At 40.9% G+C, this 144179-nt stretch overlaps 1 long non-coding RNA gene across 1 annotated transcript; it reads right to left on the reverse strand.

The window, feature by feature from the left end:
• Nucleotides 1–15601: 15601 nt before the first annotated feature.
• Nucleotides 15602–72389, reverse strand: LOC135974243 (uncharacterized). The gene is made up of 2 exons (XR_010591467.1): nt 71852–72389; nt 15602–16181 (listed from the first exon to the last, which is right to left on the reverse strand). It is a non-coding gene; the product is annotated as an uncharacterized LOC135974243 (long non-coding RNA).
• Between the last annotated feature and the right edge of the window lie 71790 nt (nt 72390–144179).

A 144179-nucleotide genomic window follows, 5' to 3' on the forward strand; every position in this document is an offset into this window, starting at 1 on the left:
AAAATGGGAGATTCCAAAAAACATATCCCTCATACAGTTAAAGATGTAAATAACACAGTGTACAAGTTAAGGTTATTATTGGAATGTGTAAGGAGTTTTCAGATGTCATACCCCCTAATTGTCCAAATAGAAGAAATATAAGAGTAATGGAATATTAATTTAAAAATAGCTGCTTAGCCCATTTTTAAAAATTGTAATATTCTTGCTATAAGTTTTGTAAAAGGGTTATATTTTACTGTAGCAATATTCACTAAGATATACAATTTTGTATGTGATTATTTTAGATTATTCTTGGGTATTCACTCTCATTTAGGGCCCAATCCTGCAGAGATTTCAGTGTGTGCTTATTTTTAGGCACTGCTAACAATGTGTGCACTGTGTGATGTTAAAAAGCATATGTGTAAAGCTTTGCAGGATCAGGGACTTAGTCTTTTAAGCCCCACGAACAATTTAGCAAATGAAATAGTGAATCCTTTTAGATATATACAGATATTACAGATCATTCTAAGAGTCCACCCCAACCCCTTCCTTCTTGGTGTGGCACTCGGTCCTCATCTAGTGGTGGCTATGCCCGCTAGAGATTGATGAGCCTGCTACAGCCTTGGCTAAGAGACAGGTGTCTTCTAGCTCAGGCAGTAGCGGCTCATTCATTAAGCTCCAGACATCCCAGATTTGATCCCCACTGCTGACGCCCCCCTGTGGGTTGGTGTTACACCTGAAATGAGGAATGTTGTAAAAGTTATTATATATCTCCTGGATTGAAAAGTTCAAGACTAGAAGCCTAATTCTACTTTTTATATTCAGATCAGTCAGTACCAGTTCTATTATTGCTCTGATTTTCCTAATTAGTTCATTAAGTTGCATAATAATTGGTTTACTGCCACCCAGTTTTTATGATGCTAAAATTGTGAAAATAAAATTGATTTAGGGCCTTATTCTGATCTATTATGCTTACTCACTCATATCCTGGTGTTTGCTGCAGTGTTTTTTTTCTTCATTGCTCAAGATCTGCTTACTATATGAAGTATTTTGCCCTGTTTTCACTTAAAATGCAGCCCACATTCTGGTTTATATAGGTGGTTTTAAGATGTGCATCAAAGGCTCTTAAGCAAAGTAAGCAGTCATGAGATAAGAGGGAAGATCTGTTCATAGATCAGTAACGGGTTAAAAGATAGGAAATGAAGGGCAGGAATAAATGGTCAGTTTTCACAATGGAGAGAAGTCTATAGAGGAGTTCATGAAGGATAAGTACTGGGCAAGTGCTGCTCAGCATATTCATATGTGATCTGGAAAGGGGAGTAAACAGCAAAGTGGCAAAGTTTACAGATAATAGTAAATTATTCAAGATAGTTACATCCAAAACTGACGGTGAAGAGTTACAAAGGGATCTCACAGAACTGGATGACTGGTCAACAAAATGGCAGATGAAATTCAATGTTGAGAAATGCACATTGGAAAACATAATCCCAACTATACATACAAAATGATGGGTCTAAATTAACCATTACCACTTAAGAAAGATCTTTGAGTCATTGTGGTTAGTTCTCTGAAAATATCTGCACAATGTATAGTGGCAGTCAAAAAAGGAAACAGAATATTAGGAAAGAGATAGATAGCAAGACAGAATATATCATATATAAATCCATTTTATGACCACATCTCAAATACTACATTTAGTTCTCGACACCCCACCTCAAAAAAGCTATGTTTGAATTGGAAAAGGTACAGAGGGCAACAAAAATTATCAGGGGTATGGAACAGCTTCCATATGATGAGAGATTTAAAAGATTGGGGCTCTTCAGCTTATAAACAAGACAACTAAGCGGGGATATGATAGAGATCTGTAAAATCACAAATGTTGTAGGGATAAAGTGTTCTTTACCCCTTCACATAACACAAGAACCAGCGGTCACCCAATGAACTTAATAGGCAGCAGGTTTAAAACAAACAAGGAAATACTTCACACAATGTGCAGTCAATCTGTGGAGCTCATTGCCAGAGGATGGTTCTGAAGGCCAAAAGTATAGCTGGGTTCAAAAAAAAGAATTATGTCAGTTCATAGAGGATTGGTTCATCAATGGCTATTAGCCAAGATGCTCCTGGTATTCATAAAGCCCTCACTGCCAAAAGCTGCAACTGGATGGCAGGGAATGGATCACTTGATAAATGCTCTGTTCTATTCATTCTCTCTGATGCATCTGGCACTGGCCACTTTCAGAAGACAGATACTGGTCTGGATGGACCATTGGTCTGACCCAGTATGTTCATTCTTATGTTCGTATGTTAACACAATAACAATCCTGCAATACAAGTCTAAGAGAAGTAGAAACTGTATAAGATGCCTCACCTAAGTGCTAATATATCACAGATCAAGTATGGAAGTTTTCCTTTATTTCCATGTGCCATTGTATATCCAAGCCATTCTATTATATCAAAGTCACTTTTGAAGCATATTGCTAGAAAGGGACGCTCCCTACAAAGAGGTGGCCATCTACCAACCACATAACCTTTCACGTGCAGTACATCACTGTCCTCTATTATATCTGAATCTGGCCTCATTAGATGTACATTTGTTTCTTGCTGATGTAAATATTTTCAAACACTAATAAAAATTTCATTAGAAATATGATTGAGATCTTTCTGGTAGTTTTACTAAAAGAGATGATCTGTACATTTTTTCAGATATACACTCTAAGGGAGCTGATGTGAAGTGAGTGCTATAATAAAAATGTAAATAAAATTCATTATACTATATATATTCCCCCATACCACCTTTATTGACACAGTATTACTAAAACACATAAAAATAAATATAAAAATAGTTTGAAAATATATCAGTACACCTTATTTATCATCATAAATTAAGAATGAAAAATTCCTTGGGGAAAGATCTGACATTATCAATACATATATTTATCCTATGTTTTCCACAACTATAATGTTACATAAAGTTAAAAGTATATAATAAATGTTCTGCTGTTTATGAATCTATATGAGCAGTATTGAATTATTCTTACTGCATACAATGTCTCAATGCCAATATATAATAAAAACCCACTGGAACCAATTTCCCTGCAGTCTAGAAATTTTGTTTTTATGGCTTCTTGTAACCATCTAACCCTGTTATTTGAATGATGTTTGTCAATGTATCTTTAAGCTTAATTACAGGATGTTGCACATGCCTCATGAGCAGTTTTCAGGGTCAAGTAACATTTATATTTCACTGAAGCAGATATAAGTGTTAGCCTGATACTACAGTATACAGTGAGATGTATGTTCTAGTTAACAGATTCTGGGACTGAAAGATGATTTTTAGTTCCTATTATGTATTGTGATTTTGGATCATGCTATGATCATTGAGCCTACTCTTAATTTAAATTTACAGAATTGAAGTTTTAATCATTTTCTCAGGTTTGAGAGGGAAGAGTATAAAGCTCACCCTGATTTTCAGAGATATTGAGATCCCACAGCTCACATTGACTTGAAAGGGAGTTGGGGGACTCATCTTTAAAAAATTAGGCCAGAATTAATTTAATCACTTGCGCAAATTAAACTCATTTATTCTCTCTTCTGCCTCACAAAATGAACATGGCCCAAAGTGCAGAGTTCTTTGAGGACGGGAAAATATCAGTTTTAGGGAATTTCAAAGGGGGAGCCAAGTGGATGATTAGATGTCTCTGAAGAATTAGCACTAGAATATAAAGCCTTTACTCTCTGGGTCACACATTTAGAAGTGGACAAAGACTGAAAGTCTTGATCATCTGATAATCAGTCGGTGGTTTATGACATCTAAGAGAACCATAGTCTAGTGCAGAGGTCAGCAACCTTTCAGAAGTGGTGTGCCAAGTCTTCATTTATTCACTCTAATTTAAGGTTTCACGTGCCAGTAATACATTTTAACATTTTTAGAAAGTCTCTTTCTATAAGTCTATAATATATAACTAAACTATTGTTGTATGTAAAGTAAATAAGGTTTTTAAAATGTTTAAGAAACTTCATTTAAAATTAAATTAAAATGCAGAGCCCCTGGACCGGTGGTCAGGACCCGGGCATGTGAGTGCCACTGAAAATCAGCTCGCTGCGCACCTTTGGCATGCGTGCCATAGGTTGCCTACCCCTGGTCTAGTGAACTAAGCATTGGCCCAGGGACCTTGTTGTCCAATTCCAGCTCTAACACTGATTTCCCATGTGTGTCCTTGGGAGGGAAGCTTAACCTCTCTTACTCAGTTTCCCCATCCATAAAGGAACTGTTTCCCTACATCTTAGTGTTTTGTGAGGTTTTGTGATTGAGAGTTAAGTAGTATTATTCCTCTCTGGCCTTTTATTTTTAAATGATCCAAATATATAAAGTGGGCACCTTTACTTAGCTAAGAACTCCTGATGTGCCTATAGTATAATATTTAGCACAGCCCTGTATTCCATAGCAGAATTGAAGAAATGTGACAGGCAGTCCAGGGGAAAATGTTCAGCTTTGCACAATGGATAAACAGGTAAATTTTAATTGGCATTCCATACTGGGCTTTAAAATCTTTGCCAGTTTGGTTACACAATTCTTAACTAAATATTTGCCAGCAGCATCTGTAATACTAAGCGGTGTTATTTGAAAACTGAAAGGAATTTAGCAAAAGAAAAAAAAACATTATAGCACTTTTATTTTTAGCATCTTTCTTTTTATTAAAAAACTGTCTTAAAAGCATTAGATGACATGCTGGAATTAAGAACTTAAAAATAAATATATACCTAACTGTAATGTTATATTTATTGCACTTAATTTAACAAATTATTATAGGAACTACATAGGCAGCATTTTCCCTGTAAAATTATTATACTTAAATGAACTTTTGACAATGTATTAATTACAAGGACATGACCACATTTATGCTGCTGATCCAGTAATTACATGCATTAAAGAAATATTTATCCACAAACCATGCAGTGTACTTCATAACCGGCTTTCATTGCCAAGTCCCATTTCCTGTATACAAGTGCCTTTTTGCCAGTTATGAGCCCTTTTTGAACTTTTCACAGAGGGAGGGAGAAGGGAAAAGAGAAACTTAGAAAATTTCAAGCTGACAACTTGATCTCTAAATTAAACAGAAATGAAAGTCCCTGGGTCAGATCTTTAGCTAATGAAGAGCAGTGTATGTCCACTGATGTTGATGGAGCTATACTCTTTATGCCAACTGAGGATTGGGCCTGTAGCGGGGCAGTTACCCTGCTCCTGTGAAAGGCCAGGCTGATTGGGGAAGCAGCCACAGCTGGGGCTACGCCCCAATCAGGCCACAGCTGGCCCTGTAAAAGGGTTGTGAAGGGGCTCAGTGAGTCACTCTCTAGCTGTAGAGAGAGTATGACCTGGCTGCCTGGGAGAGAAGGGGCCCAGTGGAAAGGCAAGAGGAGCTGGGGAGCTCTAGCCTGGTAATTCCCCAGGCTGCGGGCCCTGTGCAAGGCTTACAGAGGTACTGGGGCTGCAGAGGTGTAGCCTGGGGTTAGGCAAAGGCAGCAGGCCCAAACCCCCCTTGCCAGTGATGAGTGGTTTAGACTGTAATCTGCCCCAGTGAGTGGGAGCTAGAGGATGACTGGCAGTAGCCACTGAGGCAAGGTGGGGATAGAGGGTTGGGGGTTCCCTGGGGAGGGGAGACCCAGAGTGTGGGGTCCTGTTGGGACAGAGCCCCAAGGTAAGGGGCACTGAGATTCCAGGAGGGGGCCCTAAGGCAGGTGAGACACTGGCCTGCAGAGAGTGCTCTGGGCTGGACAAGAGCTAATTCCCAGGATGACCAGCAGGAGTCACTGCACCAGTGAGTCTCACCTCGCTACAGGGCCCAATGTATTTTTTAAATTGCTAGTTCATAAAGCTTTTAATTTAAAAGATCCCTGAGGACTCCATCTTAAAAGAGATTCAACAGCTTACATTCTGACCTATGCTAGTTTCCTATCTTCTTCCATAGGCATGAAACCTAAATTATATTCAGTATAATGATTTTTTTTTAATATTAAAAAGTTGTGTCTTAAGTGCTCATTTAAATGACTGATGGTCCAGTAGACTAGAATCCTCTATTTCTTTACAGTACAGGTTCAATCACAAAGCGACAACGCAAGATTTCCTATGCTACCCTGCCAATAGCCTCTACAGTGATTTTGAGGGCCTACCTGTATGGGTGAGAGGTTGAAGAGTTTCCATGCTCATTCAATCCTTGGTCTTTCTACATACAGACAACTACTGGCAATTGTGGTAGCAGGCCTACTAGGAATTGGATTAAGACTACCAAATTTATTTCACTTAATCTAGCAAGCAGTCCTTTGATGGTAACAACTTTTGGTCAGTACTAAAGTGAGCTGGATCTGAGCCAGTGAGTTAGATATGAAAGCCAGAAGACTATTACAAATCATAAAAAGTTGTTACAAGCAGAAGTAGTAGTTATAGCCTCAAAGGCTAAAACCTGATTTTTGTGTTTAATAAATGTGCACAAACATTTTTACCTAGATGCTAATTGCCCTATAAATGAACTATCCAAGCTCTTTCATTTTCAGTGGCCTTAAATTTGAAAATTCTGACAAATTCAGTCACATTATAATCACTACATTAGACATTTTACTACAGGAGGAAAGCATTCTACTAAACACTTCACCAATGCCAAAGTACACATATTTGATGTTTCCCCTAAAGAAAGACTGAGATGTGTTCTGATGCCAGAGTGAGATCAGAGAGTATACTTATAGGACCTTCAATTGGCGGGCTGTTCTTGACTGATAGAAATGACTGGTAGCTGAAGTCAGCTGGGAGACCTTGTGCAGTGAGTAGTGTTTTGGATTTTGCTGTTTTGTCACTATTAATGTATAGCAATTTTATTGCTTTCCTGGTGTTGCTACTGCCTTTTTTCTTTAAAAAAAAAATCCTTTAAATTATAAACATGATCCAAGTGAGGAAGGAGTGAAATCTGGATCAAATTTGGGATTCTTGGTCAGCTGCCATTTTTGTCAGAACTACTACAGCCAAAAGAAGATGCAGGGCTTATGTTCTTCTAATGAAAGAAGGAATGTCACCTAGTATTTAATGTCTACTACTGAGTAACTCCATTGAGGGGCCACCCAAAAGAAAGACTCAAAGGTCCAAGTAGATTTATGCTCATTAATTTTTTATCTTTATAAATTAACACACAGGAAGAGAACAGCCCTTTCTGTAATAATCTGCACTCTGACATCATAATATGCTTCTAGGGTAATTAGAAATGCTCCATTGCATTAACTATGTCAATTTATAACTGTTTCTTTGACTGATTGATTGAGAAATCCTTTAAATTAAAGTATAATGGATCAAACATATAGATGAAGTTACTATAGTAAAGACAAATGAACTAGACATAAATAATCTCATCTCTTTTGACATCCTACATTTTGATAAACTGTCTATCACCAAAGAATGGCTACTTCAGAACTGCAATAAACTAGCTTAGAGGTGAAAAACAACTGCTTACATTTTAAAATGTGGGATTCATGTAATAATTTACTCTCCTGATACGTAAACATTTGAGTATATTGCCCCCCCCACCCCCTCAACAAAATCTCTGAAACATTTGGCTTATTTATTAGGGCTGAGGTCCAATGAACTCTCAAATACATCTAACTGACTTTAAACACTATGAGCTCTTGTTCACACCAAAACATAATTTTTGTGGTTTTGATGATTATGGCAACTGGACTTCCACAGCTAGCTAAGCTCCACGGGAGCTGAATTCTTGCTGTTGTTTTAATTATTAATTTCTGTAGTTTTGCTGGAGAAATATTTAAGACAGTTGAATGGTTTAAAATATCTACTCACACTTCTCTCTCCCCCACACCAAATCAAACCAGCTTCTGCAACATATACAGCCAAGGAAGTTCTAAGCATTGCTAGTACAGAAACTGTATATATTTCCCTCCTTTCATTTCTTATTCTAATCATTTAGGTCAAAATCCTGGCCTGACTGAATCAAAGGAAGCGTTGCCATTGATTACAACCCCTTAGGGAAACAACCCGGAAATGTGAGAGAAACATTTCTCAAAGCACTTCTTCACAAATTTAATCCTTTGGTGTGACTTCTCAGTGTAGACTTCCTAGTGAATTCTATTAAGAGATTTCAAACAAGTGGGTATTGCCAATTTAAACTTCTTGTTTTTTAAAATACATTTAACCTCTGATGTGCATGCTGCAGTTATGTTATCCATACAGACCTTTCTCATGGCTGTTTATATTAGATCTCTACATTTGTCTTCTGAGGAAGAATAATAATGATGCTTCCCCTGCACCCACACACACTTTTTCCATTTTGAAGATTCCTGGTCCACGTTACCATAAACCACCTGAGTCATCCAGTAATCTCTGACTACCTGTGACACCCTGGCTAGCACTTGATATAATAAGCATTTTTCAGGCTACAGTACTTACTGTGAGATCATTCCTGTGTGTCCAATGCTATCACAGATAGGCATATGCGCCTTGTATATATAGGAGATATCCGAAGAAAAAACTCAGGATACTGCAGGAAATGGCAATCATTCCTATTTTTAAAAAAATCACATATATATGGTCACAAATATACACAGGGCTTTACAAAACAGGGTTAGACACACTTCATGCCTCTGAGAGCTCACAATCCAAGACAGAGAAGACAGAGAGAAGAGTACAAGTGAGAAAAAATGGTAATTATAACAATACTATCTTTTATATGTCCTTTTCATCAGTAGAACAACTCTCAGGAAAAAACAGGGTTTAAGGAGGAATTTGGAGGAAGAAAGACAGGCAGGGTGGTTGGTGGACAAGAAATGAATGTACAAAATTGAGAATTGAAGGGACCAGAAAATCAAGTGGATTGAGAAAAAAATAGGGATAGAAAGAGGAAGCAGAAGGATATGAGAGCAGAGATATAATTGGAATCAAGGTTATGGAGGTAAGTCCTTGAAGATTAGGAGTTTGAATCTAAATGCGAAAATGGGAATCCACTGAAGGAATTCAAGGGAGGAGAGGGGTGACAGTTGAAGAGACAGGAGAGGAAAATGATTTTATGAGCTGCAGTTTGGAAAGACTGAAGCAGAGTGGATGAAAAGCTGGAGAGGAAAAGATTACAGTAATCAAGGCAACAGATGACCGAGATCTGGGCAATGAGGAAAAGGGAGATACTGGTGACATTAAGGAGATGACAGGACTTAGCTAGAGAATGGACATGTGGAAAAGAAAGAAAGAAAGAAAGAAAGAAAGAAAGAAAGAAAAGGATTAAAAAAGGATATGGAGATTATGAGCCTAGTAGCTGGGAACAGTAGTGGAGCTGTCTGTGGTGAGAGATGGAGTATGGGCCGGAGGAGAGGGGGGCCTTCAGAGAAAAGTTCTGAATTATGCATATTTGAGCTTAACCCTAATGAAACTGTAAAATTTCTTCTTATACTTGAAATTTACTACTTTCTTCACATGTAGGAAAACACATCCCCCTTAGGAATTCAGATCTTTCTATTTACGCTCTAACAAAGGAATTAGTAATCAATGTCTGCTTCTAAAGAGGAAATGCTGCTCATTTGCCTGAATGGTGAATGTTAGGGTCCCATTGCTCTATCTGAAGGATAGGTTCATTTCAGCTTTCCTGTAGAATTTTATATCTTGGTGAGTACTGAGCTGATTTAAGTCCCTTTAGACCAGGGGTAGGCAACCTATGGCATGCGAGCTGATTTTCAGTGGCACTCACACTGCCTGGGTCCTGACCACCAGTCCGGGGGGCTCTGCATTTTAATTTAATTTTAAATTAAACTTCTTAAACATTTAAAAAACCTTATTTACTTTACATACAACAATAGTTTAGTTAAATATTATAGACTTGTAGAAAGAGACCTTCTAAAAACGTTAAAATGTATTACTGGCACGTGAAACCTTAAATTAGAGTGAATAAATTAAGACTCGGCACACCACTTCTGAAAGGTTGCTGACCCCTGCTTTAGACATATATATACATACACACACCCCTCTTATTATTTTCCATGCTACTCATGTCCAACCATTTTGGTTTTCTACTCTTTTCTGAATGTGGTATAAACTATACAACCTTTAAAAAGAGATTATTGTAGGTTTTCTTTCTTATTTTTTTGGCCAGTTATTGTGCTGTATCTAAAATAGAGTTGTGAAAAAAATAGGACCATTAAAGTAACAACAGTATAAAAATACTTTTCACGAACAGGGCCGGCTCCAGGGTTTTGGCCGCCCCAAGCAGCCAAAACCAAAAAAAAAGCCGCGGCCGCGATCGCAATCTGCGGCGGCAATTCGGCGGACGGTCCCTCACTGCCGCCGAATACCTGGACCTGCCGCCCCTCTCCCAAGCGGCCGCCCCAAGCACCTGCTTGAGAAGCTGGTGCCTGGAGCCAGCCCTGTTCACGAACATAGGTTCTTTACAAACATCCAAGGTTCTTTACAAACATTAAGTCAGACTGAGAGAGAGTAGATTTTATTAATTAAGCCTATTATTCAAGTAGAGAAAGTAACAAAGGGGCCTATTTCTGATCTCATGCTAGTTTTGTACCAATGTTTCTCCATTTAACATTTATGTAAATTAAATTAGAAACTGACCCAGAGAGGTTAAGGTTAAGACCTCTGCTCTTATTGAAATGAAGGAGAGTCTGAAATTGACTTCAACGGAGCCAGGATTTGGTCCTAAGTGACTTGGCTAAAGTCACACTGTGAGAGGCACAAAAATGTAACCAAGGTGTTTTGACTCTCAATTGTCCGATCAAACAATTAGAGAATACTGTGTCCATAAATAAAATTGGACTGACCTTTTCCCTACAGATTGTCCCTTCACTTCAGTGCTGATCAATGGTGTTAATGATGTCACCAGCTCAGGGCATGCAGGCATATATCAGGAGAGCTGGAAATCAACGCTCTGGAGAAGCAGCAATTTTTTGCACCTGTTAGAGTAAAAGCAGAAAACGTAAGTACAATTTATAACTTCGGTGAAATCTCTGTTGATTATATTTATTTGGCAATTCTGTTTCATTTCCTGTAGGGCCTTTCCAGTGTGACTTTAATAATGCATTTACTGAATATTTAGGCTCAAAAATCCCACTCTGGTGGGTTCAAAAATCTCAGTTGAATATTTTATCCCTGTTCTACCATTTACTTGCTGTGTGACCCTGGGAAAGTCATTTCTTTTCTAAAATATATGCTTTCTTGTTCAACCACAAGTTATTAGACTTGATGGAGGAATTACTGGATGAAATTCTATGGTCTGTGTTATGCAGGTGGCCAGATTATAGGATCACAATTGTCCCTTCTGGACTAAGTATAATTTTTTTTTTAAATATTAATGGCAGACTGTCAGAAAAGCAGGTACAGTATCCAGGGCTGGAGCTAATTCTTGCTTGTAATCATTGTGCATGAACACTGAGCATGTTTGTTGGGGTGAATGGACTTTTACTTACCTCTACAATGAGCCATCTACATCAGAGACTTGTGTCTTACATTCAGAAAAACAGGCCCGTTGATGGGGAAACAATATCGCGCTGTGCAACTGGACCTTTATTTTTTAATTATTACAACAAATGTCGAGTTTGAAAATAAAATAACCAACGCAAGGTGGATCTAAAGTGAATGTTGTTGAAGGTTATGCAAATGTGGGAAATTATAATTCTATCTGGATGTCATTACGTGTGTCTACTTAGATGCACATTTTCTGCTATGTTTAAGTTAAACAAAACACTAAATGACTGTGTGGTATGACATCTCATTAATATGTTTCCATTCACATCTGTGCCTTTAGTATCAAAAAGATTGGCTGCTCCAGTGATAAGAGATTAGGTCCTTTAATTAGAAACAAATGACAAATCACTGTTAACCCCATGTGATGCTTTCTAAAACTTCCATCAAATATTCCTCTTAAAACATTATTAAACACAAGTTCACCAGATCTACTTCCTAGAAAGTGCCATTTAACAAAACCCAGGCAGGATGTTAATACTGGGGCCGAATTACAGGTTGCCAATGCATTTCCTGCAAGGGGATTGACAGGGGATCATTTTGTTATGGGGCCACCTCCAGCGTGTTGTGACAACCAGTCATTACACCTCTGAGAGCAGCACTCAGCTGTAGGTTTCTACAGGATGCAAATAGCTGCAAATGGGTTCAATTTAGAGAAAGCAGATAATGTATCATACACTTCTTTAAGGTAGAAGCTTTTAATTTTCAAGAAAAAAGGGAAAGGAGTACATTTCAGTTTCTGGAAATAAAGATCTACTAAAAACACACTAGAAATATCTATTAGTGAAACAAAAAGCTTAACTTGTCTTTTCTCCCTTAGCTCATGGAGACACACTGAATGGGCTAGTAAGCATCTCCACTCATTTAGAATGCAATACAATTATCCATTTAAAATCTAAGCATTATAAATCAGTAACAAACCAAGAGGTGGTAATAGTATTTTATATTCACATAGCCACCTTTCATCTTGCATGATCACACCTTTGCAAAACTATATACATAGGCACAGCTGCTATGGAGAACAGTAATCAAGTGGACAACGCGAACATACCACACCGTACAACAACTGGTGCAGGAGACATTTTATCCAAGAACACAAAGGCAAACTTCTACTTGCACAAATATTTGCCATAGGATCTTAATGTTCGTGAACAGCAGAAAGGACCTTAATGTGGCAAAAAATAATTTTCTCTCTCTCTCGTGTTCTCCCACCCGCTAGTACAGTGGTTCACAACCAGGGGTCTGGGGCTCCCTGGGGGGCCGTGAGCAGTTTTTCAGAGCGGCCACCAAGCAGGGCCAGCATTAGACTCACTGGGGCCCAGGGTAGAAAGCTGAAGCCCCACTGCATGAGGCTAAAGCCCAGGGCCCCAAGCCCTGCTACCCAGAGCTGAAGCCAAAGCCTGAGCAATGTAGCTTCATGGGGGCCCCTGTGGCATGGGGCCCCAAGCAATTGCCCGGCTTGCTACCCCCTAATGTCAGCCCTGTCTTTTATGCGCAGAAAACCAGTCATTGTGGCACAGGTGGGTTGTGGAGTTTTTACAGCATGTTGGGGGGGGACCTCAAAAAGAGAGGTTGAGAACCCCTTCTCTAGTATATGTAAGAAGGAATTATGTGTTTGAATTATTAACAAAAATGGTATTTGAAAATAAAAAGATAGCTGACAAACATTCAGTGAACAAGCACAAAGATATATACATTCCAAGATCCCCGGCAACTGGGCTGTAACTTTTATACCCTTCTATGGTTTTACTCCTACCAATATACTCTCCATATACATATTTTTAACTACTGAACATAGTAATTCCTTAATGTTAGCTGCTTCAGGAAGAAGTACTTGCTGTCAAAAAGAATAATCAAGTCTAAACAGGACCACTGTGAAGGACAGAGACGGAGGAAATTATACAAGAGAAGTGCATGCTTATCACATGATATGATTTTAAGCTATAGCACAGTGCTCTTGGCTATAAATCTTTATATAACTTACAGTCAACTGTTTCAAAATTCTTATGGGTATGAAAAATGGAGTCTATCTGTGTAGAGCACTTTATTAGTAATTAATTGTGCCCTGGAATCCATTATGAGTACTTGCCAATATACCTGTAGTGACCATGAAATTTGCAAGCTTTCTTTCTACAGCAACATGAGAGTGTTACATGTACCACTCCTGTAATTCTGCGAGGCACCAAGGATTCCTATGGTCACTGAGGGTATGTCTACACTACAAAATTAGGTCAGTTTTATTTAAGTCCACATTGAGCCTCTGATTTAAGCAAGTCTATTTTGCATGTCCCCACTATTCTCATTGTGTCGGTAGAGTGCATCCTCACTAACAGGGCTTGTATCAACTCACGGAGCGCTGCACTGTGGGTAATTATCCCACAGTGCATGGAGCCAAGTAGAATGTTGGGTCAGGCTCGCAGTGCATCATGGAACCAAAACATTTGTGCACGTGGTTATGGGAACATGGCATTAGCCTCCCATGATGCACCTCCCTTCCTCCCTGAAATCAACAGCAAACAAACCAAGCCTTTTTCGCGCCTTTTTCCCTAAGCCTGGGTTACTAATACAAACACCATAGCACGGCAAGCATGGACCACGCTCAGCTGTATACTGTTGTTGTGAGCATTGGGGGAGGGATAGCTCAGTGATTTGAGCATTAGCCTGCTAAACCCAGGGTTGTGAGTTCAATCCTTGAGGGGGCCACTTAGGGATCTGGGGCAAAATCAGTACTTGGTCCTGCTAGTGAAGGCAGGGGGCTGGACTCAATGACCTTTCAAGGTCCCTTCCAGTTCTAGGAGATAGGATATCTCCATTAATTTATTATTATTTTTTTACAAACACCTCACGCCTTATCCTGCAGTATTTGCTTAGCCGCCACAGAGAACAATGTGATGCCACCCAAGCAGCCCTGCTGGAAGCCATGGAGCGGAGCAATTTTCAGATTTCGTGCATCACCTTGACACAGTGGAGCGCCAGTTTGGGGTCTGTGAAACAAGCACTGACTGGTGGGACCGCATAGTTATGCAGCTATGGGATGACGAGCAGTGGCTGCAGAATTTTCAAATGCACAAGGCCACTTCCATGGAAGTATGTGAAGAGCTTTCCCCAGCCCTGAAGTGCAGCAATACTAAAATGAGAGCTGCTGTGACAGTTGAGATGCAAGTGGCAATAGCTCTGTGGAATCTTGCAATGCCAGACTGTTACCAGTCATAGGGGAATCAATTCGGAGTGGATAAATCTACCATGGGATCTGCTGTGAGCCAATTTTCCAGGGCAAGCAATAGACTTCTGCTAAGAAGGGTAGTGACTCTGAGCAACGTGCAGGACATGGATGGTTTTGCCATGATGGGGTTCCCTAATTACGGTGGGGCAACAGACAGAACGCATATCCCTATCTTGGCACCAGACTACCTTTCCAAAGAGTACATAAACCAAAAGGGGTACTTCTCAATGGTGTTGCAAGCACTGGTGGATCACAGGGGCCACTTCACCAACATCAACGTGGGATGGTCAGGAAATGTTTGATGTGCATCTTTAGGAACTGTTCAGAAAGCTGAAATCTGGAACTTTCTTTTCAAACTGCAAGATAACTGTTCCTAATGTTGAAATGCCATTCATAATTCTGGGAGACTCAGCCTACCCCTTGCTCCCATGGCTCATGAATCTGTACACAGGCAGCCTGGACAGCAGTAAGGAGCGGTTCAACCATAGGCTAAGCAAGCACAGAATGGTGGTGGAATGTGCCCTTGGACTTTTAAAAGCCTGCTGGCGTAGTTTGCTTAGTAGGTTAGATCTCAGTGAAAGCAATATTCCCATTGTTGTTGCTGCGTGCTCCATAATATCTGTGAAACAAAGGAGAAAAGTTTCTGGCAGGGTCGGGGGTTGAGGCAGATCACCTGGCAACCAATTTTGAACAGCCAGACACCTGGGCAATAAGAAGAGCACATTGAGGCACACTGTGTCTCCGTGAGGCTTCGAAAACTAGTTTAATCAATGACTCACAGTAATGGGACACTTGTGTGGTGTTCCTTACCCAGCTGTCCCCTTCATTGCAGGTACTCCCCTGTCAACTACACCCTCACTAACAACAGTGTGTTGAATGAATAAAGAGCCTTTTCTCCTCAATCCATTTATTTTTATTATGCTCACAGAGTGACAGCAAAGAAAAGTAAGGTAACCTGGGGCTAAGGGGCTAATAACACTGGGGGCAGGGGAGAGAAACCAGGACAGCTTGCTTACAACTGCACTGCAATAAAAATCAAAGGTGTGGGAATGGGCACCTTCTGGTCCTTGTACCCTCCCCTGGAGTTGAGTGCAAGGGATACTGGACTTCCTCCTCACCCCATCCTACAATGCCTGGGAGATGAGGAGGTGGAACTTGGTGACAATGGCAGCAGTGGGACTCTAGCATCCAGCTGCCTTTCTTGAACCTCAACGAGATGCCTCAACATGTCTGCTCCCTCATGAGCCACAACATCATGTCATGCTCGTGTTCCCTGCATGCTCTCTTGTCCTTGCGGTCATTGTGCAGGCTGTCGGACAGTGCAATCCTCCATGTGCTGAGCTCCGTCTTGTCACTCTTCGAGGCATGCATTAGCTCATTGAACATGTCCTCCCGAGTCTTCTTTTTCTGCCTTCTAATCTGGGAAAGTCTGTGCCAGTGTGGAGGATGCGACGATGGACAAGGTTTCAGCTGCAAAGAATACAAAGCACAAGGATAGCATTGACAGTGCATACATTGTTTCTGGTGCAAAGTTAATTCTTTTTATAAAAGAAACACCCCTCAATGCACTTCCCTGCAAGCCCCAATGTAATCAGAACTGCAGACTACTGCAAGAGTTGGTTTGCTTCTCCAGCCATGGTAAGACCACAAGGCAGGGGCAAGAGGTCTTATGCTACAGCTTTTGTTAAGACATCCTTGGGATCAAAGGTTCCAACCTCAGCATAGTCCCCTTTCCCATAACCACCTGGATGGTGCTTGAGGAAAGGCACCAGCGTAAAGGCCTGCAACTACTGCGATTGTTACAAAAGCGGCACTGGGTTGGGGTGGAAGGGAGACAAACAGGAAGAGTCTCCCCCCCCCCTTCTTTAAATGCTGGCTGAAATCCCTTCCAACCACAACCAGGGCACGCTCGGGCAAGTGTGAGTGTGAGACCCAGAATTCACCAAACAGGTGCGGATTACTTATCGAATTGCTTGCAGTTTAAGGGCCAGCATTTAAAACTTCTCCCGTTTCCCCTAGGTGACCATATGCGATATCACTCTCCTGAGGGTAACAGAGGCAGGAAGGGAGCACATGCTGCAAGCATCTGGGTACAGACCTTGTCTTTATGCTGCAATGCTGTGTGCCACAATGATGCCAGAAGAGTTAATATTGGAGTTGTGCAGGAAAGTGTCCTACCATGGTGGACGAAATAAGGCAACTCTTCCCAGAAACCTTCCACAAAGGATTGCAGAGTACCTCCATTAAAGCTTCCTAGAGATCTCTGTGGAGGATTCCCGGACACGTAAACAGTCTCTTTTGGAGTGCACCCTCTGCATAGCTGGAGTGGCTACCGATAACCACTATCCCAATTTTTTAAATTCAGATTCAACATTAAAAATAATAGTATGTAACCTCTACAGTTTGATTGAAAAATGTTTACACACCAGAGATGTTTTCCCTGGCATCATGGTCGCTGCCAACTGGTCCTATGAGGGGATGGACTCTAGAGTTAAAAAAAGGACTTGGCTATCGGGGAGAATGGATCCTCTGCTTGCCTGCCACACATTCTCCTCCTCCTTTTTCCTCATCAACAATGTCCTCCTCATTGTTGCCCAAGGTTGCCTGGGGCTCCTGGGAGGTATCCACAGAGCATTTTGGGGTAGTGGTGGGGTCGCCGCCTAGAATCGCATGCAGTTCCTTATAGAAGCAGCATGTCTGGGGCTCAGAACCAGAGCAACTGTTCGCCTCCCTTGTCTTCTAGTACGTTTGCTGAAGCTCCTTTATTTTCATGTGGCACAGCTGTCTCTCCCAGGCATAGCCCTTCTCCCGTATGCCCTGCGTGATTTGGCATAGATGTTAGCATTTCTTCTTCTGGTTCAGAGCTCTGCCTGCATATACTCTTCTCCCTACACAATAAGAACCACCACTTCCTGTGTTCTCCATGCTGGAGTGCATTTGCGGCCTTGAGCATTCACAGTCAGCTGTGCTGACGAGCTCTCCACGCTGATCAAACAGGAAATTAACTTTCAAAAGTTCCCGGGACTTTAACAGGTGGGCGGTTATTTCTTGTGTATCTGGCTAAAGCGCAGTGGAGTTGAAAGTGCTCTCCAAAACTGTCACAGCAGAGCACTGTGGGACACCTCCTGGAAGCCAATTCATTCAAATTACACAGCACAGTATCTACACTATCCCCATGTCGACGTATGGACGTCAACAGAAGCGCTATGCCTGTCGCAGAGAGAGCCTACGGAAGTCGACTCTACAAACCCCTTAGGTCAGCAGAAGGGACTCAGTAGTGTAGACACATACATTATTAACTCGACCTAACGCGGCATATGTCAACCTAACTTTGTAGCATAGACTAGGCCTGACATCTAACTGCACACTTACCCATAGACGTTCTTCATGGGGCAGCATAAGGAGTTTGGTTTCCACAACTAACAATTCATCATACTTTTCAATGAGCATTAAATTCACTGTGGAGGATATTTTTCAAATTATTTTCTCACTACGCACTATGATGTGATTTTTAACATACATTTATTCCTGTATCAGCTGTCCATTATTGGGTGGCATCGGATAAAATCAGAAAAATAACATTGTCTTTCAAGTAATCAGTTTGTGTGCTGAAAAAATTTGGTTGCATACGCGAATGTGGATATGCTTGTGCAATTTTTGAAATATTTCTATAAATACAACCCTAAAGGAGGTACTTAGCTTTTACAGGGATATAATGAGGAAACTGTACTACAGCACTTGGTACAAGTATATCCCCTTTCTCTTTAAAGTAAAAGAACAAATATGCAAATTAAATGCCAAAGCAAATTAAAGGTACTTTGTAACTGACATTTTAATTATCTTGTTTGGATATTATTCATTTTATTTATCCTTCTGAATGCAAACAATTCTGGATCTCTGTATAAATATTATCTTCATTGGAAGTCTACAATACCTCTAATAAAAACGTACAATTCCTTGGCTACTAATTCCAGTGAAACTTATTCTAAACATACTGTATTCATTATAACAACATATTTCTGCATAACACACAAAAGACTTTGGAAAGAGGGGACAGTTTAAAACAGGCCAGTGGAAAGATGTAATTAGAGCTGTGTGGGCTTGGCAAAACCCTCCTGACAAACAAGCTTGAGATTATTTTTGCCAAAGCTCTCCAGGCTTACTGAGGTTTCATTACAATGAGGAGAGCTTAATTCTGGTAAGTATCAGATACAACAGGATGTAATCAAATGAATAAAATAGCCAAATGGGAAAGAAGAAACTGAACCCTACTCACTGTGAGAGTTAGAATATGACAGAAGTGTTTGGCAGTATTAGAACCAATTACAGTTTGTAGAGATTTGTTTGGAAATAGTAAAAACCTAGAGATTAGCTGGTTGAATAATTAATTACGAACAATTTATGTACCACATAAATTGGCAGAGCCCTTTTCTCTTTGCATGTTGCCTATGAATAGATCAGGATTTTCACAACTTTTGCTCATTGTTTGGAATTGTTTGACAACCACTCTGCGCACACAATGGAAACCTATAGATTGTTCTACACGCATCATTTCTTCACATGTTGAAGTTACAATTTGCCGTTTAGGCAGTGTGATAGCTCATCTAAGTCACAAGATGTTTCTGTTCTCTGATTGGATGATCTAACCTTTATAAACAAAAGAAATCCATAAATAACTCATTCAGGCTTTGATTATCTCAGGAGAGGGAGGTAGTAGAAGATAAGCAAAATTAGGGATCCCTAATACATTTTTAGCCACTGACACTTTCATAGAAAAAAAACATATATTTTGCTATGTATATGGGCCCTGAAAAGGACAAGCAGATAGATGTAGCAGTACCCAACCCTCCAGAGTATGAGCAGCTTCTACAGGAATAGACCCTGTCTCCAAAGTATCTGACAAAGACCAGAAATGAGCAGGACACTGAAGAATGACGACAGGTTTCAGAGTGGTAGCAGTGTTAGTCTGTATCAGCAAAACAACGAGGAGTACTTATGGCACCTTATAGACTATACTCGTTTTTTTGAAGAATGATGGTTGAGATGTAATGCTTACTGTGGGGTTTACTGACTTACTGCTGTATCAATAGCAATTGTCTGCCACTGATCCTCCTCTAGAAGCACCTGGTCCCTTTCAATTTGCTGCTGTTGTGCCTGTTCTGAGAGTCCTGCTCCCTCAGCAGGAGTCACTCACCTCCTCCAATGACTAACCATTTGTTTCGACATTCTCCTCCGCCGCCACCAAAAAAATCTTTTTCCATTTTGACTGACACAATCTGCTGAAATCAACATGAATTTGAAAAATATTTCAGCTGACTTGATTCTGTATTTTTCAGAGAAATGAAGTTTCATTTGAAACCGTTCACCCAGCTCTACTCCTAAATCCACATTCAGGCACTAAAGTAAAAGTTGCCTGTTTTTCAAAGGTGGTAAGCAACTGCACTCCTATGGATTCCAATGGGACTGTGAGTGCATAGCACTTCTGAAAAGTTCTCATCTCATTTCCATTTAGGTGCCTAAACATAACTTTAAAAGCCTAAATTTTGCTTCAAAGGCTTGAAAATGTTGGCTGGGTTTCTTTTTCTGAGAATTTTGCTAAAATGGTTAGTATACACCCCTCCCCCAATTCAGATGAGCATTTAAAAGAGACTAGTATGATGCTTCAAAACCATGTGCTCTTTTTCACCATTATTGTTCAATCCCTAACTGCAGGAAACAATGAAGTGAATAGATTTCCTTGACTCACTCCACATTTCCTCATTATGGGAGCAGGACAACATTTAAACAGCCTGCATATGACAATGTGAATGTATAGATTCCTGTAGAGCAGTGGTACCGTACTCAACAGCCTAAGAGCCATTTTGTCATTAAAGGAATGGCAGAAAGGTACTGAATAGCCTAAATAATCATTGCAGAAAGCCACAATAATAGTATAATAATACTTAGCATTTTCTATTTTGAAAGCACTGCACAAACATCTCCAAACAAATCCCCACAACACCCATCTAACAGAGGCAGTAATAACTTCTCCCTGACATCCTTGGATGTCAGAGTACTTTCTAGGCATTAATCATTTCAGCCTCACTCCACTGCTGTGTGGCAGGGAAATATTATCCCCATTTTACAGATAAGGAAACTGAAATACAGATGGAGGGGTTGTTCTCCCTATCCCAGGATCCATGAGCAGAAATATGAGGAAGGGGGTCACCAATCTCTTTGATGCCAGCTTTCCTCCCATTCCTCAGAACTGCAGCACTCAGTCTACCAGTCCAGGATCCACAGGTGTGGAAGAAGCAGAGCAGAGGAGGCCTGAGGGCAGAAGACACATATAAGTCCCTTTCTATAAGACCAGCTGGGACTAGAACAGCATTTCCAGGGAGAGCTGGTCAAAAAATTTCCAACTGAACAATTTTCAGTCAGAAAATGCTAATCCAATAGAATCTAAACGTTATGCAGGAACATGTAGATTTCATCTAAAAAAAACCCTTTCAATGGAAACCAGGCAAGCAGGCTGTGACAGTGTGCACTCACCTCTCGTGAACGCCTCCTGTTGGCTGGATGCGAACCTGTATTCTCTCTCTCTGCTCAGTGTGCTCTCGGCTGTCACCCTCCAGCTAAGTCAGAGTCCAACACATGAAGGTACCCTTTCCGGGGTAAGAAGTCCAACAGGGCCTGTCCCTGTGCCCTTGTTAATGTCTTTAGCCCCATCTCTGGGCTCAGTCCTCAGTGACTTCTGTGCTAGGTTTAAGTCTGTGCCTGCTCTGGTATAAAATAGCGCCCCCAGGGCTTTCTCCCTGGAGACTCTCTGTCCTCAGCGGTTCTCTAATGTCCTGTTTAAATTCTAGCCCCCTTTTAGGGCCTTTAATACTGAGTCTTATCCCCTTCTTGGGGCTTCAGCCACTTCCCCGGCAGCCAACAGTGGGACCAGGCCGACCCACTACTCTCAGCCCAAGGACCCTACAAATAGCAGCCAAGTGCTGCTTTCTTTAATAGTTGCTGCTGCTGCATTTCCTGGGCTGTTTTTCATGTAGCCCCTTCCTCTTCACCCTTACCTGAGGGCTGAAGTTCTCAACTTCTGTTCTCCCTCACCGAATACTAGTGTCACCAGAATCCATCTTCTGGCTCTCCCTTGAGCTCCAGCAAAGGAGCACCCTTCCCTATTCCTCTGATCACAGCCAGGAACTGACTAGCTCAGCCCTACAACTCCTTTTAACTGAGCATGATGTGCTCGGATTGGCTGCTTCTCTGCAGCCTTTCTAGGCAGGCCTGGAGGACCCACCTTCACTGTTCCTTTCCTGGGGAGGAGTGGGGAAAGACTGCAAGGCCTTCAGCAGGGGGCCTCAAAGGGCCTGGAAAACCCCATCACACAGGCCCTCCAGGCTACCAACTTGGTGGGTTGCCATTTGTCCAGGCTTCCAGTTTCCAAGTGTCCCAGGCTGGTTCAGCTTTGCTGCGGAGCTGGCAAGCCCAGGTAGTAGGAACATCTTTGTGTTTCTGAATTAAAATATTTTGGGATTTCAGACCCATGAAAAATGTTGATATTTTTAACTCCTTATCATGATTTGGGAAGAAAACTAATCTTCAAAAACTCAAAATTCTTTGCAGGATGGAAATTCCACTACCAGGGAGCTAGAGAAGAGAGCAACAGATTCAGGACCTGGTGATGATGCACATGACTTTGGTGCCTCTGATCCTGTCTGTCTGGAGGTTAGCAGGATTTAAGGGTATAATCCCTTTCTTTCATGATGGAAGTGGGAGTAAACCCTGTGCTTCAGTGAAGGGATACAGAGCAAGCTGCCCAAGTGACTTTACAGACTTTTCCTCTCCATGGGGTCCCTCCAATGGGAGGTTTTCAGTTTGGCTCAGGGAGATGAAGTGATTCAACCCACAGTTATTAAGGAAGTCTGTGGCACTACTGGGAATAGATACTCTGGGATTTCAGGTTTCAGTGCAAGTGTTTTGCACGGCTCTAATTTTCACTTAACTTATTTATAAATTGGTTTTTATGGCCTAGTTTTTATTGCCTGCCTGTAAGAGCCTATCCATCTGCCTGTGAGGTTTTAGGCTGAGATTTTGTTTCAGGGGGAACTCACTTCAGCTTCAGGATGTTTTGGAATGCTCCCCTTACACACTATTCAAGCCTGCAAATAAAACTGCAAAGATGACTCTGAAGCACTGTGTGCTACGAGATGACTATTGTGGAGTGTGCTCCACTGTATGGCACAGTCCAAGTTGCATCCTAGAAATAGATTGTTTCATTCTGATATGTTAATGTGATGGGTTTCAATTTCAAACCACCTGAACCAGCCTCATTCATGTCAATTGAACCAAATCTAGTCTTGGGGAGTTTGTGCTCAGTGATACAAGTCCGCACCTCAGCAGCTGGCCTAGAAGACGTGAGCATTTCAGGACTCCAGTCATGGCTAGTCATGGGGAGTTGTCTGGAGAAGGCTCGATTGATCTGGCAACCTGACCATGATGAACAGAAAGCCATCCCAAAGGAACGTTGAGTGGAGAAAAGGAGTGACAGTAGGAATCAGTCAGATGCCTTCTGCCACCTTGCTGGTTCAGCTGTCAATCTTCAGTTCCTCTTTGCCAGCATAAGTGCCATGACCATTATCCCCAGTCCAGTGACAGGTGATTTAATTCTCTTCTAGAGTTCTTTGCTCCCCCACTAATAAACGCTAATCTTGACCTTCCCTTTCCCCCCCTATCAAACCCTCCAATTTCCCATAAAGAGCAAGTGTCCAGACTGAATTTCTTCCTAGCAGCCAAATCTTACCACCCAAATGCAATCTCCTTCTCTACTGCCACATGCAAAACCCTCAAGTTGACTCCTTCACCACCACCCAGCAACTCATGCTCCCCCACTGACAGCTAAAATGAGAGAAGCCAATCACCCAAATATCTTCTCCAAGTACCTCTCAGCACTCAGGTAGCTGCCCACTCCTTCTGTTCCCCCATCACAAGAGAAGTACTTCCCACCTAAACTTTCAAACCCTCTCAAACTCCCCCAATCACTTGACTCAGGTCTGTCAAGTTTCATGCATTCAAAGATATTCACATTCATAAGAGATAAGTGGGACCCCATCAGGAACAGAGGACCGGATACATCAAAGCAGATGGCAAAAAGCCAAGATGCTCTGAGAAGGCATTTATCGGGAATGGGCACAAAAGCGTTTCAGGCAGAGGGGAAACAGTTGGCAAAGAGCCTCTTATGTCCCAGATTACTGGAATGCTCCTTAAATCAAGACACTGAGATACAGCTGTGAAATATATAAACAGTGAGTTTTATTGACCACATCTATATTACATGGATATCCACAAAGCACTAACTAAACTCCTGAAGTTCTGTCCCAATATGCACTGGACTCAGTGGAAAGCCTGAGAAGAATTGTTTGGGGATAATCTCTTCCTTGGTTATTGCAAAAGCTGTGCAGGAATCTGGACGGGACATCCTAAGGCTATTACAGCCATCCTGTGAAAGAACATTCCAAAATGCAGGCAGGAGCAAAAGGATACAGCTGACCCCAACAGACCTTGCAATTCAGGACCCCAGTTCTGGGGTCCAGACAAGGAGAAGGTAGTAGGAAAGCAGCCAACTTCATAATATTGAAAGAGTGAACTGGACAGCACACTAACTGTGCTAAAGCTCCAATACCTGTTGTATAGAGAGACTGCCAGGGGGCAAAGGGGGAACGTGGATATCAGGGGAGTGTGCATTATTAGCTGCAAGGACAGGGAATAGAAGCATCATAGAATAGAATGAAAAATGGTGTGGAGCTGTAAATGCTGTGCGCAGTGACAAATACTGGAAGGGCAACCGTTTGGGGGGGGGGTTGCTTCACATTTCCCATTGTCTTTAACGAGCCGTATCTATCATTTTTCAATCAGCCTGGATTCTGCAGGTACCTTTCTTTTGTGGACCAGAAGCTGGTTCCCAGTCAGCGTTTCACCCCCAATTCAAATTTTAATGAAAAGAAACATACAAATGCCTCTAAAATTCAAGATATTCTAAGGAAGTCTGTAGAAGGTTTATATATATAAATTACAAGAGATTATTGATTTTTAAAAAGCTTACTTCAACAACCAGCTTTCTATCTCATTCTCTCTCTCTCTCATTCATTCATTTCCTTATGTAAAAGAATTTAACCAAAGGAAGCCAGCATTTTAATTCAATTTCTTTTATAAAATATATAATTTTATTTTGTCATAATGGCTGCTTTTATTTCCAGGGTCAGATTTTATTTAAATTTCAGTCCATTAGGAACAAAAACTTGCCATTTTCTGATCAACAAAATCAGCAGGGAAGCATCTTCAAACTGGGAACATATTTTCCATAGACCTTTGTTCTAGTTGATCTAAATGACAGGTATATTCCACTTTTCCTGCATTTAGTTTTAAAGATGCTGGGTGACATTTTTAACAACAAAACTAGCAATCACACAAGCAACCCCATGACAGGAATATGGAAGAAATAAAATAAAATAAATGTAATCCATTGCTTTGGATCATCAAAGACTGCTAATATGACTCATTAACAGAAAACCACTAATTTTCCTCCCCGTGACTATTGTTTGGAGAAATGCTCAACCCCTTGTGATTCAGTCATTTAACTGTTTCTTGGTGCACTGGAAAATAAACCACAAAAAACTAATTTACAAAAAATTGAATGAAAGTCAATGCAGAGTTTGTTAAAAATATTATATCTGAGTGGGTAAAGCTTCACTAAATCACCTTTTAAGCTAAAATCTGATGGTGAGATGACAGCCCCATATAAGGACAATAACTTCTTCAGGTATCAAGGTGCCATATTCTGTTCTTAATTGCACCAGGGTAGCCAAAATCAGAATTTGACCCAATGTGATTTAATTTTAGATTCAATGGTCCAATTCTGTAGTTGTTTCAGAACTACCACTTAAGTCTGTAGGTGTTTTGCCTGAAGAAAAGCTGCAAATTCAGGCCCCTTGGAAATGTACATATTTCCAAAGCAGTTTGAGGGCACATAGAGCCAGCCTCCCAGGTGATGTAAATTGATGTAACTCCATTGACTTCAATGGAGCTACATTGATTTACACCAACTGAGGAGCTGGTCCATAGAAGTCACACAGCAATATAAATCATGGATTTCTACTGAGCAGGATTTTCTGCACTAGCAATGATAACGGTAAATTTATACATAATTTACATTATCAAGTTAATTAAAATATTACATTGTTTATTGGGCTGACCATGCTGTCATTTAACTAATGGGGGGAGGAGTTGGAGAAGGCAGATTGCCCCTGATTTAAATGAGACTAGGATGCAGCCCATTAGATATACTGGTTTAAAACTTTGGACTGTGATCCTGCAATTAGATCTGCACAGGCAGACCTCCATGTAGTTCCATGTGCACTTCCATGTAGTTCCAGTGGCTTCATACTGCATTGAAATCACAGGGGTGTAGGTCCTCTCCATTTTTGCAACTATTCCTGAATTACAGTGAAGAAATGAGGCCTGGGTGGCAATGGGTAACCTTGTAAATCCATAATTAACTGCCCTAATCTGTTTTCTCTTTTTCATATCAAAGGTGTAAGATGTTCTTGAAACAGACATCAGTGAATATGGCACTGTCCCCATGCTTCCACCCCAACTGTGGAAGAAAGTATTGTCCTTACTTCTGGCTGTTTTCTCCACATACCCAGCATCACCTCACTTCTATCTGGATTGAAACTCAGCTAACTCTCTCTCATTCGTGGCCTAGTGTCTCCATCACTGGGCTAGGTATCAAACAGCATTCTTTACCTATTTGATAACAGAGGCGAAGCTGAAAATGACTAGACTCAATCAATTTCAGCAGCACTAATGCAAGACCACTTCCCCAATACAACTATAGTGGTTGCAACACCAAAATTCTTGACTGGTAATAAGGCTGAAGAGGAGAATGCTCATTATCATGCACTGAAACAGCTCAAGATGTTCACTTTCACTATAGCTAAATTCACTGTGAACCAGTTCCACTCTTATATGACTAATTTAAGGTAAGTGCATATTGAAATTTAAAGAAATTATTACGGAGTCATTATTTCTTCATTCAACTATAATTAGAGAGTAAATAAAATGTTTTATAATGTCTGACAAATTATTTTGAGGAATTACCAAGGCAGAGGCCCAATGATATATGAATAGATCCTCAGACAAATTCAAAGTGAACCCACCTTAGAAGCCCCTTCCCTGTTCTCTTCAAAGGCCATCCTCATCCCTCCTATCCTGGTGGCTCCTATCCTCTATGGCCACTCTGGCTTCCTCTCCCTAGTGGTTGCCTTCTTAATGCTGATGGCCGGACTTTCTTCTTCACGTTTTTCCATTACCTTATACCCTTCTTTCCCAAGGCTGCTCACTCCACCAAGTCAGAATAGGTTCTCACAGGATTTTGGAATTTCCTCTTAAAATCCCAACTAAAAATCATGAAGTGCAACCAAGGGAGATTGAGATGGATACTGTCTGGTTGTGGTGTGGGGCTGGGGAGAGCAGCCCATTTGGGTTTGAGGAAAGGGAAGAGGAGATCCATCAAACTGGCTCAGAAGATAGGCATCAGGATAAATTGGACAAAGGGGAAGGGTTAAGAGGTGAGTCTGCACAGCAAGTGGGGTTGAGAGGACTAGGTTTGACCCAGGATTAGCTTCCAAGGAATGGTGTGAGGAAGGCAGAGTGGTGAGCTCTCAGTCCAAGGCAGTTGAAGAATTTAATGGGGAGCTGAGAAGAAGATAGAGCTACTCTCAAACTGAGATGTCATTGGCGAGCTGGTCTGATTTAAATTTAAATTGTGAGCTCCTTTGGACAAGGAGATTGCTCTTCTACTACCATTTTACAACCGTGAGCACATTGATATGATGTCCTGAAAATAAGAGACCACAGTTAATTGAAAAAAATATTTGTTAAGTATATACAATTATTAGTTGTTACTAAAATGAATTCCCGTTGCACATTATTAATATTGTCATGAAACATAATCCAGATCTGTGCATGATTTGGCAAACAACAGTTTGTTAATGCATTATGTCTTTGGACTTGATCTTGTTTCTACTTCAGTTCAGCCATTGGTTTCAATAGGAGCAGAAATGGGCCCTTTTTAAAGTACGTTCAGGACAAACAACCTAATTAGTTTCCACATACAGCTTGATAAATTTGCGTGTGGGATTTTAAGACAGAATTATCTGTGGTAGTGCAGGGCTGCACTCTACAACCGTAGGGTTCCCTTCTGGTTCATGTCTTATGTTCCTAAAATTTCATGCTTCAAGGATTCAGATGGTCATCCATAGAGGGTCAGGAAGAGAATTATCCCCCCCAATATATTCCTTGGGTGCATGGTATGTTTGATTGTTTGTTTCTTCCCCTAATGAGTTAGAGATGGGCATGGTTGAATATGGGACATGAGACAGACCAGGCTGGTGCTCTGAGATGCTACCGAGAATTCTCTTAGGTTCTTGGCTGGCTGGTTCTTGGTCACATGCTCAGGGTCTCACTAATCACCATATTTGGTGTTGGGAAAGAAACTTCATCTAGGTCAGATTGGTAGGGACCTGCGGGTTTTTCACTTTCCTCTGCAACAATTAATTCCCTGAAATTGCAGGGACCTTGGGTATTGGTGCACCTCAGTCCCGTCTGTTCTCTACATATGGCATACAGTAGTTTAATCTCCAGGGGGTTATAATACTTTGGTCTAATTCTGGTTGTTGGCTTCAGTGTTGAGGTAGCCAGGTGATATTTAGCGGCCTGTGATATACAGAAGATTGGACTGATCTGGTGGTCCCTTCTGGCCTTAAATGCTCTATGACTGAGAATCAGGTTCATTTTCTCAGTAGAGGCAATGGATAATGTTTGTCTGTTTTATTTTTCTCTACATTAGGTCTGATTTTTGTTTCATATGTGAAGCATGATACTAAAGCATCGTTCTTTTCCAAGTGGAGAATGTATAACATTATTTATAATTATATTTTTTCATTATGGTTTTAACATTTTTAGTTTTGAGAGAGAGACAACATTGTTGGTCTGATTTCTGATGGATTTTGTTCAACGTTATGTAGCCACACTTTTCTGGAAGAAATTGAATCCATTACTTTTAAGTTAACTACATACAAGAGAATACTAAATAAATTCATTTTGAGCTTCCCTAATTGGTTTTGTGTCATAAAATTCTCTTCAATATAGAATTGAGAAATCCCCATGTTTACCTTGATGATGTTAGTGTCACATACACCGATCACGTGATTTTAATTTACAACTGATATTTAAATATGAAAGCTGACTTGAACCATATTTTCCCCACAGATATAGATGTCACTGCTTTCTATGATGAGTAAAAATTGTTGAATACTTAAGCCAAGAAAAACCAAGTTACATGAACAGGATATTCATCTTGGGGTGGAGGTGGAGCGGGGGAAGAACTACTGTTGAATTCCCTGCCTTTGGATAGTACAGTGTTCTAGCTTTATAGCTTACACTTTAATTACCCATGACAAGTATTTTGCAAAGCCTATAACTTGAATCTTTTGATGTAAAGATTAAGTATGAGCACATATGACACCAGTGCTTTCCTCAATAACTGGATGACTGGTTTTTATGCGCAAATAACTTGTTGCCCTTTCCACAAAAGCTAGATGACTTGTTGTCTGTAGTTCTTCACTGTTGAATGCAATAAGTGTAATGGTTTCTATAATATCTTTGTGAGTTTCTTATTAGTATTGTTATAGCCTTGGCTGAGTTCTGCTTCTGCTCAGACACCAGGCTGCTATATTGGACCCACCTCTGGATTCCACATATTCCAAGCCTACAGATTCTTAGCAGCACCCAGCCAATGTCCCAAAGTCTGGCCTCTCTGTGCATACTACTGGGGTACAGACCCCCTGCCAGTCCTCCTGGGATATGGGATGCCCCATTCCAGTTGCCCTAAGCCCCAAGATAAGTGCAGACCTCCAGGTCTCCCAAAGCTCTGCCTACATGGCTACTCCAGTTTAGTTATTTCTTCAATGTTTCTGTTAAAACAATATATTGTTAATGCACGTCGGAAGATTCCACACAGACCCAGTTAGTCCATGGCAGCCTAGTGTGGAGTAGATTCACACCCAGCTTGCCACAAACTAATTGTTTGTGTAGACAAGTCCTAAGAGCCTTTTGGGTTTTCTGAGCTTAGGATCTTGTTGCACTCTACTCCTGCTGCTCAGTCTTCCTGCTGTCAGCCAGTGGATGACCAGTGAGAGAGATCAGACTCAAGATCCAAATCTTAAATAGAGTTCTGTTCTCCTTTCTCAGATGATCCCACCACAGCAGCTTCAACCCCTATATCAGATGATCAGTTGCTTAGCTACTCAACCCTCTCCCTCCCATCCTGCAGGCTCCAAACTTGGAAAACTCGTTCTTCTGGAATGTCATCAGCCTACTTTTCTAGGTGGGACCCTTTGAATGGAGGACCATCAAGGTTGAGGACTCACATTTTCTCTTCAAATATATCTGTGTGCATGTGAGAGAGGGAGTATCAAGAGAGGAGAGAGATGTAAACTTCAAAAATATTATTTACTTTAATAACTAGGAGTCCAGTGGCACCAGACTCCTCGTTGTTTTTGTGGATACAGACTAACAGGGCTACCCCTCCGATAGTATTATTTACTTTGTGTCTCTCTACAAGACCAGTTGGAATCTGAGGCAGGACATGGGTCCTCTCCATCTGGTCTTATTCCCAAATGCAAATGCATGCTTTCTCTAGCTTTTTAAATGGGGTGGGGGGCGGGTGGCTGGGAGGAACATGCTGTACTGTTTTGGAAGCTCCTCTTCTCTTTTCTATTTCATTCTAAATTAGACAGTATGTAGGAAGAAAGGTGAAAATCCTCAAACACAACTTCTTACTATACTGCATGGGCCTGGATCTGCAGAATTTCCAGTGTGTAACTGCTACAGAGGTCAGGAGGAATTGTGCGTGGGGAAGGGACTGCAGGTGGAGGTCTAGAGTAAACACAGATTTCTTCAACATTTTAAGCACAACTCTCAGACTTGTATTCAGGTGTCTTCCAACTCATTCTGTTTGGGTACATATTATAGACACAAATGTACTGTGCCTATGTTTGATACGCAGAGACAAAGCCAATAAGCAGTTAGAGGTCAGTAAATGGTTTTAAGTAGCACACCATCTAGGACTAGTGATGGTAACGGTAGCACCAGTAACAGTAAATGGGCCAAATTTTGATCTTGTACACTGGACATACAACTAGTGTAACTCCATTGTATATTTTGGCCATGTGTCTCTGGAATCTGAACACTGAGAATCCAAGACTGAGGTAACTGAAAGAGAAGCTGGACACTATAAAACCTAAATATGGTAAATACCTATTAGGTCACATTAGTCTATGCCCCAATGTAGCAGAAAGGTCTGGTGACCAGCTGGTTTATTGGTCAGCTCATGGCCTTATGGTTTCTGCCAGTCTAGTTGTCCTGTAGCCTCTATCACCTCCTAGTTCTCCAGTTGCTGCCCCCCGAGCTCAGTCACTACAACAGAGCTGGGGGGAGGCAAACTGGCAACCATTGCACCTGGTCCTGGCCCTAAGGGGTCCCTCTAACTGAGCTACCCCAAATTATGTTACTCACTGGGTCACTTCCTACTAGTCTAGAGCTCCTCAGTTTGGGGCATGGTCAATGGCTTAGCAGACTCTCAGGGTGTCTACACTGCAATTAAAAACCCACGGCTGGCCTGTGCCAGCTGATTTGGGCTTGTGGGATTCAGGTTAAGAGGCTGCAGCCTGAGCTCTGGGACCCTCCAATCACACATGGTCCTAGAGCCTGGGCTCCATCTGAGGCCGGAAGCCTACATTGCAGTTAAACAGCCCAACAGCTCAAGCCCTGCAAGCATGAGTCAGGTGGCATGGGCCAGCCGTGGGTTTTTAATATCATTAGTGTCCAATTTAGTCACTCTCTCTCTCTCTCTCTCTCTCTCAGGGCATACAACTCCCAAAGTCCGTGCTGCTAGAACGGACTTCCCAAAGTTGTTGCCACTTCCTGCACTGTGCTTAGCATCAGTCTTGCTTCCTGATGCTACATGCAGCTCATTTCCCCCCTTTTGGGCTGCCAGTGTCCTTTTTAAACTGTTCCTCCACTGGGAACATGCCTTGCATCTGTTGAGGGGTGGGGCCTCTCTAGCTCAGTATTGCTCTATTCCCTAACCTTGTTCGGCATATGGCCTGTAGACCCCATCACATCCAGTCACTGTTGGAGAGGTTCCTACAGTATGCTTTCTAGTAATTCATGTAGTAGAGTTATTTTTAAAAATGCTGGAATAAGAATTCCCCAGGCATTCCAACAGGGAAAAGAAAGAAAACTAAGGAGTTCTTTCAGTCTTAAAAGGATTAATTCCTTGTAAAATACAAATGACAGTTTTCCTGTAATGTTTCTCCTACATAATGCACATGTTAATCCTTAATTTCCTTCACCAGATGCAGTATAATCCTCCTCCTGCAGACACAGAAGCACAATTGCTGTTGAGAAAACAAGGGCAAAAGATGTTCAGACCATTCAAACACTACAAAAAGGAACTTCACATTTTTAACTTCAAGAGTTATCCTTGGAATGGAATAATGCAGCCCAAAGGAGGAAGGTTATAATTCTCTGGCTTCAGGTTCCCATTCTCTTTGTAAAATATATGTGCTCTGCTTTTCTTAGTCATGGATTTAGCCAACCCCCTTATTTTAAATATATACTTGTGCTCAGTCTGAGACCTGGTATTATTTTAATCCTTGTAACAAATTGCAACAAAACATACATTCATTAACAGAGTGGGGATTCCATACATATATCACAATTCACTTGTTTTTCAGTTGCTTGGTTTTATCACTTATTAATGAATTTTCCCCTGCCCTAAAAGATCATGCAATGAATCTTATGTGGGTCAGTAAATTAGCCTGTAAAAAACTAACAAATCATTAAATAGAAAAAATATATAAATGAAATAAATCTATCCTAATGCATTTAAAAATTTGAATGTGAGTGGCAGTAAAACAATGAACTGTAGCAAACATGAGTTGACTTAATTCAGATATTCAGACTGGAAGGTTATCCTTGTTACAAATGGGTGGCCACAAGCAATATCCTAGGGATGAATCCAGGAACTTCATCTCCAAAAACACAGGCAACTATCTATTAGACAAAGGAGATTGTAAAATTATCAGCAGTAGTGTTAAGCCTTATATGCTCTTTGTAAGCCATATTGAAGAAAGTGACATAGTTTGGCATTTCATCCAGTAAAGGTCAATAGAGTGCATACATGCTTAGGGGCAAATTCTTTCTTGGGATAATCAGGCAAATTTATTTGAAAACCATATCTGGGCCACTAAAGTATTTCTCTGGTTCTCCTTTTGCGTAATGTCATACCTAGATGTCCTTTATGAATATACCAGGGTTACTTTCCTAATTCTGCTTGAAATCAAAGTTTTCTCTTAACTGATGGTGGTGAAGTAATTTTTAACGCTCACAGCTACCAGCAATGATCTAAAATGAGATTTCTCCTTGTCTCTGGTCATCACTAAAATATCTTTCGTATGAGGAACCACCTGCTTTTCTTTTTTTGCGATCTCCTATATTTTATCAACAAAGAACCCCACGGTGGCATTGTACAATCACATTACAAAAAAGCATTAATAGATTTCAGTAATCATGAACACTTGTTCTTCTATATTATTCCATCTATCATCTTGTAAACTGTGCCTTCGATAGTGTACATGCCCCAGCTATGGTCTTCTCCAGCACATTGCTGAAGTTAAAATGATACTTTTTCCTTTTCAGGAGAGGTCTTTGTATTCTGGGATGTGCTCTATTAGGGCTGTAATGTTCAATATGCACTCAGGATATATAGTGATTGGAAAGAAAGCACAGCATATTAATTACATAGATGCCCCATTCGAACTGAAACTGCTCAGTCTTCTGCAGAAATCTTGTTCGCAGTGGGCATGTTTGGAAATATTAGTATGGTTACTCCCATCTTAATAACCTATGCCTATCCTTACAAAAGCATTGGGAAACACTGGCTTCTAAGGTTTATGGATGGATACTGTCAAATCCAGGTGGAGTTAACTGCCTTGGGAAAGAAGGGTATAAGGTAATGGAAAAGCGTGAAGAAGGGATTTTTTTTGTTTTTCAAAATCAATATGGAGTTTAAAGAAAAAGTTGAGCCTGTTCTAATGTTCTCTGAACCAATTTTCCATCTTAATTTATCAGCCTATGAATCTGAAAGTTTCTGCTAAAAATAAAGAAAGATTAAAAATTCACCGAACAAGTTTCATAATCCAGGACCAAGTGCAGCATATCAGGGTTTCTTAGGAAAATTATGTGAATGTAATAGGCCTTCTTCAGAATCTTTGTACAGAACAGTGAGCTTTTGGCTACAAGTGTTGAAGGCACCCTCCAGTAAGGCAAGTTCACTTGTAGATCCTTAGAATACCAAAGCTGGAACTAGAACAATCTTCCTGTTTCAATGTCAAAACTTTTATGAAGGTGGTCTGATCTTGTATTCTTTCTGGAATCATTTTTTAGATTTCCAAAATAAGATAAAAAGGAAATCAATCTTGAACTCACAGACACCTAACGGGACTGAGCCTGTTGTCCTTACCCAGCCAAATCACATACCAAACTCAGTGAAGTCTTCCCTAAAGTCAAGCCCTTTGGGTGATGCCACAATTGCTTCCTGTGCAAGTAACTCATAATGTCACAAACAGAAGAATTATTACATCAAATGGGATAAAAATAAGGGTAAAAAAGTACATGTAAAAATGTATATGGAATGTTTATCGATGTGTCAGTGACTTTTTAACATTTGAAAAAAGATATCATAAATGGTTTGTAAATATACATTATTTCCAGCATTTATACTTAGTCATTTTTAATACTTTCTTCAAAGCTGTAACATAACCATAATAGAATATAAATACTTTATAAGAAATCTATTGTCACCTATTTATCATTTATAACATGTAGCAAAAGCATTATGAAACTTTTATTAACCATTTGTAGGTAATGTTTTGTTACTACTACTGTGCATGCTAAATATATTGTTAATCTTCTGTAAATCATTGACAGGTAACCTGATTGTTTCAGAGAGTTTCAGGGGGAACAGCCCCCCAAAAAAGAAAGCCTGAATTGTAACAATAAAACATGGGGACAGAGGAGGAGATGGGGAGGAAAGGGAGGGGTTAGTTTGTTTTAAATGAAGTGCCTTGGGATTCAGAGAATAAGAAAAGGGAACATTTATGGATTTAACAAATGAAAACCCTGGCAAATGCTATTTTATCAAGAACTCCCAAAGACAGGAATAGACCAGAAACAAACTCTGACAAGTCAAGAGTAAAAGTATAATGAGGAAGGCCAAAAAAGAATTTGAAGAGCAGCTACCAAGAGAGACAACAACTAACAGCAAAAAAATGTAAGTACATCAGAAGCAGGAAGCTTGCAAAACAAACAGTGGAGCCACTGGACAATTGAGATGCCAAAGGAGCACTCAAGGAAGACCAGGCTGTTGTAGAGAAGCTAAATGAATTCTTTGCATCAGTCTTCACTGCAGAGCATGTGAGGGAGATTCCCACATCTGAGCAATTCTTTTCCGGTGACAAATCTGTGGAACTGTCCCAGATTGAGCTGTCAGTAGAGGTGGGTTTGGAACAAATTGATCATTTAAACAGTAATAAGTCACCAGGCCCAGATGGTATTCACCCAAGAGTTCTGAAGGAACTCAAATATGAAATTGCAGAACTACTAACTATGGTATATAACCTGTTGCTTAAATCAGCTTGTACTAAGGTGCAGCTGGGCCCCTCTTGCTTCTGCCCCTGCTACCCTCACAAACCAGCCAAGGATGCCTCAGGTTGATGCAATCACCAGTGCACTTCATTTGTAGCTATTTCCCACCACCCCTTTACTATCTATGTACAGGTTTGTTTCACAGCCAGGCTTTATAAGCAGTAAACCACACCAGCCAGCTAGCTAGCCACCCCTCTCTGCCTTGGGCCACTCCCTCCAGGGCTTCCTTCCTCCCTCCCACCCCTTTTATAACCTCTGGCTAATTAGGCTGGCAGCTGTTGCTAGTTGCCAGGCAGGCACAGGCCTATTCAGCCAGCTCCAATCTACTCCCTTTAATTGGGGCTGGCGTGGCAGGGGGCTGGTTAAGCACTCCTTACCCAGCACCTTGTCATAGAGCTTCTGACCCAGATGACTGGTGGATAGCTAATATGATGCTGATTTTTTTAAAAGGCTCCAGAGGAGATCCTGGCAATTACAGGGCAGTAAGCCTAACTTCAGTACCAGGCAAACTGCCTGAAATTATAATAAAGAACAGAATCATCAGACACGTAGATTAACACAATTTGTTGGTGAAAACTCAACCCAGATTTTGTAAATGGAAATCATGCCACACCAATCTATTAGAATTCTTTGAGGAGGTCAAAACATACGTGGACATAGTGGTCCAGTCGATATAGTACAGTTAGATTTTCAGAAAACCTTTGACAAGATCCCTCAGCAAGCACTTAAGCAAAGTAGGCAGTGATAGGTTAAAAGGTAAGGTCCTCTCATGGATCAGTAACTAGTTAAAAGATAGGAAATAAATGGCAGGAAAAAAATGATTGGTTTTCACAACGGAGAGAAGTAAATAGTATGGTCCTACAAGGATCTGTACAAGGGCTTGTGCTGTTCAACATATTCATAAATGATCTGATAAAAGGGGTAAACACTGTGGTGGCAAAGTTTGCAGATCATGCAAAATTAATCATGATAGTTACATCCAAAAGCAGAGTGCAAAAGGATTACAAAGGGGTAGCACAAAACTGGATGACTGGGCAACAAAATGGCAGATGCAATTCAATGTTGATAAATGCAAAGTACTGCACATTGGAAAACATAATCCCAACTTCACATACTAAATGATAGGGTCTAAATTAGCTGTTTCCACTCAAGAAAGAGATCTTGGCGTCATCGTGGACAGTTATCTGAAAACATCCATTCAATGCGCCATGGCAGCCAATAAAAGCTAACAGAAGGTTAGAAACTATTAGAAAAGGGATAGATAAAACAGAAAATATCATAATGCCACTATATTAATCGATGGTATGTCCACATCTTGAATATTGCTTACAGTTCTGGTTATCCAACACAAAATAAATACATTTAAATTGGAAAAGGCAAAGAGAAGGGCAGCAAAAGTGTTTAGGGGTATGGAACAGCTTCCATTTGATGGGAGATTAAAAAGACTAGGACAACTAAGGGGGGATATGATAGAGGTCTATAAGATCATGAATGGTGTGGAGAAAGTGAATAAGGAAGTCTTATTTACCCCTTCACATAATACAAGAACCAGAGTTTACCCAACAAAATTAATGGGCAGCAGATTTAAAACAAAGATAATGAAGTACTTCTTCATATAATGCACAGTCAACCTGTGAAACTCATTGTCAGGGAATGCTGTAAAGGCCAAAACTATAGCTGAGTTCAACTCCGACAAAGTGGGTATTCACCCACGAAAGCTTATGCTCCAATACATCTGTTAGTCTTAAAAGTGCCACAGGACTCTCTGTTGCTTTTCATAAAAAATGAGAAGTTCATGGAGGATAAGTTCATCAATTGCTATTAGCCAAGATGGCCAGGGACACAACCCAGTGCTCTCTGTCCCTAAACCTCTGACTACTGAAAGCTGGGACTGGATGACAAGCGATGATAACGGGATAAATTACCCTATCCTGTTGATTCTCTCTGAAGCATCTGGCACTGGCTACTCTTGAAAGACAGGATACTGAGCTAGATGAACCATTAGTGTGACCCAGTATTGCCATTCTTATGTTCTTCTTTTCTTTTCATTCTTTTACAAAAATAGAATTTTTAAATCAAAATACAAAAGTTAGAAAATTAACTGGATAAAAGTTTGACTGGGATAAATTAACAATTGATTCAGAATGAGTGAACACTTGAAAAAAAGAAAAGTTCAAGCACCATAAGCTATTAGTGGCTGAGGAATAGACTTTTCCCCTTCCCCTCACGCCATCAACTTCAGATGATATGGAAGGATTTTGATTTCCAAATGAATGGTTCTCCCCAGTTCTAATTTACATGTTATCAAAGGTTTATGATGCAGATGCAGTGGTTTTGCTCAAAGGCTAAATTACAAGTTTTCCATAAAGCTTATATGGGGTTTTATCCACAAGGACTGTCCAAACACTTATTAAGGGTGAATGAACCAGTTCAGGTGAAGTAACAGCCAATTCAAATGGTCACTCCAAACTGAAACAAAACCAGAAGCTTTTGAGGTTTGAAATAGATTTGTTGACCCTTCTGGTTGACCTCTCTTTATTTATTTTGTTTCTTGGCTCTTCTTGGTCATAACCAGGACTGAAAATGCCAGTACTGAACATTATTTCTTTTCTAGACACAACAAAAAATAGTACTGGAGCTTCCATGACTTCCCGCCTTCACTTCTTCAACCTCCATCTGTTTGGCCTTATTAACCCTCAGCTTATGCTTCTCCAAGTTTATCCAATCCTGGTGTCAAGCAAATATTAATGTTGCTCTAACCATGTTTTCCTAGCCAGATTCTCTTCAACTGGGATCACATCAAATCAAACTACTTCCATGCTTGCAAGGCCTTTTAAAAAGTCTGCCCCACCTTCATGTTATTTCTCATTACCCATCACTCCTTAAGTTGGGCCCTGTGCTCTACAAATACTGTTTTCTTCACATACCTTTACTGTCCTCCTTCCTCCACAAACTTGGGATTTCTCCCACATTGATCATTATGCCTGGATATCATCTGTTGTTCTAATATGCCATATAACCTCTTTATTCTCCTTCACATACCTCCTCAAAAACCATTCATCCCACAAACTCTCCAGCAATGACCCAACCTATTAAATTGCAACCTATATTAATTATACTAGTTGTATCGTTGCCTACAATAGAAGTTCCATGTGTGGAGTTGCTCTAGAAATGGGTAAAGATAAGATTACGTTATGGAGGTCACAGAAGTCATGGATTCCATGACTTTCAGAGACCTCTGTGACATTTTCCACTTCAGCCCTGGGGGAGCAGGCTGGAGCTCTCAGCCAGCGGGGGCCCTGGAGCTCCCAGCCACCACGGGCGGTCCCTGAAACTCCAAGCCACCACAGTGGCACATGCTGGACCCCTCCCCTTTTCCCCATAGGGGCTCAGGCTCTCTTCCCCTCCCCCCCTCCACTCAGGATTCAGCTCCATTTTGTCACACAGTTATTTTCAGTGAAAGCTTCCGTGAATTTTTGTTTATAGCCCGTGACCTATCCCTGGCTTTTACTAAAAATAACAGTGACAAAATCTTAACCTTAGTAATAGGTAAATTAGAAAATGGAGATAGTGGTGTTAATGCCCTCTAGCAGTAGTTCCAGTTATAACACTTATTTCAGGAATGCCTGTTGGATTACACTACCCATAATCTTTAGAAGGATGTTGGTTGTAGAAGAATCAAGCAGCAAATTCTTAGCAGCAAGTTTTGGTCTCCCTCCTTACAATAAAATAAATCCCATGATTGTATAATGCCTCACAATATGTCACAGCAAAACAAAGTGAAACACGATATTGCCATTTTGAACCATTTTTGTTTGCCTTATTAGTCAGGGCATATGTTGTTATTACTAATCATTTCTATATTAACATATATTTCAGAAAGTTATTTCTACGTCTCACTGCTTACAAGAACTGGGTGAATTATTCATATTGAATAAATTATTAAACAAATATCGCCCCTTTTTCTGTTCACAAATTATCTGTGAACAGACAGGCTTTTACCATTCTATCAGTTCATCGATATATACTTAATTCAAACATATTTCAGTCTGTAGTTATCTTTCACTATTCAGAATACACTATTTGTGATTGGTCACCTAAGTCATACAGCATTGCTTCTGTTCCATGATTGGACGAATTCCAAACCCACAAAGAGCTTTTATTATGGCTGTAACAACACTTCCAGCACAAATACTCATGCAAATACATATTCTGCAATACTCCTTTCTTTTCTCAAACATTCTAAGGATCAAAATTTTGCTCTCAATATTTGCAAAGAGTTATGAACTTCAGGCCCCCACCATTTTTTGCTCTACTTTTGTCTCTCAACTGCCCGCTGGAGAATTGACCAATTTCAGCCTCTGCAACTCACCCATCACTGCTGTGGGTCCCACAATCCTCACTATTCTAGACTGAAACAAGGGTGAATGCCCTTAGTCTCCAGACTCCTTTACCTGACAGGTCCCTGAGGCTGATACTATCTGGGTCTTTATCTTTCCTGGGAAATAGAAGACCTGGGCTAATCTTTCCAAACAGACAGCAGACTTCTTAGTAAACCACATTAAAAGCAGGTAAAATTGATTAAAAAATTTAACATATTTTAGATTTATTTTTCCCAAATATTAGCTATGTAGGTTGTTAGATTTGGTTACAGAAAGAGAAGAATAAGCTTACTTTCCTTTAGAAGCAAACATCGCTTCGTGGCCCTTCTGGCCCTAGGTGACAACCTGTCATGCTGTTCTCTTAGCCTCTTTGTCTCCCCTTCTCCATTTAAAAGGCCTCCTCCTTCCTGCTTTCCAGAGAAGACTAAGCCAGAAGTAATTAACACACTCACAATGGCCTTTGTGTGTTGAAGAGGCTTTCCCCTGGAGAGATATTGTTGTCCTATATCCCACCCTCTCCTGACTGTCAACTCTTTTGAGATATAATCTCTACGCATATTCTTTGTCTCATACATATTTCTGGGGCATCAAGTACCCTCAGTTTCAGCCCAGTCTACCTCTTAGAAGCTCTGACATAAGCCATCCAGGCTCTAGTATCATTTTTTAATAGCCTTAGTCAAAGCCTGATTGCTCCAAACCAGAGGTGGTCTCCCCTATGGGGCTGGGTTGTCTGCAACAGATTCACACACACCCCCACGCTCCCCTTACCCCCCCTCCCCGAACTGTAAAATAGTCTTGAAAAATGAAATTTATAATTTACAATTGTGTTACAAATCTCAACAATAATCAACAAACGGTCCCTTATTAAATCACAAATACCTTTCCACCCCCATGCCGAACAAATATATGAAAATACTTCTTTCATAAGCACTTTGGGGGAGGAACTGAGTCTGCCTCTATGTTTGAAAATTACCTAGCACACTGTGGCACTACCGAAATACAAAATAATATGCAGACTTTTGAATGCACTTCTCCTTCATAAAGCATCTGGTTTCACAGTTCATTAGTAGTTTCTTTTTCTGTTATAGGTTTCTGGATAACTTTATATGTGCTATCTACAGCCAGTGGTAAATTGTTATCTCCAAATTTACAATGTGAACAGTTTTCAAAAACAAAGGCTGACAATCTTGACACTGCATGCCTCATATAATACAGCCCTCTCTCGTTCTCTCAATTCTTTTAAGTGGTTTCCTATGTGCAAGAAACTGGTGCTTTCATTACTCTTCTACCACAGTTGCTTTGCATCCTACCTTTCTAACCATTTCCTTGATATTTCTGGTACAGTCTTGCCATCTTCCTTTCAAATCTTTCATTATGGATTGCTCATTGCTACTTACTGCATTAGACACTGGTTTTATGGAGATGATGCTAAACTACATTTTTCTGTTGGCGCATTCTCTCTAATCTGTCTGTCCATCCTGACTGTTAGTATCTAGTTATACCATAGAATTTTGCTACTGAAAGCCGGAAGTTCTCCCTCACTGTCAGGCAAGTTTTCCAGACCTTATATAAATTCTTGTAGCTCTTTTCTGAACCTTTTTCGATTTCTAAAACTGTGGACACAAAAAAAATGAATGCACTATTCTAGTAATGGTCACACTAATGACAAATACAGTGGTAATAACACCTCCTTATTTCTACTGGATTTTTCTCTACTCATACATCCAAGGACTGCATTTGCTTTACTGCACGGAAGTAGGAGTTCATGTTCAGTTGATTATCCACCATAATCCTTAATTTCCATTCACAGTTATTGCTTTCCAGGACACAGTTCACCATCCATTAAGTCTGACCTATGCTCATGGTTCATAGTCGCATTAACTTACATTTGACTATATTAAAATTGGATCTGGTTGGAAACCTGTTCGAAAATTTTTCCATTGGAAAATGCCAATTCATTGAAACTGAAATATTCTATGGACACCTGCCTAGTTTCCTGCCAACTTGTCCATCCATCTCCTCAGTGGCCTGCCCGGTGAGCTGCAGAGGATCCCAGGTTTCCCAGCAGCCCAGGCTCTTAGGGCTTCCTTACTCCTGGGTCCTTCACAGCTCTGGCTCAGCTGCTCAGCAGCCCAAATTACCTGGGCTCCCAGGCTCCAGCTCTCATCAGTGACATCTTGGAATTCGTGTTGGCCAAGAACAGATCCCAGCGAGACTCCATTTGCGTGATGATTCCCAATTTACAATTACTTTGTACAATCAGCTAACCAGTTTTTAATCTATTTAATATGGTCTAAATTGATTTTGTATGTCTTATTTTTCCTGTTAGAATGTTGTGAGGTATAAAGTCAAACACCTTACAGAAGTCTAAATATATTATGCCAACACAGTTATCTTTATCAGTCTCTAACTCAGACCTTTGCTCCCTTAGGAACAAATCTGAGTTAGCAGACTGTCAAACTTTTCCTCAGACACCTTCCTTTTCTGTAATTCTTGTTACCGCCTTCAGAAATGGCTAAGATTCATCCTTTATTGACCTGTAAAATTACCAACAATATAAGGATTCTATAAAAATAGTGTTAGGATATATTAAAATACAAAGTTTTGCTGTATGCTGTTTCGAAACAAAAAATCCCTTCCTTCAAGACAAAGACAATTTTCACCTTGATTCAGTTGGGAAAGTGGGGAGTGTAGAGGATAGAACAGGTGACCAAAACAGGACTCATGGATTCATTAACTATTACTGACTTCAGGTGTGATCTTGGAAAAATCATTTAAGGCCAGATTTTTAAAGGTATTTACATGTCTAGATATACAGAAAGATGCCTAGTGGAATTTTCAAAAGCACCTAGTGTACCTAACTCCCATTGATTTCAGTACGAGTTAGACACGTAGACACTTGATGACATTTTCAAAAGTGCCTATCTGCATTTTTAAGTGCCTAATAACCTTGGTCCTTAGTCACTATCGCCACTTACCCATCTATACAATGGGTCAGATATCTGCTACAGTAACACTCAAGAAAACTGTTTTGCTGCTTGTGCTGATACAGTCACTAGCAGTGAACTTTCAACTTCAATATGAGAAGATATGGAGATGAGAGAGTTGCACTAGAAGCATACTAGGCTTCACTGTCACAGTTCACAATACAAGCAATGCAGGGCATAAACACTGCTAAAACTCAGAGAGCACAAATGTATATGAAACATGCCAGAGCTGTACCAAATTCATGTGGAGAGCTAAGGGAGCGTGGAAGAACAACTGCACAGAGCAAGCAGCTATCTCAGTCCTCTCTCAACCTGCACATGCTCAGATGGCAGATTTAAAGAATATTTTTTCTTTAGGAGGAGACTACAAAAGCTGAACACCCAGGTTCATAACTTATGTTTATATATGTATCAAGCTCCAGTACTGATTGGCACCCAACTATTGGACTGACTTTCTATGAAGGCCAGATGCTCAAAATTGATGTCCGACTTAATTGAGAAAAGTAAATAATTTGGGGAAGAACTTGCTGGATATATATGATGTGTATGCTTTGTATTAGATGGATCAGACCTCCTTAAGGGCCTCACTCTCTAGAGGCTACATACTCTAATAGTATTAACAGCTAATAAATATCTTTCATTCACATAAGGGGTAGGAAGTCTGTGTTTCTGAAGTGAATTCTTTTCCCACATAATACGTTCCTGGTTTGTGGTTTAGAGGCCATTGTGGTGTCTATGTATTCAGTCATGGATTTTTTTTTATTATGCTTGTAGCAATTTGTTTTCACTTTTAAGAGGATTTCCCCCAAGCCTCATACAGACTGATCTAGTATTCTTACAGAAAGTATGTGCTTCTTCCACTTTAGACCTCAGTAAAATTCCTTTGCTTTAATAGTCACACATAGAATGTGTACTCCATCTAATGCATTCAATGTCTAGAAAATTATGGTGGTTTGGCTGAATACCTTTTTTTCCTTTAATAACTATAGGGAAGATTTTAATTTAATTGAATAATTTAGTTAATTTAACTTTAGGGTTAATTTTGCCTTAAGAACACTTTTCTCTGCAGTGCAACACTGCATATGGTTGATGCATTTTTCTCTTTCCAGACCTGAATGTAACCTTTTCTTTTTTAAACAAAAGTTTCTAGTATGTCATGTGATCAATAGATACAAGTACCTTCATTTTTTAAATTAGTCTAAGACCATTTTCCTTTTACTGTTGTATAAACAGGGAATTGAAGGGTAAAATAGTTAAAACTTAATGCTATAGTGCTAATGTAGCTTTTAAATCACGTCAGCAGCAATCACTGCATTATAATTAACAATTTATTGAACCAGCAATAAAATGAACATCACATTACTTCTTAAAGCAGCAGAATAAAATGGCTAATAAATAGCATAAGCCAGACAAATTGCAGAGTAATAGAAATTTTCTTAAGATTTATGGTGTGCAGAAAGATGGATGTGCTATTAGTAGGAGCTCCAATACTTTACAAAATTCTTTTGCAAAGACATAGTTACCATGCATGTCAGAGTTCACAAGTCTAAGTGGTTTATCCAAATTTCAACTCACTGCTATTACAGTGGAAAATACTCATTACAAGGTTTTGAAACTGCAAGCAATGTGTACATTTGCCAGCATTCAAACTGCTACTGCCAAAAAGATACTAAAATATTTTATAAACTGTCAAATAACAAGTCTGCTAGTTTAATCTTGAGTCTATTTTATACTTCACAGATGGTAAAAACTCTGGGGCCAAGTCCTGCAGTCCTTACTCAGGCAAAGTTTCCACTGACTTCAGTACTTAGAAGTTAATGACAGTTTTCAAGTCTAAAAAACTCAAGGATTGGGCCTAAAATTACCAGAAGATTTGTTAAGGATCCAATGCAGATTTAGTAGTAAAGATGGAAACTAAACTAAATATCTCATCTTTACCAGGGCTGAGGTTAGTGACAGGGAAATAATGTTGTGTTTTAAATGTTCCTGCTGTTAAGTTGTGTTGTGATTCATCATGTCAGAGTCTCTCTCATATTCTTAATTCAACATAACAGATGCAGTCTTACATGACATGTCACAACATGGAGCATCAACTGGATTCTGTAAGAGCTTCTTTTTTTTTTTAAGAAAGGTTCAGCTACTCAACAAAACTCCCGTGAGCAGGGTGCTTGCTACTTGGACCTTTTGACTAATTAACACATTCAGTAACTAGAGACAACGAGGTTCAAATCTTCACATTTTCATGAAACCTGTAGTTAATCCTTGTATTAATTAGTTGACAAAGATAACTGCACCCCATAATGGTAAGACTATATAGTCACCTCTAATGATGTATTTCTTTATAAAAAAAAATCAGATTATCTAGCAGATACCATTTTGATGATTACTCAATTAGTTTGACACTATACTATTTTAGAAAAAGAAAATTCTCCTTGCTTGATCATTTCAAGTAGTGAATTGCAGCCCAGAGCATCTTGGGCTGAATATGTCAGAGACCAGAGGTCTACTCCTGCCATTAACATACACACAACACTCACATTGATTTTAAGGGGAGTTTGGCCAGTGGGACACTGATGCTAAGATATTAAAGTGATGGGAGCCATATGCATTTAATACATACAAGTATGTTAGTATTGGGGCAGTTTAGATATTTAGCGGCAGATCACCGGGAGGTATAAATCAGCATCACTCCACTGATGCTTCATTTTAAAAAAACAAAAACTAGATGAGAATCTAGTCCTTGGTCTGCAGAAAGAAAGTTTTCTGACAACATTTTACTAACCCCCCACACCACCAGAGAACCGTGAACAGAATTAACTTCTTTAGGCTTGTGAAATATAGCAGCAAGGCATGAGAATATCAGAGCATGTGGGCCAGCTTCTTTCATCCATACTCAGGCTGGGTAATGCTTGATTCCATAAGTAGCCCCATTGTTTACAAAGAACTACAATTGCTGCTGAAGAACTTTCACTAGGTCTGCTTATAGAGTAAGTTATTACCCAGCCTGAGTTATAAATAAAAAGGTAGCTCATCAGTAATATACATACAGGTAATATAACTCTAAACCACTGACACTCAAGAGGTTAAAGTTTATTAGTCTTCATATATAGTCAGCAATCATAACTTTGCCATGTTTTAGTCCATTTGATGAAACATCAGAGCAAGTAATATCCCTGTTACTAGGGGGACCAGACTAGATGACCTACTGAAGTTCCTTCCAGTCCTACATCTCTATGATTCTATTCTAATTACTTTGTTATATCTGCTTTGTCTAGCTGTGGCATGGTACTTTATAGAATATATAGGAAGATGCACTACCAGTCCCAAATGGCAAAGCAGATTAACACACAGAGATGATGAACTCAGTTTATCAGTCACCCTGAAAAGGAGGCCAGGTGCTGAGTAGGTATAACTCACAAAGGGTGTTGTGAATTCTCTCTGAGGGTATGTCTTCACTATGAAATTAGGTCGAATTTATAGAAGTCGATTTTTTAGAAATCAATTTTATACAGTTGATTGTGTGCGTCTCCACTTAAGACCATTAACTCGGCGGAGTGCGTCCACAGTACCAAGGCTAGCGTCGACTTTTGGAGCATTGCACTGTGGGTAGCTATCCCACAGTTCCTGCAGTCTCCACCGCCCATTGGAATTCTGGGTTGAGCTCCCAATGCCTGATGGGGCAAAAACTTTGTCACGGGTGGTTCTGGGTACATGTCGTCAGCCCTCCCTCCCCCCCCCCCCGTGAAAGCAACGGCAGACAATCGTTTTGCGCCTTTTTTCCTGGGTCCTGTCCACCGGACCTGCTCAGCCCGCTGCCTGGATGATCGGAACCCCAGGCAGGCAGTGGGCTGAGTGAGTCGGCAGACGGAGCCCCAGACTGGCAGTGGGTGAGCAGCTCAGCCCGCTGCCGGTCTGGGGCTCCATCTGCTGGCTCCTGCCAGCCGGGGTCCTGCTCAACCCCGCTCAACTGGCAGACCTCGGTGAGGTCGATCAGGGGTGCCTGGACAGACATGGCTATCCTCCTCTTAGAGCACCGAATGGGAGTGACTCCAGGTCATTCTCTTCTTTAAGTTTCGTCTGATGGAGATTCAGTCCTGCCTGGAATATCATGCGAGCTGGAGGCTTCTGCCTCAGGCTGCTCTCCCAACCGGCATTACCGCACGGTTGCACCTACCCCAGCCTGCCCCTTGCTCCCATGGCTCATGAAGCCTGGACAGTAGTAAGGAGCAGTTCAACTTGTGGAATGACAAATCCAGAACGAAGGATTGCACTCTATGGGCCACATTAAGATTATTTCAGAGTCCTACATAGCATTAGTCCCTATAAAAGGCTTCATGAAAATTTTCCCCCGCCCCGAACAAAAATGTTAATTTATCAGAGCAGCTGAAAGGGTAAGGAACCCGGGACTATAACTAAGAGAGAGCTTCCATATTATTTAACTCATAATTGATATAATTCAAAGAAAAATTTCACAGCGCGGTCTGTTCTAAGACTAAAAATACAGGAGGGGAGTCAGAAAAAGAAACAGTGACCTGTTTCCACCCAGTTTCAAACCAGTGATGTTTCATGTGAACGTGATCACCACTACACTACAGGGCTTTCGTGTGTTAGGTGAACTGATAACCACTACACTACGGGGCTTCTCTTTTTTTGCCACAGACTTTGCCAAATGCACAGGAATGTTTTCTCTAGCTACAGAAGCTACCTAATGCAATGTCTATATCTATGGCCTTCCTGCTCACAAAGCGGTCATGCCTCTGCCAAGGCTGACCCAGCGACCTGGCTCTGGCAGGATCACTAGCGAGGCATGATACTTTTGCCGTTAAGCAAACACAGCAATTCTTTCCTGGCCTCTGCCACTGAATGCCTCCATGCATTATGCTGTGCCCTATCAGTGAGGGAGGACTGCATGAGCTCGGAAAACATGTCATCGCGAGTGTGGTTTTTTTGCCTTCAAATCTGTGATAACCTCAGGAACGGAGATCATAGGGGGAGCATAGAAACATTCTGGGGGGACTGCATGGTCACCTGTGCTTCTGAGTTTCCACGCTGGCCAAACAGGAAATAAAATTCATAAGTTCCCAGGGCTTTTCCTGTGTACCCTGGCCAGTGCATGTGAGTTCAAAGTGCTGTCCAGAGCGGTCACAATGGAACATTCTGGGATAGCTCCTGGAGGCCAATACCGTCGAATTGCATCTACACTACCCCAAATTCGACCCGGTGATGTCGATTTCCGTGCTAATCCCTTCGTCAGGAGAGGAGTACAGAAATAGATTTTAAGAGCCCTTTAAATCGAAAAAAAATGGCTTTGTCGTGTGGACGGGTGTAGGGTTAAATCGATGTAATGCTGCTAAATTCGACCTAAACTCATAGTGTAGACCAGGACTAAGTGTCATGGAACTTGCCACAGCAAGGTCAGTCTCCTAGCAATACACTGGGCATAGCTGATCCTGGCAGGGTCTCCCTGATTGATGCGCCCTCCTTGTCGGTAGAGAGGCAGAACTAAGCTACTTCTTGACCCAGCCGCAGCCAGAGCTTGCTAGCTGCTCAGTGCATCTCATGCTGCAGCTGAGCTTGATCCGGTTTCCTATATCTGCTCTGCCCAGCTTACTCTTGTGCTCATTCCAATTCCTGCCCTTCTCGGTCTTGACATCCATGGCTCTGCTTTCTGACCCTATCTCTGGCTTGCCAATCAGTTATAGCATTTAGCTTCTGGTCCCTGGCTCTAACCCTTGGCTCTGCTCTTGATTACACCCCTGAGCGTCCCATGACCCTGATTCTTCACTCCATCTCAGCTCTAATCTCCAAACCTGCTCTCCCTCCCCCCACAATCCCCCCCCAGCTCTGACCACTAAGCCTGACACAGAAGACAGGTAGGCATAAATGAGAACCACGATAGATTTGGAACATCAGACTCAGGAACATATTCAATAAAGCCAGCCTGAAGTGTTGGAGAGGCCTAATTTGGTTCTGTGGAAATACAACTTCTGTGTATTTGATTCTGTGGAAATAAATCAAAAAGAGCTATGAGCATAATTCTGCTCTTTTGCAGTCATGCACAAGCATTTCTGAATTAAGCAGATGAGTGTGTATGGAATTGCTTAAGTTTTTCCAGTAATATTTTTGAAATGGTACAAAATGCTCCCACCAAGTTCATATTAAAGGAATGTAAGATCAGGACACATTTTATGACAAAATGAAAATACCAGGTAATTCTTAGCTATTCCCTTATATACTCAGGGAGCAAGTCTCTATGCTTATGTTTCTTCAAAGTAAAAAGCACAAGGATCTTTCATTTAAAATAAAGAAAAGAAGGATGGGATGGGGAGGGAACAAATTGTGTATAAAATGTAAGAAGCCTGATTAAATAATAGTGGAATTTTCCCTAGGCAAATCTTTGGTCAATGAATGAAGACCTTCTTAAAACTACAACCAAGAATAGACCTGAAGCAGTCTGGGAAACTAATCTCTTTTGAAGTTTGCCAGACAGACAAATGATCATCTCAATCCTGCAATCTGATCTGTGGGGTGCTGGGCTGATCCTTGCCTTGTGCAGAGACCTATTGAATTCAAGGGGGCTGCAGAAGAATATGCTTGGACAGATCAGATTCCTGGATTGGGGACAAGTATGCCCCATTGATGACTCTCTTTTGATAAGTGTGCAGCAGGACTGGGAGAAGAAGTACAGTACCAAAATACTCCAAAAAAGATTGTTCTAGTATTTCTAGCACATTCCTGAGACTCCTACATGAACGTCTCTTTTCATGAGATTTTCAGCCCAACCTCTAAAACAAATCAGGAGACTACTTGAATAAGCTTCTAAACTTTCAGACTACTATCCCATCTAGAGTCCTGAAACTATGGAGATGTGTCTATCACTAGAACAGACCCTGCCATTTAGAACAAAAATCAAGGAACCTAAAAAAAAATTAATTACATCAAACAATCCATCATTGGTTTTACTGATTAAACATGAAACTTACAAAGCACAATTGAGCTCAATTACATTCCTTATAACATACAACCCAAAACAAAAAACAGCAAACACACACATAGAAAAGGAATAAAATGCTGTAAAAGGATGACTCTAGTACACAGGTTGCTGGCAACCCACAGCTGAAAATGATGTGTCTGGGGAGTTTGAGGAAATGAACAAAAAGTAACTTAAAAGTTTTAACCCTTTTGAATGTCACAGTAAAAACAAAACAAACAAAAAAACTATGCATGTACTTACAATTCCCTACCATTTAATATCTATAGTTAATATAGCTTTGTAGAGATGACTATTTTATATTGCTGAACAGAAGTTGCATTGATGTCCTATAGATTTGAAAAGGCGAAGTTTTATAAGAGGCGGCAAGTTAAATAAACCTCATCCAAAATTACATGAACCACTTGGGTCAGCCAAACTGGCCTGGGAATCTCATGAGAAAAGGTTTTCTGCTGCAATCTAGATATTTCCTCCTTTCAGCTCAACCAGGAATAACATGGGAACATGTTATTTCAGCACTTCACTGAATCAGGAAATACATAGCAATGTAAAAAAAAAATTTAATTATCTAAACTAGCTTTATTACCTTCAAATTTGGGTGAAATGTTTACAATACAGCAGAGCTTATTTGAGCCTAACCAGTTTGCTCATCCCTTTTAAACTTTAATTGGTGGCTATATCAAATACAATGCATCTTTATTCGTCTCACTTGTGTTTCTAAGAAATTCTTATAATGAAATTCAATAGCTGCCACCTTTTTTCACAATAGCTTTTAAATTATGAGGATATATATATAGCAAAATATATTGACAACTAAAAGCATGAAATACGTTAACAGTGAAATCATGCTGCCAGATCAGCGTATTCTTATCTCTGAAGGTGAGGTAAATGAGCTCAGTTATATTTTTTAATTATATTCTGGCTGTGCCCAACAATATGCGAGACAGTGTTCATCCACACAGGAAGACAGTTCCTTGCACTGCCAATCCAAGTGTTCAAAAACCAAGAGTCAGACTCCAACCAATCATATTTCCTTGAACATAGTGATTTTATATATGTATATATGCATATATGCAAGCTGTGAAGGACGTAGGGATGCCTATAATATATTATGAATATTATTTTTCCATCTATTTGAATGTTATTGTGTGATTTGTTATAGGGTTATAAATGGTAAATTCAAGGACATATTAGTGGGACATTTGCAGGAAAGGGGACAATAGCTTCAGACTGTCCCATTTGCCAGTACTTAGAGGACAATTTGTTTTTGAAATTTTTCCTCTGACCATGTTTAGGTCAAATTTTGGAAGGCGGGGGAATCCCAGTTTGCAATCACAGGGGGAATCTAAGCAGGAAGAACTGACGCAAAGAACTTTGGGTGGATAGAGACAGAACCTGAAGGACAGGGAAGGAGGGGAGGCAGAGACTGCTGGGGAGCAGACTGAACCCCAGCCAACAGACATTGGGATGTCTGGGATAAGCTCGGCCTACCTAAGCCTATGAGTAAGATAGATGTATGTATTCTTATTTGTATTAAAAAAAACAAAAAACCCTTTTATCGTGTTATGCTTTGTTCCTACAGTTGAGATTAAACAATACTTTGTTTCGAGAAGGCTGTTTTGGTCATTGTATTCAGCTGTGGTCACAGTTCCTGAAGGGAAGACCCATAGGTAGCCAAACCGAGTTGGACCCGTTGAGCTGTCTCAGTGGTTACACGTGGTACTGCAGCCAGGGGATCCAGTCTAAGGGCAGGTCTTCACTACGGGGGGGGGAGGGGACGTCAATTTAATATACGCAAATTCAGCTACGCGAATAGCGTAGCTGAATTCGACCTATCGGAGCCGACTTACCCCACTGTGAGGACGGCGGCAAAACCGACCTCCGCGGTTCCCCGTCGACCTAGCCTAAGAGTGCGAAAATCACAGGATTCCACCTTGAGAGAGATGAAGATGCAAGGCCTGTCACCTTAAAGAGTGCACTCCAAGGAAATGCAGAAGGGCCGAAGGTGCAGCTAGTCTCAGAACCAGGACATTCACGCCGTGTTCATTTTATTTTCCTTCTGGGGTTTGGATCTTTAAGGTGCACTCAAGTCACATTTTCAAACTTTTCTCTGCAATCATGAGGGCTAGAAATGTATATGTTTTGATTTTAAATGAAACATGAGATTCTCATTAATTCACATAAGATGACTAGGAGCTGGGGCTTTAAGAAATTCATCAAATATCACAAGACTTTCAATATACTTGCCAAGAGTTGGTAACCGAGTCCCTGTTCCAAAAAACTATGGGGAGCTGTGATAAGAAGTTTCTGGAGTATCCATATGCGCACTAAATCCACAGCCTGCCAAGAGCCTGATCTAACCACCGGGGATTTATCAGATATATGAAAATATACGGTAAAAGTGGTGCAGCTTTCCTCACTCTTAAAGAATCATAGCAAATGGAAATGAAGTTCTAGGGGAGTTTGGGGTGAATTCTCCACGACAAAAGAATTTCACTGTGTGATGTTTGCTAGTTAACATTCTAACAAGTCTGAACAAACAAGAAACATTTTCAGTGTCACAAGTGGATCACAAATATTTAAACACTTTGGCAAAAAAGGGTCTACAGCCTAGCACTCATGCAGGTATTCTGTCTCTTCCTCCACCACTGAGCTTAGCTGCAGGAGCTATGCCAGTCTGACTGTAGTAGAGAGCAGGCATAACATAGGATTTTGATATATAGTCCTTAAGTAGCTCATCTTTGTAACGACACATGGCAAGCCTGGGAAGAATCTCAGCACATCCCAAAAGAGATTACTTACATTATAGTAACTGGAGTTTCTTGGGGTGTGTGGTCCCTATGAATATTCACTGTGGATGTACATGAGCTCTGTGTGCCCAGGAACGGAAATTCTTCAATAGCAGTGTTCATTGGTCCATGCCTGTGCCTTATGCCTCCTTGTGCTCCCAAACAAGGGCATAAAGGAAGTTGCAAACTGACCACCTCTCCTGTTTTGACTCTACTGTGAGTCCCAAAAGAACCCAAGTGGAGAGGAAAGTGGGCAAGTCATGAATACCCATAGAGACCACACATTTCAAAGAACTCTAGGTACTATACACTATGTTATCTCTCTTCTTCAAGTGCTGATCCCTATTGACAATCACTTTTGGTGACTCCTAAGCAGTACCCATTAAGAAAGAGTGTGCAAGGAAGTATGCTGTATCACAGAGTGGAGGATCACTAAGCCAAAGGAGGCATCTGCAGTTGAAGCTGGGATGACAGCATAACACCTAGTGAAAGTGTGTATGGAGACCCAAGTGGCTGCTCTGCATATCTCTGAGAAGAGAAGTTAAGTCCCTTTAAGGATGCTAGCAATGACACTTGCGCTCTTGTAGAATGGTCCCTGACAATTTGAGAAGCAGGGGCTTTCATAATATTATAGCAAAAAGGTGATGCAGGAGGAGATCCACCTACAGAATCTTTGGGATGAGATAACTTTACCTTTCATTCTTTTCACAATAGCAACAAACAGCCTTGAAGACTTTCAGAAGGATGCCATTCTTTGGCGGTGGAAGGCTAGAGCCCTGCATATCTCTACGGAATGGAGTCTCATCTCCTCTATCCTTTGGTAGAACACTGGGAGGTGAACGGTCTGGCTAAGGTGAAACTCAAAAGATACTTTAGGTATGAACTTAGAATGTGGTCACAATGAAACCTTGTCTCTATGGAAATCTGTGTAAGGCAGGTCTGTCATACTGGGCTCCATATGCCCCAATACTTCTAGCATGACTAGGTGACTTTCAGGAACAGGTGTAGGACAGAATGAGAAGCTAAAGTTCAAATGGTGGTCTCATGACAGCCGAGATAATGAGGTTCAGATCCCAGACAGGGACTAGTTTCAGAACTGGAGGGAATGTTGTCTTTCAGGAACTTTGTGGTAGAAGGGTCAGTAAATACTGAGCAGCCCTCCAAGAGGTGGTGTCAAGGGGAAGTATTGATGGCTGCCAGTTTGACAAGGCAGGATCAGGTTTTCATCTGAGGGCTATGACAAAGCTGAGTGATGAGATCTCTCATAATGAAGAATCAGTCCTGAGGGAAGGAGGCACTCGTGACTGAGTTCAAATCCACCCCAATGAATTCTATGGTTTGAATGGGTGTCAATGTGGACTTGTCTAAGTTGACTTAGAGTCCTCAGGAAAGAAAGAGTTGAAGTGTGGTGTTGGTTATTGCTTGTACCTCCTGATATGACCAACCAGTGAACAGCCAATCATCCAAGTAAGGAAATATTAGTATTCTTTGTCTCTGAAAGTATGCGGCCATGACTACAATAACTTTTGTAAAGACCCTGGGGGCTGTCAAGAGGCTAAAGGGGAGCACTGTGCATTGAAAGTGCTTTTGCCCACTGTAAAGCACAGAAACCTTTTGTGATCAGGGTGAATGCCTAAATGAAAATGTGTCTTTTAAATTGAGGGTCATAAACCCATCACCTGAGCTGAGGGAGAAAGCAATTCTATAGTGTGTAGACATCTGATATAATGCCTAGAACCCATCTGTCTGTTATAATAGTACACCACATTGGGAGAACATGGGTCAGGAGGCTGACAAAGGGTGGGAACAGTTGTTGTGGAGACTGGCTGTTGATCCTCAAGTGTCGTGTCAAATTGGCTTTCTAAGAGGTGTCGAGACTGAAAAGTGGAGGACAGTGGGCGTGCAGGTTGTCTACCCCACAGAGTCCTCTGCTATTTCGTAGGGCATACATATGCCCTCTGTTGGAAGAAGGATGGAGGCAGGGATCGATGTTGAGACAGAGGAGGCCTGAAGTATTTTCTACACGGTGCTGGAGTATGAATACTCAGGGAGCAGAGGGTAGCTTGAGAGTCTTTGAGAGTATGCAATGACTCATCAGTTTTGTCACTAAAGAGGTTGCTATCCTCAAAGACAAGGTCCTCAATGGTGGTTTGGACCTCTTTGCAGAACCCTTACACCTACTGCTATGTAGCCTATCTATTGACTACTAAGGAAGCCAGGGAGTGTGGAACTGTGTCCGCTGCATCAAAGGGCACCTGGAAGAAAGCTCTTGTGAGTAGCCTTCCCTCATCCATGATGGCCTGTAACTGAGATCTGCATTCCTAAGGGAGTTTGTTCATGAAATCCAACAGCTTGTTGTAATTCAAGTTGTCATACCTGGACTTCAAAGCTTGGTAATTTGCTATTTGGAATGCTAAGCTGGCCAAAGAAAACATTTTCCTTCCAAAGTGGTCTAGTCATTTGGCATCTAGTGGAATGGACTTGGACTGGTGTAGCCAGCTTCTTTCTGTAGCCATCTGGACCATCCAGGAGTTGGTGTTTAGGGTGGTAAAACAGAAATTCCACTTCTTTGGGGGGAATGAAATAGCATTTCTCAGCCCCCTTTGGAGTAATGGTAAAGGTGGCAGGAGTGTGCCAGACCACTCCAACAATGCCATCATGAACCCTGCCAATCAGGAATGCCACATTAGAGGAAACTGTGGCTTGGACGATCTCCAGACGGTTGTGGGCTGGTTCTTCATCAAGTAGTAGCCATATGCAGGGTCCTCATAGTCAGATGCAGAGGTACCGAGGTGTATTCCATGATAGCTATCATTGGTCCCTGGGTCAGAATTGTTCTGGACAAGGATGTGAAGGCAGAAAAGTGGATCTGGAAGCCCTGTCCAGACTGATGGCTCTCCTCTGGGTGTCTGGAGGAACCATCAGTACCAGCTCATTTTTGTCCAATAGGACTCCTCACATTCCAATGGTGGGGCTGGAGGTGAAAGTTCAGTAGCAAAGAAGATGAGGATTATCCTCCAGTTCCTGGTTGGGTCCCTGTGCTGATGAATATGAAGTCGCCAGAGTGGGGACTTCCTGCAGCAGGATCAGTTCTGAGAAAAATCAGACTCCAGGTCCAACTACATAGCTAAGCCTCCCAAGAGAGCAAGGACCCATCTGCAGTGAACGGTCTCAGGCTTTGTCTGGACCATTGGTGACTACTTGGAGGTGGTGGATCTGTATGTGGGTGGTACTGTCAGAACAGAGGGAGAACAATCTTTTCTGACCATATGCAGTACAAGCATTGTTAAAGGCCCTTCAGTGTGTGGTTTTTGGCACTAGAAGTGACCCGTATTGTCACAGACATTTTTTCCCGTCCAAGCTCCGGGTGCCCCTGTTCTGGGGCAGAAGAGCCATAGCCCAGAGGAAAGGGCAAGGCAGACCTCTTTTTCAATGATTTAGATGGGGACTTATCCCTATTCTTATGATGATGTTTGTCCTTGTCCTCCTTGTGCTTCTGGTTCCTGTGCTTGGTAGAGGACTGCAAACACCCTACAGGGTGCTGCCCAGCAGTTGCAGACTGATGGAAGGGGAGTGGGAGGGTCCAGAATCTGAGTGGGGTCTCCAGAATCTGAATCCATGAGACTGTTTGGTATGTGGAAGGAAAGCACAGCACAAGCTGCACCTGAAGGGGTTGTGAGCATTCCTAGGGCAATATAGGCAGGTCTTGTATGGGTCGCTCATCAGGAAAAATTGGGAGCAGGCCAGGCAAGGTGCAAAGCCTGGTACTTTGGGTGTAATAGGTGCCAAAAACAAAGGGGGAGCTAATGGAGGGGACAACCCCTCACCGGCTCTCCCCCAATCCTCATCTAATTAAGCAGCACTAAAACGAACTATCCATGCTAAAATATTATTTGCAATATTTACCAATTTTATGAAGGAGATTTGAGAAAAGAATGGAGACAAGAGGTTTCGACCCAGACTGCTATTGTAGAAAAGGAAATGGAGAGGCAACTCAGTTGAAAGTGTGAGGAGGCACAAGGTGCACTGCTATCAAAGCATTTCTGGTCCTGGGTGCATGGAGCACATGCACATCTACAGTGAATACCCACAGGGATTAGTACATGAAAAAGAACCAATACAGACTTCCCCCACTCCCAAAAATCAAGCAAACTGAAAGGTAGGGGGTAAAGGTAGGTATAGATTTCTTGGTTAGTTCTGAAAACTTGTGGCTCCGCCTAGACAATTCCTACTATAAGAATAAGAAACTATGTAGTTTAGCTTATGGAGACCATTTGGGTTATCCTTGCCACATTAGCCCAACATACATTCTTAAGGAACTCTGCACATACTTCCAAGCTAAAAAACAGCATTAGGGGGACATTCCTCTGAAACACAGAAGAAACTCTTGAGAAAAGAAGACAGAAGACTTTATCACAGCCTTTTCAAATATGTTAAGCATTTTTATAAAGAAAACAGTGATCAATTTTTCTCCATGTCCACTGAAGTGAGGATAAGAAGTAATGGGCTTAAATCTGCAGCAAGGAGATTTAGGTTCAATTTTTCTTATATCTTTCTAACTATAAGGGTAGTTAAGTTCTGGAATAGGCTTCCAAGGGAGATTGTGGAATCCCCAGCTTTGGAAATTTTTAAGAACATGTTGGACAAACACCTGTCAGGGATGGCCTAGGCTTACTTGGTCCTGCCTCAGCATATGGGGCTGGACTTGACCACCTCTTGACCCTTCCAGCCATACATTAAGATTCTATGAATACTGTTGAAACCATGTGTCAAGGCTGTATCCCCACTTTGAACTTTAGGGTACAAATGTAGGGGCCTGCATGAAAACTTCTAAGCTTAACTACCAGCTTAGCTCTGGTCCCGCTGCCACCATTCCCAATGGATTCCCTCCCTGGGAATCCTTGAGAAACCTTTCACCAATTCCCTGGTGAATACAGATCCAACCCCCTTGGATCTAAAACAAGGAAAAATCAATCAGGTTCTTAAAAGAAGGCTTTTAATTAAAGAAAAAGGTAAAAATCATCTCTGTAAAATCAGTATGGAAATTAACCTTACAGGGTAATCAAACTTAAAGAGCTCAGAGGACTCCCATCTAGTCTTGGGTTCAAAGTACAGCAAACAAAGATAAACACTCTAGTAAAGGTACATTTACAAGTTGAGAAAACAAAGGAAAACTAACACGCCTTGCCTGGCTATTTACTTACAAGTTTGAAATGGGAGAGACTTGTTTAGAAAGATGTGGAGAACCTGGATTGATGTTTGGTCCCTCTCAGTCCGGAGAGCGAACGCACTCCCAAAACAAAGAATACAAACAAAAGCCTCCCCCCCCCCCCCCAAGATTTGAAAGTATCTTGTCCCCTTATTGGTCCTTTAGGTCAGATGCCAGCCAGGTTACCTGAGCTTCTTAACCCTTTACAGGGAAAAGGATTTTGGAGTCTCTGGCCAGGAGGGATTTTATAGTACTGTACACAGGACAGCTGTTACCCTTCCCTTTATAGTTATGACACCATGAAAAACACTTTTCAGTCACTTTGAAAAGTATGAAAATAGTCAAAACATACCAAACAGTGCTCCATATATACTCAGAGGAGATGCAGGCAGAAGCCTCAACCAATTCTCCAAAAGCTGCTGACATAGTGCAGTCAGATCATATTCAATAAAGCACTGGGCATTTCATATATTTGGTTCTATAGAGCTATGAATTCTTGTTCAGCACTACTCAAAGGTTGCTACCAAAGAGCTTAATTCTGCTCAATTGCAGTCAGCACAAACAATTCAGGGTTCAGCACATTAGTATATAAAGAGGTGCTTATGAAATTTAGTCTTCTATTTTAAATGGTACAATATGTCCTGATGTACATAATAAAGGGATTTAGCATCAGGGCACATTTAAATGACTGAAACAAGCTTCTGGGTATTTCTTAAGAATTGTCTTTTATGGTTTGGGAGCAAGTACCTTGACTGTTTTTCACTTGGGTGTTTTTCACTTGGGTGTTTATTTTGCTTCTGATGTAAGATGAAGAATAGAATTTAGAATGTTTATTTTTAAAAAGAGAAGCTCTGGTTTGGGGGAGGAAAATCACTTATGAGGCTGGCTTTTTGGATTTTTTTTTTATTATTATTGGAAAAGGTTGTTCAAATTATGGATTTTCCTGGTGAAAATCTTTAACCCATTCACTGTTTAAATCTTTTTAAAACCACAACCAGTCCTTGAACTGAGTCAGTTCACAAGTTTAGCAAGACAATTTTTCCCAAACATTGCCAAACTTTTTTCCTTATGCTGCCATCTTGTGCCCTAGAATTTAAGTTTACATTTAAAAACAGGCAAACAAACAAAAAAAATAGTCTCTCGCCCTGATGGTTCTCTTAAGATACTCTTAAAAATGTGAAGAGAGTTTAAACCAATGCAGCAATGTCTGCCGGAGTCTATAGGCAGCCTGAAACAATAGCTGACACAGGTAAAGATCCATTAAAACAGGAAAACAATTCATGTTCCATTTAACCATTCTATTCAAGCACCCATTGATATCAACCTTATTGATATCAACGGAGTGTTGACTCTGAAGTATGAAGATGAAAGTGTAACTGGCAACATTATTAAATATTTTACTGCTGATCAAAACATGCAAGAAAGAACATGGATCAATCACATTATGAAGAACAGTCAGTGGAGTCTCATTTTGGCATATCATTTGAAGTTAGCAGAGCTTGATTTATTGGAGAGTTACGGAGAGCACTGCTCTTATTCAGCCTTTTACAGTTTGACCTTGCCACACAGTTCTCAAAAGTTGTTTCATTCATGTCAATGTTTCTTTGACAACCTTTATATTTGGTTTTCAAACTCATAGCTCACTTATTCAATTCTGGACATTCGCTGTTATAACAGGGAGTGCTTCAACCTTAAATTTAGAATAAGCAGTTTCCATTCTATTATGCTCTCACCTCCTTTTCTAAAAATAGGAAAACAAAAGGTCACCCATTTAATTCACCCCAGAAGTCTGTCTTTTAAATAGTCATTTATTTATTATGAATTTGTATTCTCAGAGCATGTAGGAGCCCCAGTCAGAGATCAGGACCTCATTGTGCTAGGTGCTGTACAAACACAACAAAAAGACTATCTTTGCCCCAAAGGCTTTACAATCCAAGTATTAGACAAGAGATAGCAGATGGATACAGTCATACAGATGGTTGTATAAATAGTAAGACAATATTGGTCATCATGATAGGTAGTGGTTTCAGCACACCAGTGGTCTAACCATTGTCAATTTTTTTGTAGGCATCACAGCAAACAGGAGTTTAAAGGAGGGATTGGAGGATAATAAGATAGCTTTACAGATGTTTATCAGGAGTTCCTCCCAAGTGTAAGGGCAGCCTGGGAGAAAGCACAAACATGCTTGTCTGAAAATTTAACAAGTAGATGATGGAGGCAGACATCATAGGTCAGTTGCAGGTGGGAGTTAATATGCATCTGTTATACTACTGAACTTACAATCAGAGGTACTTCTTAGCTTGTGTAGTTTCATACTACTGTTATATTACAAAGGTAGAGACAATTCCTCTAAGCTGCATGCAAAAAAGGAGAGCAACATTACATGTTACAAGCCATCAAAATAATCTATTTTGAATGCAACCCAACTACTCCAGAGTGTATTCCAAATCCACATGATGTTCCTGAGTGCTAAAGCCAAATTCATGTGCCTAAAGTAAGTCACCTAAATCCATATTCGGGCACCTAAATAAGTAGCATGAGTTTTTAAGGCACCAAGCATCCATGCATCTCTTGTTCACTTCAGTGGAAGCTGCTGGTGCTCAGCACCTCTGAAAATCATTCTGTTTATTCAGGTGCCTAAATACGGATTTGATTTGTAAAAACTAGGCACCTACGCTTGAAAATTTCCCCTAAATATTTCAGAGATACCTTAACTTTAACAGACATTAAAAGTAGAGGTATCCAGCAACATCTCTGGTAGTTATTCATGTGATAATGCAGCAGACAGTAAGTTATTCCAGCTAAGGGAAGAAATAATTAAGGGATATGGGCTTCACTGGTACAGAAAAACATGCATAAGGCAAGTAGTTTGCTAAAAGATCCACTGAACCAGGAACACAATTCATGCTCTATTGTACCATTCTATGCAAGCACCCATTCTGTTACTAGTTGGAGGTACTGTCAGGAAATGTCACGTAGTCACAGCTATTCATGGAAGTTGCCTTGGACATTCCACACAACAGTTATAATAGAGGGGTTTTCTCCAGTTTGCAAAGTCTCCCCCTCCCACACAAGTGGACTTACTTGCTACTCTCCCGAAGTGTTGAACACCATGTTGCTTTCAAGCACTGTTATACACATTCTGCATAAATACATTACAGATAATGCAGTTTAGGAGAGCAATAACTCTGAAAAAAACAGTGATGGAGGCAGTGTTTAGAAGGTCTTTATATGATACAATACATTTAGGAGGAATGTGCCTCTTCTCCTTGATTCTAACCTCCATACCCACTTTGGACATTTGTGAGAGCCCTATGAATCTTAGGGAAGGGTACTATTTGGCATGGACACTACTTATCGCTTCATCTGTGCATGCTCTAGAGAAGTGGAGACCAACATTTTCAACTCCAGGGTCAAAAATATAATATCAAAATGTTAAGGGGTCACCATCAAGTGGGGAAGGGTCATTCAAATCTGCCACTTCTTTCTTTCACACCCCCTTATTCTCCTTTCTCCTAAATTCTTGAGAATCTGAATGAGGAGCCAAAGAGCAGCTTGTCACCCAGCACTCTATCATCACACTATGGTTTCAAAGCTGCTCAGCTGATTTTTCCGACCAGGTTTGGCTTGGAGAGGTATGTTGGTGGCTTTCTTTTTCTGGTCTTGCTTTTAATGCCTGGCCCTCCAAAACCTGCCCATCTCTGCCTTGTTCCCCAATCTCTCCTCTGTGAAACAATCCTTCTCAACTCTAGATCTTGAAGAAAATATCTGTTTACTTCATAAGGGACACCCCCAGACACACACACACAGCTTTGCCTCCCTTCAACCAGCCCACAGCAAACTTAGCACATCCCTTCATGTGTACTCACACAGGGTACCCAGGAACACGCCTAATGTCCAAAACTCTCCCTCTTTCCTCCCTAAACTCGCTAATAATACCCCCTTACATATACACAATCCTTCCCTTCTGCCCCGATTCCTCATCACTTGCCCTCTTCCCAAAACGAATTGTCACCTTCCCCAACCCTCCTAAAATAACTGCTGTCACTCCTTACCTCTTTTTGTGGAGCCTCAGGTGTTGTGGACCTTCCTGAACCAGCTGCAGTATTGCTTGCTTGGTCCCATTCCCCTCACCCTCTTGTGAAGGCTACCTAGCCATCTGCTTTCTCACTACTACAGCTGGTAAAAAAAGGTCCAGTGAGATGTTTTTCCATCAGAAAATGCTGATACTGTATATCAATTTCTATGAAACTCTAGGCAGAATTGCCTAGCAGGAAACTTGGAAGCCATTGTTAGTTGGGGTTCCTAAACACCCCAGCAACTCACCAAGCAGGCTGCTAGGCTTCCCAGTTCCTGGGCAGCTCACCTGACGGGCTGCTACAAAGTCCAAGCTTCCAGAAGGGGTGGGGAGCATGTTTCATTTCAGAAAGACCAAAAAGTTCCCACAGCCAGAATATTTTGGTAATTCAGAAACAAAATATTGTGGAATTTCAGTTCTGTGAAATTTTTTGAGTCTTTATCTTGCTTCAGGACAAACATTTTTCGAAAACCTCAAAATTTTTAGCAGATGCGAAATATAGCTTCATGGCCAGATCTTCTAATTACCCACCCAAGATTCTGACCCCACCTGCAGCTCACTTGCTTAGTCTATTTTTTTTTTTGACTAGCTGCCAAGATGAGTAGGGTCAATTGCTGAGACTCCCTCCCCTTCTTCTCATGTCAGCCAGTCAGGTTGCCTTCCTAACATCAGTTCTTTCCCCTTCCTCCAGAGAGAGGGCTTGGGAGAGAAGCTCAAAGAAAAAAAAGCCATGAACAGCTGGTGTGAAAGGAGAGTCTTAGCAGCAGAAAAGTCAGAAGTACAAAGTTCTACTCCCAGCACCGCCACTGCCTCAATGTGTGATCTTGAGCAAGTCATTCAGGGCCAGATTCTCAAGGCTAGGCCTAACTTATGTCTATGGATATCCAATATGCACACACACAAGTTCCCTATAGGCACATACAGCCAGTTAGACATATATTTACTTATTCTATGCATAAATCAGGCATAAATATTTGCATGCAATTGTATACACTTAACTTTGAAAATCTCCATCTCACCTTCTAAGTGTTTCTATTTCTTGTCTGTGCATTGGGATAATACTTGCCTACCTTACAAGAGGGTTGTGGGTAATACAATTGTTACTGTATCGGTAGATACTTTCCTACTGCCAACTGACAGGGACATAATCTTCTGTAATCCTTCTCCATAACATATGGTTGAGGGCAGAAAATAAAAATTCATTTCCTAGAAGCACTTCTATGTGTCACACCTTTATGACATCAGAAGAAAATCTGACAAAAATGAAGCAAACAAAGCTACCCAAATCCCTCAGTTTGAAATGGAATGTGGCAGGGAACTGAAGGAGGTTGTCACAGGTCTACCAAACTTTGCTGGGAGCAAGCAATATTGTAAAAGAACTAGAGAGGATGAAATTGTCCACACTGCTACCTGTGACAGATAGAGAGGAATTGCAGATCTACAGTAAACTCCAGTGGAAGTATTAAGTGACTGAAAATTGCCAACCAAAGTAATTCAAAAATGTTAGGAATACTGTGATCCATAAGAGTACGTCATTTGGGAAAGGCTCAGTTTCTTTACGAGAAATCCATTGCCGGGTGAGACCACTGAATGTTTAACCTGTAGTACAGAATAAATTTAAATAATGGGAGTTTAATCAATAAAAGAACTAATTAGATATCACATTATTTGTAAGCTGCAGTATGAAGTAAAAATGATTCAAGTACCACCCATTTCCAAATCAATATTTGTCTATCTTGAGAAAATGATTCTAAATTGAAAGCCAACACAAACAGCCCAGGCATTTCCCCATATAAAACATTTGAATGGAACTCTAGAGGTAAATATGGTGGCATTCTGGGCAAAGGGTAATGTATCATTATATCAGAATGTAAGCGTAATCCACAGTGCACATCTTGGTAAGAAGTGTAAAAAGAGAGGTCAAGATGTCTTGTTCTGGCCACGCATAAATGCTGTCATTGGAGACAACTTACCCAAAGGCAAAATGTATAATAAAACTAGAAGCAACATGCAAAAGAATGACACACCATTACTGATTGCCCTTGTACAAATGGTGAAACAGATTTGACCTAAAGAACCCCTCTTATGAGTATACTACTACATATATTTATTTGAAATAGCTCTGTTGCACAACACATCAAGTATCAATGTCATAACACATTGTAAATCACTATGTCCTTACCAAGGAATTCCATAAGTGTTAATAAATGGTCCACAATTCATGAGCAACTCTTAGTCAGGCAATTCTTTTTGATATCTGTTCATGCAACCATATCAAGACATTATTGGGCACCATGAAATGTTGTAACAGAAAAATGAATTCAAATAGCAAGTGACTTGATTTTTAAAAAGCAGCAGCACTGGCATATCCAAGGGATTCATAGTTTGTAAGCCATAAAAGGAATGTCAAACAGTTACCCCCATTACAGGCGGAAGAGAACCTTAGGTTTTCCACAGAAAGCAAACAGTTAAACCATCCTTATCAAGAGAATATCATAACCATCTCTATGGGGCATCATCAAAACAAAGCCAGGGAGGATACTAATCCTCTGTTGCTTGGTAACTGGTGACACACCACTGACGTGGACCTATGCTACTGACTAAATAACACCCATCCACCCAGTCACTGACAATGAAAAACATCAGGAGCACCAAACAGACTCCAGGCAGTCGATCCACTTCAGTGGCTGAACAGGAGACTGTAGAAGGAACTGTTGTGAGTAAAGGAAGACACCAAGGTTCAGAGATAGTAGTTAATGACAGGTGTCCAGTGAATGGCAGATAAATCGTCTCATCAATCGAGTAGCTCAGGTCATCTACCTGGACCTCAACCCTTGACACATATGCATTTTAATTAACTGGCCATACTACCACATAGTAGTTGTATTTTGTTATTATGCTTTCTCGGCATACAATTTTCAAAACACAAGGAAGTGAAGATACAACAGCACTGATTGGAGTCAATGGATTCCTGCAACTTTCATGTTACAGATTAACATTTATAACCACTAGGAAGACCAGCAGACTGAGGCTAACAAATAATGGATTGTGTCATCAGCACTATCCTGTGTGCCAAACCTTTATTACTGAGACCCCTAGAAGGAGCAGCTGCCTCTTTCGTGATCGCCCAGGGAAGGGGAGAAAGAGCTGAGAAGGTCCATGACCTGAAAAAACAATTGCTGGAAAAAGATACATTACAATCTCCTTACATTGCCCCCTAAGAGGAAACTGGCCTGCCAGCCTCCCCTTAGTTGCCTGGGACAAAGAGACATCTCAGGATCAGGGCAGGATAAGGGCATAACATGAGGGGGAAATCCACTGAAGATATCCAGAAAATGTTTGTGTATATTAAGGGTCTGTGGTGATAGAGGATTGTGGAGACTCCATGAGGCTTAGACCACAAACCTTTTGGAGACCCTGAATTAAATTATTTGTGTTTAAATTTACCAACAATTTGCAAGAATGTCCATGCAATCATAGAATCGTAGGACTGGAAGTGACCTTGAAAGGTCATCTAGTTTAGTCCCCTGCACTCATGGCAGGACTAAGTATTATCCAGATCATCCCTGACAGGGGTTTGTCTAACAAGCTCTTAAAAATCTCCAGTGATGGAGATTCTACAACTTCTCTAGGCAATTGATTCCAGTGCTTAACCACCCGGACAGTTAGGGAGCTTTTCCTAATGTCCAACTTAAACTGCCCTTGCTGCAATTTAAGCCCATTGCTTCTTGTCCTATCCTCAGAGATTAAGGAGAACAGTTTTTCCACCCTCTTCATTATAACAACCTTTTATGTACTTGAAAGCCTTATGTCCCCTCTTAGTTTTCTCTTCTCCAGATTAAACAAATCCATTTTTTCAATCTTCCCTCATAGGTCATGATTTTTAGACCTTTAATCAATTTTTGTTGCTCTTCTCTGGACTTTCTCCAATTTGTCCACATCTTTCCTGAAATGTGGTGCCCAGACCTGGACACAATACTCAAGTTGAGGTCTAATCAGCGTGGAGTAGAGTGGAAGAATTACTTCTCGTATCTTGCTTACAACACTCTTGCTAATACATCCCAGAATGATGTTTGTTTGTTTTTTCAAGTGTTACATTGCTGACACATATTTTAGCTTGTGATCCACTATGACCCCCAGATCCCTTTCTGCAGTACTCCTTCCTAGATAGTCATTTCCCATTTTTATGTGTGAAACAGATTGTTCCTTCCTAAGTGGAGTACACCTCTACCCCGATATAACGCGACATGATATAACACAAATTCAAATGTAACGTGGTAAAGCAGTGCTCCGGGCGGGGGGGGAGGGCTACGCACTCCAGAAGATCAAAGCAAGTTCGATATAAGTCACCTATAACACGGTAAGATTGTTTGGCTCCCGAGGACAGCGTTATATCGGGGTAAAGGTGTACTTTGTAGTCGTCCTTATCAAATTTCATCCTATTTACTTCAGACCATTTCTCCAGTTTGTCCAGATCATTTTGAAATTTTAATCCTGTCCTCCAAAACACTTGCAACCCCTTCCAGCTTGGAATCATCCACAGACGTTATAAGTGTACTCTCCTCCTAGCATCTCTCAGACCCATGGTTTATTTGGAGAACTGGCAATATAATTTTTTTTATAATGTCACCAACTATGCTAAAAGTTCCCAAAATAGACTTCAATTAAGTAATTTTTCAAATGGTGGTATAGAAATAAATCCCATAGTGCTAAAAAGGAGCTGTTTGTCTTTATAGAATTCTGCAGCAGAGTTAGTGAGAGAATTTGAAAGTAATTACAAAACTCTTCAGGATTACAGTAGAATCCTGCAGTTCAGCATGTTAGCCCATGTTTCAGAGATAAGTACATGCAGTTCTGAAGACAGAATTCCATTGGAAGTCTGACCTAGGAGTTATGCAGATTAATGTCCCAAAACAGCTAAATCAATGGAATATGTCTATTGAGTGCGAGTTGGCTTGGACCCTTACTTTTAAAAAAATAAAAATTAAAAAAAATGGATTTTGCATAGAGTCTAGTGCTGACTCAAATTTTCAATATTTTTTCCCCATTGAAAATGGTTCTCAGTTCCTTTTGTCCAGGAATTTCTGGTCAAAAACTACAAGGGGGGGGGGGGGGAGAAGCAGTGCATTAACCTGGCATATAGGAACTCACATACAAGGCTCTGCTCTGCCTGATTCAGAACAGGGATTTGCACACGGGTCTTCCACATTCCAACTGAATGCCCTCACTACCAGGCTATTGAGTCAGTGGCCAATTAATATTTAATTATTTATAGATTTAATTAAACTGGAACAGCTTCAATAGAAGCAATTTAGTGAGAAAGACAGACTCTACAGCTGGGTACCTAGAGCACTTGTCTGTGACATAGGAGACCCGGGTTCAAGTCCTTGCTCCAAATCAGTCAGAGGAGGGATTTTAATCTGGGTCTCCTACATCCTGTGTAGATGACATGACCACCATGCTATTTGGTATTCTGGGGTGGGTTGATCAGGCTCTTCCCCCTTTTTCCCTGAAAATTTCCAGAAGGTCTCATTTTCATTTTACACCACAGGCAAAACATTTTGAAATCTCAATTTCTCAGGAACAGAATTATTGTTTTCCAGCCAGCCTTCCCACAATCAGGAAATCTCCAAAAGTCCCCATGAACTATACCACAGATAATTCCTTTTGCTCTGCATAGAGCGCCTATATTCTATAAGGGCATCCATCCAGTAACATTTGGGAACAAACATTTTGGGAAGGTAACTATTAGCATTGTCATTCTGTTAAAACCAAAATAAGGATAAACAAGGATAGTTGAACAAAATCACTCTCCCAAAAGAGTCCTAGAAATCCTAATTTACTGACTGGTCACTACTGTCCCTAAGTAGAAATAGAATAATTTAATAATCTTAGCATAGCAGTTTTTACTAAGAAAATTAACTAATTCATTATTGCTTATAACTTGCTGAGACATAGCGGCCATATTTGTAAAATCAGCAAGTTCAGGAAAAAAATGCAAGTTTCGAAATGAATCGTTTTTTTCTCAGACACATAAATGATACAATTACTTAGCTCCCTCTAGTGCCAATTTCTAAAATAAACTTAACAGTAATGACCGTATTCACCATGTAATCTTAGGAGCAAATTAAAAATTCACTTAGCAGTAATTAACTAGTGAACTCTCAAAGGGTTTAGTCGATTGCCAGGAACTGAAGCAGGATTCAACTAGTGTCATGCTCAGAAAGAAAGGTCAAAAGTAGGCTTCTTGCCACAACAAAAATATGACATCCATGTTCAGACGTATTGTTTGAACAATTGAGTCACATGCTAATAAAAAGCAGGAGTCAGAGAGCAGTGATAACAAATGCAGCAGTTATAGCATAGTCATGATGTGTGGAGTGCCATTATTAAAGCTGTATTTTTCCATTTGCAGTGTCCATCTTTAACAACTCTTAATTTGACTTTAAAAGACACTCCTCCAAAATTGAAACCTGATGACCTCAGAAATACATTTGTTTTTCAACAGTTAAACTCAGTGTTTCTTTTTACTCACACTAGAGATACCAAGTTTAAGGGGCATCAGATTAATAAAGTCAGACCACCCTGAGGCAGATCCTCAGCTAGTGTAAATTGTCATCTCTACTGACTTGAATGGCACTATGGCACTTTTACAGCAGCTGAGGATCTGCCCTTGTGTCTTTAAATCTAATAATCCTTTAGTGAAGTCTGAGCCCTCACACTGAATTGCCTGTGTTCCCTAAAGCTGGCTGAGGGTGACACCATCCCAAAGAACACTTGTTCTTTCCAATCCACTGGCCTCTCACTACCCTGCAACCTGGTGAATGAGCTACAGCAAACTTATTACAATGCATATACGCACACATCAGTATTACCCTAGATTACTACTACTCATTACCTACTCATGTCTGTCATAACACCAGGGGCGGCTCTATGTTTTTTGCTGCCCCAAGCACGGCAGTCAGGCGGCCTTCGGCGGCGTGCCTGCGGGCGGTCACGCGGATTCCACGGCATTTCTGCGGGTGATCTGCCAGTCACGTGGCTTCAGCATACCCGCCGCCGAATTGCCGCCGAAACCGCGGTACCTCCCGCAGGCACGGTGCCGAAGGCCACCTGACTGCCACCCTCACAGCGACCGACACGCCGCCCCCCGCGGCTTGCCGCCCCAGGCACGCGCTTGCTGAGCTAGTGCCTGGAGCCGCCCCTGCATAACGCGGCTTTGGCCTACAACTTTGATTAGTCTTTTATCCCATCACTTACTGCCCACTCCTGTCCAATGGCAACCTCAATTCCAGAGCTGCCAAAAAAACAGAATTTCTGTTTTATGGGAAGTTCTGGTTTGTCAATGTTGTGTATCATTCTGCATCAGAATTAAGTGTGTCAACATCACAGAATTTCCAGTGAAATGGAGCAATCTGTTTCAGTGCCTACTTAGCCCACTGGGCAGCTGGGGCGCTAGGCAGCCATCAGGACGGGCTGCATGGCAAGCTGGCTGTGCCACTAGGGAGCTGGACAGCCCATCCACATGCTAGCCAAGCAGCCCACCTGTCTGCAAGCCGGGAAGTCAGCAGCCAACTGGCTGGCTGGCAGGAAACCAGGCAAGCTGGTTGGCCAGCCAGTCTGTCTGCCTGGTTTCCATGACATGTTTTGATGAAACTGATATATTTGCACAGAACGTTTTGATTCCATTGAAACAGCATTTTAAGATGGAAACATGTTCTGTGGAAAATTTTTGACCAATTCTACTAAATTACTTCTTTGTCTACTTCCCACACAATCATCTCTGTGCCTTCTTCCATGCTGCACCCTCTGCATTTCATTTTGTTTGGGATTGATGGATCCAGATTATTAACACAGCAAGTGGTGCTGGGTAAAGTAAAAATGGCTCCTGTGGAACCTTAGCTCATTTAATGTACATGAGAACATACACAAGATCACTACATAGCTACATTAGCCATGCAGGCAGGGATAGCAGTGTCTGTCATCACTCCATAGATTGGTAAAAAGTACTAAAATCATAGGGAAGGGTCAAAACCAAAACTAGAACTCAAGTCTTCTTTTTTTTAGGCTCACCACCTAACCCATTAGGCCGCAAGGCCTCAGTCAGTTTAATGTCTCTTTGCATTAATTACAACATGTGGAAAAATTGAGATTGTGCTTTTCACTTTTTTGTCTATGTTTTTCAGAGATGAGTAAATATTAATCCCGATTTTACAGGTGGTCTAACTATAGAGACTTGAACCTATCATCTAGTAGCTAAGATATAGGTCTGCTACATCCAGATGTTCACAGGTTTGCCACAAGCTTCCTCAGTTACCCTTGACAGGTAACAAACTCTCAATTCCTGTTACCCCATTTGGAAAGTGAACCACTGAATACTTCCCCTCAGTGCAGGGAGCATTCTGGAGAGAATGTAGCAGTAGCAGAAGTACCTCTTTGGAGTTAGATGATGATGGCAATATTCTTTACTGTAATTTTTCCCCTCTATTGGCTACAAATCGACATTAAAACCTTCTCTAGCTTTCAAATAGCAAATTTTTAAAAATATTTACTATTTCTTTCCATACATTATCAAAATCTATGGTTGAAATGTGATTTTTTTTATTATTACTGTTGTGTAAATCTGAAAAAGCATGTTTTAATTAAAAATTTCAGAAAATGTTCTAGTTGTCAGGGAGACGTAAATTAACATGGGTTTTTCTTTTTTGAGTTACAGTGGAGATCAAAATACTCATAAAGGAACTGTGGTTGCAAATGTAACAATCGAGAATCCATCCCCTGTCCATAATGTACAGAACATGTACCAGAAGAGCCACGACTACAAGCTTACTCCAAAGACACAGTTTCGTTTTCTAACCACCACTTGAACAAGATCTCAGTTATGTATAGAAACAGACATGTATTCTAAACTACAATTAACCAATGGGGGGGGGATATACTCTCCCTCTTACACACACACACACACACACACACACACACACACACTGTCCAATCCTGCTCCCACTCAGATTAATGGCAAAAACTCTCATTATTCTTAACAGACCCCAAACTATCTAACAAAAGTCATTAATACTTAATTACAACTTGTTTTCCACAGTGCATAAGTTTTCAAGGTGATTTAATTATCTAGAAAGTTTAAAGCCATTTTGATCTAGAGGGAGAAATAAAATGTTAGGTAAAGGACAAGTTCAAGTCAAAGTAAATTTTTAAACAAAGTAACTCTTAGCAATTTTCTTCAAAACTACAGAAACATTCTTTTTTACCTTCAAAGTAAATATGGAAAGTGTCACACAACACTAGTTTTTACCTTCACTCTGAAGAGGCTATCTATTCTGAAAAGTGCATGTTTGCAAACTTGGATGCCAATATTTAGACCTCAATATCTATATTTAGATACCTAAAATTAGCCTAATTTTCAGAGCTGCAAAACACCCACAACTTCCATTGACATCAGTTAGGCATGCTAATGCTCCTGACCTTAGAAAACCAAGACACATTTTTATGAGCCTAACAATTACTGCTGGTCATAATTTCCTGTCAAAAGATTGGTGATGGAAAATTAGTCTTTTGACAAAGTGAAAATGGAAATGTTCACAGGAAGTGTCTGCTTCCCTCTAAAAAATTTTCTTTTGTCAGAAAAATCAAATTTTAAAATGTTTGTTTTCAGCCAAAAATGTTATTGTTTTAAACTAAGCATTTTTATTAAAGAAAAAAAGGCAAAATTGTCTACTAATTTTTTTTTTATTAGAACATTTTCATTTAAATTTTCCATGGAAAAAATAGATTATGTCTGACCAGCTCTACCAATTATGAATGTGGGTATCTGAAGATAGGCACCAAAGTTTGAAAATCCCATGCTTTATGTAAAACAGACTGTCACAGGGTCCACTTACTGAAGGTGGGCGCCTCCTCCTGGCTGCTCTGGGGGCTAGCACCTTCCAGGTCCAGGGCCCCATTCTGCTGTTCACTGCACACTATACTGTCACTCTCTCTCAGTGCCTCTGGGTGCTCCTTCTTTGTGATTTTCCCTCTGGCCAAGTCACTATGGGTGTTTTCCTCTTCCAGAGTATCAAAGTCTTTCAGGGCAAGCTGTCCCAGGCAGTCCACTCTCTACTGCCTGGTCTGTGCCACTTCCCCAGTGGCTGGCAGAGGAAGCCAGGCCTGTTCCAGCTCAGGGACCCTCTAATCAGCAGCCAAGGTCTGCACACTCCTGACTCTTGCTACTTTTTCCCTGAGCCTTTCCTTATCTTCTGGCTCTCCCCACTTCCCTGGGTTTGCCAGCCCCACAACTCCCTCCTCCCAGGGAGTAACTGTGGGCTACTTGCCTCTGTAGCCCCAAACACACTCCCTTCTCCCAGGAAGTGACTGCAGACTACCTCCCTGCAGCCCCCTCTGCAATCTGCTTCCTGCCTTTGTAAATCCAGCTTTTTCCTCCTCTGCTGGGCTCCCTCATTCAGCCAGAGGATTATTTAAGCCACCTAATTCCCCTCAGCTGTGGCCTGTGTGGTTCATTGGCCTGTTTCTTAGCTTACATTAACCCTTTCAGGGCAAGTGTGGGGTGAACAGACACATCAGGGTTCAATGTGCCCAAGACTAGATTGCTTTGATGCATTTATTGTAATATTTTTTGCATGTGACTTCCCTTAAAAATCATTTTAAGCCCATCTCCCTTGCTTTGTTCTTCCTTATCTCTCACTCTACTTTTCCTCTTTCTGCTCTACCTTGTTGTATGTTTTCCTTTCTGAGTGTTTGCTTTCCTTCCAACATATCTTCCTGAGACATTCATTACTTAATTTTTCACTCCGACTAGTCTGTTAACTCATCTTTTACAGTTACATTTTCTGACTCTTCTCTTCAGCTTCATTTCTTCCCCAATCATCCTTCTACGTGTTCCTTTCTATTTCTCCTTCCACTCCATGTATCTTCCCCCCCATGCATGATTTATTGGTCTTCAGGTTAAGATGCAAAACTATTTCATCCTCCTAGCCTTTTCCCAGAGTAGGAAAGTAGGGCTGAAGTGGGAGGGAGAGAATTGATTTGGTGGCTGATGCTGGAAAAGTTCTCATTGTGGATAAATGCAGGAGTCTGGAAAAGTTCCACTTGTTGGACATTGGTCCAAGAAGTTGATTTTTCTAATGAGCACACATGTACATGCTCTAAGCATTGAACAGGCACATTTCTATAAATTGAAATGATATACATATCCCACTTCCCACTATTCTTGTCCATTATTTCACTATTTACCCCCAACCCCTCTTATCTTCCCTCTTCAAAGATCTCAAAACCACTAACTGGCCCACTGTGAATCACTATGTCCCTTTTCTCTATACCTATCCACTCTCTTTTTCCAACCTATACATATTATACATTTATTTCCTGTACATGTAGAGTGGTCAGAAAATGCCTCTCCCATGTTCCCCTGACCATCTGAAAATATGAAATAGCCTCTATGTTCTGAGTATATCATCTCAAAGCCTAGTTTCTCTCCCTGGTTTCTGTCTCTGTCAGTGGCTCTTGATAACACAATAGTGATAAAGCCTACATGCCAGTAACACGGTTGTATTCTCCAAGAGCTGAATTGATGAGCTGTTGAACATAATTTTGTTAACAAGAAAGGTGTTTTATAGATGAATTATACAGCCATAATTTCTAAAATGCATGATACTTTTTTCAGTACTGCCACAGCACCTGCTGCTAAGCATAAAGATGATTAGCCACAAACTAACCCACTATAGAATTATTATCAGTATATATTTGTGCAATGAAGAACTAATGGGAATTATGCAGATTGCATTTCCTTCCCTGCTGAAGGCAACCAACCTTCACCACCAATAGCAAAATGAAAACAGAGCTCAGCTGTGGAACAATAACACAGGAGTAGATTTTATTTTATTTTCAGATATATATTGCTGATTTTTTCAAGACTTTAAGACACATTTCTTTTCCATGTAATTGTGTGACAAGTAGTCCAAGTAACATTTTTTCAAAGCTTAAAACATTTCCTGTGCATTTTAATAGCTTGAAATATGTAATAACCTATATATAACATCCATTTAACATACATCAAAGGAACTTTTAAGAATTCTAACATAACCAGTATATAGTGCAAACCAGTAGCAACTGGCTTCCATAATGAGATTAGTGGTGCTGCATTAAATGTAGTAGTGCTGCATTTCCCTGTAGTTAAAGCATTAAAGCCTGCTCCCAGACCCACTTTATTCAGTGGAAATTTCTTCCCTCTTTTAGATTATAGCTACTCTGGCTGTTCCATCATATGTCTCAACAAGTCTGAACATCTGAACCTATTGTGCTTTGTTGTGTGACTGACTTTTGATAAAGGAGCCACACAAGGGATGATATTTTGGGGCAGGGTCTTTCTCTTACTCTGTGCTTGTACAGTGCCTAACACAAAAGGGTCTTGATCTTGGTTGGTCTCTAGCTGCTGCCATAATACAAGTAAATAATAATAATGGTTCATTTGTTATGCCTTTCTGAATATTATTTGATTATTTTAATACATTACAATAAAACTGGTAAGAAATACTCTGTGCCTCAAATTGAAAATATACAGGTACTATAAATATTTACACAAACACACACACACACACACACCAAAGAGGTTTCCTGCTGTTTGCTAAATTTTGATGCCTTGTTTCTTTAAACTTATGCTAAAGCTGACTGGAATTTCAGATGAATTCTCCCTCTCCATTCCAACCTCCCCCATATATTTTTTTCAGAATTAAAATCAATAAATAGAAATATCACACAGCAATTTCTTAAGGAAACTGAGTTAAAAAGATAATATTTTCTATCTACGGTATAAATAGCCACACTAATATAGTTAATTTTTTCTTAAAGAATCCCAGAGGAATTCAGAAAGAAAGAAACATTTTTTATTCACATGAAAAGATATGTAATCACTGCTTTTCTTTTGTACTATAATTGATGCTTCACAAAATACATTTACTCGAGTACCGGTATTTAATGTTTCAGACGGGAAAAACAAATAGGAACAAGCAAAAACAAACACAGAGAAACACAAATCTTGAAATTTTCAGTTGATCAGCTTGTTGCATAGCACGGCTATGGTTCACTTGAGTCAAACTAAATAACTTGTTTAATTCTAAAACACTTCATTCCAGTAATCAGAAGCTTTACACTCATTGTATAGGGCAAGGATATATTATTTAAATATATCCTTAATGAAGGTTGACTCAGGATTCCTTTAAATGGGTTTTTACAAAACAGCATATTTAAAAGTAGCTGAGAATAATTTAGTCTATTGCAGTCAATGCATCAGTTCATTATACTGTATGTTCCTCTTAAATTCTTTAAAATAAAAATATTCTTTAGTTTAGACTAAACTATTTATGGATGTACAGTGGCTAGAGATCCCTTTGCATATTCTGAAAATACAGACCGCTTACTGGAAAGGGAATCAACTGTGCATTTGATTAATTGATTTAGTCATATATTAAAAACTTTTGCTTTTTATCCCATTAAAAGTAACACTAATGAGCAATGGCTGTGACCTTCAAGTGGAAAGCCACATGTGCCTCAACCCCTCAATATTTACCACCCAAATTTAATCTCTATAATGGACACCTTAAAAGGAATCTGATAGAAAATATTAAGAGCCACTCCAAAACTAAAACACTTAAGGAAGATTTTGATTAATGCCTCATGATTAATCAATTGATTAATATAGTTTTCAATACAGATGTTAGGACACTGTCTACTTTAATCAACCATTCTGAAAACAGTGAAGACAAATGATCTATTTTTGTGTCGATTAAAAAAAGGCCTATTTTAGCAGTTATGTAAATTATAACACAAACCTTAGTTAGCATGCCCAAATTCTCCCTTACATTAAAATATTTAAACATTGGAACGGTTAATTAGGTAAGTGTCATTCTCTTGGTAGGACCTTAGTTTAAAACTAAATAATAATAATAGTAATAAAAATCATGCATTCAGCCAAATGTGTGCACTTTACTTTTTAAAGAAATTGTTTTAGAATTATACTATAATCCATATTTAAACACCACTTTTTTTTATTCTGAGACTGTTTCTAATTTGTGATTGTGCTTTCCACCATACTAAAACTGAAATCTTTATTCCAGTCAAAAATAATCACCCTGTAATTACTGTGACAAACTGCCCAAGCTGTATCATTGTGGCCATTTCAACTAATGATATTGTATTAGAATGCTTAGCAATAGACTTCAAATGGAAAATATAATTATGTGCATTAGTTTGTCTAAGCATTTATAAGATCACATATCCATCAGTTATCGGGTCTCATAAAAAAAACCATACATCACTGTCACTGCTAGTTTTGTTATTGGAAATGTGGGCCTTTATGAACTCAGTTTAAGATATGTCTAAAATTTCACTTTTTCTGTAGTCCAGTGAATCCACGTAAGTTGAACTACTATAAAATTAGCAGAATTTTTAGCTGATGACAGAGGAACAAATTATTTGACAGTCTAACCAAACATGAATGAAATGTTTAAGGGTATTGATTAAGGACTAAGGCCCCAATCTTCCAAAGACTGATGTACATGCTTAACTTTATGCACTGTCTATGGGACTACTCACAGTGCATAAAGTTTACTACCTGAGTATGTCTCTGCAGAACAGAGTCCTAAATTCTATCCTACTGTAGACTGGTGTGAGCAAAAGTGAAATTAGGGCCAGCCATGTGCACCCTAAGAAGACTGGAATTCTGATCACATTCTGTCCTTTCAGAAATGAAGATCTGCAGTAGCAACTATTTGTGGAGGTACTGGGAAGAGTCTCACTTCCTTATGTATGTGAATCAAAGTTGGTAGAAAAACCAAACATTTTCACAGAACAAAGTCCCTTTTTTGGAAATTTTCAAAATGAAAATTTTCATTTTAGTTCCAGAAATCCAGACACTGAAAAAGAGAAACCAAGATTTTCGGTTTCCCAAGTTCTAAATAGTAATATATTCTAAATTAATTTTAAGTCAAAATGAAACAAAAAGTTTTGGTTCATTTCAAAATGTTGATTTGAAGTTAAATTTTGATTTTGAATTTTTCTAGTTAAAAAAAACAAAACAAAAATCAAATAATTTTGACCAGCTCTGTGTTTTTGTCCCACCAATCACTAGCTTCAGATGCATTCTTAACTTTAAGGTTGTGTGGTCTAGCAAACTAAATATGGGACTAGGAAGCCAGGGACAGCTCAATTCTCATCTCTGACATTCCAAATCCCTCAGCTGCCATGGGCCAATCACAACCTATCTGCCTTTGTTTCCCCATTTACAAAACGTGTGTAACACTTATTTGCCTGCCTGCCAAATTACTGTAGGATGGAGGCCGGATTTGCTAGTTAATAGTTTACAGCACTCAAGTTGTAAAGGAAAGGTGTTTAGGACACTAGCCGAGGACTTGGGAAATACAGGTTCACAGTTCCCTGTTCTACCACAGACTTCCTCTGTGACCTCGGGCAAGACTCTAAGGAGATGTTTATGTTGCAATGTAAGCCCAGGGTCTGTGGGACTTGAGTCCACAGGCTCGGTGTTCGTAAGCCATGATTCGAGTGCCCACACTGACCCTAGATTTAGACTTTCTGGACCTGCATCTCACAATTGTGCTTAAGCAGCTGCACTGTACTACGCAGACCCAAGTCAAACTAACCTCTTCCAAGCTTCCTAGTGCCCTCTCCAGCTGTAGCTGCTCTAACCTATTTTTTCTGGTGCATTGTAGGAAAACTTAACTGTCCATCCCACAGCACTTTACAGCCCACCAATATATCTTGCCAAGTCGTCTTTTGGGTCTGCATGCTCCTAGAAACCCAGAGGAGTCACCATTTGAAGAATTTGTCCTGCTTGGGCTTTCACTTCTGTTTCAGAAAATGAGTGGAGCATTTGTGAGATTCTGGTGGACATTTCATGGTGATTTCTGATCTACCAAAGGCACCTGTCAAAGATGGAGTATGATACAGATATGGCAGACTCGAACTGCCTGATGCTACTCATGATTATCAGTACAGCCACTGATGTCCCCCTACATACACCAGTGCTTCTGGAACAGGGCTACAAGCACAGACCAGTGCGATCACATCGCCATGCAGTCCTGGGATGACCAGCAGTGGCTTCAGAACTTTTGCATGAAGCAAGCTACATTTCTGAACCTTTATGAGCAGCTTACACCACCCCTCCAGGGTCACAACACACACATGGGGGCAGCAATGCTGATCCAGAAGTTGGTAGATATAACGATCTGGAAGTTGGCTACTCCAGACTGCTACATGTCTTTTGCTAACCAGTTCGATGTTGGAAAGTCAACTGTGGGTAAAGTACCGGTGGAGGTTTCTGAAGCAATCAGGCATGTGTTTTAGCCAAAGGTGGTGGGCATAAACAATATCCATGAAGTAACTGCTAGTTTTGAGTGAATGGGGCTTCCAAACTGCACTGGGGCCATTGATGGGACTGATGTGCTCATAGTCTGCCCTTCTCAAGGAGCATCAGTACATAAACTTCAGGCCCTTGCAGACCACAGAGGCTGATTTATGAATGCCATCATGGGCTGCACTGGAAAAGTTCATGATACCAGAGTATTCTGCTGATCAGGAGTCTACCATCATGCAGAGGCCCACCACCATTCTCATCAAATGACTTTATCAATGGAGTAACTGACCCTGTGTTATTCTAGGGGTCCCCCGTATCCCCTTTTGCCTTGGCTTATGAAACCATACTTGGATCTCAGAGGACCTGGCAGATGAAGGTTTAATTGCACTCTCAGTAGATGTAGAATAGTGGTTAAATGTGTGTTTGGCAGATTAAAATCCCACTGACAATGTCTACAGACCCATATGGATTCCAGTATCATCAATGCTGTCCGCATTATTGTGGCTTGCTATGTTCTTCACAATCTTCATGAATCCAAAAGTGAGCCATTTGACCCTGAATGGAGCTATGACAGTAATGGATTGCTGAACCAGTACACTCAGCCAGAATGTGCACCTGTCGCAGCTGGAGTAGGATGCATACAGACAACAGAAATCAGGAATGCTTTATGCACCCACATAACAGACTTGCATGGACAATGGAATAGGGAGAATAGTGCATCTGTGGATGTATTTGTAGAGCACTTTCTACAGTAAATGAAGTACTCGCTGTATGCTAAGAATGGGGAGGGAGGGCTTGTAATGAATTGTTAATTGTGGAAGAGATGACTACTTATAAAATGGGGGGATGGATGTGTGTGTGTGACATGAATTGTGTGTTTTCATTATGGATTGATCTAAATAGATGTATTGAGAAATTGTGATTGGTACAACTTCCCAGGTATGCTTTATATGATGTTTCTCTGTAAAACAGGGATAATAATACTTCCCTACCTCCTGGGTATTGAGAGGATAAATATCTTAAAAAGGCACTCAGACACTATGGTGACAGGGAAATAGAAGTAGGCCAAGTGCTAAATACATACGTCAATTTTTCTGGGTTTTTTTTTTGGAAAGTTAGCTTTGTTAGTGTAAAATATGATACAGTTTATACAAATAGATTTCCAAAAGTTGCAAATTAAACCTAAATAAAAAATAGAATAAAATTACACTAACTTGTTAGCATTTTTTTAATAAAAAAAATAGAGGGTAAATACAGTACTATATATTCTATATATACTAAAATATTTAACTTCTGTCCTGAGGAGAAAAGCTTCCATTCTTTTTAAATATAATGAAACATATATAAATTAAAAATCTCTTTCAAATATCTGAAGCCCATACAATCCATTTTTTATTAAATTGTTGTGTATGTTTTTTTAAGTAAATTTTTCTAACAGAAGGATAAAATTCTCCATTGGAGTCTTTAAATCAAAATTGGAGGTCTTTCTAAAAGATATTCTTTAGTTCAGCCATAAGTTGCTGGGCTAGATGCCAAAATTACCTGGGTGAAATCTATGGCTTATGCTGTGCAAGATGTCAGACTAGATGATCCCTTCATTTAAAAAAAAAAAAATCTCTAAAGTAAGATTTTTTTTAAATGAATTAACAGCTTTTTACAACAACGATAGTTAAGGCTCTGTATTTGTCACAGAGGTTGGGGAAATCATGGATTCCTTGACTTTCCACGACTGCTGTGACTTCTGCAGCCATCAGTGTGGCTGACCCCAGGGCCGCTGAAGCAACTAACCTCAGGCCCAGGTACTCAGGCGGCCTGGGGACAGCCACACTGCTGGAGCGGCCCCGGGACAGGGCCGCAGGGACAACCCGAGTAGCAATCAGGGACATGCCTGAGCAGAGGTTCCGGGGGTGGCCGGAGCACCTCAGGGTCCACCTGAGCAGGAGTCCCGGGTTCAGCCACACCGGCCACTGCTGGAGCCGCCCCACAGCCAGACGCTTGGGCAGCCCCGCAGCCAGCAGCATGGGTTACTGCTGGAGCCGCCCCACAGCCAGCCGCTTGGGCAGCCCCGCAGCCAGCAGCACGGGTCACCGCTGGAGCCGCCCCACAGCCAGCCGCTTGGGCAGCCCTGCAGCCAGCAGCACGGGTCACTGCTGGAGCCGCCCCACAGCCAGCTGCTGCTCAGCACCTGGCCCCGAGGACCATCTGACAGTGGCCAGCACGGCTGGACCCAGGGACCATCTGAGCAGCAGCCCCAGGGGCGGACAGAGCAGCAGCCCCGGGGACAGCCACAGCAGCCGCTGCTCGGCAGCCCCTGGCTGCTGGCCCTGCGAATGGCCCGAGCAGTGGCACCAGAAAGGCCCCACAGAGCAGTGGCACCCCGGAGCCCCCCAGCTACCATTTCATTAGGGGTATTTATAGTAAAGGTCATAGACAGGCCACAGGCCGTGAATTTTTGTTTATTGCCTGTGACCTATCCATGACTTTTACTAAAAATACTCATGACTAAATCGTAGCCTTAACTATAGTATGGGATTAATGTATCCTGAAAAGATAACTGTGAACTGCATTACAAATTTGATCATTTAAGAATATTTTAGCCAATGGACAATGCAGAAATATTTTGAATAGACAGAATGTAATTGTCCAAGTAAAAATTTGACTAGAAAGCCCCCCACACTTGCTAAGTGTTCCTAATGTCCTTTAGTGGCAATGCATGGACAGGACTTCAGTTTTGCATCTCATCTAAAATACAGCACATCAGTACAACCAGACACCATTCTGGAGCACTAAAATATTACTGACCCTCCACACCCAAAAGTACACCATGAAATGTTACCAACAAGAAACACTCAGCAAATGCAGCATGAATTTTCTTATTTCCATTTCTGGCACTTTATACCTATGTCTATGCTTTCAACTCTACAGTTGAGCAATACTGCTTGCTGTATTTTGGTGCCAGTAAAGATTTAAGCCATCCAAACAAGACTGTGAATTTGAACTGACAGAGAGTAAATTATTTGCATCTGGCATAACTGATGGTTGTGTCAAAACCTTGGCATATAATTCATTGGTAAACATATTCTTATGAATGCCTATTCCCTCATGCCTGATTTGTTATCAAGGGATATGGCCAGATTCTTGCCAGAACAGGACAAGATATTTTATACCCATCATTTTAAGAATATTCCTCTCTGATAGGGAATTAAGCAAAGCACCAATGCTCCTGGTAAGTGATAAAGCACAACACAATTTCCTTTTCTTTGATAATGCTAAATGTCGTACAAAAATGTAGCCCTTAGAATGAGGAGCATAGGAGCCTTTTTGTTTTACAAATCTAAATAAAATTAATTTAAGTAAGTAAATGATAGAACGGACTAGTAGGAAATTAGAGACAAATGGCCAAAAACATGGTTCTAAAATTGTTCTGAATCTGTGTTAGTAATGTACTTTGGTTTTTTATTCTGCCCTCTACACCTAGTTGCTTTACAATACATCTGTGGTCTAATGACAGTGTCACCATCATATAGGGTTGCTGACCTTGCTCACCTGAATCTCTCATGCATCCTTATGGAAACACTCCAAAAAGAATCTCCATAAAAACGGACCTTATAGAGACATCTTACTAGAGATTAACCTTTATCTTCTGACCCACTCTTTCATCAAAGAAAGCACACACCAAGCTTTCTCCTCAATATACGTTTCACTCTATATGCATCCGAAGAAGTGGGCTGTAGTCCATGAAAGCTTATGGCTCTAATAAATTTGTTAGTCTCTAAGGTGCCACAAGTACTCCTGTTCTTTTTGTGGATACAGACTAACACAGCTGCTACTCTGAAACCAAGCTTTATGTTAGCAGAAGCTGGGGGGGAATCATGTTATTCCTGTGGGTTAGATGATAACTTTGAGAAGGGTGGCACATAGCTGTACCAACCCAGACTCTAGGACAAATTTTGAACTCAATAACGATTTCTCCATTGATTCCACCTTGTTCTGAGGGAGAATCAAACTACTCCCTGTCTGTACCCAACTAGCAAGTGGGTAGGGGTGAGCAGAACCAGATCTCCTACTATTCCCATCCCCCTCCATGTGCTTCTCCCGCAATTGCTTGCAAAGGGGGATATTATGAAAATAGCTGATACAACCAGAGTTGCAATCTCAATATTGCATGGCTGAGTAGAGGATGTGATAATCTAACCCTGTGAAACTAAGTATGTTTGTTAACAGGAAAGTGTCTTCCAATTGGGGTTTTTCTTAGTTATTCATTTTGTGTGCTTCTAAAGAAAATCCAGAAAAATCTAACTCAGAAAATTGTAAGATGTTTGTTTTTCTAGATAAATACTTTATTGAAAATAATTGTTTGCAATGGCTAGGTTTTATGTTATCTGCTGATGTGTATTCATGTTGTGCATTGCCTTGCTATCTACAGCAGGGAAAATTCTTGCTCGTATCCTCTTAAACCGCTTACTTCCCCTTGCTAAGGAAATATTGCCAGAATCTCAGTGCGGTTTTAGACCATCCCACGGGACAACCGACACAGTCTTCGTTGCCCGCTGAATCCAGAAAAACTCCTGGGAGCAAAATTAGAACCTGTACATGGCCTTCATCTCTAAGGAGTCCAGTGGCAGCTTAAAGACTAACAGATTTATTTGGCCATAAGCTTTCGTGGGTAAAAAAAACTCACTTCTTCAGAGGCTTGGAGTGAAAATTACAGATGCAGGTCACTAGGCCTTGGCTACACTGGCAATTCACAGCGCTGCACTTGCTGCGCTCAGGGGTGTGAAAAAACACCCCCCCCTGAGCACAGCGAGTGCAGCGCTGTAAAGCGCCAGTGTAATCAGCGCCTGCAGTGCTGTACACTCCCTCACAGCGCTGCAAGCTATTCCCCTTGGAGAGGTGGGGTACTTGCAGCCCTGCGAGAGAGCTCTCGCAGTGCTGGCAGCGCAACTACACTCACTCTTCACAGCGCTGCCGCGGCAGCACTGTGAATCTGCGAGTGTAGCCAAGGCCTAGTGACACATGAAGAGAAGGGAGTTACCTCACAAGCGGAGAACCAGTGTTGACAGGGCCAATTCAATCAGGGTGGATGTAGTCCACTCCCCATAATAGATGAGGAGGTGTCAATTCCAGGAGAGGCAAAGCTGCTTTTGTAATAAGCCAGGCACAACCAGTCCCCATTCAAGCCCAAATTAATGGTGTTAAATTTGCAAATGAATTTTAGTTCTGCTGTTTCTCTTTGAAGTCTGTTTCTGAAGTTTTTTTGTTCAAGTATAGCTACTTTTAAATCTGTTATAGAATGTCCAGGGAGATTGAAGTGTTCTCCTACTGGCTTTTGTATGTTACCGTTCCTGATGTCCGATGTGTGTCCATTTATTCTTTTATGTAGGGACTGTCCGGTTTGGCCAATATACATGGCAGAGGGGCATTGCTGGCACATGATGGCATATAAAACATTAGTAGACGTGCAGGTGAATGAGCCCTTGATGGTGTGGCTGATGTGGTTGGGTCTTCTGATGGTGTTGCTAGAGTAGATATGGGGACAGAGTAGGCAATGAGGTTTGCTAGAGGGATTGGTTCCTGGGTTAGTGTTTCTGTGGTGTGGTGTGTAGTTGCCGGTGAGTATTTGCTTCAGGTTGGGGGGCTGTCTGTAAGCGAGGACTGGCCTGCCTCCCAAGATCTGAGAGAGTGAGGAATCGTTTTCCATGATAGGTTGTAGATCATTGATAATGTGCTGAAGAGGTTTTAGCTGGGGGCTGTATGTGATGGCCAGTGGTGTTCTGTTATTTTCCTTGTTGGGCCTGTCCTGTAGTAGGTGATTTCTGGGTACCCCCATCTCGCTCTGTCAATCTGTTAACTGCCTTTGACTCTGTTAATCGCAAAGCCCTGTGGCAGGTGCAGTCCAGATTTGGGTGCCCTCCAAAATTTATTAAGGTCCTAAGACTTCTCCATGATCAAATGACTGCCACGGTTGTCTGTAATGGCCTTGAGACAGAACCTTTCATCATCAAAACTGGGGTTAAGCAAGGATGCATTGTTGCCCCAACCCTGTTCTCCATCAATTTAGCAGTTATTTTGGTCCTTTGAAAGATCACCTCCCCAATGGAGTTGACATTCAATACAGAATGGATGGGCAGCTCTTTAATCTTCGATGTCTCCGCTAGAAGTCTAAAGTCTTCAGGGCTTCTATTACTGATCTTCAGTATGCTGATGACTGTGTCATCCTCGCGCACACTGAGAATGAACTTTAAACCATACTGGATTTCTCGCACAAGCTTACCAAAGTCTAGGACTCTCACTCAATATTGAGAAGACTAAAGTGCTCTATCAACCTGCTTCAGGCCTTGCACATGACCGACCACAAACCACCATTGAGGGTCAGACTTTGGAGACAGTTGAGCACTTTTGCTACCTCAGTAGCCAACTTTTTCAAAATGCAAAAATCAACAATGAGATCCAGAACAGGATCCAGTGCGCAAGTGCTTCCTTTGGGAAATTGCTCTGACGCGTTTTCACAGCCCGTGACCTATGGCAGGACACCAAGATCCAGGTCTATAAGACAATTGTTGATCCTACATTCCTCTGTGGATGTGAAACCCGGGTGACCTATCAACAGCACCTCAAGAGTCTGGAAAGGTATCACCAACGATGCCTCCGGAAATCCTTCACATCAAGTGGCAAGATCGCAGCACTAACACCACCATCCTTGCTGAAGCCAATGTCACCAGCATTGAAGCAATGATCTTCATACACCAACTTCACTGGGCTGGATGCTGTGTGCGGATGCCAGACTCTTGCCTCCCAAAACAAGTCCTCTACTGTCAGCTCACCCATGGTCAGAGATCCTGTGGTGGTCAGAGGAAACGCTACAAAGACACTGAAAGCGTATCTTAAGAAAACTGATGTGGACATCACAGGCTGGGAGGAGCAAGCCACCAACCAATCCCAATGGCACCATATCCTCCATCCTCTGCTTGAGGAGGAGAAGTACCTTGCCCTCTAAGCTGAAAAGAGAGAGAGGAGGAAGGAAAAAGAAAGAACTTTCTCTCAGCAGGCAGATGGCCTGCCACGAAATGTCTGTACCTACTGTGGGCGGATTTGCGGTTCCAGGATCGGACTTCTGAGTCATCTCAGGACCCATATGTAAATCCGTGGTAGAGATCATCCTCAAATTGAGGAATTGACAATCAATCAAATCAATCAATTAATTTTAGATTGGGAAGAGTAATTCCTTCTATTTGAGATTGTATTATGAAATTGAGGGTGAATGAAGTTTAGGCCTTCAGTGGCAGACTATAAGAATCTATTGCACTAGCCCAGTACAGGGTTTGGGGCCGAAATCTGAATGTGCTATAGGATGTACCATTTCTGTCTTCTCAAACAGAATTAATTTTAATATGGTGATATGCATCCTAGAAAATTTGTTTCATATTAAGAAGTCCAGATGTTTTTGGTCTCTTTCTATGACATTTCCACAATCAGAATAAATTATATCTAGAGACTAATGTAACAGATAGAGATGCTGAATAAATCTCATATAGTTCAGATGATAAAATTAACATGCTGATGATATTTTAATGTTTCAGTATAATCAGGGGGGGGGGAAACGATCATGCCTCCACCAGTTCCAATATAATTCTGTTCTTTAATATTTTTTCAAGGAAAAAAATAGAACATTAGAAAGGAATATAAAGAAAACAGAATGTGTTTCAGTCTTAAGGCAAGTTGTTTATGATATATTTGAATTGCTTTGCCCAAAGGTGTTGCGGCAAATCAACTAATACATTGGAGTCTTGAGGTCAGAACCAGTGTTTTTGTAGTACAAGTGTGTCACTTACACACTATAGCTTCTGGTACAGAAGATCCACTGATCTGGAGAATAGTATTAACATATTAGAACCACTCATCATCCATGTGACCTCACATGGGGAGGGGGGGAACAAGTCATGCTTGCCTTACACACTATTAATCCCATTGACTTGAAACCTAAGGCAATCAGAATTTGGCCCAAGATGCATGGACATGCTACAAGGAGACATGCAAATGTGAAGGCTTGAGATGTAATTTTATCTCATGACAAATTAAAGACAAATAATACTAAAGTGAAAAGAAAAAAAATGAAATAATGGGCCAAAGCTTCTTAGGTAGGCAGAACTTTTCAGTTGGAATTTTTCATCTGAATTCCATCTGAATTTCAATGGGAGATGGGTGCCTAACTGCCTTAGATAGCTTGGAAATTTCCAGACTTACTAGTTTTAATGGGAGATTTATCTGAGTAAGGAGTGGTTCCCACTAAATATTTGCAAATGAACCAATTCTTTAGCCTAACCAGTGCACTTTGAGGAGACTGATTACAGCACGGATTTCTGACTCTCTAAAGGTCCAGTTTTAATCCCTTAGCTAAGTAAGAGAGGGAACTATTTCTGTTAAAGAAAAGCACAGTAGTTTAGAAAGGGAGGGCACACAAAATCTAAATCTCAAATCAAGGAATGTGATTGAATTGTATTGATGGAGAAGTACAAGGTAAGGATATACACTTGTAAACACTATAATAAAGAATGCAATAAAAGACAAGTGAACAACCTTAAGAGACCTGTTCGACCCCAGTTCATATTTCCTGGCTTATGGACATTTACATTATTAACCTCATTGCATTTTTTATTTTAATATGAAATGGACACTTGACCTATTTACGGTCATTTCCACACCATATTGTACATACTGCTTTGAAAGATACTTAGCAGTTGAATATTGTAACTTTTTTGGTTTGGAAACTAGTGTATAATTGGTCCAATAAAAATGTCATGAGGGCGAAAATTGAGCCTAAGGGAGATAGTCTCAAAATATGTGAAACCCTTCTGCCACTGTTGTAAGCAGCAAGAGCCATATTCAAATGGCTAGGAGTCCCTCTCAAAACTAACACACATCACCAGCTAAAATCTGCATCCAAAATTTCTGGGATCACTAAATACCTTCCCTGGACACACTTAATGGGCTACAGTTCTTTACTTGCAAGACAAAAAAGGTAAACTTTACTGGAGGAAAAGGATCACAGCATAAGCTTGGGAAAACATAAGAAACGTATATCTAAATGAATAAGTAAACTTCTCCCCACAGTAATGTTTGCAGTCATCTGTTTACTTAGCTCCCTACTCACTGATATGAGCATCAAATAGGCAAATGTCCCTTTACCATCTCACTTCCCCATTCTCCAAACCCCACTCATGGTTTGGTGTCTGGGAGTTATATAGTCCCAGAGTTTGGAAGTGCTCTCAGGCAGGCCTGTCTCTAGTCCTTTGAAAAGTGAAGTCCAGTCCTGAAACTTTACCACCTAACCCAGATATAGTGATTTCAATTATTTAGTGGCTGTGTACTGACTTGCAAAGCCCTCAGTCCGTGTTGTCTGACCACAAAGTCCTCTGAACAGAGCAGGAGCCTGAAGGGGGAGGAACCAGCAGCATGTAGGATCCTTGAGAGAAGTCCTTGCAACCCGGGCACTCCTGGGCACTAGAGAGGAGCCCTTCTCCCCTCTTACTCCTCTCAGTTCAATTCCACTAACCAATTCTGATTTTGTGTACAGTTATGCTGGCTCCCAAAGCATCACTAGAGGAATTCTGGGTAGAAAGCTTATGCAAATGAAGCTATAGCTGTATTTCCCCTGTTCACCAGTCGATAGGAGCAAATAGTTCCTTCCTCTCCAGAGCTTTGGTCCATCTGGAGTACTGGATAAATAGTGTATGCAGATGAAACACCTCTCCAGCCATTCTTCCCCGCTGTTCACCAACAGATGGGCGCAGAGAGCTCCTTACCCCCTAGAGCTTCAGGCTACAGAGCTTACATACATAAGAAACATTATACTCAGATTGAATAATTGAGGGAGTTCAGTTACCTAGTTGAGCACTGAAGATTATTATTTTTTTTTTTAACTCAGGAAGAACAGGGGAGAGTTTGCCTTTTGAGGGGCAAAAAACACAGCTAGTCGCTGTCCATAAGACTGACACTAGCTGTAGGTCTTTCTCCGTGAAAGTGACACAAGCTATCACCTTGTTCTGACGCCTGCTACAGTGAAAATGTAGCAAAGTCAATATATAACTGGAAATAACATCTGAATGAAAGTAATACTTATTGCTTTGTACTAGGGAGCACAGTTAAGAAACATTAGTCGATTCCTCTAAGAGGAGTAATACTTTGATACATGAAATGGCACCAGTTTTGTGAGATTTTTTTTCTGTTACTTTTTAAAGAATGAAGAAATGTTTTATAGCTGTACATCAAGAAAGGACATTTGAAGTTTTACAGAATGAATCCTTTGCCTCTGTGAATCCAATAACATCAGGAACAACGATCAGAATATCCCCAAATCACCTTTCCAAGGTAGACATTCTCACCCAATGTCTGTTGACGAGACTAGAGGGAATGGTAATTTGTATATTAGGAAGCTATTTGAGATAGCATATTTTTGAAAGTGCTACCAAAACTGAGTGTTTCATCTATTTTATCAAGAAAATATTCCACGCAAGCAATTTGAGTATTCTGCGTTCCAAAGGGAACCATGTATGTCTAAAATATATACTGGATATTAAGGAACATAGGATACTAATGGTGTTAGGGAATGGTTAATGCAGATATTGATAGTGAAATAGTAACCTGCACTTACTCCTGTGAAAAGCTGAGCATCCTGCCATCAGGAGTAAGGGTCCTCATCTCTTGCCAGCACTAGACCCACAGTAAGCTTATATTGCATAAACAGCTACATAAAACCCTCAACAACACTGCATTTACATCAGACTAAGGAGAAAATCCAAAGTGGCAAAACAAAACATAAGAAACCCCACAAAAACAAAATAGAGTCAAAATTTAAAGACACTGAATTTTGTCTATATTCTGCAAATTCTACATTTTTTTAAATTATTCCCATCTTTCAACTGGGCAGAAATAAGCTTGCACATTAAACCTTCATTCTGACATTTCCTAGCTTTCAAGTGCTTGACTTTGCAACTTAAATTTTAATGCAAGCTTTAGTATGCTATATGTATACATTATAAACATGCACAATATTCCTGAACATAAACATAAGGTACTGAGGAAACATAGAAAACTCAGGTCATTTTGTTTATAAGCCATCTTTTTCAAAGCATATTAAACCCTGATACCAGTACGACACATTTTAGACAATACAAAAGCACCCTGAGCTGTCAGCATATTTTCAGCAGACTGATCACTGTGAAGACCTCCAGCATAGTGTGTAGTATTAAAGATCTGCAGTTAGTCAGCTGAAGTTGGGATGAGGGATGCCTTCTATCCAATATGTGTTATTGAATTTGAAACCCCTCATAGGTTTTTCTGTCAAAGGAGTTGCTTAAAACAGACTGTTATAGGAATGAGTTAAAAAGGAAAGATTGGAAAAAGCCAAAAGGAAAATTAACCTATATCTTCACTGTCTCTTTTAGGTCAATACAGTGACAAAAATAAAATAGAGTTTCACATAAAAGTAAAAGATAATCATTGTATTAAATTCTAGCCATAGAATAGCTTTTCTTACACTAGAACATTCCTTAATGTGGATCACAGTGCAATGCCATCTCTCTCTCTCTTTTGTTTTGGGGAGGCCAGAGGTTGATCATAAGTAGGGGGTTCACTACAACTGGAAATGCAACCTGCTCATTGTAATAATTTGCGACTTCATTCTGTTTCACAGTAAACAGAGACTCTACCAGTGCCAGACAAAAATATTTAAAATATTTATTCATAATCTAAATTCTAAGTAATTTAAAGCAACATTAGAAACTGTACTTATAAAAATCCCTACACATTTAAAAAGTAGTAAATTTGAGATTAAGGCCTGAAAAACAAGTTGAATTGTAACTCTTCACTTTCTCTGCAGATCTGTTTCTTTCACCTCCGTTAGTGATTCTACTAAACATCCCCATTCCCAACCCCTCTCGTTCCTTCTCTTAACCTATAAACTCATTGCACTATTTAGGTCACTTCTGAATTTGTCCCTAGTTGTAACTCACATTCACATTGCAGAAGGTAACTTAGAGTAAACCGTACTCTCAGTTACTCCTGTCAGAAAGTAATTAGTGTAAAATGGAATTGGAACAGATGATAAATGCTGGAGCTGTGGAGCAGCCAACATGAATTTTATGCATATGCTGTGGAATTGGCCATATGTCCGTAAGTTTTAAGCAAATGTATATGAAATAATATGATACTGAATATGGATCTCTCTGGGGAGCTATTTTATTGCAATAGAAAACTACAGATTTGTTAAAGGTAAGTAAATAACAAGCAAATTTTTATTAAGAGTAAGTCAAGCCACCAAAAGAAGCTATTATTGAAGTAGAAAGTTTCATGCTAATAGGAATGATCTGAAGCTCTTCTTCTTCTCTCAAACCTTCATCTTCTTCTAAAATTGAAAGCTTCAGAGATCTACCCTTATTTGAACAAAAAGTGGACACCTAATTTTAGATAATTATAATGATAATTAATGGAGATATCCCATCTCCTAGAACTGGAAGGGACCTTGAAAGGTCATCGAGTCCAACCCCCTGCCTTCACTAGCAGGACCAAGTACTGATTTTGCCCCAGATCCCCAAGTGGCCTCCTCAAGGATTGAACTCACAACCCTGGGTTTAGCAGGCCAATGCTCAAACCACTCAGCTATCCCAGATGATCAGTCTAACTTGACAAACATTTGGTTCTGGTTAAATCTGACTCTTTTCCATTAAAAATGGCATTTTAGAATTGGCTCTTTCAAAGTGGGCCTCCTGGGTAAGTGCTGAATTTTTCATGGTCCCATCCAGGTTCATTGTTCAAAATGCACACTAATAAGAAATCTGTTTTTCTCTCACTCACTTAAAAAAAAAAGCGATTATTTGCTTTCTAGGTTTTTTTCCCTAGGGAATGAGGGAAAAAAAGCCAAGAAAAAAAAAGATATGTCAAATGGAATAGGCAGATGAGAGAAAGATGGGAGAAAGTATTTTTTGGAAAACAGTGATTTACATTTCAAGTCAAATAGGGATTAAGTTATATAGTACATGAACTGTAGTGCAATGCAACAGACAATGAATTAGCAGCAGTCTGGACTGTACACCAAAATACTACAGAATCTTCACAGAAAATACATGTCTGTTCTTGTGCCTTATCTGTATTCATTGTTTTAAAACGTTTTTAAATTATTATGGTCAGGAAACTGTTGCTGCAAAATCAGCACCATCTTTACTATTGCAGAACCAATGCAGCTACAGAAAATGAAGCTGATTCTTATTTTGCTCATGTATCATTATTGAAACTGTCATATGAGTTTAACTGCAGAATCTTATAGTGACTCTAAAAAGTAGAAAACATCTAGAATTTTGCAAAACTCTAGATGAGTTTACAACATTGGCAATTTAAAAAAAAATCATCAGGTGGCTAGTTATTTTGGATGTCCAATCTGAGACACCTTGCAGAGTCTGAAGTCAGGCCCTGCAAGGTGTCTCAAGTAGGCCACTAAAAATGGAGAAACCCAAAATTAGTCATTATTGAAAAATTAGGCCATGGTCCTTTGATGTGTACATTGACTGGGAAATCACTTAGAGAAAAAATATGGAAGAACAAAAATGTCATTCTTGCCGATTCAATGTTTAGTGCTTAACCACAATTAGGAACACGTGAAAAGATAAAGGAGATAATACAACATAACCCAGCAACTCTGATTAAGTAAGTAGCTGTGCCTGGATAGAATATAGGCCTGACCATTTAAACACTTACAAAATTGCTTAATTTTACTACCATGAGTAGTCCCAATTATTTCAATATTTGAAGAGCCTGTATAAAAAAATAGTCAACAGTAGTAAAGAAATAAATTAAGCAAACCCAAGATATCAGGCATCAAAATGAAACTACTTTGAAAATAAAATTGTAGGTTTTGCATGAATTCCATACAATTACCTATGCTTATAGAAAGGTTTGGTGCGGCAGGTATTCTAGGATAAAAAATTCATCTTGGTAAGAAAATCATTCTCAAGCCACAAAAATATTTTGCTCATGATGCAAACATTTCATGGAAAAATCTTCCTTTTCTGGAAGAAAAGAACAATATTTTTCTCTGATGACAAATCATAAATTTGTGACTCCAAATGGAATTTGTCACATTTGCAGGAAGAATTTTTTCCCCTTCTTCATCAAAATATTATGTATTCATACAGTACCTAGCACAATGTGGCCCAAACTTAATTGATGCCTGTACATTCTATTATAATACAAATAAATAATTTTTAACATAGTTAGATGCATGAGAGAAGAACACCATCTGACGCCTATTCTAGGAATAATGACTTGCACTCTCAGTATTTCCTAATGAGCACATGATGCCCACATGGCAAAAACTACCACCACCACTGAAACTCTTGCTGGTGATTTAATAAAAGATGCCTAGGATCCATTAGGGACAGAGAGTTAAAATATATTTTTTCTCTCGTAGAGATGGCTTCTAACAGAAAAGGATGCAGAGTATTGTCTGGGAACACCACAAGAAGGACAGGAGACTTGATATGGGTTTTAATCAGGCTGCAACTTTATTATATAGATCTGGGACTACCTGGCAGATAAAGTGTACAGTGCAGGCAAATCTATGCTTATTCAATCAATTCTCCGGGGCTTCCACCAGCCCCCCTTTGTTTCCATCCAGGTCCCCCAGCTGACCCATGGCTTGGACCTTACCATCCACCAGCCTCATAAGAGGGTTAAGGAGGGCTATGAGAACAGGGGAGGTTGGCTCTCTGCCATACCAATCATAGGAGTCCCAAAACCTCCTCCCCTGTTCCGTTCCTTTATCCAGTACCTCCTTTTAAGTCCTTTACCAGGCCATTTATCTGGTCACTGGCTGCCCTCCCTATGGAGTACCTGCACTGAACATCCACCACAAGGAGGCCCAGCAATTTGCTTGGCTGCCTCCCCCCCAACCCCGCTGGGTTCCCAGACATCTCCAAATGGCCTGTTGCCTAGCAGCCCTACTGGGGAGAAAGAACCCATTGCCCCATGTGTGTTCATCAAGGGGCACCTGCAGCTGCATTGTCCTTGACCTGGTACTGCAACAACCGCCCTCCACAGAGGGCCGCATAGGCGACCCATTCTCTGGATCCTGGAATTGACAAGACTCCTTAAAAGAAAACAAAATAAACAACTTGTAAGCTGGAGCCAAAAATCTCCCTTCCACTGCCACATCATATTCCGAAATTCCAGAGAGCCAGTGGCATGTGCTCGGGTTCACTGCTAGCCCCTGGTGCAAGCTTACGAAATCTGTCAAACTGGAAACGAGATGAGGCGTATGCTATGCCATTATCCATGCCCGGCACATGCTTTGAAGAAAAACAGATGTTGAAGGTTAAGCATTGTAGAACAAATGCCCGTACCAACTTCATAACCCTGTGCGATCTGGAAGTTTGGCGATTGATAACCTCCAACACTGCCATGTGGTCGCACCAGAAGCACACCCTTTTATAAGCCAACTCCGGTCCCCAAATCACCACCGCAACTAAAATGGGAAAAAATTCCAAGGTCATGTCACGCACAACCCCGTTTTGTGTCCAGGCGGCGGGTCATTTTTGTGCACACCATTTGCCTTGATAAAACACCCCAAAACCTGCGCCCCCTGCCGCATCTGAATGAATCTTTAACCCCCTTTGTAAAAACCATTCCTCCCTCCACAATGATACCCCATTAAATCGACTCTGAAAACTTTCCCACACCCCCAAGTGTTCCTTCATCTCTCTAGTGACTCGCATGTAACGGTTTGGCCTGGCTATGCTGGCTGTTGCTGCTGCCAGCCGGGCACAAAATGCCTGTCCCGGGGCAACAACCCTACAAGCAAAGTTCAGGTACCCCAAAATAGATTGCAGTTCCTGCAGCCTGAGTGTTTTAGTTCCCAGTGCTCTCTGGAGCAACCCCAATAGCTCCTGAAGCTTATCCTGAGGGAGCCGAGATACGCCCTCCCTGGTGTCCAGCTCAATGCCCAGGTAGGTCAATGTAGTGGAAGGGCCTTCTGTTTTCTCCTCCACTAGGGGTACCCCCAACTCTTTAGCCAGGTGGCTTCTAACAGATAAGGATGCAGACTATTGGGGAAGTTTGCATTGCTGCCTGCAATAGTATATTTTTAGATGAACTTTGGCCTTTAAACTGATACTCCATCACAATTCTAATTACTAAAATGACTAAAATAATAATTATTCTTTCCACTGTACTACCCCATCTGTACCTTCCCAACAAATTCTGGATGTGCATCACTTCTTTAGCCTGTGTTTTATTTTCCACCTACTTTGCTCTATTCAGTAACTAATTTGATTTTTTTTAAAAGGCAAAATTGCTCATAGGTCAAAGACTCACGCAGTAATCCTAGGCATGACAATACCATATACATGAATAAATCACAAAAAGCTTGAGACAGCAGGGTTCTAAACTTAGTGTCATAAGTATTTAACTGATTTGCTAAGGTAGTATTGCATCTTAATTGGAGACAGTTATCCAAGATATAAGTTAAAATAATTATGGCTAGGATACCCTTTAATAGCACTCTTATTAGCTGAGAACAGGACACAATCAATGCATCTGATTACAAAGACAGATGTTCTGGACCTTTTTCCTCCACTAAATTTATAAAAACTTCAGATTAAAAAAAAAAACAGTTTGGGTAATGTGGCCAATCACATGACCTCTGGAGAGTTATATGTATGGAATGTGTTCCATCAGTTTAGCAGGTAGCAGCAATTATTTGCTCATAAATAGGTATTTGATAAAATTAATGTAATCCATATTTTCAACAATTCTGATTTCAATAATGTCTATAACATATGTTAAAGGTAGTCATGAATTATATCTTTCTTAGAGTCACTGAAATTATCCATACTCTACTGAGTGTTACAGTGATTTACACATCCACTTAATTTTAAATAAAGTATTATTTCAGTTGGAATTCCCACATGATGGCAGGCCACATTAAGCCAAAGAGCACAAATAGGCTATATAATTTGAAACTCTCTACCATACTTGTATATGCTTTAACTTGTGATGCAAACTTGCCTCTGAAGTAGTGCATGAGACACAATTCAGTGTTTCCCAAAGTGCTGCAACTCTATCTTTTCTACTCAGCCAGCTTTGCAGCAGCTTGCATCCCATACTAGCAGCCGTACTGCTCCTCCACTATGTATAGCTACAGTTCCTTCCCCAAACTGATCAGACCACCTTCTGCCAGCCAGCCATCTTCTCCTCAGTGTTGCCTAGCTTGCTCATCTCTCATTGGCTAAAGTTCCCACCCATAGACTAAAATGAGCACCAAGAATCACTCCTAATTTAGCAGTCATTTACAGAGACTCTGCTGGGCATTTGAGTTATGAAAGAATATTGTTGCTTTGAAGTTAATCTACACATCTTCATCCATCCCTCTAAATTTGTGAAGGCCCAAATGTGGCATGCAAAGCTCCAAAATGAGAAACACACAAAATTATTCATAGAGAAACTTAAAATGTGGTATTCATTCCTTCATCAAAAGTGACTGTCCATATTTTCAGCTTCATGATTCTTTACACTTGATGTTCATAATAGTCAGCAATAAAAGTGAGGAGAGACCAAGTCTCTAAGTAACAGGTATTTTGGGGAATAAATTGAACTATGTATCAGACTTGGTACCTGACTTATCCAGGGCAAACAAAGTATACCCCTACGACTAGGGAGTGGTCATATTTTTGCCCATGTTAGGAAAGATCTGTTAATTACCTGGGGGGATCTAACTAGGAGTGGGGGCAGGAGGCAGCCAAGAGAACTATGGAACCTCCTTTTGGCATATGTCCAGAGCAGCCTCTGACTGCAGAGAGAACACTGTTTCCTGACTAACAGGAGTCACAAGTGGATTTAGGGGAAGGCATCCCCTAAGGAACATGGAAAAGAGGTAGTTAGGGCTCCTAATTTCTCCTGCCCCCCCCTTACTCCTTATATGAGGGGAGGGCAGTGGAAGGATGGGAAGGGGATTGCTGATGGCAGCCCTCCCAAATACACTTCTACCCCGATATAATGCAACCCGATATAACATGAATTCGAATATAACACAGTAAAGCAGTGCTCCGGGGGGGAGGGGGATCCTGCGCACTACAGCGGATCAAAGCAAGTTCGAAATAACGCGGTTTCACCCATAACGCAGTAAGATTTTTTGGCTCCCAAGGACAGCATGATATCGGGGTAGAGGTGTAGGTGAAAACAATTAAGGAAAGGATGAAGACTAGCATGGTACGATTTTTTTGCCAGGTATTCCCAGGTATGTTAAGTGAATAAAGTTGTGGCCTAATTAACCCATATCCCTTGTGTTAGCTTTCTTACTGCATCATGAGTACACAGTGACTTAGCTGTTGTGTAAACAATGAAATATTACAGCAAGGCATGCAAAAATACCCAAGAAAGTTGTCACATCATGCTGGAACCAGTCATTGCAGATAAACACTAAACCAATGACTAATTTTCTATGACTTTGTTAATGTTTCTTTATTTTTATCAATTATTATGCAAAAATTCTAGCCAATCAGAGTAGTCTGCAAAAAAACCAAACAAACAAAAAACAACACCCCCCCACTAGCCTTCCATCAACATCCCGTCACTGGTTAGTCTGTCATTCAATGAGAAAGTCAGATACTTCCAAACTCTCTCACACACCCCTGAGAATGTAAAAACAAGTGATATTCTGTGTCATATGGAGACAAGTACAGTTCAAAGTACCATTATCACTTGTTCTCATGGTGATAATTAATCCCATCATCATTATCATAATGAAAAAGCATGTTCAGAAAATGCTGATTGAAGACTCCAATATAAAAAATACAAGTCATTCACTGCCTATCAGCCAAATTGATTCTTACACTTACTGCAGATTAGCAGTGTCTTCCATATTATTTTATACCCCAATCCAAATTTATCTAGTGTTCTTATGTTTCACTTCATGATTTTTTAAAATGTTCTGCTCTACTATGAAGTGTTAGGATTATACTTTTCTTCCTTAATTTGTGATGTATATTTAGCATTAATCAGAATCTTTGCCTGATTTTGCTTCCACCTCTGCTCCAATCTTGGGATCCATGATTTACTGCCTATCTGAAAGGAAGAAGGCTATAGTCAGGCAAGAACGTTAAAATCTGTGAAATGTTACAATTAAAAACAAAGACATACTTTTCAAAAGTAAAGCAAAACTGCAGAAAGTGAGGTCCTCACCTCCACTCCGGCCCCTTCACACAAGGAAAAAGGGCTAGAGTGGTGTGAAAGGGCACTAAAAGTCCCCTATCTGGTCATGGGAGAATGCCTCCAGCATAGACACTGTGGAAGACAGCCCTACGCCTCACAAGTTCTGGAATAGGGTGTATATGAGGATTGGGACCAGGGGCTTTAAAGGTGTGTCAGGATAGGGCACTGGCACAGAGTGACAGAAATTCCAGTTAGTGATGTAGTGCATAGGGAAGCTCCTAGAGGCTTCAATAACTTAGACTCGCAGAGCAGTTATTCGAGGGGCTGCAAAGATGTCTTAAATCCACCTTAGCTCTTGATCTAGCTGCACCTTAAAGAGGCAGCATAGACTCTCACCCCAAATGTTTTTATAGTCCCCAAATGTTTTTATAGTCAACAGCCCAAACCAAATAAACAGCTCGATCCTCTCAGGTGCTGAGTGCCCCTTGAGAGATGCTGACCAGTGTCGGCTCCAGGCACCAGCCGAGCAAGCTGGTGCTTGGGGCGGCAGATTGAACGAGGCGGCATTCCGCCCAGTCCTAGGGCGGCACGGATGCTTTTTTTTTTTTGGTTCCGTTCCGGCCGCCCTGTAGGGGGCAGCGGCGTGGAGGACAGGAGCGCCCTGCAGCAAGCCCGGCAGGGCAGTCCTCATCCTTCCCTCTCCGCCAACTGGAGCGGAGCCCTCCCGGCAGGCGGCGCACGGCGTGGTGAGAGGGGCCACGTGGCAGTGCCCCGCTGTAGCGCTGGCCGCCCCCCTTCTCTCTCTGCCGCCCGCTCCCTCCCCCTCCCCCCGCTAGTCCCCCTGCACCCGTGCTCCGGCGCACAGATCACCTTTTTCTTTTTTTTGCTTGGGGCGGCCAAAATGCCAGAGCCGGCCCTGGTGCTGACTGCCCTTAACTCACATTGACTTCAGAGGGAACTGAGGGAGCTCAGCAGCAAGCAGGCTGCACTCTGCACCACATCAGACCAGAGCCCATGAAAGCTTATGGTCAAATAAATTTGTTAGTCTCTAAGGTGCCACAAGTACTCCTCGTTCTTTAACTACAGTAAGTTAACATTTCGGAGGGGACCAACTGTAAACTAGGAATAAGTAAACCAGTTTGAAAAACAAAGAAGAGCTGCATGCCCCTAAAACTTTTCTCATTGCCAGAACTGAACCAATGTTTTTGCAAGCTGAGCCTTTTGAGGTCCATCATCGATCTAGGTCATGGACTTTTGTCCCACAAGTACTGGAAAGAAGTGGGCCTTGTAAATAACCCTCTGGGTTTATTTGCTGGTTTTTGTTTGTTTTTAATTAACACATATTATTCATAGAATATCAGGGTTGGAAGGGACCTCAGGAGGTCATCTAGTTCAACCCCCTGCTCAAAGGGGGACCAATCCCCAAATGGCCCCCTCAAGGATTAAACTCACAACGCTGGGTTTAGTAGGCCAATGCTAAAACCACTGAGCTATCCCTCCCCCCACGTATATTTATCTGTTTGGTGGCTCTGACATTTGAAATAACCATTAAACAGGTTTGCAGTTCCAACACCCTCTCTGGGAATGCAAAGCTTTTTCTGTTTAGTTATCTTGATAGGAGGTGGCTAGAAAGCTATATATATGCAGAGCTGTTTTTACTAATTCACTTTGATCTCAGATAAGGCAAACTGTGTTAATTTCAACCAATGTTTTGGAAAGGTTTTGAGTCTCTCTCCCCTGTTCCCTCTTTCAGGTAGAAGACAATAGAGGAAAGGACAGAGGGAACCTGCAACAAAAAAAACCCCCAGGAATAGCTTAAGTTCAGGTGAAAGGTTAGGCTAAGATTTAGGTTTTATTGTTCTTCAGTTCATTATAAAGGCAAACCACAGCCCAGAGGTAAGTTTCGACTATATCCAATATGAGTGTACAATAGCTTACAGGACTTAGGGTAACCAAGTGTCTGGTTTTCAAAGGGAACACTCAGCCAAAAAGGGACCCTGGCAGCTCTGATCAGCACTGCCAACCGGGCCGTTAAAAGTTCAGTCAATGGTCCTGCGGAGCTAAGGCAGGCTAGTCCAAACTTGTCCTGGTTCTGTGCTGCGCCCCGGAAGTGGCCAGCAGGTCCAGCTCCTAGGTAGGGAGGAGTGGGCATGGGGCTCCATGTGCTGCCCCTGCTCCAAGCACCGGCTCCGCACTCCCATTGGTCAGGAACCGCAGCCAATGGGGACTGCGGTGGTGGTGCCTGTGGGCGAGAGCACCTGCGGAGCCGCACCTGCAGCTGGCCACTTCCAGCTGGCACAGAGCAGAGTCAGGACAGGCAGGAAGCCTGCCTTAGCCCCCCATGCTGCGGCACTCACTGGGAGCCACCAGTGGTAAGCCCGCGCCCGAACCCCGAACCCCGAGCCCCAACGCCCTGCCTCAGCCCTGAGCCTCTCCCAAACCCAGAGCCCCCTCCTACACCCCAAACCACTTATTCCCAGCCCCACTGCAGAGCCTGCACCCCCAGCCCAGATCCCCATACCCCCTCCCACACCCAAGCCCCAACCCAGCCTAGAGCCCCTTCCGGCACTCTGAACCCCTCAGCCTGAGCCCCACCCCAGAGCCTGCATCCCCAGATGGAGCCTTCACCCCTCCTGCACCCCGATCCCCTGCCCCTATGCCCCAGCCCAAAGCCCCCTCCCACACCGTGAACCCCTCTGTGCCACCACCCCAGCCTAGAGCACCTTCCTTCACCCTAAACCTCTCATCCCCAGCCCCACCCCAGAGCCCACACCCCCATCCGGAGCCCTCACCCCCTCCAACACCCCAACCCACTGTCCCAGCTCAGAGGCCCCTCCCGCACCCTGAACCCCTCATTTTTGGCCTCACCCTGCAGCCTGCATCCCCATGTAGAGTCCTCCCGCACCCCAGCCCAGTGAAAGTGAGTGAGGGTTGGGGAGAGAAAGTCACAAAAGGAGGGAGAATGTAGTGAGCATGGAGCAGGGCCTCGGGAAGAGGCGGAGAAGGGGGTGTGGCCTTAGGGAAGGGGCAGGGCTAGGGTGTTCGGTCTTGTGCGATTAGAAAGTTGGCAACCCTAACAGGACTCAATCTTGTTTCCAATTTTGTAAGCAGAGTTTTATGCCCACAATTATATGTGGGCACAGTTCATACAATTAAACACCTAGTTATCTAACTGGGCCACACATACAAAAAATATGCACATGAAAATATATCTTTTTAAATATCTCTAAACCAATCCTGCAATAGTGTTTTTGTAATATATGTGGCAATATACAGAAAACATGATAATGTAGTATAAAGGTTATATCAGCATTCATTGAGATGACCTACATATGGGCTGAATGCAGAAATTAGTGGGTGAAATTCTATAGCCAGTGTTATAGAGGAAGGTATACCAGATGATCAGAATGGTCTCTTCTGGCATTAAAATCTATGTTTTTTTGCTCTGAATTCACTTTTGGTTTTTCTGTATATTATATAAAGGGAGACAATTACCATTTCTAATCACATATTAGAAAGTCGCATATGATATATTGGAAATCATCATAAATTTCACATTACATATTTGAAAGTATCAAATATAAAATTTCATAAATTATACTTTTCACAAGCACAACTGCATCACCTTTCTATTAAATCCATCTAATCTGGGACTCATCTAATGTTCTAAATCCCTGAGCTACTTCAAATAGCCACCTTTATAAAAACTCAACCTGCCAGGGAAGAGTTTCCTCCTTCTCTCTCCAGATATAGCAATTCCCATAAGTTGGGCCAGTGATACCTTTCTAAACCTATAACAAATAACAATAATAATAAAAGTACAGCCTGATATCGCATGTAGCTACGTAACAAAAAAAATGGACTTTTTCCATTGGTTAAGAAGGAGGAATGGTCTTGTGGTTAAAATGATGGCCTGGGATGGTCAAGCCATTTGAGTTCTATTCCTGCTTCTACCATGGAGCTTCTATATCACCCTGAGCAAGTCACTTTATCTCCCTGTGCCTTGGTTCCACAGGAGTACTGTATGAATAAATTCATTAGCATTTGCAAGATATTATTCTGATGGAGCCTCTTTCCAAAGGGACTCAGTCTCTAACATTGGGAAGTCCTCAGATACAGCTCTGTTAAATAATGACATTTTAAATATACAGAAAAGTTTCAGAGTAGCAGCCGTGTTAGTCTGTATCCGCAAAAAGAAGAACAGGAGGACTTGTGGCACCTTAGAGACTAACAAATTTATTAGAGCATAAGCTTTCGTGGACTACAGCCCACTTCTTCGGATGCATATAGAGTGGAACATATATTGAGGAGATATATATACACACACAGACAGAGAGCATAAACAGGTGGGAGTTGTCTTACCACCTCTGAGAGGCCAATTAATTAAGAGAAAACAAACTTTTGAAGTGATAATCAAGCTAGCTCAGTACAGACAGTTAGATAACAAGTGTGAGAATACTTACAAGGCGAGATAGATTCAATGTTTGTAATGGCTCAGCCATTCCCAGTCTTTATTCAAACCGGAGTTGATTGTGTCTAGTTTGCATATCAATTCTAGCTCAGCAGTTTCTCGTTGGAGTCTGTTTTTGAAGTTTTTCTGTTGTAATATAGCCACCCGCAGGTCTGTCACTGAATGACCAGACAGGTTAAAGTGTTCTCCCACTGGTTTTTGAGTATTTTGATTCCTGATGTCAGATTTGTGTCCATTAATTCTTTTGCGTAGAGACTGTCCGGTTTGGCCAATGTACATGGCAGAGGGGCATTGCTGGCACATGATGGCATATATCACATTGGTAGATGTGCAGGTGAACGAGCCCCTGATGGTATGGCTGATGTGATTAGGTCCTATGATGATGTCACTGGAATAGATATGTGGACAGAGTTGGCATCGGGGTTTGTTACAAGGATAGGTTCCTGGGTTAGTGGTTTTGTTCAGTGGTGTGTGGTTGCTGGTGAGTATTTGCTTTAGGTTCGGGGGTTGTCTGTAAGCGAGGACAGGTCTGTCTCCCAAGATCTGTGAGAGTAAAGGATCATCTTTCAGGATAGGTTGTAGATCTCTGATGATGCGCTGGAGAGGTTTTAGTTGGGGGCTGAAGGTGACAGCTAGTGGTGTTCTGTTATTTTCTTTGTTGGGCCTGTCTTGTAGGAGGTGACTTCTGGGTACTCGTCTGGCTCTGTCAATCTGTTTTTTCACTTCAGCAGGTGGGTATTGTAGTTTTAAGAATGCTTGATAGAGATCTTGTAGGTGCTTGTCTCTATCCAAGGGATTGGAGCAAATGCGGTTATATCTTAGGGCTTGGCTGTAGACAATGGATCGTGTGGTGTGTCCTGGATGGAAGCTGGAGGCATGTAGGTAAGTGTAGCGGTCAGTAGGTTTCCGATATAGGGTGGTATTTATGTGACCATCGCTTATTAGCACAGTAGTGTCCAGGAAATGGACCGCTTGTGTGGATTGATCTAGGCTGAGGTTGATGGTGGGATGGAAATTATTGAAATCATGGTGAAATTCCTCAAGGGCTTCTTTTCCATGGGTCCAGATGATGAAGATGTCATCAATGTAGCGCAAGTAGAGTAGGGGCGTTAGGGGACGAGAGCTAAGGAAGCGTTGTTCTAAGTCAGCCATAAAAATGTTGGCATATTGTGGGGCCATGCGGGTACCCATAGCAGTGCCGCTGACTTGAAGGTATATATTGTCCCCAAATGTGAAATAGTTGTGGGTGAGGACAAAATCACAAAGTTCAGCCACCAGGTTAGCTGTGACATTATCAGGGATACTGTTCCTGATAGCTTGTAGTCCATCTTTGTGTGGAATATTGGTGTAGAGGGCTTCTACGTCCATAGTGGCCAGGATGGTGTTTTCTGGAAGATCACCGATGGATTGTAGTTTCCTCAGGAAGTCAGTGGTGTCTCGAAGATAGCTGGGAGTGCTGGTAGCGTAGGGTCTGAGGAGAGAGTCTACAAAACCAGACAAGCCTGATGTTAGGGTGCCAATGCCTGAGATGATGGGGCGTCCAGGATATCCAGGTTTATGGATCTTGGGTAGCAAATAGAATACCCCTGGTCGGGGTTCTAGGCATGTGTCTGTACAGATTTGTTCCTGTGCTTTGTCAGGGAGTTTTTTTAGCAGATGGTGTAGTTTCTTTAGGTAATCCTCAGTGGGATCAGAGGATAATGGCCTGTAGAATGTGGTGTTAGAGAGCTGTCTAGCAGCCTCCTGGTCATATTCCAATTTATTCATGATGACGACAGCACCTCCTTTGTCAGCCTTTTTGATTATGATGTCAGGGTTGTTTCTGAGGCTGTAGATGGCGTTGTGTTCTGCATGGCTGAGGTTATGTGGCAAGTGATGTTGCTTTTCCACAATTTCAGCCTTTGCACGTCGACGGAAGCAATCTATGTAGAAATCCAGTCTGTTGTTTCGACCGTCCGGAGGAGTCCACGCAGAATCCTTTTTTTTGTAGTGCTGGTAGGGAGGATTCTGTGGGTTAGTATGCTGTTCAGAGGTATGTTGGAAATATTCTTTGAGTCGGAGACGTCGAAAGTAGGATTCTAGGTCACCGCAGAACTGTATCATATTCATGGGTCTGGAGGGACAAAAGGAGAGGCCCCGAGATAGGACAGACTCTTCTGCTGGGCTAAGAGTATAACTGGAAAGATTAACAATATTGCTGGGTGGGTTAAGGGAACTGCTGTTGTGGCTGCTTGTGGCATGTAGCAGTTTAGATAGTTTAGTGTCCTTTTTCCTTTGTAGAGAGGCAAAGTTTGTCTTGTAAATGGCTTGTCTAGTTTTTGTAAAGTATATTTTTTAAATATACAGAGCAGCTGCTCTCCATGGTCATTTTTGGACATGTACATTTATTGCAGTTTTTTATTTGTTTGTTTTTCTTTGAGCACAGTTGGCCTAATGGTAAAACTAAGGCATCTGTCTTCACTGGCAAAAGTATGTAAGTAATAGCTCCAACAGTTATTCTAAACCCTCTAAAATATTCCTAAAATAGTCTTTGTATAACAGTAGGCATAGGTCTGAGTCAGCTATCCAACTCCCCATGAATGTTTATGGGAGCTGGGTGCATAATTCCATTAGATTCTATTGAAAATCCCAGCCACATGATGGTGATATTTAGTCTACAGATTTTACTGACACTTGTTTGAGTTTACCTGTGTCATGATGCCTTGGCCATTCATGAATAATACAATCATCCCAAACTCATGGTGATTAAACCTTTATACCACACCACACCATTATGGAGATAGAAGTCTACGTATATATTACATATATCCAAATGCACACACATACAATATACCTGCACACACAGACCCCAAATTGTCTAAATAGATAATAATAATATTAATTTAATTAATAGAGAATGGTGCTCTAGAAGTTTTTTTTATTATTTTTTCTAACCAGTTCATAGGTTAAAGTATCTATCAAGACCAATGTTATCAGGAACTTTGAAAACCACAGAGCACACAAAGCCGTAACTTTTAACTAATTTTTGTATGACTAAAATCTTCAGGTTTTTTTCAACTAACTCATCTCATTTCCATGATCATAAAAAACTGTAATATTAAATTATAACAACAGCAATCAAAGTCCTGGGGAGCAAGAGGATTCTCAATTGCAGGCCATGCATCACTCTCAATATCACCACAGAAGAAGAGATTGAAAAGCACATCAATTCGCATAACTTCCTACCAGTGCCCATTGTCTTTTCAGTTCCTAATGATGCTGAAGTGTCTCTATGATTAAAATTTAAAGGCTTCCCAGTAACCAAGTAATTTGCCCAAAACTCCTTATCCAGCACTCACCATGAAGACACTGATTTTAATACACTATTAATCAAGCTCCAGCCAAGTTTACTACTGATACTTTCAATTACACAGGAACTAACTTCATTGTTCTCAGTGTGTCAATGAGAGACCACTTCCCTGATTAGCCATTCACCCTAGAAACAGATGGATAACAGACTTGGGTTGGATACATTTTACAGAAGGGACTATTTGTTGTGAATTATTTGTTGAGAGGAGTAAACAAAATTAGGCATTTCCATTGTGTGATATGAATGATTAATCTGACTTTTGAACCATATAAAATGGTATATCACAAATAATTGATTTTAATATATAAATGTAATGTTAATATTGCATTTAATTAATTAAATGTAAATTAATGCAATGATGAATTTAACAGACAAGTTGTAAAAATGAACATATGTGCATATGCATACATATACACAAACTATGTGTATATGCATATGTGATGTGTGTGTGTGTGTGTGTGTGTGTGTGTGTGTGTGTATTAATCATAAAAATCAGGGAGAAAATACCATATTAAGGATTAGCCCTCTATTAAATATAGTGCACAATTTAATCTCAGTTCACCGATCCCCAATTCTACCTCATGATTATTGTACAGTACTTCTAATAACAATAGAGTGTATTCTTCAATATTTCCCTGATCCCACAAAAACATACTTGCTTAATTTTAAGCATGCAAATAGTCCCAACGACTTCAGGCCCTCTCATGATCAATGTGAGACATGTACATAAGTGACTGGAGGATCAGTTATCATAAAACGATCCCCAGTGCAAGAATTCCAACAGATTGCAAATAGTTATGATTTGTCACACAACATCTGGTCTCCTCTTTGTGCAATCAAATGGACAAATGGAAAAAAACAATACAGGCTGTGAAATGGCTGCTTGATAAAAAAAAAACAACTAGAATGGAAGAGACCCAGATCTGGCTATGCTAGAGTAAAGGAATGATACTGGATCTTCAGTCCACCTTATGATGAGTCATAATTTGGTGTTTAAATTTTCTTTCCATAATCAGTAGTTGAAGCAAAAGTTATTAGTCCAACTACAGCTACTGCTTAGGAAAAGCATAAAGCTAAACAGGTGTGCGAGTCCTGATATGACAAAAGACTCTAATGCCTTTCCTTCCTCCAACAGAGAGAGATTGGCTGCATACAAGTTCCTGAGGGTCAGTAACAGCCTGATATTCTCAAAACCAAGGCTATGTCCACAGGTACATATCATGTCATCCGATCTTATTCAGACAGATGTTGGAGAAATATTTAAGCAGAATTGTCCAAATTTACTCAAATAGCTATAAGTAAATTTTCATACAGTTGGTTCTCAATATAACTCAAGACATTATATTTTTAGACCACCTGACAATGAGTTTTTGTTCAACTGGAGAACTTTACACTACCTTTAGTTACATATAAAGTTTTGTTGACAAATGGCCACAGAGAAATCTAGGGCACAGAAATCATTATTTCATCCATGCTGGCCGTAAAACCACCTGAGCATTATAAAATTAATATTTGACTAAAACAATTAGGAGCCAAATATTATTTAAAATAATTCTGAAATAGTTGGTTAGAACAAATATTCTCTGTCTTACCAGCAAATCTGATAGATTTTATTTTTCTTCTGTAAATCAGGGTTTGTAACATCATTGGGAGTTACCAGATAGCACCATTTGTAAGTGACCATGCTAGTTTGGCTTATGAGAGTGTGGAGGAGTTAGTAAGCATTTTCGCCAAGATCTATCAACATGTGCATTTCCTTTTAAAAGCTGAGCATATTACTGGTCAAGCCTATTCTAACTAAATCTGACCATTCTGAGGTGTACTTGTCTAAATGTTTTATCCACACATACCGCCATTTATTACATGGTGCCAAATCACTACATGCTATTATTAGCTCAACAATAGGTCTTTGTGACAGAGTGCAGGGAGTGAACAGGTGAGTGTGCTCTCTGATCACTTGGATACCAATTAGTTGCCCCCCAAGGAAGCTGGCAGCTGGGTGAGAAAGAGCCAATTAGCCCATCAGCCCAGAAGGATACAGACACACAGGAAGGAAGTGTTGGGAGAGAGGAGCAGGGCTAGCTGAGCCCAGACTCACTGAGGCCTCAGGAAAGGGAGGTCCTCAGGTCCTGAGGAGAGAGCCAAAAGCACAGAGGATATTGTAAATGTGGACTGTCATGGTGACCCTTTGTCCCATACGCTATGCAAAACTGTTTTTAAAAATTGAAAATGTGTGGCTAAGCTCCCTACCCTGTCTGCACCTCCCCACCCCTCCCTCTTCATATTTACAAACCCAGGATTAGAAACAGAACATACCATAAAAAGGGCTCTCTCTCTTTTGGTGTTTCTGACCTGACCAAGACATACTGTGATGCTCATGAGAAAGCTAGTACTTAAAAGATACCCAGCCCACTTTTGGAGATCCACAAAGCTTGAATAAAATTTAGACAAACATCTTAACTTTTTTGTGTTTATCCAAAACGAGTTTTCCAAGTTTTTGAGATTTGCGCATCCCCTGAAATTTTCTCACAAAGTGTAAATTGGCTGTATAAAAAAAATATATAAGAGCATTTAAAGTAGTCACTAAGATTTAGAGTGAGCTTTTACTTCACTGTGAGTACGTTACCTTGTTGCAAGATTTACAACATTAACCAATTATTTTCTGTCAACTAGCAATTTTTTGGCAGATCCCTTTTGCATGATTCATGAAGGACCAGTAAAAGGCTAATTGTTCAAATTAATTTGCGTAAATGACTAAGCAAGAGATAACAAAATTACATCTGCACTTGTTTGGCAAAGATTCAATAGCAGCGGCCCTGTACTGCCAGCTGCTTCCAGACAACACTCTTGCAGAAATTAAAAGCTACAAATATTAATTAATACACTTTTTTGGTACGTTAATTTGCACTGAAAGGTTCCGGAGTGCAAAACTGCTGAGAAGATGAACCATGATAATTAGAATTAATGGGATGGATGCATGTTTTTGCAGCTGAAGTTTTAAAAACCCATGAATGGAACTGGGAACTTGAAACTGACATTCTCATAAATCTCTATGATAATGCAGCTATTAGTATTAGAAGGATTAAGTACTGTGGATCCAGTGTTATCCATCACATGACACATTGTATCCCATCTGTCATTGCAGCAGCTAAGACATGATAGCTGTCCTTGACGAAGCCATATGAAAAGCTTTGGGAATTCAAGGAATTCTGGTGCTGAGTGTCGGACAACAAAATAAATAGCTCAAACCTCTGACTCTCAAGCAGAAATAATGGCCAGTACTCTGTACTTGTCAGTTTAGTGCTTTAACAAATACTCTAACTATGGTATCTGTATTTAAGTTTAAGTTAAGCAGTCTGAATTATAGATAGATCAGACAGAATAAAAACAGTCACATGTCACAGATTTTATCTTTAAATCATTTCTAACTTTACATGTTTGATTTCACTATTATAGTTTTTACTGATGATCACACTAATCATTTTGCATATTTTTCTTAGGCATTGCTCACCATTCTAGCTCTGCTAGATATTTTGAAATAATGCTCAAGTTTGACACAAAATGACTAATAACAATACTCACATATTCCACAGTGGTGTGTGAAGTTCTGTCTGTACATTTTGAAGATGGAAATCCCTATGTAAGTGCGAATATTATTAAATGAAAATTACATTTTAGATCTATTGTGTCTTTAACTTTGACTCTTGCCTTAATTTTAAATTTATGGGGTGTTAGCACTTTATTGCCTGTTTAAAAAATATTGTTACATTTCTATCAGACACAAATAGAAAGAATGAAAAATGTGACAGACATTTCTTTCACAGTCTACTAATTAATATGTTTCCACATTACAAAATATAGTCTTCAGAAGAAATTTTTTTTATGCTAAATAAAAACTAAACCAGTGTTTTTATTTCCATGTTATAACATTGTATGCATGCGCATTCAGAATGACTAGATTCAATGGCTGAGAGAAACAAAGGGAAAGGGAAAGGTGGATGTAAGGAAGCAAGGAAAGTGCAGAGGAGGTTGAGGTTGCTGTGGGGATGAGTACCTTTGTAATACTGTACATGTAAACATCCAGTGTCAGATCCTCAGCTGGTATAAATAATTGAAATTCCAGGTGAGGGGCCTATGCTGATTTACACCATCAGAAGCCCAAGTTCCCAGAGTATGCAAAATACCAATTTATTTATCACCGCCAGAGGGAGTTTTTAAAAAGGAAACCAAAAATTTAATAACTTCTATGGTTTGCCAATCACAACTGGACAAAGATTTCTCCATTTCTTTACAATTCAGAATGTCATAGTTGAATTCAATCCAGTGAGCTGAACATCTTGCAGTATATACAATTCCAAATTATTTTTTTTCTTCTAAAGTATTTGTAAAGTAGTGTCATCCAAGTTTGATGATCAGTAACTTAAATTTTGTACCCCATTACCTAGCATGCCATTTTCCACAGGCTACACACATTACTATTCCTTCACTCTGGGCTATTTCACCATCGTCCCTCTTCTTCAATATCACAGATCTGTTTACATTCGTTTGTCATTCATTTTCACAAAAAACATCATGGAATATCCCATTTCTGATAACATCACACAAAATCAAGAATACACCCTGAGCTCTGGTCCCCAGCATCCATTTTTCAAACACACACACACACACACCAATGAAACAACCAATGAAGTCAATGGAATTCTTTCCATTGACTTCTGTGGGCACTGGATCAAGCTCACGGAGCACAGTAGTTAAGAGTGCAGGCTTGCCTTTTCCTTTCCATCTCCACCAAACAGAAGCTGTTTAATATAATACTCCACAACATAGCAACAAGACCTCAGAATTCCAGGAGATAAAATGTCTTGTAAAATTCTCCTTAGTAGTAATATAGGAAGAATTCATGACAATCTATTCCTAGATAAATACTCATTTTATATCCATAGGTATAAGAACAGCTTTCTGTGCAGAAGTGGTTTTAGATTGGCATATTATTTAACTTAAAGGATAATAGCAAGCCTTAAAAACAGCCGTTCTCTCTCTCTCTCTCTCTCTCTCCTTTTCTGCACCCTGAAAAAATTAGTTTATAGCACATAGTAAATAAAGAAATTTTAGGCAAAACTGCCATATAGGCAGGGCCCTACCAAAGTCACAGTCCATTTTGGTCAATTTCACAACCATAGGATTTTAAAAATCATAAATTTCATGATTTCAGATATTTAAATCTGAAATTTCACGGTGTTGTAATTGTAGGGGTCCTGACCCAAAAAGAGAGCAGTGGGGGTGTCGCAAGGTTATTGTAGCAGGGTTGTGGTAGTGCCACCCTTACTTCTGCTCTGCTGCTAGCGGCAGCGCTGCCCTCAGAACTGGACGGCCGGAGAGTGGCAGCTGAAAGCCAGGAGTCCAGCTCTGAAAGCAGTAGCACAGAAATAAGTGTGGCATGGTATGGTATTGCCACCCTTACTTCTGCACTGCTGCTAGCGGGGTGCTGCCTTCAGAACTGGGCTCCTAGCCAGCATCTGCCGCTCTCCGGCCACCCAGCTCTGAAGGTACCACAGAAGTAAGGGCTGTAATACCATGACCCCCCCCAAAAAAATGACCTTGCAGCCCCCCCACAACTTTCTTTTGGGTCGGGACCCCCAGTTTGAGAAATGCTGCTCCCCTGTGAAATCTGTTTGGTATAGGGTAAAAGTACACAAAAGACCAGGTGTCATGGGGGGAGACCAGATTTCATGGTCTGTGATGTATTTTTCACAGCTGTGAATTTTGTAGGTCCCTATATATAGACATGTAACTACCACATGGAATAAACTTCCAAAAGAGGTTTTGAATCAAGCCATATCAATGAATTAAAAAGAAACCTGAATTAGCTGACAAACCAAGACAAAACAGTAAATATAGGAGCAGGGGGTGGAGGGGAGAGATATAAAGAAAGAAAAATGGGTGCATGATAAGGGTACATGATGGGGCCAGTTCTTATCCATAGGACTGATTTAAAACGTTCTATGAATATGCAACATGTTTTTGGGTTAAAATGAAGAATATTTTGCATTTCCATAGACTCTTCTACCCAAGGAACTCAAAGTACTTTACAGACATTAATTAGTTAAATCCCGTAAAACTCCAGTGAGGCAAATATTACCACAGCAATTTTACAGATGGGCAAATTGCTTAGCCTTTCTGTGCTCCATATCCCCAATGTCACACAGGGAATCAAATACAGAAATAGGGTTGCCAGGTGTCCAATTTTCCACACTGGTCAGGACCACTGACTGGGCCATTAAAAGTCCGGTTGGTGGTGCAGCGGGGCTGGTAGACTCCCTGCCCACACTGTGTAGCTCCCAGGAAGCAGATGGCATGTCCTCCGGAGGGAGGGACGGCCAGGGAGGCTCTGCGTGCTGCTCCTGCCCACAGGCGCTATGCTGAGTGACAGCTCCGCAGCTCCCATTGGCCGGGAACCATGGCCAATGGGAACTGCAGGAACGGCGCCTGCGGGTGGGGGCAGCACCTGTGGGTGGGGGTGGCACGCAGAGCCTCCCTGGTTACCGCTCCACCTAGAAGCCAGAGGGACATGTCATTGCTTCCCAGGAGCCACCTGAGGTCAGCACTGCCTGAAGCCCGCAGTCCAACCCTCTGCCCCAGCCCTGAGCCCTCTCCCACACTCTGAACCCTTCAGCCCCAGTCCCACCCCAGAGCTTTCCTGCCAGCCACAGTCCTTACCCCCTCCCACACTCCAACTCCTTGCCCCAGCCCGGAGCCCCCTCCTGCACCCTGAACCCTCATTTCTGGCCCCACCCTGGAGCCTGCACCCTAGCCCAGAGCCAGTATCCCCTCCCACACCCCAACCCCATGCCTCAGACTGGAGACCCCTTCCACACACTGAACCATGCAGGGCCTCGTGGAAGAGGTGGGGCAAGGGTGTTCAGTTTTCTGCAATTAGAAAGTTGGCAACCCTATGCAGAAACAGGAATAGAACTCAGGTGGTCTCCTGTGCTTTAGATACCTAGTGGCCCATTCTTCCATTGCAAAGTCCACATGCACAGCAACTTCAAGATTAGGTACTTAATTATTAATTAAATGAACTTCCTTAGGAAGGTTAAGAGACAAGACACTTTTGGTCTGTAGGACAGTACTTACACTTTTATTTACTGTCCTTTCGCTTTTACTGAAATCCTTTCCTATCCTCCCCTCAAAACAGTTCATCTTCCATCTCAACACTATCGTATCCTTTCATTCTGTGCTCGATGGAGAGACTGCAGTTTGCTATAACCTCACAGAAGGGCATTTATCTGTGTTTCTCTCATAGCAAAAAGCAATAAGGGTTATAAATGCAGGACCGTGTCTGTGATTCAAATAGCCCATTCCCCTCAATACGTTTCTATACCCTGAACTAACCAGGAGCAATAAGAGCATTGGAATTATGAAACATTTCCGGAGGTCTGATGGCAGACAGTATGTAGCTGTCATCTGAAACTAGGGGAATTTGTGCCACAAGGCAGGTATGAAATAGACTACAGTAGTCAGTGACAAATAAGTAATGTACCTAAATATACCCAGTCAATTCAGAGAGCCCTAGGATGCTATGGAGATGCAGAATGGGTGGATGGACTTGATTCTCAGGAGGGGGCTGTGGTTAAAGGGTCTGTTTCTTTTTTGTTTGTTTTTATTGGCTTCAAACATGCACATAGACACCAAGCATAGGCTCCCGATTTTAAATTAAAAATCAAAACGGAAAGACGCCCTTTTAAATTAAAGTAAACCATGGGCATTGGGCACACACCCATTTTTCAACAGTTAAATGTTACAGATAGGGACATATGAAGAGAAAAATCTTTTGAACACATTGGACTGAATGAGGTTCTGTGGTGGGGTCAGAGTAAACTAGGGTCTGCCCCTCTTAAATAGGGATGGTTGGCATGTATGAGCTGAGAATTGTAAAACATTATTTTAAGCAATGTATTTTTTAGTATTTGTGAAAGGTCATGCCTAAACAATCAGAATTAGAGCTTTAAGACTACATTTTTAAAGATATTTGAAGAACAGGAGTACTTGTGGCACCTTAGAGACTAACAAATTTATTAGAGCATAAGCTTTCGTGGACTACAGCCCACTTCTTCGGATGCATATAGAATGGAACATATATTGAGGAGATATATATACACACATACAGAGAGCATAAACAGGTGGGAGTTGTCTTACCAGCTCTGAGAGGCCAATTAATTAAGAGAAAAAAAACTTTTGAAGTGATAATCAAGCTAGCCCAGTACAGACAGTTAAGAAGTGTGAGAATACTTACAAGGGGAGATAGATTCAATGTTTGTAATGGCTCAGCCATTCCCAGTCCTTATTCAAACCAGAGTTGATTGTGTCTAGTTTGCATATGAATTCTAGCTCAGCAGTCTCTCTTTGGAGTCTGTTTTTGAAGTTTTTCTGTTGTAATATAGCCACCCGCAGGTCTGTCACTGAATGACCAGACAGGTTAAAGTGTTCTCCCACTGGTTTTTGAGTATTTTGATTCCTGATGTCAGATTTGTGTCCATTAATTCTTTTGCATAGAGACTGTCCGGTTTGGCCAATGTACATGGCAGAGGGGCATTGCTGGCACATGATGGCATATATCACATTGGTAGATGTGCAGGTGAACGAGCCCCTGATGGTATGGCTGATGTGATTAGGTCCTATGATGATGTCACTTGAATAGATATGTGGACAGAGTTGGAATCGGGGTTTGTTACAAGGATAGGTTCCTGGGTTAGTGGTTTTCTTCAGTGATGTGTGGTTGCTGGTGAGTATTTGCTTTAGGTTGGGGGGTTGTCTGTAAGCGAGGACAGGTCTGTCTCCCAAGATCTGTGAGAGTAAAGGATCATCTTTCAGGATAGGTTGTAGATCTCTGATGATGCGCTGGAGAGGTTTTAGTTGGGGGCTGAAGGTGACAGCTAGTGGTGTTCTGTTATTTTCTTTGTTGGGCCAGCTATACTCTTAGCCCAGCAGAAGAGTCTGTCCTATTAGAGCTTATGCTCTAATAAATTTGTTAGTCTCTAAGGTGCCACAAGTACTCCTGTTCTTCTTTTTGCGGATACAGACTAACACGGCTGCTACTCTGAAAGATATTTGAGGTAGATGTGCCTTATCTTAAAGACCCCTTTCCTTACTTTTTCATGCAGACATCCCCACATCCTATGTGTTGCTCCTTATACATGGAATGAACTTCTAAAATGTTTTTCTCATTCAAACCACTCAAAAACACCCACTCTCACATCATCACCTACAAAAAATAAGCAGCCAGAATAAAGGACTTAACAAGTATTGTGCCTGTCATCACCCCGAGCACCTGCTTGTATTTTACATCTCTTTCCCTCCCTTAATCTGTTTTCCCCCTCTTTTTAGATTATGAATTCTGCATCTATCGATATATCTGTACAGTGCCTTACGCATTTTGGGTGCTACTATAATATCAATAACTATAAAGTTCCAGACTGACAGCCCTGGAAAATGAAGTACTTTATTTATATACCAAGCAGATATCTGGATGCCAACAGTTCCAGCTTCCCCAAACAGTGTACATGTTTCAATCATGTTCCCCACAGCCCCTGGGCATGGTCCTTGTAGAAGAAATTAGCTTAGGTTCTGGGATTTATATTTGTGCATCATCCATTCTATTCCCTCATGCCTGGTTTCAACACAAAAAGAGACCAAGACCTTTTAAATGTGTTGCTAATGATATGTCTCATCAAAGGCTCAACACTTATACACATGATGAGCAAAAAGCAGTTGTCTAACCTTGCCACCTAGGCCCTTCTTGGGTTCTCCTTTTTAAGGGTCTCTTATGTAAAAACAGTCAAGTGTGTAAATATGTTTAAGTCTATCAGTTTAAAAATATTAAAGTACTTAAAAAATGCAGAATATATGTTTTTGTGCTCTTATCTCTCAAGAAAACCTTCACTGATTTTTTTTAATTAAAAAAATCCCTTTGGGCTGTGAATGCCAAGTTTTAGCCCAGAGGGAATTTTTATTGCAGTTACAAACCCCTAAAAATCAGTGTGTTTTATATATTTACACACACACACACACACACCTATTCTGCATTTTTAAACTATATATTAGTACAGAGCCTGATAAACCCTTAACTGTGACACTGGTACTGAGGGCTGCTATAATATCTGATGACAAAATTGACAGATTACTTCTGATGAGGATGTGGAAAGCTTTTTGTTTTTAACCTGACCCTGAAGACATGTCATAACATTTGTAATATCTGCAATAAAATGTCAACTACACTACTATAAGATTGCTGGAGCTCAGAGTTAAGCATTCAGTTTAGTGCTTCTACAGCTTTCAATTTAAAATAAAAAAAGACCCTTAATTTCCTTTTGGACAGTCCAAACCTAGTATAGTCTAATTTATCTTGGCAAATACAAAGTAGTTATAAGCTATAGGAAAAGAAATCTAGGGGATAAAAAGATAGACCAAAATGAAAATATCAAAGGACTCTACATGAGTCTCAAACATACAGCACGCTAAAAAGAATTTTTGAAAGGATCTTGCAACAAAGATAGTGTCAATGACCACCAAGTTAGTCTGACTTAATGTCAATCTATTATGATCTAAAATTTTACTATGACCTCCAAGGATCATGAAATATTTTCAGATCAGTTCATGAGAGATAAAAATGTCAATAATGTCTCCCATTCCCTATAGTCAGATGCAGTATTTTGTAGTCCAATAATTCAATTAAGGAAACAGATTATACTGCTCTGGTCTTACTGAAATCCTTATCTTCCTCTTTGTTTAATCTTGTAGTACCACATTATTAGTCATTATGACTGTAAAGGGACTAATACTTGCCATTGATATGTCATCTACTGTTTTGACTCACAGATGGTATTTCTAAATGTGTGCAATACAGAGTAAAACAGTCCCTCTTTTATTCTTGATAAAATTGTCCCAGCAATAATGTTTGTATATAAATGTGACCACCATTCACAATTCCTTGGAAGAAAATACTTTGTGGCAATTAAAAAGGGTTCATCCTTTCTGTATGTACATCTACTATGCAGTAAAGCTCAGCTTTATTCCCCACGAGACAAAATACTTCATCTATTTTTGTAACTTCCTCAGACTTTATATTATTTTATATTTCAGGACTTCAGTAGTTGCCTTCTTGTAATATTTCAGCTTTTAAGCTGTTTTCTTGCCTCACTGAGCTCACATAAGATACATCTGAAAGCTTTAGTACAAATTTACTTCGAATAAAGTCTTCAATTCATTTTCATGGCACCAAAAAGACAGCTTTAATAACTGCAATGACAAATAAACTGGAAATCATTCCAGGCCTTTTCACTTAACTGACAAGTAGAACACTCTCATAATGAGCCGCAGGTTTTACGTTTTCTCTTTGACCATAATAGCTTCATTTAAGAGCGTCAGACCCTGACACTTCATCATTTATCTACATTATTTCTCATCTTCTTTCAAATAAATTATGGAATACTAGACTGAACACATAAAAACAAAGTGACTTGTTATCTGTAAACAGCAAGATAAATTGTCCAGAAGTTCCTCATTTAGTTCCTTTTTAAATTTAAGGGCAAGTTATTGATTGTACCTTTTTTTCTACTGCAATTTTTTGCATTTTTTTACAGCCATCTTATTTTTGTTGCCAGTGGCCTTTTTGCAGTCATCCAAAGTCTGATGATAGTGCAGAAGGCATAAAATAATTCCATTATCCCAAGGTTGGCCAGTATAGCACAGAGAGGTGAAAAAAAATCAAATAAACAGCTTACATAGATATTTCTTTCCATCTGTAAAATTCCTTGTGCATAATACATCTTGTCATACTAGCAAATGTGACACATCCAAAGTAATGAACAGTGGGTCTGTAACTGTTTTAGCCTATAGTCAGATAGTACTGATATTTACTGTGTGCACAAGAACACCCCCCCCCACTGAAATACATTAATTCTTGTCTGAACCCAGTATTCAACATTCTACAGAGTTCACATTTATTTTATTTTAAAAATGCATTGTTTAAAATCTAATTAGCAGCACTGCAGCATTTACATTTTAATTACTAATGACAGGTGACACTCAAAAAGGTTGGGTTTAATAATGCCTTGTGTTTCTAAAGCTCCAACCATCTGAGACTCTTAGAGCACTTCCCAAACATTAATGAATTAACCCTTCCCAGATCCATGTGAGGAAGATAAATAGTATTATTCCAGTTCTACAGATGAGGAAATTGAGACACAGAAGAAGTTTAGTGGTTTGCCCAAGGTCACACAGCCAGCTTATAGCAGAGCTGGGAATTGCAATCAAATACTGGTTAAGATACAGGCATGCGAGTCAGAGTAAGTCACAAGGGTAAAGTAATTCCCAAAATATTCAGAGGATTGTTAGAGTCTTTTCAAAACTATCCTGCCTTAGTTTGCAAAAAATTAGACTAAAAAAATCTCAAAAAGAATGGGCCCTGTCATGAGATTCTAGTACATCTTGTTTCCACTGTTTCTTAACGAGGCTTTGATCCCTAAGCCCTTTAGCACCCATCAACCCTTAACAAGGGGCCGGGGCAACTGAGGAAGACCAGGGCTTTATAAAGCCCGCTCCTAAGTGACCAGAGGAGCTAGTGAACAGGAGTAGCTAACAGGAGAGTTTTGCGAGGGAGTTGTGAGGGTGGGGCTAGATACACTTAGCATTCTCTAAACTTAAAGCCCAAAACACACCCTGATAAAACCAAAACATCAACAAAGGAGTGAGCTGCAGGAGTAAAAAGAGAATGCAGGCAGAAGTCCAGCAACAAAGTGGGGGCTACCCAGTTTATTGCACCCAATGCATGTATGGTTACATGCCCTATGGGCAGGTGGGGTATGTGTGCATTCAGTGCAAGGAGCTCCTGGCCCTCAGAGACAGTGTACAGGCTTTGGAGACCAGAGTGGCTGAACTGGAGGAGCTAAGGGAGACAGAGAGGTACATAAATGAGACTTTCTGGGACACAGTAGAACAGTTCCACCCTCGGCCTGACAGTCTCTGTGCTGCTGAGTAGGATGAAAGTCTCAGGGAAGGAGAACGTCCAACTGCAGCAGAGGGAAACGATCCCATAGTTGGGATCTTCCTTCCAGATGCTGTCATGGTATCCTCTCGCACTGAGGATACCTCTCCAGAGGTATCTCTTCTAGTTATTAGGAAGAGACAGGTAATAGTTATGGGGAATTCGATCATCAGAAACATAGATAGCTGGGTTTGAGAAGTGACCATGTGGTTCTCCTGGTCATGTCTGCCTGGTGTGAAGGTTGCGGATCTCTAGAAACATCTAGATAGACTTATGTGTACTCCTGTAGATATCAATGACATAGGGAAGGATAGGAGAGAGGTCCTGGAGGTCAAATTTAGGCTGCTAGGTAAGAGATTGAAGTCCAGGATCTCCACGGTAGCATTCTCTGAAATGCTTCCAGTTCCACACGCAGTGCTAGTTAGACAGGCAGAACTGCAGGGTCTCAATGTGTGGATGAGACGATGGCATAGGGAGGAGGGGTTTAGATTTATTAGGAACTGGGGTAACTTTTGGGAAAGGGGGAAGGATGGGCTCCACCTAAACCAACATGGAACCAGATTGCTGGCACTTAAAATTAAAAAGGTTACAGAGCAGTTTTTAAACTAAGGGCTGGGGGAAATCCAACAGGTGCGGAAGAGAACATGGTTTCGGACAGAGACATCCCTTAGGGGAGAATCTATTATGGAGATTCTCTACGTCCTAGTAAAGAGGAGAGAATGGAAGATGATAAAATATGGGTAGGATCTGATGAGAAACAGTCAAATGAAAAAGAGTCCCATTCAATTACATCACGTAATGGCAGACAGCTAAAAAGTAACACGTTTTTAAAGTTCTTACATACAAATGCTGGAAGTCTAAATAGTAAGATGGGTGAACTAGAGTGCCTCGTATTAAATGAGTATGTTGATATAATAGGCATCACAGAAACTTGGTGGAATGAGGATAATCAATGGGACACAGTAATACTAGGGGACAAGATATATCAGAAGGACAAAACAGGTTGTGCTGGTGGGGGAGTGGCACTATATGTGAAAGAAAGCATAATCCCAACTATACATATATAATGATGGGGTCTAAATTAGTTTTTACCACTCAAGAAAGAGATCTTGGAGTCATTGTGGATAGTTCTCTGAAAACATCCATTTAATGTGCAGCGGCAGTCAAAAAAGTGAGCAGAATGTTGGGAATCATTAAGAAAGAGCTAGATAATAAGTAGGGCTGTCAAGTGATTAAAAATGAATCAATTAATTGCGATTAATCGTGCTGTTAAACAATAATAGAATACTATTTGTATAAATATTTTTGGATATTTTCCACATTTTCAAATATATTGATTTCAATTACTACACAGAATACAAAATCTACAGTGCTCACTTTATATTTGTTTATTATAAATATTTGCACTGTAAAAATAAAATAGTATTTTCAATTCACTTAATACAAGTACTGTAGTGCAATCTCTTTATTGTGAAAGCAACTTACAAATGTAGAATTATGTACAGAAATAATCGCATTCATAAATAAAACAAGGTAAAACTTCAGAGCCTACAATTCCACTTAGTCCTACTTCTTGTTCAGCCAATTGCTCAGATAAACAAGTTTGTTTACATTTGCAGGAGATAATGCTGCCTGCTTCTTGTTTACAAAGTCACCTGAAAGTGAGAACAGGCGTTCACATGGCACTGTTGTAGCCGGCCTTGCAAGATATTTACATGGCAGATGCGCTAAAGATTCATATGCACCTTCATGCTTCAACCACCATTCCAGAGGACATGCATCCATGCTGATGATGAGTTCTGCTTGATAACTATTCAAAGCAGTGCAGACCAACGCATGTTCATGTTCATCATCTGAGTCAGATGACACCAGCAGAAGGCTGATTTTCTTTTTTGGTGGTTTGGATTCAGTCGTTTCCGCATCAGAGTGTTACTCTTTTAAGAGCTCTGAAAGCATGCTCCACGCCACATCCCCATCAGATTTTGGAAGGCACTTCAAATTCTTAAACCTTGGGTCGAGTGCTGTAGCTATCTTTAGAAATCTCACATTGGTAACTCCTTTGCATTTTTTCAAATCTGTAGTGAAAGTGTTCTTAAAACGAACATACTGAGTCATCATCTGAGACTGATATAACATGAAATATATGGCAGAATGCGGGTAAAACACAGAGCAGAAGACATACAATTATCCCCCAAGGAGTTTAATTAATGCATTATTTAATTTAATTATTTTTTTTTAACGAGCGTCATCAACATTGAAGCATGTCCTCTGAAACTGTGGCCAAAGCATGAAGGGGCATATGAATGTTTAGCATATCTGGCACGTAAATACCTTGCAATCCCGACTACAAAAGTCCCATGTGAACATCTGTTCTCACTTTCAGGTGACATTGTAAATAAGAAGTGGGCAGCATTATCTCCCATAAATGTAAACAAACTTGTTTCTCTTTACAATTGGCTGAACAAGAAGTAAGACTGAGTGGACTTGTAGGCTCTAAAGTTTTATATTGTTTTGTTTTTGAATGCAGTTATGTAACAAAAAAATCTACATTTGTAAGTTACACTTTCACGATAAAGAGATTGCACTACACTACTTACATGAGATGAATTGAAAAATACTATTTCTTTTGTTTAGCATTTTTACAGTGCAAATGTTTGTAATAAATAATACAAAGTGAGTACTCCATACTTTGTATTCTGTGTTGTAATTTAAATCAATATATTTTAAAATGTAGAAAAACATCCAAAATATTTACTATATTTCAATTGGTAATCTATTGTTGAACAGTGCAATTAAAACTGCGATTCATCATGATTAATTTTTTTAATTGTGATTAATTTTTTAAAGTTAATCACGTGAGTTAACTGCGATTAACCAGCAGTCCTAATACTAAGACAGAAAATATTATAATGCCTCAATATAAATCCATGGTACGCCCACATCTCGAATACTACATGCAAATCTGGTCGCCCCATCTCAAAAAAGGTAGAATTGGAAAAGGTACAGAGAAGGGCAACAAAAATGATTAGGGGCAGGGAACAGACTCTGTGAGAGGAGAAATTAAAAAGTCTGGGACTTTTCATCTTGGAAAAGAGACGACTTAAGGGAAATATGATAGAGGTCTATACAATCAGAAAGTAAATAAGGAAGTTTTATTTACTCCTTCTCATAACACAAGAACTAGGAGTCACCAAATGAAATTAACAGGCAGCAGGTTTAAAACAAACAAAAGGAAGTATTTTGTCACACATGCACAGTTAACCCGTGGAACGCCTTGTCAGAGGATGTTGTGAAGGCCAAGACTATAACAGGGTTCAAAAAAGAACTAGATAAATTCATGGAGGATAGGTACATCAATGGTTATTAACCAGGATGGGCAACGATGGTGCCCCTAGCCTCTGTTTGCCAGAAGCTGTGAATGGGCGACAGGGGATGGATCACTTGATGATTACCTGTTCTGTTCATTCCCTCTGGGGCACCTGTCATTGGCAACTGTCAGAAGACAGGATACTGGGCTAGATGGACCTCTGGTCTCTGACCCAGTATGGCCGTTCTTATGTTCACTGGTTCTGAAAACTGCCTCTCTCACAGTATACAGCCACCAGTCCTGGCTGAAACTACAAAGGAAAAAGTTCCAGGAAAATGAAAATTTATGGGAAGAAAATGTAACCCACAAGATTACCTAGATTCCCGGGGCTCTGTGTGCTGGCCAGGGCCGGCTCCAGGTTTGCCCAGCAACCAATAGGAAGTGAGATGCCCTTCCCAGGGAGCTCAGAAAAGGGGAGAAGCCAGTGTTTGAGACAGTTGGCAAGGGCAAGACTGGCTGTGTGGGGAGCTGATGAGTCCAGGCCTGCATGCAGGGTTCCCCCTGAGAACTGGCCTCTAGGGACCTAAAAGCAAGATTCCCTCATCTGGGCTTTTCCCTCTCCACTGATGACTCCCAGTTTGTAGAGTTTTGCTGGGAAACTTCCCCAGCCAGGCTGAGTTAGCCCTCCAGCTCCCTAGATGAAACCAGTCACCACATGGTCAGCTCTGCTCTGGCTGCTAGTCCAGGGCTGCTGCCTGCTGTGAGTGTGTCTGGACGCTGGGGTAGGAGACTACAGTTTGGATTTTAGTATAGTTGTGTAATCAGCACTTTGAGCCCTGCACCCCTTTGTGGTGAGGGGAAATCCTGGGACCGAAGCAGCCTGACTTCTCCCTGAAGAGGATCCCTACCAGCAGAGATCAGCCCCTCTGCAGTGACTGAGGAGTCCAGAGTCATCTCTGAACCTGAGGATCATTCATGGAGTTTGTGAGTGCATCATCTTTTAGTTAGTCAAGGAACTTGTTTTGGGGACCCCCTGTTCCCTGAACTGTGTCCTCAAGCCAGGGAGTAAGGGTTTGGGGATTTTATAACCTGCTGCATATTAAACCTGTGGCGGGACTTACCACCTCCTCCCACTTGTGAGTCCTTTGAGCTGTACTGAACTCAGTCAGCCACACTGCTAAGCCACTGCAGAGAAGATACCATGGTCATAGGTCATCAAGGGCCCCAACAAAGTACGCGTACCAACGGGACACTAATCTTACATTTGCTACATCAGGTCATGTGACTGGGGAAAGTCATGGGTACTATCAGCATGGGCATCGGTGACAATAAAAATAGTGTTTTACCTTGTTATGTTATATTTGTCTCCTGTTTAATATAATTATTGTGTTGAATACACTGTATGTATTTGTGTTATTTCTTGGGAGTCTCCAACTATCTGGCAAGTAAGTGGAGGTTACCCTGTGGTTGGAATTTTCCTCCCACGCTGCCTTGGTGACCCTGCCAGGAAGGAGCAAAGGGGGTGGAGGCACTGCCAAATAAATTCATAGGGAAAAATAAAGAAGATACACCCTGCTGAGTGAGTGGCAGGATCCAGAAGAACCCAGACCTGTCCATCAAAGCCTGTAAGCAGATTGGCATTAAAGAAGGTAACCGGGTGGAGAGGGGGCACTACAAAAAGTTAATCCTAACAGATTTTAATAGCAATTTAGGTTACTTATTTTATCAAAAACAGTTTGCACATCCTTGTTCCTCATCAGCTCTCCTTGATTATCTCTTCCTGTGTGTGTAGGCAGTCATAGCAGAGATCACAGGATATTCAGGAGTTTAATTAGGTCAGTTGGTGCAGGTGGCTCAGGGAAGTGTTTAACAAGCAGGGCATCGGGATAAGATAGACATAGAGGAAGGCTGAGCAGCAAGACCAGTGAGAAGCATCAGGACAACAAATGTGTAAAGAGCTACACATAGTTTGTAGACAATAAAACCTTTAAACACTTCATGTTGAAACATAACTGCTTAGCACTTAACAGTTTTGGCATGAACTGCTTAAAGGTTTCAGCTCATGAAGGCATCTGTGCATCAAGTTGACTTCCTCCATGCACTTGCTCCCTTTCTTGACCCACTGAAGTGCGCTGTTCCTAACTCCATGTTCTGCAAACCTGGTAAGCTCTGAAGGAGGGAAGCCCAAGTCTCTGACCTTACAAGGATTGTCAGAGCACAGCTTCTCACTGCAGATCTCAGCAGGTCCGCCAGTCATAGATGCCAACACCCTAATAGCACTACAAGATCTGCTTTCCAAGTAACTTTTCTTATAATCCTTTCTTGCCCTCTGCCCTTCCCCTGCTGCTGTCATTGAATGGGATGTGAGCATGTAGCCATCTTGAAATTCAATCAAGTTATCTATGCAATGCAGGCAGCAATCAAATTGAAGACAAAATAGTAGTTTAAGCTAAGACTTCCATCAGTTGCAATTCTATATACATAAAATTATAATTATATCTCCTCTTCAGTGTAATACTTAGAAATGCCATTTGATACAATTGTTTTTATTTGAAAATTTAAATGTAACTAAATTAGAAAAAATAAAGTAGTAAAAGTTAATTGAGAATTATCTACTCCAGAATAACTCTTTCTGGTAAATGGTTTGTGTGGTTATAGAAGGCTGATAAATATAATTGTATTTAGGTAATATCATATTTAATTTACTGTACTTGATTGTTTTATACACCATTTTATAAAGGCCTGGTAAGAGAGCTTCACATTATTGTTTGTATCTTTAAAAAAAAAAAAAAAAAAAAACCCACACACACACAACCACATGCAGCATACAGACAAACAGATTTTGAACAAGGTAGCTTTTAGCAGTTTGTCCACAGAGATATTAAGGATAAACTGCTTCTGTGTGATCTAAAAATCAGAGGGTTTAGTAATATATACATTGATGGCTCATAGTAAGTGGCTCAACATAACAGTCAAGTGATCTGGCATATGTAGCCTACGGTTTAAGAACTATGATTTCAATCTTAGGGCTCCCTACCAGTTTGGCAATTAAAACAGAATGAATGACAATAGACTAATGGTCACTTCTGGCAGGGCTCCACTCTGGAGAAGGGTGAAGTGTCACTATCCACTGAAGATTCAGTTAATGTGATTTTAGACAAACAGACATCCTGAAATATGAAAACAAGTCCACCCAACCGCTGATTTTGTGGATTAAGATTTACTCCGAATCTCTTCTGTTTATAAGAACAGGCATAATTATGTTACTGTCATTTTTAAAAAACCAAAAACGAACACAACACACCTGGTAAATAACTTAAAAGTTCAAAAGCTCTAAAACTGAAATTGGAAAACTGCTCCTGACTCCACACATGTTCCAGAAGGTCATTTTCAAACTGAGAACCTCAGAGAAGGGAGGAGGAAAGATTATAAGGTTGTTTCTCCCTTTATAATGACCAGCTCCTGCATAGGTAAACTTCTGTTAATCACACCCACACATTAGAAGTCATCCACATAACCCCAGCTGATCAATGGGAAAACAATACTTTACACTGAGAAAAATCATTATTGAAGGAGGTGGAATCTATGCTCAAATATACAAATAATGGGAAAATTCTACCCTTGGATATTTATGTGCAACTCCCATCAAAGATAACCATTGAAATGTGTTTGCATCAGAATTTTGATTAAAGGTATTATCCTTAAACCTTTAGCCCCTGGTCAGGGGAAATGAGTAAAATAGTCATATTTATCTATCTATACAACTAGCCAAGAAGGTCAGTATTTGTATATGTAAATATCCACCAAATCTCATCCATGAACCCTCCCTTCTACGCCATGTCACTCAGTTCCTTGACCACTGTATAAATGTATCAAGTATACTGTTCTGTCACTGTCCCTTGGTTTTTTCATATTAAGCTTTTTCTAACCCATTAGGTGTATGGAGTTCTGAAGATACAAGTTTGATTGTTAGGCTTGCCAAAATTTGGCTTTTATTTTATATATATATATAATTTCAAATAGATAATATCAATGTTTATTTTTAAGCATTATTTTGGATTTTTATTAAATTTTCACAGTTGCACAAAATTATGGGTTTTAATCTTTTCTAATTATAATCAATTTAAATGTTCAGAGTTGCAGGAAATTATAGGAAGGGTCAGGCAGTAATTATTTAATGACAGTAAGTGTTGAGATTCAAAAAGTTATTACACAAATTGTCAACATGTCAAAATATACAAAGTAAATATCCTTAAATAAAACTTGAAGTAGTTCTAAAGCAGCATTTTTCTTACTTTGCCTACCTGAAATTTTAATTATCATCGATGGAAATATTTTTTCATCGGTTTTTGTGTGTATGGTGAAATCAATGTTTACTGACATTTACGGATAATCTAATTCTTCCAAGCCTATTTATTGTGTATGAACATGTCAGTCAGCAGATTTGTTTAGGGTGATGGACAGCTTGTTTAATCTAAATTATACCCATTTGATAGCTGAACTGAGTCTCTTCTGTCATGAGGAAACTTCTAGATATTTTTGTGACAGTTTGGGGAATCTGTCTGTACAAATTATGAATTCTTTGTGAGATTATGGTTTCTGTATGTGATTTTACCAAGCTCCCAACTCCATTTTAAACTTCCAGGCCCTTTACCTTCTCTATTACTTGCCTCCACGTTGGACTGAAAGGACAATAAAAGAGGGTTGTTGATTTAAAGTGATGAAGCACTGAAATATAATAGCTCAAAACAAAAGACTGGCCCCTGCCCAGGAGAACTGGTTTAGCAGGGCAGAGATTGCCTAGCAATGAAGTCATCTGGTAGGGTTCCAGACATCACCAGATGGAGGGACTAGAAGGTTCTAAACAAGCAAAACCTGGAATATTTGCCCTCAGTCTCTGGCCATTTTCTGCCACTCAAGCTGCTGCAGGAGCCAGATGAGGCTCCTAAACTGAACACAGATGGACCCTAGGGAATCCCCAGGGATGGTTGAGCTAGAGAGGGGAATGGCATTTAAGATGTTTTCTACATGAGCCATCTTCTATGTAATTTTTATGCTATTAAAGAGTAAAAACAAGTTACACTTGCGTGCAAAGTCTGTATGTTACACCTACCAAATGGCCCCCTGAAGAGAGAAACCAGAGGCTCATGCCTTTGGGGGGAGTTCTGTGCTTGGGTGTGTTTAATCTACAGGGGAGTCTGGTGTGTTAGCATTGATTACAGGAGTTAGGCAGCTGGACAGCAGGATTCAGGTCTCAGAGGGGGTGCTAGATGGATAGCCTGTGCCTATGGACCCAAGACTATGGCAGTGGCTGGGCTCCATTCTGGCTCCGGAGGCTTAGAACACCCAGGAACACAGCAGCTGGGTTCCTTCTCAGCAATCTAATTACTGACAATGAGAGGGTGCTCAACTGAAACCTGTGACAATTTTGTGGAGAAACTGGTTCAGATTTAGGCTCAACAGTTGGAGTCCATGTTACCAAAGAAGGCTCTTGATAGGACAACAGCAAGGTCTTTTTTGTACAGTTTCTACCAGTGTCACTTACTTGAGGTGCCAGAAGGGTTGGAAAAACTTATGCATTTAGATCCATGTCCTTTCTAGCTAGTGAAGGCCAGGTAGGAAACATTGGACCTGTTGTTACAGTACATTGTCAGCGTCTCCATTAAAGACAGCAGAGTATGCTATAAAGTACAGTGTATTGTCTTTTACATTATCAATACCTTTTAAATAACGTATGTATAAAATTTTAATACTTTAGAGAAAGATAATTTGCAGACTAATACACAATATTATCATATATATATGAAGCCAATACTCTTGCAGGAAAATATACAGTTAAATATAGGAAGCAGGCAATTTAATTTACATTGTCAATTAAAATAATATTGTATTGCAACCCCCATAGCAAGCAGAAATTATAATAATTATAATAAAATATTTAGGTGACAGACCTACTTAGCATTACATTTCTATAAAGTATTTGTTTGCAGTCAATAGCATATATCTATGGTTGTACTCAACAGTAAATAGTCCACACAGAAATAGATAATGTCATCTAGCCATTATATTGCGACTCTTGCGATACTTGGTGCTTTCCTTGAAGCACACAAATAAAAATATCAATTTATTATCTTTAAAAATCTTATTTTAAGATTATGATTTTTTAATACTTGGGGTTGTAAATATTGTGAACCCTCCAAAAAGGCTGCATTCAGCCTCTGAGAGGACGTCTGTCTGAACAGCCGGCACTAGATGCAATCATTTCCAGGTATCAGCAGATACGTAAGTTATTGGAGGCTTGGTGGTATCCTATGCTCCCTTTGGGTCAATAAGTGCCATTAAATGCATTAGTTCATTCTCCCCACATACAGACACAAAGGAAAAGCTAGCTTACTATTCTGCCTGCTGCATGGAGATACTATGAATGGGCCCCCCAAAATAATGAGATTTAAAATAAAAAACAATATTTGGTCTTGATATTTGCATTGATTTTTTGAGCCCTTATGGTTCATGTTTTCCAGCTTTTCTCCACAAGTAAAAGGACTAGAAACTTACTCAAAATAAAAAAAGGCAAAATTCTCATGTAAGGACATAACTCAGAAGCTGGAGATTTTAAGCAAAGTGCCAGTTACCACGAAATTTGTGATTAAAAATTGCAACAGGGAAGGGGGGGAAGAGACTCTGCCCCCTTCCTCCCTCCCTCCCCCCCACCCCAAAGCAGAATACTGCACTGTATCTGTTCACATTTTAAAATACTCCTTTCTTCATCACTTTTTTTTTTTAAATCGTGGCTCTTCTCAGTGTCTCTCTATTTGTTTTTCCACTCAGCCTGCTCTCTACTCCATTTTCACTTTATTTTTTTCATTAGATTTTTCCCATGTCCTATTTTTCATATTCACACCTAAGCAGAATACAAACCAAACACCAAAATTCCAACAGAACTTACATAACAACAAGACAGGAGGAGGGGAATTTGAATTTAGGCAGCACTAGTTTGACAACTTGAACTCAAATTTACCAACAGTCCCCTTTACTTGGAATGATCTGATCTGCTATGAGTTGGCAGGAACAATTTGTTGATTCTAGAACAATTGGCAGATCACCATACACCTTCCCTCCAACTCTCCCCACATCTACTCCAGCATGGTCTAAAAATTATCTCTGATGCATATATAAAGTTGTAAAGATTTAGGTCATCAAATTAGAAGTAAAGGTCATTAATGCTGGATTCCATAGGGCTTTTTTGTTAAGGCTTCTTAGTTTTAGTTTATTTATAAATGATCATCCTGAGGCTTGTAAAATAACTTTTTCCCTCTTATGCCAGTGGCTCTGTAATTTATATTCATGGTATTTCCATAGGAGAAATCAATTCAGAATTACAATTTGCTTCATTATAAGAAGAAATGAGCTGGGCTGAAATTCTGCATGAGACACTAGCAGGTTCTATAGCATTGAAGTATCTGAAATTAATCCAGCCAACACTGATACCTAAAAACATGCAGGTGATTTGTTTGCTACATTGACTTAATACTGTCAGTCACACAACCCTCTTGGTCAAAGTACTGTAATGAGGAAGAAGAAAGAAGGTATGCAGACCATTCATGAGCTGTACCTCCTAAAATGCTGCTCTCATTTGGTGTGGTGAACTCACAACTCTTTAGTCTATATCTTTTTTACTTTATCTTTAAAGGTCTTTAGAAGGAAAGATATTCTCCTCCTTTATAACTATGCACATCTGCAAATTTACCTTAATATAGCGTACAGAACTAAACCACTTGTAAAAATCCCCCTCACAATCATTATTACCTTCTTCTGAGACAAGTATATTGTATTATAATTTAGATCTAGAAAAGTCAATTTTCCAATTTTAAACAGGTTATGTATTCATTTTTAGCACCAGACTGACTTTAGGCACTTCACAGAATTAAAGCTAATATTTAATTCAAGAATATAAAACAATATAGAATAAAGAACAAAAACTGAAGATGGACAGAGAGTACTAGAAAAACAATTTCAGCAGGTCTTGCACCAGCCAACATTCCCAAATGTGTAGCCTTTCAATTCAGTGCACAAACAAACACCACCCAACTTCAAGTGGTACCACTGAAGGCGTAGCATAATCACCAAGTGCATCATAATTACAGAATCTGTTCAAGATGTTTTGATGTATTGTGAACATTCCTGGTGTACAATAGCCTGAAAAAGTTTACATTTCTTATCTATAGCAGATTGATTATTATTTATTATTATTTCAAGTAAAATTAGTTTTCATTAAAGGTACTTGATTGACAGCCCCAGAGACTCAAGGCCTCCATTTATTATCCACAAAACAAATACTGCAATGACAACAGCAATGCAAGCTTTTCGCATTGCCCCACTAATAAGCTTCAACCATGTTATGGAAGAAACTTAATTTAGGGAGACGATTCTCCATGTTCACTCAGTACTTTGCTTCTGGGCTGATAGCACTTGCTAATAAGTAGTTCCATAGGAGTCACCCCATAGGGACTGCATTTGAACTGGTAACTAGAGATGAAATACTTTTGAACCATCTAGTCCTTCAAACACATATACAGTAGCTTGCAAGTATGCAATTTGTGGCTGTACATTTTGCAGCATTAACAGTCTTGTAGGTTTTCACTTCCCCTATTGTTAAAATTGACTTCAGTTTTTCAGTATGTTTGACGATGTTGCTGTCTCCTTTCTTCAAAACCTGTAAGTGACAAGGCTTCCCTAGTTAGACTCAGAGGAAAGATAATGCATTTGTGATTGACTCAAGTAAGACAAAATATGGAGACTATGATTACAGCAGTTGTCCAGACCCAACCATAAAGAGTCTCAAGCTATAGTGTAGACATAGCCTGTGTTGGTATAACTTATGTCACTCAGGGGTGTGAATAAACCATGGCCCTAAGCCACATAAGCACCGGTGTGGTCGGCATTATGGTGGCGGCAGAGCTTCTCCCACCGACATAGCTCCTGCCTCTCATGGAGGTAGTTTTATTATGCCAATGGGAGAGCTCTCTCCCATCAGCATAGAGCATCTTCACCAGACACACTGCAGAAACTGCAGTACTGTACGTGTAGACAAGCCCCCAGATCCAAAATCCCAGAGGAGATATTAGATAGTATTGAAGAAGAAATTGCAACATGCATTCTGATCCTGCCAATCAGGGAAAGGAATCTGGAGACTAAGTGATGACTGATATCACAGAAAAGGAGAAAGATCTGATTGGGTTGGGAGGATAAGGAGTGGATGAAAGGGAAGGGAATGAAAAGGAAGATCTACAAAGCTAAACAGCTCTGAACTCAATCCCTAGATCTCACTAACTATAAAGATACTAAAATCCAAATGCTAATTTTTAAACCAAAAAATCCCCTACCTGTAAACCAATTACTGCCACTGTACATCCCAAGAGCAGTTCAAAATATAATTGGCTGAGCTGGTGAGGTCTTACACTCAACTTGATGGAATTTCTCTGTTTAGTTATTTGCCTGTAATGCAATAATTTTTGAATGCTACATCTGATCAATTCCAAAATTTCAGGGCATTAGTGGGCATGGTTCCAGGCATCAGTTGGCAGAACCGTATTGGTATTGGTGAAAATCAGAAAACCAGAAGAAGATAATGAAGGTGGGGGACACAGCCACTGGCATCTGGCTAGTAGAGCTAGAAGCTTAAACCACCTCTGTAATTGTCTATAGATCAAAGAACTAGTTGATGGAAGCCATTAATACTTTGCAGGTAACAATATTCTTCATTTTAGCTCTACCCAGCACACCACCACGACTATAGTTTAAAAATGTTGATATCCTGAAAGATGAAAAAAGGAGAAAGAAGGAAAATAGTTGTAAAAGGGAAGGGAGGAATGGGGGCACAGAGTCCCTGGTATAAGGGGAAAATGGGGGATACTGGCATGGGAGGGAAGAGGGGAACAGGGAGTATGGGATGGAGAATTGGGGACCCTAGTATGGGATGGAATGGGGACATGGGAGAAGAAGAGGTATGGAGGAAGTGGGGAATGAGAGTGCACAGCTCTTGAAATGGGGAGAGAATGGGGACCCTGGCATGGAGGGAAGAGGACACACAAAACTGCAGATATAGTGCACAGGGTAGGCAGGTGCAACAAGTCCCTGGGACAGGGATGGGAGGGTGCCACGTAGGGAGTTTTTGGGGGGAAAGGAAAAATGCAAGAAACTCTTGGTGTGTGCAATGAGGTTGGCCTACAGAAGCAACAGTGTGTGACTGCAGTAGCTGTCTCCAACCAACACAGTGGTGTCCACATGGCGCTTATGTTGGTATAACTTATGTTGCTCGAGGGAGGGGGTTATTCACACCCCTGAGCAACGTAAGTTAAGCCCACATAAGCTGTAGCATAGACATGGCCTAAGACAAGGCAGGGATGGGCAAACTATCTTCCTGCCTGACCCCCGAGCTCCTGGCCCGGGAGACTGTCCCCGCTCACTCGCTCCGCCACTGGCGCAATGCTCTGGGCGGCAGGGCTGTGAGCTCCTGGGGCAGCGCAGCTGCAGAGCCCGGCCTGGCCTGGTCTCTGTGCTGCGTGATGGCGGCGGTGGCGGCAGCGTGACCCGGCTCCAGCTCCGCCAGCAACCGGTGCTCCAGGCAGTGCAGTAAGGGGGCAGGGAGTGGAGGGGGGTTGGATAGAGGGCAGGGGAGTTTGGGGTGGTGGTCAGGGGGCAGGGGTGTGGATGGTGATTGGGGGGGACAAGGGGTTGAATGGGGGCATGGGTCCTGGGGCAGTTAGGAAGAAGGGGGAGGGTTGGATGGGGTGGCAGGGGGCAGTCAGGGGCAGAGGTTCCGGGGGCAGTCAGGGGACAGGGAGAAGGGGTGGTTGGATGGGACAGGGGTCCTGGGGGGGCCGTCAGGAATGAGAGGAGGGGTTGGATGGAGCGGCAGAGGTCTGGGGGGCAGTCAGGGGACAGGGAGCGGGGGGGGGGGGGTGGATGGGGCAGGGTCCCAGAGGGGCTGTCAGGGAACTGGGGCATTGGATGGGGCAGGAATCCCGTGGGGGAGGGGCCAGATAGGAGGTGAGGGCCAGGCCACGACCCCCTCCCCTAACCAGCCCTCCATACAATTTACGAAACCCGATGCGGCGCTCAGGCCAAAAAGTTTGCCCGCCCCTGGCCTAAGGTCTCTGTTGTACCAGTTAGTAGCCTCCATTACTCCTTTACCCTGAGGCCACCGACATCTTAAAAACACCAAACCAACCACAGGGTCAGATTCTAAATAGCTTTCCTCTAAAACCTAGAAGGGCTATGAAGTCATAAAAAGGAAATTAAGTCCTCGTGGGGCTTCCTAATGCTTAGCAGTAATATCTGTACAGCTGTTACAAGCATGTTAAATCCAACTTCCCCATGTCCAGGAGTCCAGGCTTCACTGCTAGTGTACACAGTCTGAAGTGTACACAGACAAACAGAAAGCAAATCTCTGGACAGCACCACCAAAGAGAAAAGCTATGTCAGGGGAGGTACTGCCTTCCCCATGACATGAGCATAGGAGTGTGCTGCATTGAGGACTGTGTTGCAATTGCAGGCTGTCACTTAAAGAGTGGAGAGACTTCTGAGTCCTGCTTTTAGGCTACAGGGCTCTGTAGCAAAGTGTGCACGCAGAGTCAGTTTTCAGATAACTGGCTTACAGCAAGGTGCAGTGAGAGTTGTGCCTCTCTGCCTTAAGCAGCAGTGTGTTTTCCCTCTCTTTATTTTGGGATTCTTGTGTGCTATTATTCTGAATTCTGAGAAATAAAGTAATGTTACATTGCAACCTTCAGAAAGAGTGTTAATGTTTTATCTACTTCTCTGATTGTATGTCATGAAACATAAGTGGGAAGAAGGGGATAGATTTTCTTGTCTGAGTGCAGTCAGAGAGCAGATAGAGCCAGGTGGGTCACAATATGCAGACACATCTGATACTTGGAGCTGGAGCTGTCAGCAAGGGAAGATGAGCCAATCAGGCTGAAGAACTCTGCCACCAAGGACATACAAGTGGAAGGGGAACAGCATGGTCCCCAGAGATATCCCAATCCCTTACCAACCAGGAAACAGAGAATTGTTTTTAACCTCCCATTCCTGGGGTTCCTCTGTGTTCTCTGCAGCAGTTGTGTTAGAATACTGCAATCCAAAGGCTGCATTAACCTCCATTAATTTTCTGCATGGAAGAGAAGTGGAAAGAATCTCTGGAGGGGAAGTCAGGAGAGGCAGGGTGAGGAATGTATTTATATTTACTCCCTATCCCTTTCAGTTACTTTTTTGATCCCAGCTATGTAGCTGCCACAGAGTCCCCTCTTTGTGCCCCTTCCAAACAGGCCTATTATCCTTTGGATTATTATGAGCTCAACTCTTGTTGATTAGTATACTAGCTCTGAGGAGGCTGAACCATGCAAAGGAAGTGGTGGGGCACACCACTACAATGTAGTTTGTTGGAGGCGGAGGCGTTATATCACTGAAAGGCATAATACCAGCCGAGCACTGGGGAGAGGAGGGTGCATAATTCACAGCAGATCTTAGTGCATAATTTTAAAGTGAAGCAATTATCCCCTGTTCTCCCAGTGCAATCAATCATCATATGGAGGGAGAGATAATATAGCCTCACCCATACCCACTTTCCTCTGAGGCTAGTCAGCCCTGTCCCTTGGCACAGCACAGTGCTGGGTGTTAGATGATGAATGCTCCTGAATGTATTCATGGATGAAAATAGGGTTAAGGGCTTTCTATGCCCTCAGTCCTTCCTACTACATCGACTCAAAGCAGGCATAATTTGAACCCTACATCACAATCCAAGTTCTAAAATCTCTCTCCAAAACTGTACTGCTTATCCATATTTTGAGGTTGCTTTACCACAGAAGTTCAGAGAAGATAAATCTGTGAGATTTCTAAATCAGAGATATGATAATATGGTTTACACATCAGCTTTCAAACACTGCTGTTTTTAAATTTGCAAACATACAAAAATTAGTTTTGAACTTCTGCTGTTGGAGTATGCAACATTATCCTATATAAACCAATTGGATTATGTGCCTCTTCAGAATAAAAAGTGCTTCCTTTTACACATAAATTTATCTATGATATGATGCCAACCTATTTTTCTGGACACTTGAGATTGGTCAGTACCCAATCCAGGAAAGACAGACAGGGTGATTTAAGGATAATTTTTAGTAACACCGACAGAAAAGTTCTAATTTTAAGAAAAGAATTGAAGGGTAATTTAGTTACATTAAAGGAAGACACAGTAACAAAATATTAAGCCAACTCACAATTGCACTCATTGTTACTCAGATTGTGTTATGCATTGTTAGACCATTGTGTCTGTAACGTGACAGATATAGAAATGAATATTATATTGATTATGTAAGGTTTGCTGTAAATTTGTTGTTCCCCTGGGAGAATAATGGCGCTGTAGGGCTTTAGAATTATTTTGGGAATGCTCAGTATTTGAAATAAAACAGTAAACCTAATCTCACAAAAGATACTGATCCTTTTATTTTGTGACACTGTGTTAGTTGCCCTAGACATCAAAATGAGGTAGTGAGAAATAAAGTAATCAAGTCATGATGAGCACAAGAAGCTATGCATGCATTACTTTCTTATTCTCCTTTAAAACTGTCACATTTCTCCTGCCTCTTGTGTTTTTAAACTGTAAAGGATTCCTATGTATCCCAGAGACAAAGGATAGTCTGTAAAATCTGTCTTCTGAAGTGATGAGTTAAAGAACACTGCAGGAGTACTTGCCAAATCATACCACCATTATTAATTCAAGCATGATGAAATTGTTCATTTTAACTATAATCATGTAATTCATCAAAATACTACTAGAGCATATCATTCTGTACTATTACACTGATATAGCACCTTATTGCACCTCCACTGAAAGCAGGAAATGTATTTTTGATGCTAATCTACTGAAAAGCAATTCAGTTTGGGATTTTGGAAGTACTATCATGTTAAAATAAAAAGGAAATTTCAGCCATATTTTCTTGTACTTGTATGTTGTTGTGATGTATTTGGGGGATTCTCTCTGACTATGAAGTTTTTTAAAAAAACAAAACACTGGAAACTGAAATGGTGTATTTATTCTGTGTCAAAGGGGGGCAAAATTGGCTTATGAGTACACAATGTATGTGAATGGCATAAACCTTTGATACAGGTTTTACTTTCTTCATCTGCTCTCCTTTAAAAAAAGCTAGAGGCCGGAATTTGTATGCCACAGGACCTCTCAGAAACGTACAATAACAAACAAGTACTTGCAAAAGCTGAATTCTGTGACAAATCTCAGACTGTTAAATGGAATAGCAGCAGCAGTCTATGCTCAGTCAGAAATAAGGATTCTCCTCTCATGGTCACAAGCTGTGATTGTCCTCTCACTCTATCTCTCTCTCTCTCTCTCTCTCTCTCTCTCTGTTGCTCATCACACACTTTTGTGAACAAGTTGAAATTACAGAAATAGAATGAAATGTGAAATTAAATAAAACTCCACTAAGTACAGGCCTTGCTGGTTCTTTCAGCAAATTAGCCAGTGTGCCTTTGGCACACAGCTTGCTGGTGCTGCAGCTGTGGATATTGCTGAGTGACGCACCTAGATAATTTCCAAAGAACAAAAAGTCGTTAATTGTCCACATCAGGAAAGCTTCATTATTATAAGTAGAAAAGAAAAAAGTTATCCATTCTTTCTCTCTAGCAAAATCAAAGAAAGCAAGACTAATGTATGCTAGAGAAATAAAGGGCTACATTTGGAAAAGCTGTCAATAAGCGTTAGCCCCTTCCTCCCTCACAAAAAACTGGGCATCCTCCCATTGTGACTAGTAACCAGCATTTGTGCATGTGCATAGAGTAAATAGGCATGCAATGGGTGCTCATGCACCTCATTTGTGTGCACAAATATCCATTACGTGTGCATTTTAGCATGTGCACATTAGACATCAACCTTCAAAACTGGACTAAGATCATCAGTGAAAGGTTTTGTACATGGGTCCTAATCTTGAGGTAAACCAAAATATTTTACCCGTAGGAAAGGAATCAAATTCAAATATAGCACAGACAGTGGGGGCATGAGCTTGAGGCTTGTGCATACAGTACATTACAATGAGTTGGAGGACCAGGTTTAGGAGGGCAGCTGAAGAGGAGAAAAATCATTTCTAGATTGTCCCTCACTAGTCTACTAATACAATAAAGCTACAATGCTTCATCTTGTTTCATCCACTCCATTCCACATTGGCACAACAGATATATCAAAACAGATTTAACACTTTCTGCTCAGAATGAGAACAGAGAACAATACAGTGATCACAATATACTGAAATAAAAGGCTATGTGGCTACCATTACTGAAGAGACCAAGGCACATAACCAAGTTTTGCACACACATTTCATTTATATGCTAGCAATCTATTTCAAGGGTTTCATATTGTGTTTAGATGCAACTGCTAAGCGAAATTTAGAATTTCTGTCCTGTAGAAAATTTGAACATTTCAACATGTATCTCTATCCCACATCAAGACAAAACTTAGATATTTTGAATTTTTTTGCAGAACAGAAATGTCAAAACACACAGTTGTGAGGTTGGGGTTAACACAGAGGATCAAAAGGCAACAGCGTAAGCTACCAAAGGAGCAGGTGCCCCAGAGCACAAACACAGAGATGGTGTGCAAGACAGGCTCAGCAGTAAGCGCAGTGATTCTGAGGGCTATTCAGGAGACCAACCCAGTAGTGGACTGCAGAGTAAAGCTGTTTGATTTTTCAGTCTGGTGGCCAAACTGAAAAAATAAAAAAATATTTTGGGTCAAACAAAATGTGTGTCTTCACAGAAGGAGGAGAGAATGTCTGATAGGAGCAAGAGATGAACCGGTCCAAGTGCAGTCCCAGACTCTGGGACTAACCACTGGCAAACCTTGAATTAGGTTCAGCAGAGGGGAAAGTGCTGTGTTAAAGGCACACTCATTCACCAGACATCTACACTGGCAGGTAGGAAAAAATGAGGTGAAGGACTGCTGCCAAAGATAGTGTGGGTATTTTATTTATTATTTGTATAAATATATTGTTGATTTATGGTTGTTGTGCTCTCAAAACTTCTTCCTCTTAATCAAGTTTTCCTTGTATAATACACAGTGTTTGTGAGAACGGAAGGCCTATAGGCGTAAGGCGTTTGACTTGGTACCGCATGACATTTTCATTAAAAACCTAGGAACAATATAAAATTAGCATGGCACACAATAATTGGATTAAAAGCTGGGTCCCAAAGGGATCAATCCTTTGCCCTACACTATTAAATATTTTTATCAGTGACCTAAAAGAAAAGAAAATCATCACTGATAAAGTTTGCAAATGACAAAAATTGGGGGAGTGGTAAATAATGAAGACAGCCTCACTGATTTGGATCACTTAGTAAACTGGTCACAAGTAAACAATATGTATTTTAACTGTTGGAATACAGGGTACTGTACTAGAGGGCCCATTAGTCTCACCCAGTATGGCCGTTCTTATGAGAAGTTACTTACCTTGGGCAGTAACTGGAGTTCTTAGAGATGTGTGTACCTGTGGGTGCTCCATTTCAGGTGCAACTGTGGCCTGTGCCTTTTATCAGAGATTTTTGGTAGCAGTGCCTCTTTGGCCCATGCATGCACTGTTCCTGGGGAAATTCTGCAACACTGCGCATGCAAAATGACTTGTGATGGGGAAGCGAAGGGAACCCACAAGAGTGGTCACGCACCCCTCACTGGCAGCGCAGGGAGGTTGGTTTGGGTGCCTGGAGCAGCCAGTAAAGACATAAATTATCACTGGGAGGTGGCCAGGGCTTGGCAGTCATGCGTGTGAGTGAGAAACAGACACTCTGTCCCTCTCGCTTGCTATTGCATCATGCTCGACATGGAGGGGCAGGGCTTCGGGGTGTTTCTGAGGAGGTAGGTATGGGGCAGGGTCTGTCCTCTCAGGCAGAGCAGAATGTAGCAGCGCGCCTGCTTACTGAATTGTTCCCATTGTGTTTGTGAATTCCCCCAAGAATATAAAACAGGTGTCGAAGTTTTAAGGCTCCTTTACATTGTCAGAGTGATGTAAAGGACAGTATGACCTTATAAATGCTTATGGTGCTTTAGTGTTTGGAACTGGTCTAAGTATTTGGACTGAAAAAATTCTTATCAAAATGTGCTCCATAAACTGTTTGCTACTGACCTTTCTGGAGATGGTCAGTAGCCAATATAAATTGTGAGTTTGATTCCCCAGCCATCATTTGCTCTTCAGTTGCCTATGATGTAACACTGAGCTGCATATATTTGTTGACAAATAACTAGAAATAAAGGGTCAAATCTAGCTACATTATCATTAGGCAAGACGGTTGGAAGATTTCCTCCAATGCTCCCCACTCCCATTCTCCATCAATTGTATTGTAGTTTAAATAAATTACCAAAATAATTGAAACCAGAGTGATTCTATTGCATTATTTTGACAAATAAAATATGCAGAATTTTAAAATATTGTGTGCAGAATTTTTAATTTTCTGGTGCAGAATTCCCTCAGGAGTAATGCACACTCCCTGTACTCCATGCCAAAGCTATAGGGGGCTGTGTGGGTGAATCACCCTCAGTTCCTTCCTCACAGCAAAGACCCACAAGGAAGACTCCAAAGCAGAGAGGAAGGAGGGTAGGTAGTGGATCACCCACAGGGGGACACATCTCGAAGTACTCCTGTTACTGCACAAGCTGAATAACTGCTCCTTCTTCAAACAGTGTCCTGTGGGTGATCTTCTTCAGGGAACTCCTTTGCAGTATCCCCATTGAGGAGGTGGGAGGTTCAGAGTAGAGTCCAATACAGAAGAGAGAACTGCAGTGCCTACAGTAGGTAGGCTGCAGGTACCAAAGTTTAGTGATTAGAAAGAAGTATGAACAGATGCCCAAGTTGCTGCTCTACAAATGTCTGCAATTGGTACATCCTTAAGTAGGGCTATAGACATAAATAGTGGTCTTGTGGAATGCGCTATCACTCTTGAAGGGGGCTGAACATGAGTTCTGTCATAACAAAACTTTATACAACTGGAGAGATCCATTTTGAGATCCTCTGTTTCAAAATTACCAAACCTTTGTTTCTGTCTGCAATGGATACAAATAGTCTAGGTGATCTTCTAAATTGTTTGTTGCTATCTAGGTAGAAGGCTAGTGCCCCCTATGTAGGGTATAGAATATGGCTTCTTGACTAGTCCGCTGCAGTTTTGGGGGAAAAACTGGGAATTGAATGGTTTGATTATAAAATTATGAGGACACCTTAGGTATAAATCTTGCAAGTTCCCATAGCAACTTCTCTCTGGTGAATGCCACAAATGGGGGGTCTGCTATTAAAGGCCCCAATTCTCCCACCCTTCAGGCAGAAGCGATTGCTAACAGGAAGGCTGTCTTCATTGAGAAATCTAATAAAGAACACATAGCTACTGGCTCAAAAGGCTGTTTCATAAGGTAATTAAGTACTAGGTTCAAGTCACAGCTTGGAATAGGATCTCTTATTTGTGGGGAGATAGTCAATAAACCTCAGGAATCTTGCTGTAGTTGGGTGATAGAAGAGTGAAAAGCTGCTATTGCTGCTAAGTGAACCCTAATGGATAAAAAGGCCTGATGTTTTCAGTTCCAGTAGATAATCCAATACCCTAAGAAGAGGAGAGTGAGTTTGGGGAATTATGACAACTGTCACATCAAAAGTAATATTTCCATTTCTGGAGGTAAGTATTTTGTGTAGATTCTTTTGTACTATTTAATAAGACATATAATATCTCTGATTCACAGGATACCTCTATTCCTCAGAACTATCAAGGAACTATGCTTGGAAACTTAGAAGATGTAGGTTGGGGTGAAGTGTTTGACTGCCATCCTGGGTCAGTAAGCGAGGACTGATTGGAAGCCTCCACAAAGGGCAAGAGGTGAGTCTGATCAAATAGACTATTGGCCATGCTGATCCAATCAATGAGAGTCTGGCTTGATCTTGTTTGATCTTGTTAAGACGCTTTCACAGTAACAGTGTCAGTGGATATGCACTGAAAAGTCATTTTGTCCATGAGATGAGTAATGTGCCTCCTGTGGATTGGTGATCAAGCCCCCCTCTCTGGAGCAATACCTGATGCATTTTGCATTGGCTGCCAAGGCAAACAGATTGACTTCCAGCCCTCAGGCTAAGAATGTCTTGTGGAGGACTCTGGAGATCAGTTGCCATTTGAAATTCAGAAAAAAATGTCCACTGAGGTCATCTGCTGTGGTGTTCTGAATATCTGGGATGTAAGAAGCTGAGATGACTATGTGGTTTGCTATGCACCAATTCCAGAGTTTTATTGCTTTGGCACAGAGAGATGGGGAGCATGTGCCTCCCTGGGGGTTGATATAATACATGCATGCCACATTGTCTGTCATTTTTACTGACTTCAATTTAAGTAGTGGTAGAAAGTGTAGGAAAGCATTTTTGATGGCTCTCTCAATTCCAAAAGATTGATGTAGAGAAGCTGCTCTTGTAGTGACCATTTCCCCTGTACCTTCTGAAGTCCTAGATGTGCCCTCCAATCCAAAAGTGAATTGTCTGATGTTATCACTATGGTAGTAATACTCGGAAAGAGTGGAACAGCGCTGCAGGATTTGGCCAGGTCCTTCCCCCAAGTGAGTGAGTGTAGAACAGACAGTAAGCCTCCTAAACTGCTTAGTTTGTAAATGGTTCAAAACTATCCCTATAGGTCTCGGAGGTATAATATGGCATGCTGCACTACAAAGATGCAAGCTAACACGTGTCCCAGCATTTGAATACAATCTCTTATGCAAATGTCAAATAAGGATACCTCTTGAAGTGATGCCACTGAGGCTCCTTGTGCCCTTGTTGAGTGAGTCCTTACCTGTGGGGAGTGGGAAGCTATGCCAACTGATAGAGTAGAATCCAGCCAGAGATTCACTTAGAGATCCTCTGAGAGAACGTAATTTGACTTTGGACTCATTCTACGATGGCAACAAACTGTCCACGTAACTTGCTGATTTGTTTTGTTCTCTTCTCTGAAAGCAAAATGCCAATGCTAGCATTACATCAAGGGAATGAAATCTCTTATCCTTGCCAAAGGCATGGGGCTTTGGAAAAAAACCCACAGATAACTGAATTGACTGATTTACATTAAATTCCAAAACTATCTTAGGAGTTAATTTTGAATGTAGTTGTAGTGAGACACTGTCCTTATGGAATATTATGTATGGTGGTTGAACCATTAGTGCCCCGACTTCACCTACCCTTCTGGACGGGGTAATGGCAGCTAGGAAGGCAATCTCCATTGACAGTTAAGATATGGACTATATAACCAGAAGTTCAAATGGTAAGTTAGTGTGTTCTGGAAGTACTAAGTTAAGGTCCCAGTAAGGGGCTGGTTTCTTTACTGGTGCAAAGGTTCTGATCAGACCTTTCAAGCATCTGACTGTTACTGAATGAGTAAAGATCAAGTAACTGACCAATGGCAAGATGACCTATGCTGACTAATCCCATGCAAGCCCATAGTGAACTGAAGTAAAGACTCATTGTCAAGAAAGTCAGGAGATAATCTAAAATAATGGGAATATCTGATGCCTCTAGAGACATGATTTTGCTGGACCAGTGAGAGAAACATTTCCACTTGCCCAGATCACATTTTCTGGTGGAGTCCTTTCTGCTATTTTTAAGAATATACATCTTCAGAGTGGGAATGTTCTAGGCTTGATGCCCATCCGAATACCAAGCCGTGAGATGAAGCACTTCACGGTTGGGGTGCTTGACTCTGCCATTATACTGGATCAGGAGATCAGAAAGGGTCGGATGCTGATCGGTGAATGGGATGACATTTGTAGGAGGCTTGGGAACCAGAATTGCCTGGGGTATTTGAGGGCAATGAGGATGTGGGAAAAGAGTGCTAGACAGCCATCAAAGGCTACATGAGAATTGGGTGGAGATGGCATCAGTAGTGGTTCATAACTCTCAAGTTTCCCATCAAAAGTATCTTTTAGCAGGTTGGGTTGATGTGAAAGGTGCAGGGTATCATGGCTTTTCCACCCTCTGTCTTTTACAAGGCAGTTCATAGGACTGCTGTTGGTAAAACAATTGAAGCATAGGCCACTTGTAAGGATGTTTGTGGTATTTCCTCTTTGTAGCTGGTGTATATATACCCAGTGAGTGGAGGGTTGCCCTGGAGTCCTTTAGTGAGTGAAGACTCATCAGTCTTTTTGTTGAAAAGGTTGGTCTCATTGAAGGTCACATCCTCCACACTGTTCTGGACCTCCTTGGGAAAACCCAAAGAGTGGTACCATTGAAGTCGATGCACTATCTGCTGCATTGACATCAGTCTGTAGCAAAATTCTGGCCACCAGCATGTCTTCATCAATAAGGGGCTGAAATTGAGCCTAGTCTTGCTGAGGTAATTTGCCCTTAAAATCTAAGAACTTTGAATAATTCAGAAAGTCATATTTACCCAAAAGCACATGATTATTTGATATTTTGAACTGGAGGCTAGCAAATGTAAATACTTCCCTACCCAGAGGGTCCAGATGCTTGGCTTCTTTATGAGAGGGGGTGGCTCTTTGATGTTGCTGCCTAGATCTTTCAGTGGCAGCCTGAACAACTGAGCAGTTTGATGCAGGGCGGGTGAATAGAAACTCTACTCCCTTACATGGGAGAAAATAATACTTCTGAGCCCTCTTGGGGGTAGTATCGCATGTTGCCAGTATATGCCATATGGCTCTTGCTGATTCCAGTATGGCTTCATTCATTGGGAGTGCTATCTACCTGGACCCTGTGGGTTGCAGGATGTCTAGGAGATTGTGTTGTATATCCTGGATCTCCTCTAGGGAAATTTAGAGTTCCTCCACCACCCTGCATAGCAGCTCTTGAAACGGCTTGTGGTCATCCAGAGGGGAGGGCAAAGCTGGAGCAACCATCTCATCAAGAGATGAGGAGGATAACCTTGCCGGTACTGATGGAACCAGCAGATCAGGCTCATAGTCTTCCTCTTCTATAGGGTCAGGCTAGTAGTCAGGATGGGAGATAGACATATGCCATAGCCCATATCCTGTGGTGGGGTCAAAATCTCCCTGGTGAGAGATGGTTCCAATGACATGAGGGATTGCGGAGCTGGGAGAACAAAATATGGCCTCTGAATGGTGTCTCTCTTCATTCTCCTTGAAGTGCATGGGGTTCTCTCTGCCCATACCAAAAGAGCTGATATAGGGAGGCTCTGGTTTGGTGGATCTGTATGGGGTTGTGGCGATACCTCTGGCCTGGGGACTCATAGGTTTTTCCATACAGTGTTTTTTATGCAGGAATTCCTGCATCTGCCAGGTATAGCTAGGGAAGGAGTGATAAATACTGCACGGGGAAGAGATATGTACTTCCCTAAGACAGTAAAGGCAGCTCTGGTGGTCATCACTGACCAGGAAGGAGCAGAAAGAGGTTTTTAAAGCTAGATTTTCTCTGTGCAGTCTAATTTTCATATCGAGAGC

The sequence above is a fragment of the Chrysemys picta genome, chromosome 11, assembly GCF_011386835.1.
Source record: "Chrysemys picta bellii isolate R12L10 chromosome 11, ASM1138683v2, whole genome shotgun sequence".
Taxonomy (NCBI): domain Eukaryota; kingdom Metazoa; phylum Chordata; order Testudines; family Emydidae; genus Chrysemys; species Chrysemys picta.